The sequence below is a fragment of the Sorghum bicolor genome, chromosome 3, assembly GCF_000003195.3.
Source record: "Sorghum bicolor cultivar BTx623 chromosome 3, Sorghum_bicolor_NCBIv3, whole genome shotgun sequence".
In the NCBI taxonomy this organism is placed as follows: domain Eukaryota; kingdom Viridiplantae; phylum Streptophyta; class Magnoliopsida; order Poales; family Poaceae; genus Sorghum; species Sorghum bicolor.
This window is the reverse complement of record NC_012872.2, coordinates 10,355,150-10,498,068: the sequence shown is the minus strand read 5'-3', so window position 1 is coordinate 10,498,068 and position 142,919 is coordinate 10,355,150. Positions and strand designations below refer to the sequence as shown.

Here is a 142,919-nt window from a genome sequence, read left to right as displayed (position 1 = left end):
AAATTCCCGTGCGTTGCAACGGGGTTCAGAATCTCTAAGTGGATGATTTGTAGTTCAACAATTCAATAGTCATGTTATGTATTCCAGCATCTTACATCCTGACTTTATATCATGCCTTGGTACACCTTGTTCTAATGCATTGAATGTGAGAGGCTCAAAGATTAATTATTATGTCATGTTTCTCGATTGATCTTAACATTATATTTTGGTCATACTGCTTTAACTCTATAGGCTTAACATATTGAATATGAGAGGCTCAGAAATTAATTGTTATGTCATGTTTCTTAATTGATCTTAAGATTATATTTGGGTCATACTGCTTTAACTGAAACATGCTTAAAAACAAAGGATCCTGGACACACAACCTATTTATTAAAGCTTGGGAAACTGGCCAATCCAGCCATGGCTCCCATCCCATGTGTCTAAGTTGTTTGTCTAGGGCTAGGATTGCTTGCATGGACAAATATGTTTCAATCGAAAGAGGCTTAAGGCATGCGAGGCTTATAGATAGCTTTAACTCTTACAACTTGAATTAAGCTAAGCGTCTAATTTTATTATTGAGTTTGCTTTTATAAAGAACCTAGGCAGCCGTGCCTCTTGATCTCATACGTTTTGTTATCATTTTTCTAGATCATCTTAATCTGGAATGACAGAAAGAAAATGACAACACGTATCCAGCCAATAGGCAACTTAGAATGACCGGCGCAAAAATCAAAATGAGAAATGATGAAAAAATAAAAAAAGATAGCTCATGACCGTTGCAGGCCCAATTGTTTTTCACACCTTATCCTGTCCCTGTCTCCTATGCCTAATGCCTCAAACAGTCAAACACAGACTGCTTGCCTCGCGATGCATCGTGGCCGGCCGCCCGTCTCCTTGCGCCGCTTGGCCAGGAGCCCGCCATCCTCTCCTCTCTTTCTCTGCTTCCAACCCTATCTCGTCGCCATCTACTCTATCAGATTCATGGGGCTCGGAGGCCTTGCAGCTAGGCACAGCGGCGCAGATGCACCTGGTGGGCGCGCATGGAAGACATAGTCCGTGAGCGCACAGGAGGGAGGCGACGGCGTGGGCTCCCTGGCCGGCGAGCCCAGAGACAGTGACGGGGTGCACCCCATCTGATTTCGTTGATTCATTTTTCTTTCTGTGGAGGGCAGAAGTCTGTGGTCCGGACCGAACTATGTGGCAGCGTGCTACCTAATAGGAGACGTAAATTTTATCTCTTTATGGATAGAGCAGATCAAAAAAATAACCACAATAAAAAATAGGCTGAAATTTTACCTCTTTATTATTAGGTAGGTATAGAAATGCAGAGAGACCCAACCTTATCCCTTCTCTTTCTTCCCTATCATAAGCTGCACCCGTTGCACCCCTCCCCATCACCGGTCCCCTTCTCGACAATACATAAGTTCTGTATAAAAATTATTTTTATTGAATTTCATACAAAAAATATATGATTTGATATGATTAATATGTCTTAGAAAAAATATTTTTATACAAAATCAAATAAAAATATTTTTTATATTATCTCGACGAGATCTACGACTTTCTAGTTTTGAGTTTTTTTATTTAAAATTGTTTAGATGCTTAAAAAAATTAATTGAATATTTAGACATGAGGGTATTTTTGACTTTTTATACCTGCAGTTTAACACCATTAGAGTCAAATCTGACGGAAGTGGCGTAGAGGGCAAAAAAGTTCGAAGATGAGAGCTCAACTTTTTTAATGGCTTGTAGATAATTATCAACTTTTATAATGACATACATATAAAAGCCTCTGAAATATTCTCTTAGGCAAAGGACAGCCCTACGTGTTGTAGCTAGAAAAATAGTTGTAGTCAAGGAATGCATGTCAAGTTGAACTAGTTCATATGATGTGGGCTTACAATCTCTAGAAGTTTTTCTTTCCCTTTTTGAAGAAAGGTCGAGTTTTATTCTGTGAAATCATTCTGTATTCTATAGCCTAACAATTTCATCAATAAAACAACCGAATGGTAGGTACCAGACGGCTGCCTTAAACGTGTAAAGTTTTTTTTTTATAACATAAACGCGTAAAGCCGCGTAAAGTAGAGGCGCTGCACAAGAACTTGCACATCATCTACCTTAAACATTCCCTTTCAATCTTTTAGTATTAAATTTCAATTGTTATTACAGCATCTCTTTACTTCACGGAAACCAAGGAGCAAGAAGGCGATAGCAGAGTAGTACATGAACAAACAGGCAAAAGAACCGACGACATTGGCGAGGACTTTGCCTAGTTATTAGCTCTTGACGGAGCAGAGCATCAGGTCAGTCAGTCAACCATTCCCCTCGCAGTTCAGTCGTGCTTCCCGCGACCTTCAAGGCAACTACTCTAAAGGCCTTGTTTACTTCACCCAAAAAAAAAAAAATTTCAAGATTCCCCGTCGTATCGAATCTTACGGCATATGCATAAAACATTAAAATAAATAAAAACAAAAATTAATTACACAATTTAACTGCAAATCGCGAGATGAATCTTTTGATCCAGTTAGTCTATGATTGGACAATATTTATCACAAACAAACGAAAGTGCTACAAAAGCGAAATTCAAAAAGTTTTCAAAAATCTAAACAAGACCTAATACTACCTCTTCCATTCCATGGGTATCAACAAGGGTTTCCAATCAGGACGCAATGCATCTCCTCCTATACATATAAATATGCACGCAAGGTTCAAGAGATGCTCAACGTCGAGAGCTTATTACATTGAAATCTTGCGCTCTGGTCACGCAAGAAGAGCTAGCTGCGAGAGCAGGATAGATGAACGGCGCCGGCGGCAATGGTGAGGGTGAGCCCTCCCTAGTACAAGAGGAAGGGCCGCCGCCGAATGCCGGCGGCGGCGATGGTGGCGTGCTCGCACACGCACCGAACTTCGGCGCGACTGAAGCGGACACGCTGCTGGTGGTGGCGACACTGATCACGGCGCTGACGTACCAGCTGGGCACCAACATCCCCGGCGGGTACTGGCAGGCGGACGACGGCGCGGGGCACGTGGCCGGCGACCCGATCATGCGGGACAAGCACCGGCGGCGGTACTGGCTGTTCATGGCGGCGAGCTGGGCCGGGTTCGGCACCTCGATGATGCTCACGGTGGGGCTCATCACGGGGGTGCCCGCGCGGTCGCGCTTCGTGCAGCTCGCGTTCCTGGTGGCCTACTCCAGCCTCGTGCTCACGTTCGTCACGTCGCAGCCGCGCACGTCGCTCGCCATGGACCTCAGCATCTGGGCCGCCGTCATGGCCGTGCTCGCCGTCGCCACCAAGTACCTGCGCCTCGACAGGTTACCCAGGTGGGCGCGCTCCCTGTGCCCTGCTGCTCCTCGTCCGGCCACGTGCTGCTGCTCACGTTCGCCGTGACGTCGTCGCTCGCCGTGGACCTAGCTCGTCAACGTCATCTGGGCCGCCGTCGTGGCCATCGTTGCCATCATCGTCACCGTGTACCAGCACGTCGACAAGCTCCCCGTCGTCTTGGCGCAGACCGCTTATCTTCAATACAGTTTGCTAGTAGTAACTGTGTGATTGTTTTAGGAACTTTTTTTTTTTGGCCTGATGTGCTGTTTGTTTTTTTTAAAGGTCCGGTTACCCGGCCATATATTGATAAGAGGGGGTAAGAGTTTTACAGCATAGGCGCGAGAGGCGCAGCCCACAGCAGCAGACTGCTACCGGAGAAAAAAATACAATTAGCTATATTCTCCCAAAGTTGTGGCCAACAAAGAGGGATCTAAGGGCTTTTCCACCAGCATTAGCCCATAAGAAGACTTCTTCGCTGATTTGGCCAAAGACTTGTTCCGCCGTGCAAGTCTTGTTGTTGAAGACAGCAGCATTTCGCCGATTCCAGATGCACCATAGGGTGAGGATGGCCAGTGTGTGGCCCTTTTTGCTCCCGCGATCAATCATCACTTGGAACCAATCTTCGACGTCTCTTGTTTCGCCCCACTGAACCGGTTGTAGGTTGTTGCAGTTACTCCAGGTAGCTACTCGGTCCCATACAGTCCGGGAGAAGGGACAGTCGATGAATAGGTGTGTGATAGTCTCCAAGTTCCGAACGCATAAGCCACAGAAATAATTGTTTTCCAAGCCGCGCACCTGCAGTCTTGCCGCTGTCCATAGGCGATCCTGTAATAGTAGCCAGAGAAAAAATTTGCATTTTGGAGGTGCCCATGCCTTCCATATCAGCCTAGGAAAATTGGAGAGTATGCAGCCGCTGAATTGGATGTTATATGCAGATTTTGCAGTATACTTCCCGGAAGGGTCGAGCTTCCAACAAATTTGATCTTCCTCAGGGGTGTCCAGGTTAAGTTCCAAGGATTGCAACACATTCCAGAGCCCAAAGAATTCAGCGAGAAGGTCATTGTTCAGACTTTAGGCGATGTCTTTGATCCATTTGCCATTCTGTATAGCATCATGCACTGTTCTGTTCTTCCTTCTGCTATGACCGTACAGCAGCGGGAAACGGAGCAGCAGAGGTCGACCATGTGCCCAGCTAGAGTGCCAGAACAAAGCTTTTTGTCCATTCCGTAGAGAGATTGTGGTTGCTGCCGCAAAAAGGGCAGCGTCGACATCGTCGATCGGAAGTGTCGTTCCCAGCCATGCTTTATGGGGCTCTGCCCAAGCATACCATAACCACCGGAGACGAAGTGCCCGGCTGAATTTCTCCAGGTCTAGGATGCCTAACCCTCCAAATTCAATAGGCTTCATGGCTAGACTCCAGGCCACCTTACATTTGCTGCCTGTTAATTCACTGTCACCAGCCCACAGAAATCGGCGACGTGCTTTATCTATATCTTTCAGGAATTCTTTTGGAACCTTGAGTGCTGAAAGAAGATAGATTGGGATTGCACTCAGGACTGAACGCACCAGCTCACGCCGTCCAGCTATATTAAGGAGACGACCTTGCCATCTTCGTTTTTGCTCTGTCCAAGACATTCTGTAGGTGCACCAATTTGAGGCGGCCTAATGTAATTGGCAGTCCTAAGTACCTTATTGGGAAGGATACTTTTTGACCTGCAAATGGCTCAAGAATGTGGTCCACATCAATTCCCAGACATCTGATGGGCGCGACCATACATTTCGCGAGATTTAGCTTAAGGCCACTCGCATTTCCAAACTGCTCCAAGATGCTGAGAAGTGCACGGACTTCTTCTTGTACCGGATTGAGGAAAATGACAGCATCATCAGCATATAGTGACAATCTCAGCTTAGCGTACCTACCACGCAACGGACTGGTGGCTGCTGTTCTGTTCTTGTTCTTTGCTACCGTGTGCTCAATGGTTAGGCCTTGTTTAGTTCCTCAAAAATTTTGCAAAATTTTTCAGATTCCCCGTCACATCGAATCTTTAGACGTATGCATGGAGTATTAAATATAGATAAAAATAAAAACTAATTGCACAGTTTAGTCGGAATTGACGAGACAAATCTTTTGAGCCTAGTTAGTCCATAATTGGACAATATTTATTAAATACAAACGAAAGTACTATTATTTTCTATTTTGCAAAATTTTTTGGAAGTAAACAAGGCCGTAATATGAGTCTGTGAACTGGGATTGGTAATGTGATGCTATTCACTAGGCGTTGTTCTTTGTTCACTTGTATACTTAAGAAGTCAAGGGAGGCTTCTTGGAATGAAATTCTTATTAATAAAAAAAGGTACATGGTTGGTCCTTGAACTTATAGGGTTGTGTTATCCCGGTTTCTGAAAAATATGTCATTCCGATCCTTAAACTGTATCTAAGCCTCATATTCATCCAAATGGGTATATATGTGCCCACGTGCAGAGATAAGACTTGATTGCTTAATACTTGATTGCTTAAAATAAAAGATTAGCGGGGTTATCAACAAAACTACCTAGACACATAACCTACACAAATATTTACAAAACTTCATGAGGTATTAATTTGAAAATGATTATCTTCTCCCTCATTTGCACCACAGCCGCTGTGCACAGGAAGGTGTGAGAGCCCACTGACGCTGCCTCATAGGGGCACTGGCGAGCCACCGCCTCCGCGCACTGGCACCGTGGACACGCAGGTGAGCAGCAGTCGCCGTCACTGCATAGGGTCACGGGTGAGCCACCGCCACCTCCAAGCATCGCACCAAGCTAGGCTCGAACACGACATCGTTGGGGCTAGAGGGCGCCTTGCATAAGGAGTGAGGCGAGGTGGGCGGCGCTGCTGGCGTAGCCCTCCATGTCGGCAGCCCCGAGTCGTAGCGTGCGGTATGCATGCTAGGAGTCCATGACAACGCCATGGATCACCCCATACGCACATGGATCGCTTGTGTAACTTGGGCATTTTGCCTACTTATACACCTGATCGAGAAAAAACTACGCTTGTAACTCTGTTAGTGGCTACTTTGGTAAATATTTTGAAGCTAACATTTAACAAACACATGAGTCTGTATTGTTGAATTTGTTTCGCTTCATTAGTTTTTGGTACAAGAATAATTGTCCTAAAGTTTAAGTTGTGAAGAGGTAGTGTCCCACAGTTGAAATCCTCAAATAGAGCCATCAAGCCCCTTTTTAATAATATTATACAAAAGATTTTGTTAAAATTCAGGAGAGAAACCATCTCGGCCCGCCTCACCTCTTCTTCTGGAAAACTATGGGTTAAATATTTTCATTTTTCCTGTTGTGAAACTTGAGGAAAGGTAGAAATACGTGGGGGAAATAAAGAGTATGATAGGGTTTATAATGTAAATATATAAGAGAGAAAAAAAATAAAAATAGTTAAGATAATTTAGAAATAGACTGGGATTTATAAAACAAAACTGTTTCTTAACATTTTAGAACCGAGGTTGTAGAAACTTTAGGGAACCTAACAAATATCTTTCCAACTTTTTTTAGTCACATGGAAAACTCATTGATCTACCAATTTATTTTTTGGATGATTTCTTAAAAATCATATATAGAACATAAGATAGGAATCCGTTGCACTGGAATCTGTTCCAAATTATAAGTCATTCTAAAAATCTTAGAGAGTCAAAACATTTTTAAGTTTGACCAAAATTATAGAGAAAAAATATTAAGATTTGTAATATAAAATGAGTACACTATGAAAATATAATTAAGAAAGAATCTAATGATACTTAGTTGATATGATAATAATAATTACTTTATTATATAAATTTAGTTAAACTTAAAATAATTTGACTCTTCAAGATTCTTAAAATAACTTACAATTTAAAACAGAGACACGTAGAAGATGCTGGATTCCCCAAGCCAAAACACTCTTTTGGACGGAGTTGGGTGAGTATTCAACAGCGCCACAGCGGAACAGGACAGGTGTGGGGCAGGTTATACCCCGTTAGCAGACCCGCCCTAATAATATCTTTCATCGGCGGCTAGCGGCCGGCTTCAACATAGACAATCTTTTTCAGTACCGGGGTCACCGGCAACTTGGACACTGACTGAGCTGTGGCACCGTAACTGCACCCACAATCAAGAACAAATAAAATTGCAGAGCTGCGTCCTTCCACGTTCACAGGCTCACGGCTCATTGCTGTTTAGTCAATCAGGGGTTGAGACCTTGAGGTGCCTAGGAGGGGCATTGGCCATCGGCATTGGCAATGGCAATGGAAGTGCTGCCATCGGCATTGGCCGGGCGATGCTGCTGCAGCTCAGCCAGCTGAGGGCGCAGAGATGTGCCGAGGCTCGTACGTGCTCGACGCCTTCATGAGCCGAGTCGTCGTCGTCGATCCCAGCAGAAGATCACATGCCATGGCGAGTGGTCGTCGCACGGGCGGGCACACACAGCAGGCAGGTCGTCTCCGTCGTGGTGAACACCCTTGAGGCCGCGTTGAGCGACATGAAGGAGGAGTTCGTCGTGCTCCTCGGTACCTGCCCCCGCCTCAACCGCCAGCCATACTGCGCCTACCTGTTCATGGAGAGGTGCATGATGTTTGGCCGGCAGATGGAGAAGGAGCAGAGCATCGGCTTCCTGCTACACCCTGCAACTGCGCAAGATTTCGATGTCCTCACGGTTATTGGCCCTCACGAGGTCGGGAAGGGGACGCTGCTCGAGCATGCCTGTCTCGACGAGAGGGTGCGGGGTCACTTCGCCAAGATTCATCACCTCAGAAGTGACGATCTTGATCTACAGAGCCATGACCATCATGATCATCATCAACATCAAGGTTTTATAGACTCCGCTTCCGCTGCAATATTCGTGATTGATCTCGCCGGCGGCGAGGGGGGCGAGGAGGAGGAGAGATGGAGAAGGTTCTGCTCGTCCATGCGCCGCCGCGCGCACGGGGAGATGAAGATCATAATCATCAGCAGGACGGAGAGGCACTCGGCGCTAGGCACAGTTCCGCCGCTCAGGTTGCGCGCGCCGCGCCGGGAGGAGCTCTGGTACTTATTCAAAGCCCTCTCGTTCGGCGGCGCGGACCCGGAGGAGCGCCCGGAGCTGGTGCGCATCGCCATGGCACTATTCGACAACATCCCCGACTGTGCTCTGTTCGCGGCGGCGAGCAAACTCGCCGCAGCTCTGCATGCCGATCTGAGCGCGCGCTCCTGGCGCCGCGTGCTGAAGGTGTCCGACTCCGACGGAGTGATTGTGAGAGTGACGGAGCCGCAGCTCGGTGCCGCCGTTGGGGGACCTCGTCGTCCAGAGGAAAAGATCGGGCATTACTACCCCAGTGTGCCGGTGAAGGACGCGCCTAACGCCCCGTGCTTGTTCTACGGCAGGCGCAAGTCGCCGGGCATGACGCGGAGCGAGCTCCCGACGGTGACGATGATGGAGGTCATCGAAGGCGGTGTCGTAGCCCGCGGAGAGAAGCGGTTTGACGTGCTGGTGTGGCAGTCCCGAATTCCTCCGTATGCAAGCTACTGTACGTCGCAACGTGCGACATGGAGAGAGCTGCCGATGTCGGTGTGGTGGTGGCGGCCGGCATGAAACGACGTCTGAATAAGAGGAGGAGAGGTTAACAGTCTATGGCGTCGGCATGAAACAATGTAGGGCTCGATATGAAACTAAGGATGGTAGACCAAGACAAATCCTTGTAGATCGTAGCATGAATCACCACACAACCTGCTATGTAAGCTGATGTTCCTTAGCTCAACAACAATGCATTGTTTATCTGTCGAGACATGGACGGGAAATTTAGAATAAGAAACTATTCAAGTTCTAATTGCATTTAAAATATGTATGATGTGTTTTAACTTTGTAGCAGCACTATCTTCTCTAAGAGACATCACAACGATGACTTGTTTAGGCTTATTGTACCATCATATCAGTGGCAGGCCGGTGCGCAGCCTACGTGTGACTTCTTAGACTCTCGATCTAATGTATGTGACTTGGCAAATAACATGCTCATGATGTTAGACTTCACATGTTTTCTAAAATCATGTTCTATATTATGGTGCCTAGATCATAGAAAATAGAGCATGATTTTAGGGGAAAATAAGAACCTTAGAGCATGATTTTAGGAGGAAATAAGAACCTTGTTTTACATTTTCTGAGTTAAAAGAATATTTTATAACTTTTTAATATGAATTCAGAATTTGCTTTTGTTCACCATCAAAATTACTGAAATTCGTGAAATTTCATAAAAAATTTGAACCCTGGTCAAGAGATCTACGCTTCTTGGGCTGAAATTCTTATTATATATCTAGAGGATTTTCCGCTTACCAGCAAGAAGAAATGCCTATTGACCTGCACTTCGTGTTCGCCATGTATTCTATGCATAGTTCTAAATACCGGCCGAAAACCGGCGAAAATCGGTCAAGTCGGTCCTACCGGCCCTCTACGGTATCAACCAGTTTCGGCCCGTTTTGACCGGTATTGAGTGGTATGGTAAATTTTGATTAAAATTTGGCCAAAATTTGACCAGTATTGGACCAATTTTAGCGAAATTTCGACCAAAAAATCGGCCTATCGGTCTTACCAGCTCCCTCCGATATTTTTGCTTACACCGAAATCTAAAACTCTGATTCTATGTTAGCACAGCAGCAAAAGCCATCTTGGTTGTAAAAACGACGAAACGAACAAGACACCGGTTGCAGCTCTCCACCTTCACACAACCCACAGTGTAGCACTTCCGATGACATATTGGAGCGAGGTAAACTACCCGGCGAGTCGGCGACCGGCCCCGGAGTTCCTTTGGCAGCCTGCCGAGCGCGTCCGATCACGGGCAGCAGCGCGTCCGAAGAACCGAAACCTGCCGGGTCGCTCGCATAGTCACAAATTTTTTGGGTTGATGGGGTCTAGATACAGAATCGTTGTACGTGATACATGGTATGTTATTTGCCAGAGATTTTTACACTTTGGATCGAAAATAAATTCGTAAAACTAGATCGGCGGGGTCAACGAACTCGGGTCAAGGGTCGAGAACCCGTTTTATGTGACAATGGCCGCTCGCCGTCGCGCGGACGTCACTGAGGGAAGAACCGAAACAGGGTCGCTCGTGGTCGCGGGCTCGCGGCTTCATCTTTTACCGAGGATGCGTCTTCAAGACGGGGCACACCACCGGCTGGGAGTGGGACGAGGACGATCGTGCCCCTCTGTATTTGCATCTTGACGATTCCGTCCAACTGTCAAATTATGCTTGTGATGAAGTTGTGATACTGACAAAGTGACAAGTGTCAAGTGCCAAGTGCCCTTAGTGTAAGACTCTGTGGATCCAGAATCAGCACCGATTCGATCGAGCGCATCCACACAAGCCCTGGCCGCCAAGCAAAACCAAGGAAGAATAGACACCTTGAGTGTTGGTGCATCTACTGCTGCCCTCACGAGCTGAGGTAGCTTATCCATGCATGCTAGCTAAGCTACGAGAGTGCAGCGCAATGGTCGGTCGATCGGCGGCCCCTGCGCACACTCTTTTTTCAGCTCTGGAAGTATCTAGCGCATCTGATGCATGCAGAAGCATGTGAATTGCACAACAAGCATGGCACAACCTCATCGTCAGTCCGGGCTCCGGACTCCTCGCCTTCCCTTGCTTAAGATCGTTCGGCTGATCACTACCGATGATGCTTATGGATCCCCTATCATCTATAGCTAGTATAGCTACTGCATCTTGAATGGTCATTTGATTAACTGCGGCCGTCTCTTTTAATTGGTGAAAAACATGAGTCAATGCTAGCTTTGATTTGCTCTAAAGTTTATCAAGGACCATGTTCAAACAGTACGTAGTAAAACACATTAAGGAACTATACTCCTTTCCCCAGGGAGCGTAAAAGGGTTCACAGAGACTTGCCCCGCGTGCTCGTCTTCCTTCCCCAACAAACTATACCTTGCCTCCGTTCGCACCTAGCTAGCTACAGAGAACACTACACGGTCACCTGATACCTCCATCTATATACACACGCCTCATGCACATGGCACAAGCCACTCCCCGCGGACACTCCCCAAGCCGCATGCAGCTTAGCTTCAGCAATGGCGTCGTCTACGAGCGCTACCAGCTGCCCCTGCCTGCTGCTGACGCTCTTGGTCCTCCTCCTCCTCATGGTCATGGCACGCCGCGCCGACGCCAGCGCCGTGTTCGCCGGCCTGTCCTTCGAGAGCCCCGGTGAGGCGGAGGCCTTCGAGGACGCGCTGCTGCGCCAGGCCTGCGTCAACGTCTCGTTCCTGTCGGGTGGCCGCGACCGCGAGGCCTGCGTGTCGCGGCTCGACACGGCCCGCGGCGGCGCGGGCAGCGGGCCCGTGCCCGTCCTCCGCGCCGCGCTCCGCGACACGCTCGGCGAGGCCGTGGGCGCCGTGCGCGCGGTCCGCGGACTCGCCTCGCTGTCCAACCGCCCGCGCGAGGAGATGGCGGTGCGCGACTGCGTCGAGCTCCTGGGATACTCCGTCGACGAGCTCGGGTGGGCGCTGGACGCCATGGCCGAGACCGACACCGAGACCGACGCCAGCGGCGGCGGCTCCGCGGCGCGGCGCGCCGAGGACGACCTCCACGCGTGGCTCAGCGCTGCGCTCGGCAACCAGGACACCTGCGTGGAGGGCTTCCACGGCACCGACGGCCGCCTGCTGCACCGCGTGGAGGCCGCCGTAGCGCAGCTCACGCAGCTGGTCAGCAACCTCCTCGCCATGCACAAGCGCCTGCGCAGCATCACGCCGCTGCTGCACCATGGACCTCCTACTAATAAAAACAACGGCACCTCCGGCGGCGGCGCCGGCGACGAACTGCCGCCGTGGGTGATGGACATCGAGGTCGACGACGGCGACAAGCAGGACCAGGACGAGGAGGAGCTCGTCGCCAAGCGCGCCCGCGCCGGCAGGGTGTCGACGCGCGTGGACGTCGTGGTGGCGCAGGACGGCAGCGGGCGCTACCGCACCGTCAGCGAGGCGGTGGCACGGGCGCCCAACCACAGCAAGCGGAAGTACGTGATCTACGTGAAGCGAGGGGTGTACCACGAGAACGTGGAGGTGAGGAAGAAGAAGACCAACATCGTCATCGTCGGCGAGGGCATGGGCGAGACGGTCATCTCCGGCAGCCGGAGCTTCTCCAGCGGCTGGACCACCTTCCGGAGCGCCACCTTCGGTAACTTCATGCTCTGCATGCCCCCCCTATCCATCTTTTTTTCTAGCTAATTTTCAGCTACGCGGCGGCAGAGTTACTACGACGATGCACTTTGGTTCCGAGAGGCAGGATGCACGTGTTGCAAGCATGTCCCAATCTGAATAATCCTTGCTTGGTTCGAAATGCTTGCAGCGGTGGCCGGCGCCGGGTTCGTCGCGCGGGACCTGACGTTCAGGAACACGGCGGGGCCGGCGGCGCACCAGGCGGTGGCGCTGCGGGTGGACTCGGACCGCTCCGCCTTCTTCCGCGTGGCGGTGGAGGGGCACCAGGACACGCTGTACGCGCACTCGCTCCGGCAGCTCTACCGGGACTGCCGCGTCGCCGGCACCGTGGACTTCGTCTTCGGCAACGGCATCGTCGTGGTGCAGCGGAGCCTGGTGGCCACGCTGCCGCTGGCGCCCGGCCAGACGGGGAGCGTCACCGCGCAGGGCCGGAAGGACCCCAACCAGAACACGGGCTTCTCCTTCCACGGCTGCGTGGTGGAGGGCAAGTACCCGACGTACCTGGGCCGCCCGTGGAAGCCCTTCTCGCGGGTCGTCGTGATGGAGTCCTACCTGGGCCCTGGAATTCAGGCCCGCGGGTGGCTCGAGTGGGCCGCTGCCGGCTCAGGGGACCACAGCACGGGCCTCGCCACGCTGTTCTACGGAGAGTACAAGAACTACGGGCCCGGGGCGGGCGTCGCGGGCCGAGTGAAGTGGCCCGGCTACCACGTGATCATGGACGCCGCCGTCGCCAGCCGGTTCACCGTCAGGCGATTCATTGACGGGCTCGCGTGGCTGCCCGGCACCGGGATCACCTTCACGGCCGATCTCTTCAGGAAATGACGACGGCCAGCGCCAATGCAGTTTGTTGATTGGGTTACAGTATTTTTTTTCTTGGAAGGAAGCACAAAATAAGGATATATATTATATTATATTATAATTAAGTTACTAACCACAAAATAAGGATATACCTATATTACAAAGCTTATAAGTTGATTAATTTGGTGGGTAAAAATTAGGGTTGTAATGCGTTGAGAAACTATGTCTATAGTAAATGCTACTGTGTTATATTGGTGTTGGAAGATCCTAAGATGTAAATTGATCTAGTATAGTCATTTTATTTTCTGATCTATGAACTTAAATAGTCAGATGGGTCCGTGTCGCAGCTCTCTATCGTATTCAACAGGGATATATCCCAATCTTGTTTGTATGATCGCTAAGCATGTGTTTGGTTGTGAGGTCCATTGTGTACGGAATGATTCTAATTTTGTTGGCACTAGATTTTAAAATGAGCTAGGATGAATCAGTCCTTAAGGCAATATTCTCTTTAGATTTAGGTCGCCCCATGTCTTGAAATCGAGGGACGACTTTGTCTTCTATCAACACCACAAGTCTTTCCCTCCAATGCTCCTTTCACGGTCCCCAGTTGAACCCGCAGTGGCACAAATTTCATGGCTTGGTGGAGGTTTCATCACAGTGGCTCTTCCCCTCCTCGGTGCTCTTCATTCCCCTAGATTGGGTGGCTGAGCTCCTCCTACACCCACGCGTGGGGATCAAGGTAGTACGGCTTGGTGACCAAGCAAGTTGTTGCGCCCCTTTTCCTCCTCCATTGTTTGAAATTCTAATCAATATATTTAATGATGCGAACTAATTCAGTATGCATGAGCATATGGGACCTGTGTTTGAGAATCTAAAAAGTAGTAATATGAGTAGATGGTAACGGAGATCCCATAAGCCTGATTAGTATGCTTTCTATGACCCTAATTAGGATTACCATTGGAACCTTAATCGGTATGTATGTTGTGATCCCTAATCAGTATGCATACTTCAATCTTAAGTAATATGCATGAGTATACATCATTTGAAAATTCTAAAAGTAAAAACATGACGAGACGTGAGGAAAAAAAATTTATAACTGTAATCAATATGCCTACTACGTCCCTAAATAATATGTGTGTTGCAACCATAATCAGTATGTTGTTGTGGTTGTGACCCCTAGTCACTATAGATATTGCATCCATAAATAATTTACACGAGTATACAGTACCTGTGTTTGAAAATTTCAAAAGATAGAAACATGAAAAGAGATATGAATAGTCATTTCTAAAAATTAATCGCAAGAGCTAGCCAATTTAAGTGTGGAAGTAAACTATTGGTCTGGCCTCGACTGCACCTCTCTATCTAAAATTAGATAGCACCCTAACAAAAGATATAACTAATATGATAGTAGGGCACCGAGCTAGGAGAGCTCATATAGCGATCGGTCGCGTTAATTTACCTAAATCGAGTGTCATCCACTTGACCACCTCAATTTAAGCAAACCAACATCGACGATTCCCCTGGAGATGCAACCATGTCTTCACTACCAAGATCTTGGTTGAGTATCATACCAAAATAGCCTCCAGAATTCAAGATCACATCACATCATCGGAGCACATAATTCAGCGAAAATATAAGTCCTATCGAATTAATACATTTATTGACAACATAAGACTAAATGTAGTGTGAACCAAAAAGACACTCTTACCAACACCGTTATGCTACGAATCAATTAGTTAACTAGTAATTGGTGGTCTCCTTGCCCATGGGTGTCGCCACCGTAGCTTGGACTGCTCCTGCCATTCGCGCACTTTGCCACCAACAACGTGGTGAGATGGCCACCATTGTCCTTTACCTACAAAATAGCTTAATTTCAGCACCATGAGTACAGTGTGCATTCGCACGACTTAATTCCAATATATATATATTTGGTGGACGCAAAAGGGGCTAATAGACATTTGTACATTTACATAAAAGCATGACATTTATTAAAAGAATGACAAGCTCATGATTCATGGTTAAGTTATTTAGCAATTATAAGGTTCTTGCGAGTAGTACTAAGTAACATAAGTAAAGTGATCAATATTATAACTCATCTCATAATCAAGTATCATTATTAAGTTCATCATTACGCTACAGAAGGTATAGAAGAAAGGACAATCGATTCCATCTCGAAGCACTTCAGGCTTTCAAGACTCTGTAGAGATGTACAAATTATACCCACATGGAGAACGAGACAAACCATCATACTCATGCCTGAGTAAGGGTTGCCTCATATCTCCAACCTTTCACTAGTGCATGGGAGGGTGCTTTACAAATGGTTAGTGTGGGGGTATAAACCCTTATACCTTTATGGCTAGGATTAGGCCGAAAGGATTGGCCCATTAGAAGATGATTCATGGCTTGGTTGATCTATTCAAAGTTCTGCGTAAGGAAGGCAAACATAGAGATCAAGCAAGATCCTTGTCAGTTAGAATAGGGATTAACATCCGACTGTTTATGACAATCGTAACTAACTAGGATTAGTTTCTAGATTTGTAGCATCGCCTCTCGGATTATATAAGGGTAGGCAGGAGACCCCTCTCAACTCAATTCACCATCAATACAATCAGACGTAGGACGTAGGTATTATGCCCTCACGGCGGCCGAACCTCGATAAAATCCTTGTCTATATCTTGCGTCACCATCTAGTTCGTAGCTTGCGGACCTGTCTGCCGATAATCTACTACCTTGGGCATACCCCTAGATAGACTGTTCATCATATTTCGTCGACAGTGACGCACCAGGTAGGGGGTGTGCGTATAGCTTCCCACGCGAGCCAGATGGTTATCATCTCTGACTCCGTGGCCGTGGCGGACAGCCTCATGTTCACTATCGGCCAGATCACCTAGACCATCAGCTCCAATAGCTTCACCACCATGACCACGAAAGAAACACAGATCTAATCTGCGTTGATTTCTTCTTCACCAACATCGGCCATGGTTCCGACCATGTTGGCTACGGCTCCGACCACTCTAGCAATGTCTGAAAGGTCCTAATATGGCTAGAGGGGGGTGAATAGCCTATTTAAAAATCTACAAACTCACTAGAGCAAGAGGTTAGTAAATAACAAAGCGAAGTTTTTTGCTCTAGCTCTATGGGGTGTTTGCAAGCCACCTATCCAACAATTTTAGTTGATATGAACACTAGGCACACAAGAGCTATGTCACTACATGTTACACTAGTGAACTATGCTACACAAGACAAAGTAAGCAACTAAACTAATTACACTACTTTGCGGTAAGTAAATGAAGAGGATAAGATATTTATACCACCGTGTAGGGGATGAACCAATCACCAATATATGAACAATCAATCACTGGGAGAATGTCAATCAAACATAATTGAGACAACGATTTTTCTCCTGAGGTTCACGTGCTTGTCGGCACACTACGTCCCTATTGTGTCGACCAACACTTGGTGGTTCGGCAGCTAAGAGGTGTAGCATGAACCTCGTCCTCTCTAGGACACCACAAGAACCTACCTACAAGTGAGGTAGCTCAATGACACACACAATCCACTAAAGTTGCCTTTGGCTCCCCGCCGACGTAGGCACAAAACCCCTCACAATCACCGGGAGATGGCCACGAACAATCACCAACTCATGCCAATGCTCCTCCGCTGCTCCAAGCCGTCTAGGTGGCGGCAACCACCAAGAGTAACAAGAAAACCGTAGCCAAATCGATCCCCAAGTGCCACTAGATGCAATCACTCAAGCAAATGCACTTAGAATCACTCCCAATCTCACAAAGATGTTTAATCTATGAAGGAGATGAGTGGGAGGTGTTTGCTTAGGCTCACAAGGATGTCAAGTATGCTAGAGTGCTAAGAGGGTGAGCCTCAAGCCAGCCAACAACTATTTATCGCCCCTCAAACAAATAGAGCCGTTGGCTCTTTCACTGGGCAGAACATGGGGTCACCGAACGTACAACAGGTGACCACCGGACGCTCAACCCCTACGTCCGGTGCTCCAGAGGAAGCCATGTGTCCCCTACTTGAATCTCATGCGTCAAACTCTAACAGTAATATTCAAACCACTAGACGTGTCTGGTGCACACCGTTCAGGTACGCAGAGAGGTTAGCAAAAACACAGGAGCACCGGACTCGCACCATCGAATTCACTCTGCGTGTCCGGTGCTCTCAGTCAATCTCACTACTGAAGTCGAGCCACACCGGACTCAGGAACAGGGTCTATCCTGCGTCCGGAGTCCGGTGCTCAGTGTCTGGTGCTCAACTCTAACAACGCTAGATACTGACAGTACACCGGACGTGCAGGCTCAGTATCCGATGCCTGCGGTCAGTGCATCCGGTGAGTGTTTTCAGTGAGAAACACTTCGGCAACTTCTCCAAATTTTCCACCGACTCAATAGAAAATATGCATTTCAACCCAAACCCCTCTCTACCCTTCAAACTCCACCTCCTTCTTAAAGTGTGCCAACACCATAAAGAGTGTACCAACAAGTGTGTGTGTGTGTTAGAATTTTCACAATCATTTTCTTCGAAGAAGTTACGTTAGCTCACTAGATTCTAAATGCATGCACATGAACAATGACACCTAGTGGCACTTGATAACCGTTTAGCCAAAGAATTTCCCTCTTTATAGTATGGCTATCTATCCTAAATGTGAACACACCCTCTATGGTGTCTTAATCACCAAAACCAAAACCCTAAGTAATACCTTTGCCTTGATCTCCATAGGGTTTTGTTTTTCTCTTTCTTCTATTCCAAGTTGAGCACTTGATCATCTTGTGGTCATCACCACGATCATCACTTGCTCCATCACTTGACATGTACCAACCTCATTTAGTCTACACACACTTAGTATAGAGGTTAGTACTAGGGTTTCATCAATTATCTAAAACCAAATTAGGGTTTTCAACGTATCCGACCACGCCGACAATGTGTTGCCTGCTTTCCTACTACAAAGGGAGGCAGATCAACAACACCGACCTGCTCGGGGCTATCAACCGAGTTGATCTGACCACCTGTCATGTCGCAATAATGATCACCATGAAGAATGACGTTACGACAACCGGGACCACTGTTATGACAACATGTCAAAAAGCTCGAGGGCCAGACAATTTTCTCGCCACCGACCTTTCCATCCCAAGATAAGTGCACTTCTAATATTTTATTTATTTTTGGCATAATATTTTCTATAATGTCCTTGACATGATTATCCTTCAAAACAACTTTTTGGTTAGTCGACTAGTTTTTTCTCCTACACGAGTTCTCTAGAGCCGGCACTGTCTCCGACTCTTCCCCCCACGTGCATGAGATCCGCTCTCTATGTTCTGGGTGGTCGACAGTAGCTCTCTAACGAGGTTGGCAATCCTATGCGTACTTAGGCTCCGCGCTTCGTGCTCTAGATTATTGGTCACACTAGAGCTGGTGCAAGCTCTAGGATGAATTAACTACTCGTGCTAATTTTAATATAATAAAAAAACTAAAAACTTATACAAATGCTGATTTTTCTCTAGAGTTTATTTATACATCATGTACTACCTACTCTCCATATTTATTTTTAGGAGCTTAGCCCAGTCAACAAGCAATAGTCGAGGACTCATCGACCATTTCTTATGTTGTGCTCGGGGACTGCTCCTATCACCGAGCATGTTTACGTTTCCAACCACGCTAGGGGACTTGTCGATCAGTCCCTATGCTGTGCTCGGAGACTATGCCGACCACCGAGCACGTTTACATTTCCAACCGCGCTTGAGGACTTGTCGATCACTCCCTACGCTGTGCTTGGGGACTGCTATGATCACTCTCCAATCACAGCTTGGGGACTGTTCTTCTCGGTTACATTTGAATTAGACTCATATACAACTAAGGGGCGATTTTAATTTTTTAGACCTTGCTACAAGGCTCATACTTCACCTTCCAGCAAGCTCGGGGACTACATCAGTACGATGCACCTGGCGATGCATCTCAGTATCAGAATTTCTATGCAGATTTTACGCCCTCACAACGGTCGTATGTAGATAAAATCCTTGTCTTTGGAAAGAATACCAAGGTGATGATTCCAAATCATGTCCCCTTGTGTACGTAAAGGGCACCAATGTAACATTGTTGCATCTACACTGCATCGCCCCGTGCTAAATTTGCAAGAAAGCCGATCACCACTAGCTTCTTGGCTTATTACCAGCCCCATCCACAACATGTGATCTGTATGGGTGGTTACTCAGATCCACTTATCCCAACAAACAATCCTTAATTGCTCCATGAGCTATGATACCACACTCACAATGACCTTACCAAAACCTAAGCTCCATGTGGTCTTCTTGAGAATTAAACCAACTTTCCTTCACACACTCAAATAGAAAGGTTAGTCCACAAGCATTGTCATTAATTACCAAAACCCAAACAAGGGCCTAGATCTTTTGGTCTCCCACTTTTTGGTAATTGATGGAAACCACACTCTGGTGTTAAGAATAACTAAAAATTCAAGCCAACTCCACACATGAGTTTTGCACCTTTTATCCATAGCATGAAGAACATGGGTAAGGATGGATGGATGCCCCAAAACTCAACTATGTAGTGAAAGCTCCCAAACATATGTGCATAACTATTTGAATTTAATTCATTCACATATGTATAATTTTGGAAATTAAGCAAAGTTTCCTCTACATCATGGTAACTGAGGTGCACAAGTCATCTGATATTTACTTTTGGAAGCCATAAACATAAACAATATCCTCAAAATACCACAAGGATGTTGGAACCAACAACTTCACAAGAACTTTTGTGAAATAACAATAATAGACTTAAAGTACCATGCACATTACAATAATTTAAGTATCACAAGTTTAAGTTCTCGCAAACCAAGTATAACTTAAAGTTATTAAAATACCAAATGCAAACACACCAATGTATTGTCTAAAACATATAAATAAAAACATGCAATGTCCATAAACAAGCCTCCATCCATAAATCTTCAATTTTTCTTCACTCTCACTATTGTTATCATGTTGCCCAAGAAACCTCATACATCATCAGCATCATCTCTAGGAGGTGGTGGAGGGTAGTATTGTGGAGGCTGGAACTGTGGAGGATAGAAGGGCTGATATGGAAACTGAGTTGGAGGAGGTATAGGCCTTGGATAGACTGTGTTGTAATGATCACTGAATGTACTAAAGTTATTGTTCAACACATCAAAGCGCTGCTCAAGTTGAACTTGCCTATCATGATGCTGCTGGTATTGCTCTTGTGTGGACAAGGCGCCAAGCTGTGAACTAAGAGCATCAATATCATTATGCAGCCCCTGTTGGACACTCTTAAGGCTAGACATGATGGGCTGATATATGGTGTTGTGGAGATGTTGCCCAAATTCTTGAAAGCTAGTGTCCATGTGAACCTGCCAATGTTGCCTCATAGTATGGAATCCTTGATTCATCTCCTGTAGAAAGCTCTCAAGGTGTTGCTCCAAGTTTTCTCCATGTTTTGAAAAAATAGGCCAAAGTATTCTATAGGTGGCACCCATCCATGCATCTGTGGTTGTGGTTGCAACTTAGAGGACTCTTGAATTTCATCAGTTTCCATGTGACCTTCCTGACCTACATCTTGCCCTCTTTGTTCTCTCTCAGATGGCTCAGGAAAAGGAGTCAGCTCTCTAGTAAAAAAATCCTTGTCATTATTCAGAGGCTTGATGCGCTCATGTCGAACTCTACATTCTCCTTTGAATTTGGTCTTCTAAAGTATGAGGGACATGATATAAGGAGAAAAGTAAAGCTTCGTTTTCATGTCATGCTTTAGAAGTACTAGCTGATTCATCATGAATTTTACCACATCAAACTTCTTGCTAAACATGATATGATGTATGACATTCCAATACTTATCCCTAATTTCACCTCTGGCTCCTCCTTTTGGCATGAACGTCACTCTAGCAATTTTGTTGATCGCTATTGGATGATGTCTCAACCCTTTTGGGCCACCAATTTTGAATTGTTTCATAGTGTGCTCAGACTCATAAAACTGCCTTCTTTGCTCCATGGGCAATGGGTCTTCCTCATCAAGATCAATAGAGTCTAAAAAGAAACCATTATCTAACTTATTTGCTCTAGCAAATTCATCAAAGGTAGCCGAATACCTTCTCTTGCCTGTCATCCACTCAATTTTTTCTTTCACAGTGTCAATTTCCATGGTAGCATAGAATTGCCTAACAATCATGTCATTCCAGTTGCACTTATGTTGAAGAAAATCATATAGCCCCATAGCATGCAAATTAGCAACCAAACCAAAGGTGTTTTTATTTTCCATCATATAGGTCATATTGATATATTGATGCTTAAAAATGGTGCCATCACGAATGTACCCAAAATATGCATCTTCTTGTACCTTGGTATAGAAGTATGGCAAGTCAGCATCATTGTTCAATGCATACTGATATGGGCTTCTCAATGTCTCATAAGAGTCAATGTTCCATGGTCTGACAACCCCAGTGTATCCGGATACATCCATCTCCTCATCATCACCTTCATCAACTTCTTCCACGTCCATATTTGGATTTGCATTCCAATCCTCCTCCTGATCACTAGTTCTCCTTCTCTTGGATGTGCTTTCCTTCTTTTTCTTGGAGGTGAATATTTTCTTGGCCAAACCTTTGTCACTGTTAATTTGGAAACATATTGAATGTATAAGTGAAATGCATCAACACTCAAGAATAACTATCATTGTGATGTACCTCTTCCATATTAAGATCATGAAATCATAGCTTGTTGCAAGGAATTTGTATGGGAAATAATAACCATGTGCCATTTTGACGAATATAGAACTTTCCATAGCCAACAATCATTTCAATCAAAATGTGACAATGTTTATGTGATCTACATGACAAAACTACTACTACTTGTGCTAATATAATCAAAAAAGATATTTGCAAAGGCTGGATCAGCCATAGCTACTGCTATTGTGTAGAAATAGTGCATGCGGATAGTCCACTATCATGGTGCAAACAATCCACAATTATTATTCACAACAAACAATTTATGCAGTTCAATCTTCTCACAAAAAAATATTTTGATTCAACAAGTGACTTCCAACCAAATTTTAGGCATAGCTTTCTCTCATCACTAGTAACAAATACCCCCACTTTATTTCACGAATCCATGGCTAAAAAGTAGATCAGGAATCAAACCCTAAATGTCATTCAAACTCTAAATCCATCAAAAATGAAGGGGAAACTTTGAAATACCGAGAGAATGTGGTGGAGGAGCTCGTAGAGTGTTCGAGAAGCTTCGTGGACTCTTTGGGGAAGTCTCCAGACCCTTGGTCCATCCCCTCCCTTCTTCCTTCTTCTTCTTCTTTCACGGTGAGAGACATAGAGAGCTTGGGCTTTCACAAAGGGGTATGGGGAGAATAACCCTTCAACTGCGGCTGGTCTGGGTTAAAATCTGACCCCACAGATAGTCTGTGCCTGGGTGGCAGAATCTACTGGTGACTATTAATTGTGCTACTGACAGTCTGCATTCCAAAAGTGGCGGACAGCCTGCGCCTAACATTTTTGCACATCATTTTGTTTACATTGTCCCTTTGTACATTTCTTTCTAAAAATGTTTAGACCAATTAGCACTTTCTCAAACTATCAAAATACTTTTCCAAAATTGATTTCACATAAAATTCATCCAATTCTCTTGTTCTCATAATTCTCATTCTTGTGGTGACATTGCTTATGAACAAAGTGTCAATATTTACCAATTTGATCAACCAACAAATGGGCAATATTTTGAAAAAAAAAACCATAAGACAAATATGACCTAAGGGTATAAAAAATAAACAACATGTTTATATAGACATACTAGTAAGGTTTGCTATACAAATGCACAACCATTTTTCATACCACCATTTCAAGTGAAGAGGTGATCCAATATATCATTTTGAGTGAAGATCAATATAAATATGATATATTCATGATAATTCATTTGAATCAATCATCTTCATGGTGGCCTAGATGCTTTCAGTTTTTGCAAACTCATCAAGCAACAATATATTTGATGTTCATTTCTTTTGCTTGAGTTAGAATACTTTCATGAGCTCTCAGTTGTTAATATAATCCATAAAATACAGCAAGTTCAGTTTGAAACTTCTTTAAGTGTCTTCACACGCTATTGAGAAGTTATCTTGTCAAAGTTAAACTTCTTGCAAGTTGACATTATCAACAACTAAAACTGGGTTTCTCATGAAACATTGCCATATGGGATAACATTGGTTCATGATATAGAGTAATTTATTTTAAACTTGGCTTTCTGGATTTCTTTCATGAGACCTAGTTACAGACGTTGATGCTCATATACATGAGCGCACACTCACTCCTATGAACACACGCACACACGCACACCCTACCCCTATGAGCACCTCCGAAGAACTGAGTTGGATCAGCAAATCTCAAGATTGACAAAGTCACCACAGGCGCCTTGCTGTCGACAGACACGTCATCTCCCACTGAAAGTATGGCACCGTTAAATCCTAGAATAAATCCAGAAAAATACAAGCACCCGTCTCAAGTCGGAGACTTGAACCTGGATGGGCAGGTTCCACCATAAAGAACCCAACTAGCAGGTCTATGATCAGTTCGCATTTCAAACTTGGCTTTATGTTGATGGAGAAAAATAAATCAATATGCCAAGTTCTAATGCCGCATTGGTACCTACTAATCATTCAATTGCTTGATGATACCCAACTGGTGTTGGATCCTCTCATGTAAGTCACTACATGCTTGGGCACCCAAATGACCTTTGCATGCACAAGGTGATGATTAACAATTGTAACCTTCATGGTACCATTGCCATCCTTCCTAAGAAAATAGTTTTTATTAATTGAACTTGGCTATGGTTTGTTACCTTTGGGACAATTCTTTGCAAAGTTCCCCTTGTTATGGTACTCATAGGAGAATTCTTTGTTCAATTTGTTCTTCTACCTCCTCTTCTTGTTCTCTTCTTTCCCATCTTATCACCAACTTCAAGGTTGACATTTACTTGCACTTGGCAAATCTTTGAGTCATCTTCACTTGAGTCCTATTATTTCTTTTCTTTCTTGTTGGGACAACCTATAGCTAAGTGACCCATCTCGTGGCATTTGAAGCACTTGTAGTGAGAAAGCTTTTCCTCTTATAGTCTTCTCATCCCTACTTTCAGTTTTGTTTCTTGGGAGCCAGACCACTGGAGATGGTTTGCATAAGCATGGCTAGGCCAAAATTGACGTGCAGGAATTCCAAACAAAAGCCCCATTGCACCCACAGGCCAGGCCAACCAAAAATGCACCCAAGCAAGTGGTGGCACCTCGCACGAGGCCTGATTCCTTTCTAGCTCCCCTACCTATGGTGTTTCGTTGTTTCCTCCCCAACTTCCAACATGCCTCAATCTAGATCCAGCCATCATCCCCTTCTCCTTCCGGTCTTCCTCCGAGACTATTCATATTCATAGGTGGTGGGTGTCCGTGGCCTCGTTCTCGGTCGGCTCCTCATCTCGAAGCAGCGGTTCTACTTTGTCCATGCTTGGGTTGTTCTCATCCTTCCTTCCTGGTAAGAAAGCCCCATGCCTTCACTTAATTGTTTGTATTCATCTGCAAGATCTTTTACTTCATTGGCTGTGACTTGTAAGGCCTAAAATTCTAGTTATTTTCCCTCCCTGGTCCATCTAGTTGTTTGTCCATGATTGGTTCTGCTCTGTGCGTCGTGGACCTACTGCTTACTTGTGGGATTGATAGTGGATAAGCCACTCGTGCTTTTCATTGGCAAGCCATGTGGTGTGATTTTGCACCGTCTTAAGGATCTATTCATGCCTTTATGCCCTATTCTTCCTGTTCCTCCCTTTTGTTTTTTTGGTTCTTGCGGGCAGAGAGAAATCGATTCAAGTATTTCTTTCTAGGTCGATGCTCCACATTCTGCCTGCTTTGTTTGTTGCGTGAGATAGCAGACTTTTTAGCCAAAAACTATGGGTGTTCATCTCATCTGGATCCCATGCCTTCTGGGTCTACTACACCAAGCTAGTCTTAGTCCAATCGTCGCCTTTGACCCTACCCCTGGACATTGTAGATCACTTGATAGCTTCCTTTTTTCCCAAAAAAAACTAGGATGGTGCATTTGAATCCATGTGGCTTATGCTAACTCCACCCTTGGTCATGATATTAGTCCGATTGTCTTCTTTGACCAAGTAAAAAATTGGTTTAGACCAGTACACATAGCCTTGATCTGTACCCATAATTAAGAGGATCATAGTGTCATTTAGTGAAGGAATCTACATTCCATAGTATGTGAGTAGGTGATATATATGTTGAACCAAAGTGCGCCCAAGTGATTTTAGATGGCAAGTGAATACTTATGTTAGTTTAGGACATTTATTCATGAACTAAACAAAAACTCATTTTTTCTTATGCTTGCTTGCCTAGCATTTTCATGTCCACATCAAAAAGAAAATATGATAGTATTGTAAATACTAGCACCCAAATTTATTCTTGTTAAAACATTTTGTTTGCTGATCAAATTATCTTTTCTTAACCATTTATATTTCCTGTATGTCTTTCCTGCTCTACTTTAATAGTAATTCAAACTTTAGATTATACCATCACAAACAAGCAAAGTATGAAAATGCCTTGGCTGTATTTTTAAGTAGTAAGGGAGATTCTTGGACGAGGGTGAAGGAGTGTCTTGATTGTTAGCCAGTTTTTGTTTCCTATCAAGTCAGTAAATTTCAAGTCAGTAAATTGATAGAGGCATGCAGAAGTCTAGTCAAGCTGCAAAGCTAAAGAAATGGATTCACGAACCTTTTATTTCATTTATCCTATTAAGTACCCCTTATGCCATGTATGACAAGTAACTCTTGCCTAAAACTTATGTTCTGCCATGGAGTTTCCAAGTAGGTTCATTGCTTCTGGTATCATAATCTCGGACTCCATGAGAATATCTTTATTTTTATGTGTCCTTCTATCCACCAAGTATTTCAAGTTTCAACTGTAAATGATACATCCTATAATTTTCATATGAGCATGAATTGCAAAACTTTGTAGTGCATGAACAAATATAATATTATTAAGCTTTTCTGGTTGAGCACATCCATTACTACTTGTATCCACTCATTTCAAATCATAGAGTTTACAGTATCACTATTTGCATAAGACAAGATTGTACTTTTGTGAATGTCTGAAAGCCATTCAGCCTATGCATGGAAATTTTTGGTTCAATAGAGATGCAATTGGTTCCCAGTATTTTCATTTCGTGCCTCATACTGCGTTTGCATCCTTACGCCAGTCTATCAATTGTTAAAGATTTGTAGATGACCATATTCTGCTTATGTATTTTATATAGTATCAATCAGGTATTGTTAGCTTGGAAGAAACAATCACCTCAATAACATGTTTGTTTTGACAAACTGACGCTTGCCTGTAGCTATTAGCAACTTACTGTTGATAGGAGTATGTTGTTTGATTGAAGATAGTTTCTTTTAATCCTATGCACACCTTGCTTACACTAAGTCCTCCTTTTTGTTCTTGGGATTATTAGAACTGCAGCATGGCAAAGATCAAGCCAAAGGCCTTGCTTGCGCAAAGCAAAGTGAAGAAAGCCCCTAGCCAAATTAGTGTGACTACCATTGTCACCTACATGATCCTTGGCATCCTGGTTGTATCCTCGGTTTATGTTGCCTACAAATACTTGAAACGGCAAAGGAACCCGTGGAGGCAGTGGGCATCCAGGGGAATTAATACCTCAACTATGTAATTGATTTTGTTGTTGTATCATCCATTTGGATAATTTTGGTTGTTGTTGTCTATTAAATGTATGGTGGAACATGGATAGACACTACTATAAAAAAACTTTACGGAGGCGGGCAAAATCAATTAACCGAGGCGGTTTTTGCAACCGCCTCGGATCAAAGGTCACGGTAAATGACCTATTTATCGAGGCGGTTTGCTGCCCGCCTCGGTTAATCAAATAAAAAATAAAAAAATCCATGGACAGGCCTGCGAGCCCAACCACGGGCCCGCCGAGCCCATCCACGGTTAGCCGTCGCCACCACCGTCGCTCAGGAGCCGCCGGTGCTGTTGGGGAGTCGTGGGGGTCTCACCGCCCTGGATCCGCTGCCGAAGGACGACGACGCCCTCGATCCGCTGCCAAAGGACGACGACGCCCTCGATCCACAACCGAAGGACGGCGGCGCCCACGATCTGCTGCAAGGAGGTGCCACGGCCCTCGATCCGCGTCGGGAGGAGCTCGCCAACGTGGAGGAGGGGCATGCTGTCCCGTGGTCGTGGAGGTAGAGATCCTCCCCGTGCCATGGCCGCTCTGCACACCGCGCGCCGAGAGGGGCCGCGTATCCCCGCGCCATGGCCGACCCGCGCCGCTTGGTAGAGAAGGGGTGCCACCAGATGGGAGAGAAGGGGAGCCGCCAGCGGGACAGGGAGGGGAGGGGCGCTGGTGGTGAGATGGGAAGGGGAGGGGCACCGGTGGCTAGATACGAAGGGGAGGGTCGGGGGCGTCGGGCTAGTGGTGAGATACGAAGGGGAAGGGGAGGGGCGCCGGTGGACAGGGGACGATTGGCTTGAGTGATTGGAACCCTAACTCCCTGTATATATATAAACCCGATATGAGTTGGATATGGGCTTTTCGCTGGGCCTCGGGAATATTAACCGAGACGGGCATTATAAGTAGCCCGCCTCCGAAAATGGAGGTATTTTTGGAGGCGGGCTACTTATAAGGCCCGCCTCTGTTAATAGATTTACGGTAGCAGTTATTTTTTAACCGCCTCCATAAATCGATTTTGCGAGGCGATTGACTATAACCGCCTCGATTAATAAAAAATGACCGTCTCGGTTAATCCGAGGCATTAACCGAGACGGTTGAAATTCTGTCCGCCTTCGAGGCACATTTCGAAACGCCTCGCAAAAGGTTTTTTGTAGTAGTGAGAATGTGTGTTGCTATAGTTATGTTGTAACCTTCTGTACATCATATTGATATGTGTGTTAAAATTTTTCCTTTGATCTGGTTGCCGCTGCTGGAACTACTTTTTGTGAAGTGTGAACCTGTGATGTTACTTGGTAACTGCATAGGGATCTTTTCTTTACTTAATGAAAGACCTTTCAGTTACATTTGGCCATTTGGGAACCACGGGTGGTGTTCAAACAGTATAACTTATGCTACCAGATCCGAAGAATAAGATAAAAGAATTGACATGTACTTAAACATGAAATCGGCAAGGCCATCCGTAAAACGAACCACTCTTTTCAAGAGGTTGAAGTACACTGAAACGATGCAAAATAAGGTTCTGTTTAGATCCATCAACTGATAGTAGTTAGTTGGATAATAGCACATAGCTAATATTAGTTGGCTAACAATTAGCTACCTACTATTAGCTAGGAGGGTGCAGTAATTAGCTAGCTAATAGCACATAGCTAATATTAGTTGGCTAACTATTTATTAGCTGAGAAGGCGCTTGATGCACGACTAATTGATGGGATGATTATTCTTCACCTATTAGTTGTTATTATCTGATTTGGTTCAACCAGTGAGATAAGTGTAATTTAGAGGTTCAGCTAACAATTAGCTAATCTATTAGTTCTACCTGTTTAGATCCAAAAAAGATAATTATTAGTAAATAAGTGTTAATTAGAGGTTTAGCTAACAATTAGCTAATCTATTAGGGCACTCACAATGCAGACTCTATCATAGAGTCTAAAGTTATTTATTACCTCGAACAATGTGGACTTAGAGTCTAAATAAGACTTGGAGTCTTATTTTTTCTACCTCTTTCTTCAATAAATATGTTGTCACATCAGCAAAATACCATAAATAGTATGTAATTAATTGTTTTGGACTCTGTGATAGAGTCTTGCATTGTGAGTACCCTTAGTTGTACCCATTTGGATTTAAGAGATAATTATTAGCAGACAGTTATTATTTGTAGGGATCCATGCATCCAAATAGGGTCCAAGGTTATCCTTTAAAAGATCATGATTCCCTGTGAGCCACCGAAAAAGCTCAACGGACTTCAGCGCCACTGCTCTAAATTTTTTTTGCTCTCCATGACACTGTCGTCAGATTAGGCTCTAACGGTGTTAAACCGCGGGTGTGAAAAGACAAAAATACCCTTAGGTCTAAATATGCCATTAATATTTTTGAGCATCTTAACGACTTCAAATGAAAAATCTCAAAACTAAAAAGTTGTAGATCTCGTCGAGATCTACAATTTTTATGTAAAAATTATTTTCATTTAATTTCACAAAAAAAATATGTTTTGATATGGTTAATATATATCTTAGAAAAATCATATCTTTTTTGTGATATTGAATGAAGATAACTTTTATATGAAAATTATAGATCTCGACGAGATCTACAATTTTTTTAGTTGAGTTTTTCCATTTGAAGTCATTAAGATGCTAAAAAAATTTAACCGCATATTGGCATCTAAGGGTATTTTTAACTTTTCACACCTACGGTTTGACACTGTTAGAGCCTAGTCTAATGGCAGAGTCCAATCTAATGGTAGTGGCCTGAAGGTAAAAAAATCAAAGTAGTGGTGCTAAAGTCCATTAAACTTTTCCAGTGGCTCACAAGGAATTCTCTCTAACCTTTGTGTGGATGGTGGCAATAGAAAGAAATATGAATGGGTCTGGTGGAAAGCCGGGGTCTTCTTCTTTTCTTTTTTTTTTAACAGCAGCTGCGGCTGCAATGCAACTCCCTGATCCCTCTCACATGTCACCGTAGAAACAGCTGCGCTGCAGCCAAATATTTCTAGCATTTGAAGCCCGAAAGAGTGTTCTGTAGTGCCAAAGAAAAGTTATCCGTTTTGTTGCAATTATCAGCATAAATAGTAAGAACCCGTTTGGAACCTAGGAATTTTGAAGAATTAATTCCATAGGAGTTGTTTAATTTTATATATAAAAAAGCAAAGTAACAAAAAAACATATTCTGAATAGGTTATAAAGTCAATCTCAATAGAAGTTTTATTGTATTAAATATGTTGACATGATATTATATTGATGAAGAGAAAGATGGTAAAAATTTTACGAAAAAAGAGAGTTTTATAGGTGGGCTGTGGGCACACACACCTGTCCGGATGTCCCCTGTTTCTGAGATCAGAAAGCGGCCCATACGATACGAGTGGTGCTTAAGCTCTCGTGGGATCAATGATTGATCTATCCTGTCTCGTGATTCAGCAAAGTGATGATCTCACGCCCATCCGCGTGCGTCGCGACGAAACGAGTGATCCCACTTTGTTAATTCCCCACTCCGGCCAATCCGATCCCCTCCGTCCGGACTCCGGTCGCTGGCCGGCCGGTGACGGTGAGTGAGGGGCTATTTTCCGCCATGTGATTGCGAAATGCATCTTCTCCATTCCGGGCTGCTGGGCCGGGACCGGACGACGTTACGTTAGTGACGTTTGGTGCACCAAACTTAGTTACGGCTGGATACGTGCGTGTTCATCCTACCACTACCACGTCGTACTACTATACTTTTGTGCCAGTCTTAGACATGCTCCACAAGTCAAAACTTTCTACTAAGAAACATGTTTATAAATATTGTCTTGTTCTTTTGAACTTATCAGCCATAGCCTGTTCGCTAATTTGAAAAATTATGACTGAAAATACTGTTATTAGTTGACAGAAAAAATACGACTAATAAGACAAACAAACGGCGTAGGCGCTGGAGCTGTCGCTACCAGGGACGACGGCGACTGTGCAACACCCAACGTCCACATCGTCCAGCAGTAAAAATCAACGGAGGCTGGAGGCGTCCAAGTACTCCTACAAACACGTAGGACTCGATCGAATTGCATCTTTTTATTGAATTGTAACCGGTCGCGATCGGCCGGGAGAGAACCGAGTTGCTTCCTCGCATGCGCAGCCGTCGGGCGAGAATCGATGAGCGTCGCTCTCCTCGTCGATCTATTCCCTGCTACTGCTAACACCCTAGATTGACGGGAGAAGTACGTAGCCATCGACTCTCTCCGATCTCCGTCGCGGTTGAGGAAACAAGGAGTGACCGCTGTCTTGGACGAAACTGAGAAGGGCTTTTTTGCTAATACGAAAAATTATGGCTGAAAATATTATTCGATGATTTATTATGGCAGAAAAAACACGGCTTATAAGACGAGCGAATTGAGCCACTTGTTTAAATTTGGATGTAAAAGTATTTTTTGAGTATTAGATACATAGGACTTTGTTTAAATTTGGATGTAAAAGTATTTTTTGAGTATTAGATATATAGATAACGTTTCTACAGGAGCGCTAGCTCGTCACTCTATCCTATTTCAACAAAAGGATCACAATATGAAGGAATGTGGTTGCTCTAATAAAATACTCATTATCTCTAATAGGTAATTACTCAAAATCTACAGCTCTCTTCAGTTCTTCCTTAACTTGTATGAGATCCATCAAACTTCCCCCTATCTACTTTAGATTTTAGAGACCTCTTAGAGCATCTTTAAGAGATTAGCTAAAAAGACTAGCCAAATTTACTGATGTAGTTACTCTCTAAAATAGATTTGACAAAAATATATTAGAGTACTCCAATATACTTTATAAAGGATGACTAGTGAGGTAGGCTATCCAAAAGTAGAGAGCGAATAAGGTGAGATGGAGAGCTGCTAAATTTGAAAATTCATTTATAGAGTTTGCTGGAGATGTTTTTTCTTGAACAATAGCCAAATTTACCTTTAGAAAATAATTTAGCTAATCTCTTGGAGATGCTCTCAGAGGATATAACAAGAAAAGCTACACTACCAAGTATAGGAGATTGTCTAGAGATTGTCTATCTAGACTTAGAGAGTCAGCTCTGCTCTCTGTTTTTGGCTAGCGAGAAATGCAGAATAGAGGAAATATGTGTTTAAAGATCTAATTAAAAAAACTGCTAGAGGATTATTCTTCACTAAAATTTCGTTCTACTCCTATTAGTTACAAATAATATAAAGAGATTCTTGGAGCGGAACATCATGCTCGCTTTATTTTCACTACAGCCATAGACGAGGGACAAAGACGTTCATGTTTTCATTCTTTTGTTAAAAAAGAAAGGAAATACAGTTCGCATATACTCCGTAGTACTTATTGCCAGTATTTGCTATGGAATGAAATCTGAAAACTGCCAAGAAGACTGCCGTTCCCAGAGCTCCCTGGTCTAGCCAAGGATAACGATTTCCAGCAGCTGCCCCCAACTATACGACAATGTTGCCTACTCAGTCGCTCCACTAAGCTAGTTCCGATCTAGTCACCATTGTTGACTGATATGTTATCACAAGTTGTGTCTATCACGCACCGGCCTGTTGGATTCTTTTTTATATGCATGGTTTCAACACTATTAATATTTATTTTAGTTATATTTCTCAAAAAAAATTAAGTTATTATTGTTCAACTCAGTAAAATTACCATATGCATGTAGCACGTACGGGTAATTGAAGCCTGAGGCAGATTTTAACTCGTGGAAGTAGCACTTGAGGAGTTGAGGTGCCAGAAGATTTCGGTTATAATAATACGGAGGAATAATTGAGAGTGGTGAAGATAGAGCTGTTTTAACGCTAGTCTTAGGGGCGTGTTTGGGACTGCTTCACAAACTCTACTCCACAAACTCCACCATGGAGCAGCTTCACAAAAAAACTAGAGTTTGTGGAGTACCTCTTTAGGTGCTCTCACAACTACACCTTTTTTTCTCAATCTGAGTGCGTGGAGCTGAAACTGTTTGGCTAAAGAATATGAAGCGGAGCTGAAAAACGTAAAGCAGAGTAGTCCCAAACACCCCCTTAATGCATGTTTCATAAAAGTGTCATGTACATTAAATAAGGTGCCACATAAGCAAAATTGCTGACTTAACAGGGTCATTAAATGAAGGAGTTTTATCAGATGAGAGAGGAGTTTCATCCCTATGAAACTCATGTGGCTCGGTTACCTAGTTTATAGTCTTAGCTGTACCGTGAAACTATGCATTGAGGCTGGCCTAAAAAATATTTGAAAAAACTGCTCTGGTGGTAGTTGTGTGTAATAATTTGTATTGAGTTTGTAAGAAGGAATCAAGAGAAGCAATTATTTTTTACTCCTGCTTCTTTATAAAAAAACGACTTTGGCTCCTCCAAACTCTTTGTAAGGACCCATTTTGTAAATGCTTGTTTGGCGGGCTTTCTGCAAAGAGCCGTAAGAAGCTAGAACTGATGCTTTGCCAAACAGGATCTTAGTATGTATGTATTGTGGCAACAAAAAGACAAGCCAGGGTAAATAAATGATATATGGAACCCTAACAACACTTCCACGTAACTTCTCTGCCTTTGGTAACTTCACGGCCGTCAAAATGGTTAAGCACTATGACATGTCATCCCTAGGTCAGCTAGTAGTGTCACTGTTGACTTATTGATTTTCTTTCTAGGTTTATTACCACTTTGCTTATGTTTTTTTCTAACATCTATCATATCGAATGTTTGAACACATACATAGAGTACTAAATATAGATTATTTCTGAAATTAAAAACACAGCTAGAGAATAATTTGCGAGACGAATCTTTTAAGCCTAATTACTTCATGATTGGACACTAATTTCTAAATAAAACGAAATGCTACAATACCCGTTAAACTTTAACACCTCTAACCAAACACCCTCCTTTGGAGAGAACACATTTATCATGTTCACATCACCACATGTCACGTTAATAAAGAAGCGAAATGAGTAAGAGGGAGATACCAAACAGTTTACCAACTCTAAGTGCAGAAGCAAAGGCCTTGTTTAGTTTCATGCAATCCAAAAACTTTTCAAGATTTCTCGTCACATCGAATCTTGCGGTACATACATGGAACATTAAATATAGATAAAAACAAAAACTAATTGCACCATTTGCCTGTAATTAGCGAGACGAAACTTTTAAGCCTAGTTAATCCATAATTAGATAATAATTGTCAAATACAAACGAAAGTACTACAGTACCCAAACATTTTTCACCCGAACAACTAAACAAGGCCAAGGTGTCCCAACTTCCAGTTTGCTTTAGTCTCTTCCATAAGTAATTAAATATGGAGTAAATTTTACTGGCAATCCTTGAACTTGTCCTGAGTTCTTATCTAGGTCCTGGTACTTTTAAATTGTATATTCAGCTCCCTAAAATGTTCCGAGTTCTCATCCAGGTTCCGATACTTTTAAATTACTCGTTTAGCTCCCTAAGCTTGTCTCAAGTTCTCATATAGGTCTCGAATTATGCATTTAGCTCCCTAAGCTTGTCCCAAATTCTCATCCTAGTCCTAGTACTTGAAAAATGCATGCCCTACTTCGTAAAATTGTATCATTGTACCTTTCTGGTCCATCGTCTCCCCTCCCACATTGCGCGTAGAACTAGCATCCTAGGACCTTCTTCGTTGCTTAGTCGTCCTTGTTGTGTGCTTGCCCTACCACATGTCCTAGCCAAGCTTTCGCCACTATGGTCTGTCCTCAATTTTGCTTGACTCGCTCCTGCTCTACCTCATTGTGGCATTTGGCAACCACATTCAACACCACCATAGTCCTTTTGCTCCCTCGTCAAGTAGGAGATCATGCTCATTCTCACCACCACTTCACACTTAGTTCCCCCCACTCCTAGCATTCCTCACCTCCCTCGACAACGATAGAGTTGTCGATGTAGTGCATTTGGGTGAGTGGAGGACGCGACATGACATTGCAGCAGGCACGACATGGCCTAGTGTGGCAACATGGGTGCGACACCACACTAAAGATGCAACACAGGCAGGTGCAGGGTAGGAGGTTGAGCATGGTGCCACGTTGCACGGCTATGCCTGTAAGGGGGGCAAGCATATGTATGTGCAATTTGGCGAAGGTGAGGACAATGGTGTACAGTTGGATGGACCATAATGGTATAGCAATGCAACTTAAGGGACCTAAATGTGCAACTGAAAAGTATCGAGACCTGTATGAGAACCTAGGACAAGTTTAGGGAGCTAAATGTGTATAATATAAAAATATCAAGACCCGGACAAGAACTTAGAACAAGTTTAAGGAGCTAAATATGTAATTTGAAAATACCAGAAACTAAATGAGAACTCGGGATAAGTTCAAAGACCACTAGTGAAATTTACTCTCAAATAGGATTACCGCTGCGGCGCGGATTAAGCAAACATCAGCTGAATTGAACTCTCTGAAACCAAAGGTCAGTTTCGCCGACTTACCTAGTCACGCCAGAATGAGCTCTCTATATATAAATCCCATATCCAATTGACTAGATAGTTGTATTAATCTGCTGATCCGGTCCCAATCATGGCGCTGGTGAGCGACGGCATTATTAGGCGTTGTTTAGTTCACTCTAAAACTAAAAAGTTTTCAAAATGTTTTGTCACATCAAATCTTACAACACATATATAGAACATTGAATAAATAAATAAAGATAACTAATTGTACAGTTTAGCTGTAATTTGCAAGACAAATCTTTTAAATCTAATTAGTTCATAATTAGACAATAATTATCAAATAAAAAATAAAAATACTATAATATCAAAAACTTTTCACCTCTTCAACTAATAGCAAACATGCATAAAGATGAGACGCGTGGGCGATACGTCCACGGACAAGCAAGTACGAAAGGTACACCAACGTTTATGGGTACAGTGCATCTCCAACAGTTTGCTAAATCCACTTGCTATCCTTGAAAATTTAGTAAAAGAAGAAAATTAGCTCTCCAACAGTTTGGTAAACTACTTGCTATAATTTAGCAAGTTGCTATTTTCTGCCTCCGCGCGTGTATCCCTCGCGCATCCGGCCGCGCAAACGCTGTGTAGTTGCTGCCGCTGTTGTTCTGCTGCTCTGGCCGCTGCTGTTTTGCTGCTCTGCCGCTCCTGCGTTGCCATGATGCCATGACTTGCATGCGTTGATGCAGTGCTTCATGTGCTTGGCCTGTTGATGCGACTCTTGACGGTGCTTCACATCATGCCGGTTGTAGCACCTGCGCTTCCCATCATGGGTCATGTATCCACCATGCATCATGCATATATGCTTTATCATGCATCATGTACCGTACTCTGAATCATAAAATATAAATCCAATGGACAGATCATATACAGATGGATCCGGTAAAATATGAGCCTACTTTTTAAATTTTACCAAGTTAAAATAGTAAACTATTGGAGATAGTCTACTTTTTCACTTGGTATATGTTTTAGCAGGTTGCCAAATTATAAGATTTACCAAGTAGATTTTAGCGAACTATTGGAGATGCTAACAATCAATAACACCGTACTCACTGACTGTGGACCCCAGGTACGTACGTACCTCGTGGCGTTGTAATGTTTCCGCCATGCATTTGCTCATCAACGAATCATCGTCGCTCAAAAGTCAAGTTGGTTCCATATGCAGAAATTAGTAGGCCTTGTTTAGATCATTTTTTTTGGATTTCACTAATGTAACACTTTCGTTTGTATTTAGTAATTAGTGTCTAATCATAGAGTAACTTGGTTGTTTCTAAAAAAGACTAACTAGGTTCAAAAGATTTGTCTCACGATTTACAATCAAATTGTGTAATTAGTTATTTTTTATCTATATTTAGTGCTCCATGGAAGATTGATGTGATGGAGAATCTTGATTTTTTTTTTGAATTTTGAGAAGGTTCAGTTGGCAAAAATTTTAGATTTTAAGTACTGTTGCACTTTCATTTATATTTGGTAATTATTGTCCAATCATAGACTAACTAAACTCAAAATATTTGTCTCACAAACTACAGGTAAATTATATAATTAGCTTTTATTTTTGTTAATATTTAATACTTTATGCATATACAGTAAGATTCGATGTGAGTTGAAATTTTTTAGAACTAAGGTCTTGTTCAGTTAGTAAAATTTTTGGATTTCGACACTGTAGCATTTTCGTTTTTATTTGACAAATATTGTCCAGTCATTGAGTAACTAGGTTTAAAAGATTCGTCTCGCGATTTACAGATGAACTGTGCAGTTAGTTTTTGTTTTCATATATATTTAATGCACCATGCATGTGCCGTAAGATTCGATGTGATGGAGAATTTTGAAAATTTTTGGGAAATAACAAGGACTAGACAAGGAGTGTGAAAAAGCGTTAAGCTCTGGCGTGGTGGCCCGTGGCTCTGATCAGTACGAGGTTGCTTAACACACGGCAACCGTCCGTGAGAAATCATTGCGGTACGGACTGGGGAAGTGGGGAGGGTGATCCAGAGCTGCCGGTCCGAGCCACGTAAGCCCTGCCCGTGTGCGGCGACTCATCATGAGACCACACGGGCAGGGCTGGCCGTCCAATCTGCCGACTGCCGACTGCCGACGAGCACCACACCACCGCGCGACTCCGATCCGCCAGCCGAAGTGCCGCCGGCTCGTGGCGCAGTGGAGGACGGGCCACGCGGGATCGCCGATCGCTGGCCGCCGGCTCAGCTCGGGACACGGGATTCCCTCCACTCGACTCTCGGTGGACGCATTTGGCGAAAGCAAACCTATCTTTATTCCCACTTTCCCCGCGATGTAACCCGCTGTTAGCCCCCGAAAACCAAAAAGTTTTCAAGATTTTCTGTCACATCAATTCTTTCGACATATGCATAAATCATTAAATATAGACAAAAATAAAAACTAATTGTACAGTTTATCTATAAATCACGAGACGAATATTTTCATCCTAGTTAGTCCATAATTGGACAATATTTGTCACAAACAAACGAAAGTGCTACAGTGGCGAAATTCAAAATCTTTTCGCATCTAAACAAGGCCTTATTATGCGTAATAATGGCTTTTTTTAAAAAAAAAAGGTAAAAGTACTGCTTTGTTTTCTTTTTTCTTGCAGGTGCATGTATTCAGATTTAGAGTGAGAGCAGCCCTAACGTGACACTAAAACACTATGGCTAATGGTTTGAACCTTCATGTTTTCTTGTAACTTTTACGTTGCACCCAGCGGTACGGTGGCCTCGCAGAGTGGTTTGCAGAGACAGCGAGGCTAGGCTACATGTGTGTCTCATCTTGGGACCATGCTAGGCTACATGTGCGTTAGAGCGAATGAAAGATGTCCTTACACACGTCATCCTACGACCACGCTAGGCTACATGGATATCATCTAAGGCCTTGTTTAGGACTTGTTTAGATGCAAAAAAAAATTTTGGATTTTAACACTGTAGTATTTTTGTTTTTATTTGACAAACATTATTCAATTATAAAGTAACTAGGTTTAAAAGATTCGTCTTGTGATTTATAAGTAAACTGTGCAATTAGTTATTCTTTTTATCTATATTTAATATTTCATGCATGTGCCGCAAGATTCGATGTGATGGGGAATCTTGTAAAGTTTTGGGTTTTTGGGTGTATCTAAACAAGGCCTTAGTTCCAAAAAAAATTGCAAAATTTTTCAGATTCCCCGTCACATCGAATCTTTAGACGTATACATGAAATATTAAATATAGACAAAAATAAAAACTAATTTCAAAATTTGGTCGGAATTGATGAGACAAATCTTTTGAGCCTAGTTAGTCCATGATTGGACAATATTTGTCAAATACAAACAAAATTGATACTATTCACATTTTGCAAAATATTTTGCAAGGCCTTGTTTAGGTCTTGTTTAGTTCAAAAAAAATTATAAAGAAAATTAGATTTTTCATTATATCAAAACTTGCGGCGCATGTATGAACATTAAATATAGATAAAAATAATAATTAATTACACAGTTCGCCTATAATTTGCGAGACGAATCTTTTGAACCTAGTTAGTTCATAATTAGATAATATTTGTCAAATACAAACAAAAATGCTATAATAACCATTTTACAAAAAAATTAGAACTAAACAATTCAACTCTAAAACTAAAAACTTTTCAAGATTCTCTGTTACATCAAATCTTGCGGCACATCCATAAAGCATTAAATATAAATAAAAACAAAAACAAATTGCACAGTTTGCCTATAAATTACGAGATGAATCTTTTAAACCTAGTTAGCCCATGATTGGATAATAATTACCAAATAAAAATAAAAGTACTACAGTACCGAAAACTAAAAAAAATCGAAACTAAACAAGGCCTTAAAAACATTGGAACTATGATTAAAAGTTGTACCTGTGTGTGTTGTATGTTGGGAGGTTGAGGGTCCCATGTCTTCTTTGCTTAGGGCACTCACAATGTAAGGGTCTATTATAGAGTCCAAGACAATTAATTACATATTATTTATGATATTTTGCTGATGTGGCAGCATATTTGTTGAAGAAAGGGATAGAAAAAATAAGACTCTAAGTCTTATTTAGACTCTAAGTCCACATTGTTCGAGGTAATAAATAACTTTAGACTCTATGATAGAGTATGCATTGTGAATGCCCTAATATGTACTTAGCCTTTTTATATATGAATTTGTGTGCCTGTGCTAGGAGGTTGGGAGTCCCATATCTTCTTTCGCTTACGTGTATGTAGCCTTTTTATATATGAAGGTAACGGCTTCGTTAGCCCGTGATATCCTCAGTAGGTTGTGCCTGCACTGGGAGGCTAGGAGTCTAGTGTCTTCCTTGCTTGCTTGTAACTTTGTTAGCCTGCATTGGTAATGTCACAAGAGAGATCGATAGTGGACTATTTCGGCAATGCCATCATGCATCTGCAGCTATCTGCCAGGAGAGGAATGTGAATAATTCATGGAATCATGGGCATGACAGCAACCACACAAAGAACAAAACCCATAACGATGCATGGATTGATGGTGCAAAACCAGTCAAACACGTGTGCAATTAGGAGGGAGAAGAGGTACGAATAATAAATTAAATTATTGTAGATATGGTTATCATATATAAATTTGACAATGAGTATGAGTATTAGTCTTAGGACGACAAGACTACTTTAATTTATAAGGGAAATACACTAGTACTCTTTGAGAAGGAGAGCAAGCAACCGGTTTGAGGATGAATAGATCATGGCATGCCTAACGTTCGTTAGGTGCGCACTTGATTTTAAGTGAGAATTTTAACCAAGTGTTTTTTATAGGACCTGTTAGGTTAGGGTACTTTCAATGCAGAAATTACTATAGTTCCTACAGACATTAATTATATTGTCACCTAAGCGTTTTGCTGATGTGACAAGGTAGTTATTAAGGAGAGAGAGCAAGAATCATAAAAACCGGTCTAAGTTAGAAACTATGTCTACACGAAACCAAGAGATGAAGATATGTTAGATATTAGAGAGAGAATGTATATGATTGGATTTTCTATAGAAACTATCTATTAGGACTATATAGTTTCTATATATAGTGTCTATAAAAATTAATAAATATAGAAACTACATATAATTTGTAGCATTTGTAGAATAGTTATTTTATTTCTCAAACTATCGCCTAAAGCTTAATTTTATTGTTAAACTTAAAATGATCATTTCATCCTTTTCTACCTGTCATCTCGATGCTGGCGTACCTGATATGCGGCAACGCACATCAAGGACGCCAGAACGCTTAGCTCTATGGGCTGCATAGTGCGCAGGCAACAAGAGCAAAGTCGTCGTGGTTCTCTCGAGCTTAATGTTCATCGACCAGGTTGCAAGTGATGTTGTCGTGCTATTTGCGAGGCTCACGAAGCAACTAGGCCTTGTTTAATTTACTCCAAAAAATTAAGATTTTCCGTCACATCAAATCTGGCAGCATATACATACTTAGAGTATTAAATATAGACAAAAACAAAAACTAATTACACAGTTCCTATAAATCGCGAGATGAATCTTTTGAGCCTATTTAGTTCATGATTAGACAATATTTGTCAAATAAAAATAAAAATGCTACAGTAGTTCAATATGACAGGATATAAAAAGTTTTATAAAAATTGCTAGGAACTAAACAAGACCCTAATAATTACTGTACTGTGTTATTATTATTGTACTACTAGTACAAACAGCCGCTGCCCAGTGGAGAGTACTACTCCGTACTACTGGTTGCAGCGAACGCACCGAGTACACGGGCCTTTGTTAAATAAAAACGAAAGTGCTACAGTGTCAAAATAAAAAAAATTTAATCTAAACAAGGCCTTACTGCGTATACATTAATCATTAAATATATATAAATATAATAATAAATTATACAATTTATTTATAATTTGCGGATTAGTATATAATTAGACAATATTTGTCAAATACAAATAAAAATATTATTTTGTAAAAAAATGAAACTAATAAACAAAACCTAGGGCCCGCTGGAACGGCACCGCGCATCAAATTTTGTAGCTCCTGAAGCATTAGATATAAACAACAATAAAAACTAATTGCACAGTTTATCTGTAAATTATGAGATAAATTTTTTGAGCATAATTAATCTATGATTGGATAATATTTATAAAATAAAAACGAAAATACTACCGTGCCGAAATCCAAAATTTTTTCGGAACTAAGGCCTTGTTTAGCTCCAAATTTTTTTTGCAAAATCGACACCGTAGCATTTTTATTTGTATTTAACAAATATTGTCCAATCATGAACTAACTAGGCTCAAAAGATTCGTCTCGTCAATTCTGACCAAACTGTACAATTAGTTCTTTTTTGTCTATATTTAATACTTTATGTATACGTCTAAAGATTCAATGTGATGCGGAATCTGAAAAATTTTGCAAATTCTTTTGGAAACTAAACAAGGCTTGAGCCCGGTCCACACCGCTGGCGAGGATGATGAGAAACGGCGACGAGACACGTCACCGCTGGCGCAAAAATCCAAGGGCTCTCCGATCGGCGAGTGGGTGCCCCGCTCAAAGCTCACCGCAGGTGACTGCACCCTCCCCGCGGCAGCTGCAGCTCTTGTCGGACGCCCAAAAGGAATCTGCGCGTGACTCGGTTGCCTGCGTGCCCGTGCCCCTACTCCATCCGTGCCTTTTTTCTCTCTCTCTCACCACCAGCTCATTCTAAAATCAAAAAATTTAAAGATTTCTCGTCATATTATATCTTACGTCACATTTATTAAACATCTAATATAAATAAAAAATAGGAGTAATTAATTATACTTATAACTTACAATATAAATCTTTAAACAAAATTAATCTACAGTTAAATAATATTAGTAATTATTAAATACAAACAAAATTACTACAGTATTAAAATCTAAAGACTTTTTAGACATGAAGCCTTATTTAGATTAAAAAAAATTTGGATTTCTACAACGTAGCATTTTTGTATTTATTTGGCAAACATTGTCAGTAACTAGGCTTAAAAGATTCGTCTCACGATTTACAGTTAAACTTTGCAATTTGTTTTTGTTTTTATCTATAGTTAATATTTCATGCATGTGTCGTAAGATTTGATGTGACGAGAAATCTTGACTTTTTTTATTTTTGGGATAAACTAAATAAGGCCTAAACCAGAGCCTTATTTAGTTCCCACTAAAATCCAAAATGTTTTCAAGATTTCCCATCACATCGAATCTTGTAGCACATACACAAAGCACTAAATATAGACGAAAACAAAACTAGTTACACAGTTTGTCTGTAAATCGCGAGACGAATCTTTTAACCCTAGTTAGACAATATTTGTCACAGACAAACGAAAACATTACAGTAACGAAATCTAAAAATTTTTCAGGCCCAGACCTTTCTATGGTGGCCAAGCCAGGCCCCGGCCGGGCCTGGTCGTCTCCGCCCGTTCAACTCCAGCCAGGCCAGACCCCTACCGCTACTGGCCAGGAGCGCTGCTGCTCCGGTCCTGTCGTGTCGATCACTCCATCTCCCATCCACTTCACCACCCGAAACGACAATTTTTTTTTTATTTCAACAAATGTGGGTTTTTCCGCGAGCACCAACACGTAACGGACCCAGACTCTCTCAGTCTCCTCTCTGAGCCGCGCGTCGAGAGAGAGCACGACGAGACGTCGGCCTCGCGTCCAAACGCGTCGGTTGCGTCCCGCGAGATATCCCGGGGCCCCGTGGTTTCTAGAGAGATCCAGCGCGCACCACCCGTCCAAGAGACCGACACCGGCTGGCCCCGGGGTGGCGCCACAGACCCGTCGCTGTGGGCCTCGCCACCCTCTCGCTCGCTGTTCCTGGTCCGCGTCTAGTACTTCTCGTGTCCGTGCCTGCCTGCCGCGGACGGCGAGACGCGAACGCGATGCCGCGCGGGTTTCCCTCCTCCCCGTGCTAGGCTCGCGTGGTTCGTGGCTCGCCCGCGCGCTTCGCCCCTTGCCGTTCGCGTTGCGCGAGATTTTCAGCGACGCGACACGAGAGGGGCGATGAGGAGATATCGGATGGGTTTGGGTTGGCTTCCGGGGTAGTTGCACCAAGGAGCAAAAACCTTTTTAATTTCTCGTCATATCAAATTTTACGATAAATATATAAAATATTAATTAAAAATTAAAATAATTAATTATATAATTTATTTATAATTTATAAAACTAATTTTTTAAATTTTATTAGTTCATAGTTGAATAATAATTATTAAATATAACAAAAATACTACGGTGTTTAAACTAAAAAGAAATTGATCTAAACAAGCCCTTACCTTACCCTTCCTTTCTTGATTGGCGACTTTTCCTCAGGCTCCACATGCCGACCACGCTTTTATATGGCATCGCTCAGCAGCCAGCACAGGGAAAAGATGTGGGCGTTGCCTTTTCGCGCACGGGCTTGCAACTTGCCGAGGAAGCATCTGCTTACCTCTTACTTGCAGTGCATGGTTATAATAATCTAATCTTCGAGATCAAAATTACTTTACGTGTCTGCCCAAACATTCCTACCGTATACTACTCTAACAAAATCTGGCCTTGTTTAGTTCAAAAAAATGGTAAAACTTTTCAGATTTTTCGTCGCATAAAATCTTACGATATATATATAAAACATTAAATATAAATAAAAAATAACTAATAGCACACTTTGCATGTAATTTACGAGATAAATCTTTTTAATCCTAATTAATCCGTGATTAGATAATATTTATTAAATACAAACGAAAATGCTACCGTGTCTATTTTACCAATTTTTTTTGAAACTAAACATGGGCCTTGTTTAGTTCCGAAAAGATTTCGGATTTTTGGTACTGTAGCATTTTCGTTTATTTGTGGCAAATATTGTCCAATCATAAACTAATTAGGTTCAAAAGATTCATCTCGTAAATTACAGATAAATTGTGTAATTAGTTTTTGTTTTAGTGCTTCAGACATGTGCCACAAGATTTGATATGACGGAGAATCTTGAAAAGCTTTTGAATTTCGGGTGAACTAAACAAGGCCATGGCCTTAGGAGTAGGATGCTATAGCACTTTCTTTTGTATTTGGTAATTATTGTCCAATCATAGACTAACTAGGTTCAAAAGATTCGTCTCACAAATTACAGATAAACTATGCAACTAGTTATTTCCTTTATGTATATTTAATGCTTCATGCATACGCAAAAAGATTCAATGTGATAGAAAATCTTGAATTTTTTTGAAAATCCTAGTTCCGGCCTTGTTTAGTTGTAAAAATGTTTACAAAAAGGCAACAGATCTAGTACAAACTCATCTCTTGCAAACTGTGCAAACTCTAATCTGGACAACAGGATGTTGATCCAAGGGGTGCAGAGAGATTGGATAATTTTGCACTTAACTGCCCGCTCTTAATCACACTTTTACAAATTTCTCCTTCCACCTCTCATGCGCCCCCTTGGATCAACATCCTGCTGTCCAGATTAGAGTTTGCACAGTTTGCATAAGAGATAAGTTTGCACTAGATCCGTTGACTTACAAAAAATTTTAGATTCTCCGTCACATTGAATCTTGGGGCACATGCATGAAACATTAAATATAGATAAAAAATAATTAATTATACAGTTTACCTATATAATTTACGAGACAAATTTTTTGAGCTTAGTTAATCTATAATTAAATTTTTTTTAAAATACAAATAAAAATAATACTGTATCAATTTTTTTTAAAAAAACTCAACAAGGCCTCGGCAAAAACCTCGACCTCAAAAAGCCTCGTAAATACGAGGCGGCTGGCAGAGGATTGCCCATTAATCACAGGACACGTGACCCTGGCCCCTGCAGTCGGTGCCGTAGTTATGGTAGGCCTTGTTTAGTTCACCCTAGAAACCAAAAAGTTTTCAAGATTCTCCGTCACATCGAATCTTATGGCACATGCATGAAACATTAAATATAGACGAAAATAAAAACTAATTACACAGTTTAGCTGTAAATCACGAAACGAATCTTTTGATCATAGTTAGTCCATGATTGGATAATATTTGTCACAAACAAACGAAAGTGCTACAGTACCGAAAACTTTTCACTTTTTGGAACTAAACAAGGCCTTATTTATATTTCGTAATTATTGTTTAAGTATAGATTAATTAAGTTTTAAAGATTTATCTTGTAAATTATATATATAATTAGTTATTTTTTATCTATATTTAATGCATAAAGTACGCATAGGAAATTTTGAAAAATTTGCAGCTAAGGCCTTGTTTAGTTCACCCCGAAATCCAAAAAGTTTTCAAGATTCTCCGTCACTCGAATCTTTCGACACATGTATGAAACATTAAATATAAACGAAAATAAAAACTAATTGCACAGTTTATCTGTAAATCGCGAGACGAATCTTTTGATCCTAGTTATTCCATAATTGGACAATATTTGCCACAAATAAACGAAAATGCTACAGTAGCGAAAACGAAAAAAATTTCAGGCCTAAGGCTTTGTTTACTTGCTACCTGAAAAAATTTCAAGATACTATAGCACTTTCGTTTGTAGGAGTATTTGATAAATATTGTTCAATTATAGATTAACTAGATTTTAAAGATTGCAATATAACAAAAAATTTTAAAAAGTTTTTGATTTTTTTTCGAGAAAGTAGACAAGGCCCGCTGGAGCGCCGCTGATCCGAGAAACCGCGCGACGGATGCGAACTGCCTTCCCCAGTCGGAAACCAACCACGCACGGCGCACCCGTAGGAAATGGAAGCCGCCAGTCTCGTCTCGTCTCGTCTCGCGCGGCAATAACCCCCCGCGATCGAGATCGAGCCGAGCCGAACCGCCCCGCCCCGCCCCGCCCCTCGCGCGATCTCTACCGTCTCGCGCGCACGTCGCCCTCACGACCGGACGCCAGCTCACGAATATCCATCCGATTTAATCCCGGCCCCTTCGATTCCGCCGCTCCCGACCTATCACATAAGCGGCTCCACCTATCGATAAGCCGATCCGCTTATCAATAAGGCCACTGCCTTCTCACAGATAAGCCAGTGGTGGGTGGCGTGGGGAGAGAGAAAAGGGGCGAGAGGTCTGCAACGCATCGAAGAAAGCGAGACTAAAGTTTCTCTCTCTCCCCCCCCCCAACCCAACCCTCTTCCACATCTCCGATTCTCTCTCGCCTCCGCTTCGCTCGCTCGCGGGAGAGAGAGAGGGCCGACGACGGAACCCTAGGATTCGCGTCCGCCTGGGCGGCCAAGCCGCCAGCACCGCGCCCTCGGGACTCGGAGGCGCCAGCCAAGCTCCAGGGCGCGCGGATCGAGCACCGGCCGGGTTGCCGCCGCCGCCGCTGCCGCCATGTCGTCGCTCAGCCGCGAGCTCGTCTTCCTCATCCTCCAGTTCCTCGACGAGGAGAAGTTCAAGGAGACCGTGCACAAGTGCGTACTCTCCCCTCTCTCTGTCTTTGCGTTGGTTACCTCGGGTTGGTGGGTTGGCTCTTGTACGCTTTCGGGTTCGGGATTTGATTTGTCGCGCAGGCTGTCCTCCGCTTTTTTGTCATGAAATTCGGCCAGACGCGGTTTTTTTTTAAAGTCAGTTTCTGCTCCTCTAGTTCTGGGCTTGGACGAGCTGCTGCGGAGAAAAAAAGAAATTCTCAGGCTTTGTTGGATTTGGTACGAACCGTGTAATAACATATAAAGTTTGGGGTTATTTTGGTCAAGAGACATTTTATCCGTCGTGGTTTTCTCAGTAATGGTCGTTGTTTTTTATTTAATCCGGTCAAAATGGATTTTCGGTGTCTCAACTTTTTGTTTTATTTCGGAAAAATTGAGGGGCGCATTTGTAACGTGGAGCTTGCATGCGAGGTTTATTGCCCCCAATCGCTTGTTTTTCTTTTGTCAACTGCGTCTTCTGTGTCGGTTATTTAATTTCGTCGGAACAAGTGAATTTCATAGATTAAGTTTATTAATTAATATATAGATTAATTTCATTAATTAATACTTTGATTGGTGTACTGGCGCTTTGGTCCCTTGGGTAATCAGGAAACGACGCAGTAGACGATTTTAGCTGGATTGCGTCATATCCACCAAACTTTGGAACTTGTAGGACGTTCAATGTGTTCCTCTCTCCAAATTTTTGCATTGAGGAAACCACTGGGTTGGTTAGTCAGAATTGGACTTTGTGACTTTTTGTCTTTGACTTGACAATACTTGGTTGGCCGTTTAGGATAAGTTTTCCAAGCTCAAATCTTGCAGTGTGCCTGGCTGCTTAAGAGGTTTATTCGATGTTTTTCAGTTCTGACAATTGGAGTTGTGGGCTCTTTAGTGTGCTCATTCTGTTGATTGGTGGGAAAATTTGACAACTGATGTTCTCCCACGTTCCCCCCCTCCCCCCCACCCCCCACCCAAAGAAATGGAATCATATGTGGGTTGATATTCTATATGTAGTAATTCTCTAGAGTAAGTCACATTGTGTTGTAGGCTTGAGCAAGAGTCAGGCTTCTTCTTCAACATGAAGTACTTCGAGGAGAAGGTCCATGCTGGGGAGTGGGATGAGGTGGAGAAATACTTGTCAGGTTTCACCAAGGTAGATGACAATAGGTATTCAATGAAGATCTTCTTTGAGATCAGGAAGCAGAAGTATTTGGAAGCACTTGATAGGTACTGTTCTTTCATATTTCAAGCCTCATTTAAATTAGTAACTGGGTTTTTGATTCATTGTTTGGGGAATTGTAAAACTGTACTGACTTTTCTCTCTCTCTATGTTCCAAACAGGCATGATAGGGCAAAGGCTGTAGATATTCTTGTCAAGGATCTTAAAGTCTTCTCAACATTCAATGAGGAGTTATATAAGGAGATAACACAGCTTCTCACTCTTGAGAATTTTAGGTTTGTTCATTTTGCTATCTCAATTTATGGCATCAGATTGTTGAGAAGCGATTAAAATAAATTTTTTTAGAGCTTCTTACAGTCTTATTACTCCTTAGATTTTTTAAGATAATCATTCAAGATGCTTCCCCTGTTTAGTGCATTGCAATTAATGTATCTTCACTGGTAATGAAAATAGGACATCTAATAGATCATGAACCATTAGGAAGCCATGGCAAGCAGCTGGTACAGATATGTTGACTGAGTAGACGTGCAAGCTGGCAACGGCATAAATTGTTAGCTGCCAGATACTTATTTGCAAATGATAGAGGTTTGTTTAAGATATTAATTTGATAGCTTTTATGTTATGCTGTGTTTTCCTGTATACTTTTATGAAAAATGTTAGCTGCTTAACAATATAATTTTGTTACCACCTTACAATGTTTTATTCCAAGTATTACCTGCTGCTTCTGTTTTAAATTTTTAGCTCAAGTTATCAAGTGAATGTTGCTTTCTTGCAGGGAAAATGAACAGTTGTCTAAGTATGGGGATACTAAATCAGCTCGAAGTATTATGCTGGTTGAGCTAAAAAAACTTATTGAAGCCAACCCCCTTTTCAGGGAAAAACTTGTCTTCCCGACTCTTAAGGCATCACGGCTCCGAACTCTAATTAACCAAAGGTTTGAAAGTAATCTAATGTCATTACATTACCAGACATTCTGTTTTCATTCCAATTTTTAGTGTGATCATGACCCCCCCCCCCCCCAATGTGCAGCTTGAATTGGCAGCATCAGCTTTGTAAGAATCCTCGTCCAAATCCAGATATCAAGACTTTATTTACTGACCATACATGTACTCCACCCAATGGAGCTCGTGCGTCACCGGTATCTGTACCACTGGCAGCTGTTCCAAAGGCTGGTGCCGCATATCCACCACTCACAGCTCATACTGTATGTTTGCTTGATAATTTTCTGCTCGTGCATGGCTTTTATGATGTTTTTTTGTTTTTATATTATGCATTTATTTATGCAGCCATTCCAACCTCCTCCACCTGGTCCATCTTTAGCTGGTTGGATGGCAAATGCAACTGCCTCTTCAACTGTTCAGTCTGCTGTTGTAGCAGCATCATCAATACCTGTTCCACCCAATCAAGGTATGCAAGTGTGGGGCTACATTTCTGTTAAAGTTCATCTGGTTGCTTGTTTTGAACATATTTGTTCCGCACAGTGGTTAGTTTGATCTGCATTAATACATTTTGGCAAGTTTCTATTTTCTGTTCAATTCAATTAATACATTGAACACATATATTTGTAGTTTAGTATGCCTTTCTACTTTGTATCAGTTCATTCCGGAAACAATTACATATGTGAAACTTCAGTTCCAAATATATATTAGACGCTTCTAATAATTTGTTATAATTTACAAATTATTCAGTGATGAAACATGATGTACTGATATGCATTGATGGCTTCAGTCCCATTCTACATGTGAAATAACACTATTCTTTTGTAGGTTTAATGTTGTTTGCTCAACAGTTCAAGTACAGATTTCTTATGTTTTTGTGTTTTTCATGCCAGACCATATAGTAATAAGTATGATAATTTGTTGCAGCAATTAATTAGTAATGTTATACTCTTTCAGTTAACCTGTAAAGGTTTAGCTCAGAAAAAGGGCCATTCAGTTTTGCTTAGAATTGTTGTGTATGTTGTCATGTGGATGTATTTATGTTGTCAATTATATGCATGTCTCAAAACTTCACATGACGTCATTTATATTTACATTGTTTCATCAGCTGTCTCCATGTTGAAACGCCCAACTATAACAGACTATCAAAGTGCAGAATCAGAGCAACTAATGAAGCGCTTGAGGCCTGGTGGACATGGCGTTGATGAGGTAATATTGCATTTACAGTTTTGCACTTAGAAAATATGACATTTTTGGATTTTGTATGAATTTTAATAATCAATCATGCTTATGCAGGCCACATATCCTGCTCCCATCCCTCAACCTGCATGGTCAGTGGATGATCTTCCAAGGACAGTTGCTTGTTCATTTTCACATGGATCTAATGTAACTAGCATGGATTTTCACCCAACTCGCCATACACTGCTTCTAGGTATGATCAATATAACTGTGTTATTTGATTAACTTTATTTATAAAATGTGGTATGCACTGTGTGAATCCTAAACTTGGCTATACATCAATTTATTAATTTTCTTGCCCTGTGTTTTACTACACAGTGGGATCTTCTAATGGTGAATTTACACTTTATGAGATCGGTTTGCGTGAACCATTGCTATCAAAGCCCTTCAAAATTCGGGATATAAATGCATGCTCACCACAATTTCAGGTATTCAAATACAAGCTGAAGTCTTAACTGTAATTTACTTCTGATATCTATTTACTTGTACCTTGTCTGTTAGCATGTGTGTGTGTGTGTGTTTCATCTTGTGAGCCTGATTATTTGCCATTCCTGTGTAAAGAATGCTGTTGCCAAAGACCCTTCCATATCCATTAATCGAGTTACCTGGAGCCCTGATGGAGAGTTGATTGGTTAGTATCAATACTGTACCTATTCAGCTGATACTTTGGTTGAGAAAAGAAACTAGGTAATACTCTGTTCAGCAATGATTTTCATTTAAACTTACATTTTTGTGGTTTTAGGAGTTGCATTCACGAAACATTTGATTCATCTACATGCATATCAACCACCAAATGAGACACGGCATGTCCTAGAGGTACTGCCACAAACTCTTATAGATAATTAAAAATGTCATACAACATAAACTGTGTTACTATATAATTTTCTTCATGTCAGATTGAGGCTCATTCTGGAGGTGTAAATGATATAGCATTCTCCCGACCAAATAAGCAACTTTGTGTGGTCACATGTGGAGATGATAAACTGATAAAGGTATGAGATGTGACTTGTATGGAAAATTCATAAACTTTTTTTCATGGCTTGTCTTCTTGAACTTCATTTTCGCATTTTAGGTATGGGATATGCATGGACAGAAATTATTCACATTTGAAGGGCACGAGGCGCCTGTGTATTCTATATGTCCGCATCACAAAGAGAGTATTCAGGTGCGTTGTCTGAGTAATATGTACACATCAACATTTCATTCTGGATGCAATACCAATCTTTGCTGTTGATGCCTTTTCTATACCTAGACACCTAGCTTTACTTTGTTGTTTGATCTAGTTTAAATTTAGGGATTATGGCTATGGAGTTTCTACTACGATTATAACCTACAATATACTGATATGCCTATTCAAATGGAAAAGAGAGAGGTCTGCATGTGGATGACTTTTAAGTGAACAAATGTTGATTTTACTAGTATTTACGGTACCTCTGTATTTTTGCTGTAGCACTGCACTGTTTATCATCAATTTTATCTAATTTCTAATTGATATTCCATTCTAATCTATTTAATTAATAGTACAATGATCTTATCTAAATTTAAAATCCTTTGGATCTTATTCAGACAGCTCTATGTTATTATGTTACAATTTCCAGTACTCAGCAGCATGGTCAAAATCAAGTTTAATACATGACTTTCTTATGTTTGATGCAGTTCATCTTCTCAACTTCCCTTGACGGAAAAATTAAGGCCTGGCTTTATGACAATGTGGGATCTAGGGTGGACTATGAAGCTCCTGGCAAATGGTGTACTACTATGCTATATAGTGCTGATGGGACTAGGTAAGAATAGATAGGTTGGCTTTTATTTTTACCACCAAAAGTAGTTCTAATTGTTACTAATGAAACAATTTGCTTTTCCTTCATGTGAAGGTTGTTCTCATGTGGAACGAGCAAAGAGGGAGACTCATATTTGGTTGAGTGGAATGAAAGTGAAGGATCTATCAAGAGGACTTATTCTGGATTCCGTAAAAGGTCAGCTGGTGTTGCTGGTGTAGTGCAGTTTGATACAGCTCAGAATCACATTTTGGCTGCTGGTGAAGATAACCAGATTAAATTTTGGGATGTCGATAATAATAATATGCTGATCTGCACAGACGCTGAAGGAGGCCTCCCAGTTAGTCTCTGCTCTCTTTCATGTTTGTCCTTGTTTCTGGAGGGGTCAATCTAACCATTTTACATTATGCCAGACTCTTCCTCGCTTGAGGTTCAATAAAGAAGGCAATCTTCTTGCTGTTACTACAGTGGACAATGGTTTTAAGATACTTGCAAATGCTGATGGACTCAGAACTCTACGCGCATTAGGGAGCAGGCCTCCTTTCGAAGCATTTAGGCCGCAATATGAAGCTTCTTCTATGAAGGTTACTACAGAACGTTTTGACTGCTATTTTTATTTTGTGCTTCATAGCCTCGTTTTTAGACTGACCCTAACCCCTGACACTAATTTTGAACTTACAGGTCTCAGGTGCTCCTGTTGTTGCTAGCATCTCTCCTAACATAGGCCGAATAGATCACTTGGACAGGAACTCTCCTGCAAAGCCATCTCCTATACTGGTATGGTGATTCATAGTTTCAGACAAAAAGTTCCTTGCTTACCTATTATCAATAATTTAAATAACATCTGACTTGATGATAAATTTGAATAGAATGGTGGGGATACAGCATCAAGAAGCATAGATATAAAGCCAAGAATCTCGGAAGAAAAGCCTGATAAAGCAAAACCTTGGGAACTAATGGAGGTTCTAAATCCGCAGCAATGCCGTGTAGCAACAATGCCAGAAACTCCTGACCAGGCCAGAAAGGTTGGATTTTCTTGATGTATGTTCCACACTTGTCATCATGGAATATGTGAGGGTTTAACATCTTTTGTGTACAGGTTGTCCGACTTCTGTACACAAATTCTGGTGTTGGGTTGCTAGCACTAGGGTCTAACGCCATTCAAAGGCTATGGAAATGGAGTCGAAACGAACAAAATCCGAGTGGAAAAGTATGTTTTACTTTTCTGTTGGTCTTTTGTATTTTAGGACAATCAAGGTTATGTTGTAATTTTTCCTGTCCTAAGCAGGCCACAGCCAGTGTTGTGCCACACCATTGGCAGCCAAATAGCGGTCTTGTCATGACAAATGATACAGCAGATACCAATCCAGAGGAGGCAGTCCCGTGCATTGCACTCTCAAAGAATGATTCCTATGTGATGTCTGCTTGTGGTGGGAAGGTTTCTTTGTTTAACATGATGACATTTAAGGTAATGCCTTAACTATTTTATTCTGATGAAATTTTCATACTTCAAGAAGATTTAATCATGCATCCTTCATACAGGTGATGACAACATTCATGCCACCTCCACCAGCATCAACATTTTTAGCATTTCACCCTCAAGACAATAACATCATAGCAATAGGAATGGAAGATTCAACCATCCACATATACAATGTCAGGGTAGATGAGGTAATAAATGCCTAACTCTGATGCAGTTTACTATACTGTGAATAATTTAATTCAGCCTTCTGACCTTTGGGTTGCCAGGTAAAAACTAGACTCAAAGGACATCAAAAGAGGATAACTGGCTTGGCATTCTCCACCAACCTTGGTGTACTTGTTTCTTCAGGCGCCGATGCACAGGTTATTATTAATAATGAATTTCTTGTTTGTGTGTCCCAAGATAACCATGTTTTCAACAACCCTCATCTCGTTCCCTACCTCTCTTGTTTTTCTCTCTGAATTTACTTGCACCAATGAAGCAGTCACTGACTTTGATCTATTCAGCTTTGTGTGTGGACCAATGACACCTGGGAAAAAAAGAGAACAGTTTCGATACAAATGCCAGCTGGAAAGACTCCTTCAGGAGATACACGGGTCCAGTTTAGTTCTGACCAAAGTCACTTGCTAGTAGTACATGAGACTCAACTAGCCATATATGATGCATCAAAAATGGAGAGGATCTATCAGGTTGCACATCATATACTTGATCAAAAAGTACTATTTCTCATTGCCTGATTGCCTATTAAATATGTTTCTCTTGTTTCAGTGGATACCCCAGGACACATTGTCAGCTTCCATATCGCATGCATCATACTCATGTAACAGCCAGCTAGTTTTTGCTGCCTTCACTGATGGCAACATAGGTGTTTTTGATGCGGAGAACTTGAGATTAAGATGTCGAATCGCACCATCGGTGATAAACAGGTACCCTCCTTGTACATTGGATACATATTATTTAGCTATAGACCGTATGAGGATTTGGATGGGCCAGTGCATTTTCTGTTCACTTGTTAGCATTTGAGGTGTGATGCCAATGCAAATTCTCAATTTCAACCATTACATTATAGTTTGTGCAAGCCTTTTGATTTAAAATAAAAGAGAGATGGGATGCTAAATGTTCCTTTAGCCAAGTTTTTTACGGGTTCTTGCTTCTATCTGGTTTGGCTTAGTGACTAATCAGTTCTAAGAGTTAATTAGATCACTAATTGAGCATCATGTATATTATTGATTTTGTTGGTGGTTGCAGTCTTCATAGGTTATCATTACTGTTCTGCAATTGTTGTGTAAACTTGCGGGGTTATTGTTGACGTACATAGATCAACTCACAAGTATCCGTAGTGCCATTGAGCTGATTGAGGGCTCCAGGCAGCTGGGGTCCTATTCTGCCTCTGGGACTGCTGATCTATCCTTGGATTGTGGGTGCATTATGGCAAATTCAGAAAATATTGGATAATGAACTTTTAGACATGCTGCTAGCTTGAGTGCCCGTTTATAATACAACATACCATAGTGACATATGATATATATAGCACCAGGAACCTAAGAAATGTCTGTTTCATGATTCCAGCAATCCACCTGTTCACCCTCTTGTCGTCGCTGCACATCCCCACGAGCCAAACCAATTTGCGGTTGGGCTGTCAGATGGGTCTGTTAAAGTGCTGGAGCCATCGGAGTCCGAAGGGAAATGGGGAACACCCGCTCCGGCAGACAATGGCATCCCCAACGGCAAGATGCCAGCTTCGTCGGCTACTAGTAACCCTGCTGCGGACCAAGTCCAAAGATAGACTGTATTTCCTAAGCGTTTTTTCTGTAAACTTTCTAGTTACACTGACTTATTTGTATGTGGATGCCATTAGGATATTATTGTCATTTGTTGGAAAAAGGACAGAATAGGTTTAAGCTCAGGTGTGGTTAACATTCAGATGGAGTTCTCTTTCAGATACTACCCTAGTTATCCTGTTCAAGTTTGCGATAGGGGGATAATAGTGTCCATAAAGTGTGTCGCCTGAGGTTTTCTCAGGTTTAGCTCGAATGATGTAAGCTATATATTTCTTCATGCATGTAAAGCAATACATAGTTTTAGCTCAAGATCCATTTTTGCCGTTTTATATATAACTTGTGTTCTTCGAGAAGAGAAAGGAAAGGCAGTGCTATGGTGAATGCTAGAAATGCAGCAACGTTTTGCGAGTGAGTAAAGGAGCTGCAATTTCTGTGATATATGCACGGATGCACCGGGGGTTCTCCCACGTCAAATACTTGGCGTGCTAGGATTCCCTGCTGGCCCTGCCTTGCCTATCCGGGCAAGGAGTTGGAACAATTGATGCATTTGGATCCTTTGCCCACTGCACTGACTCGTTGTCTGTAAAAGCAAGGATTGTACTTGCTAGCTTGGGTGAGCTAAGATTAACCTTGCTCGGCGAGGTGAAGCAAGCAAGCCAGGCAAGGGAACCAAGCTGACCTCAAAGACTAGCAAATTTGTCCGTGCATTACAACTGGAGAAAAACTATTTATGTTTATCCTTTCTATAAAATTTTGAATCTATGACCATAATATAAGTTACAGTTGGCAACAATATGAGAATGAATATTAAGACCGCATCGAGTTAAAATACAATCTTGATATATTTTTTTCTCCTATTACAAAGCTCAAAAGGTATTTAGATAAATATATTATATCTTTAATTTTCATACTATGGTTAAATATCAAGCTCTAGATTTTCTTTGAGGACTCGAATATATGCAAATCTAAACTTTTCATATATTCGAGATTTGTCACATAGCAACTCTTCGAGTTAGTTGGTGACATATCAAAGATTGTTCTGAATCGTTGATGATTATGATCGGAAACCTTTCGAGATTTGTCACATAGCAACTCTCATTAGGGACTGCATTTATTTAGAATGAATTAGACAACAAACCGTATAAGATTTCAGTTCACAATTATTACTCCCTCCGTCCACGAAAGAGTCAATTTTTAGAGTTGTCCTAAGTCAAACTTTTTAAACTTTGACCAAATTTTTAGAAAAAATGCTAAGATTTATAGTATCAAATTAGTATTATTAGATTCATCATAGAATATATTTTCATATAATGTGCATTTTATATTATATATGTTGTTACTTTTTTCTATAAAGTTAGTCAAACTTTAAAAAGTTTGACTGGCACGGATCCTAGGAATTGATTCTTTCGTGGACGGAGGGAGTACCTAGATCATCGGCTATCTACATTTATTAAGTATAAAGTTTGTTTCTAATCAGAACTGCATCAATAATTTGATAGTGTAAATCTTTCGTTTTTGGTGAAAGATCAATCTCTTCTCCTCTTCTCTTCTCTATCTCTCTTCTCTACTCCTAAACAAATTGCAACATTGTTATTTACTTGGTGATACTAAATCTCGATCATGTTAACGTATCCGTGTCTGATAGAAATCATCCTTCACTCGGAGCTCATGCATCCATATTCGATCCGGTTTTGATACGAAGAACAAATGCACGTACTGATATGAAATCCTGGGAGATCACACGTTTGCGCAAACGTGGCCTCAGTGCAATGCATGGTCACACATTAACGACGTTTAAGCATTAATTTCTCTAGTTTTCTAACTCCCACTATTGATCCTAATATCCTATTGCTTGATTTGCTTCAAATAAAATAATCAACTACTAACGTGAATTAAAAATGAACTTACCTGTGCTGTACATGATCTGTTGGGTGCTTGCTGATGCGTACAGGTACTACAGCGCACCTCCTGCCGCAGACCCGGCCGTCTATGGACCATGATCCTTGATCCCTCTGCGTTCTGCTGGCTGCTGCTGCTGCTAGGGCCTAGTGCGTAGTTCAGCTACACGCATCGCCTTGTTTGTTTGGCTGATAAATCACGGTAGAAAGTAACTGATTTATTGTGAGAGAAAAACACTGCTGAATGGTTGACAAATTTTTAGTGAGCATGGAAATTGCGAATCTGCTGCGGAGATCCATCTCCATCCGTCGCATCTGGTGGCTATCCCTCCGCTGAGGCATCGTTTAGTTTTCACTCAAAAATTTCTTAATCATCACATCAAATCTTTAAATAAATATTAAATATAGATAAAAATAAAAATTAATTATACAGAATCGTGAGACAAATTTTTTAAACTTAATTATTCTATGTTTGGATATTAATTGCCAAATAAAACAAAAATATTATAATAACTAAATTCAAAAAAGATCGGAACTAAACACAGTTGAGAGGGAGAGACGTTGGAGTGGACTAAAAACACAAGATTTGTCAGATTGGAGTCCAAAATTGGTAGGAGACTAAACCCAAGTGGATCTGCAACAGAGAAGAAAAACATCACTGATAGGAGTTCAATCGAAAAACCCGCTGTATAGGACTCCGAACCAAGATCAAAGTTGGACAAAAAAAAGTTGGTGTAGACTAGCGATTGATAGATTATCATAAAGAAGGTCGTCTTCTCAAAAGTCAAAGCAAATGGTTTGGTTTGGTTTGGTTGTTGCCAAGCCCTGCCAGCAGCGACACGCCAGCTCGCCCTGTTCAGTCGCTACCAATATTCCAGAGCGAGACACACAAGAGGTGAGGATTGAAGAGGGGCGCATCGATGAACATCTCGGAAGGGTGTACCAACTACCAAGTAAATTAATTTGCTAAAAAAACTACCAAGTAATTAAGCTGCCATTTAAGTGTTTGGTTAGGGGTAATGCACAACCAAAGTAGTTCAGAATGTAGTATTGATAACTATTACAAGCTTATCTTTTATATGTTTTTATTTATTACCCGCTCCCATCACCTATCACTTTTCATGCACGTCATTTTCGTCCTTAATTTGACCTACTAGTTCTCTCTTGAGACCTTTGCCTTTTCAATTCAAGCCAACGCCTTTTTTGCTCCATCGTTATGCTATGGTATGCTTCTTTTTTTTTACGGGGTGAAGGGAACATTGTTTTTTTTACCAGGTGTACGGATTAGGGAACATTGCTTTTGCAGGCCACACTGATCGCTTGAAAAAAAAGGCCGTCCCGCTTCTTCTCTCCAAATGCTTGCGAGCCCGCGTTGCTTTGCAAAGGCTCTAGTCATACTAGTGTGTTGGGCTTATCCTTAGGAGCAAGGATGTAAACGCAAACCATTGTGATCTAAAAAGTAATGAAATGCTATGATTGTTTAGTTCGAATCAGCCGAATGAGTTTGCTGCTCTCAACTCCGGTTACGTGGTTTATTAGCTTTTTCATGGTTATATCTAAGGATGAAAACGGTCGTAAACGATCAAAATGGAATTACATTATAGAAAACAAACGCAGTCGGTTCGGGATATTTCTACATTTTAGCAATTAAAAAGTAAAAAAGTGGTTGTGAAACCAACTAAAACTGACAAAATTTTATGTTTGAGAAAAGTCACAAACGATATCGTAACATAGAAAACGACATCATAATATAGAAAATGAAAGCAGTCAATTCGAAATATTTCTCAACCACTTTCATCGTTAGTTATATCTCTCCTAGCCTCTCCAACTTTTTGTGAGTAGAAGCCATGGCGGACAACCCAAAAGGAGAGAGAGGGACACATGGCGAGGACCCTATTGAGGGTCTGTATCGGCGTGAAAGTTCAAGAGCAAGAACGGTTCAAGCTCTTCTTCATTCTCTACACATCTACATACTCCATGCTTGCGACACCAATGATGAATGCCTCCTAGACAATCCCCAAATTAGCAATTCACCTAGCAACTTGTCATTTGGCTTGGACCAAGAGGCCACAACCGTAAGTGCGACAAATACAATAAGGTACCAGATAACATAGGGTGGGGAGCAACATTAATATTGAATATGAAGGTATCCAATTATGTGTGATCAATTGTACACCAACCTGACCAAAGGCAAAGCAAGGGAATGTATTTATGGCGCGAATCAATTATGACCAAAAGGCCCAAACCAAACGACACCTAAGTCCTGAAAAGTGCTCCCGTGACTCCACCTAGAGAAGAAATCTAAAAGTCTTCTAAAGGAGACCTTTGGAGGTTATACAAGAGTTTAAAAGGCCAATGAGTAGATGACCCTCTAAATGGAGGACCATATGGTAGGACGAGGGATAAAAAGATGGAGCACCTTACCAATGAAGCTTATCTCATTGAGTGTTACGTGGAGACTAGCTAGGCGAGGGTGCATTGTTCTTGAGATTGTACGGGGTCTACTAAGGTAGTGGAGATGATGACAGTGCCACATCTGCTAAAGCAAAAGTGTATGGAATGGTCCATCCTTGGCATCAAAATGTACCATCAGCTGTTAGGAGACTATAAAGTCATTATTCTTGGCATCAAAATGTATCTATTGTATACTTCATATACTGTGAGACTATGAAGTTATTATGTGAATCATGATGTATTTTTTTGAGTGTTTGTGCTTTTTGTGTGAATTGTGATGTACATGAGACCTTGTTTTATACAACTTGTGAGGACTTTGATGATATCGTGAGCGGTTACTCAAGTAATGTTTGTCATATACTCATGTTCATAAGTTGATGTCTCATATAAGCGTTATTACGTGAGCTATGAGCCATTAAAGTAGTTAATTATTTGCTAGTTTCTCATCGCCTATTATTTAGATGGAATTATGTTTGTTAATGTGATCATAATGATATTTTATTTCATGAGTATAAAATCCTAACTAGCAATTTCATGAATGCATATAGGGGTTGATGTATTGGTTATTTCTATCAATAGTTATTTGTTCTATCAATAATTTACACGAACCATATTACTTATAGGGATCACAATAGTTTATACCTACCTACCCATACTATACCAATCAAGATTTTTTTTACTCATGAAGAAACCCAAATCTATGTGTGGGTATAATTTTGTGTTTGTACCCATATCCATGCTAGTAGCAGATACCACAGATTACGCATGCGTTAAACTATGACATATGAGCAAATAATGGAATAACACATAAGTAACACACGTAACAGAAAAAAATATATATGACACTAGATGTACTAGTTGGACCACGTTTTGAGACATATACGGTTGGGGAGTGGCTTTGAATTATAGTTGCATATCATGGACGGAAGCAGTACATATATATATGGGGCTTGATTAGTAAAATTGCCAAAGATTTGGCAAGCCAAATGTAAGAAGTTGGTAAATTTTAGTAGCCAACCAAGCTAAAATCATAGCTTGTCCAATCCTTGGCATGGAAATTTTTGGTAACGAACCAATTAAGTCTATGTATTTTAGGTTCACATAGTGTAAAACCATAATTCGTAACTAAGAAATGGGCTAAGGACTTTTGCCCATTAACATACATATGGGTAACAAAACTAGCATAATCCATGCATTAATAATAGAGTAAAAATCCATCAGAATTTGGATCACAAGAACTAGGGAGTTTCTTATAAGTACTCCCTCTAGAAAAAAATCATTATTTTAGAAATGAATCTAGATAAACACTTGTCTAGATTCATTCATAGAACAAGTCTTTTTTTTGTACAGATGGAGCAGGGGCTAATTATAAAATTAATACAGAGCACTGTACTAGCCACTGAAGCTTCTTACGAGTAGATGTGACTATTAACGCTCAGCCGTAGGGTTTTGTTTTCAGAGAGAAGTATTAGAGGAGTTTTTAGCATTTTTATGTTCTCAGCCGTGGTTTTCTTAATCCGGCAACGTAAGGACCGCGTGATCAGATCTGACGGTAGAGGAGTACAAGTTCTAGACCAAGTAGACGCCGCAGAAGAATCTAGAATACAGCACGCAGGGCACAAGGAGAAGAAGAGGGGAAGAAATATTCTTCCCGTCGAAAACCAGAGAGAGAGGGAAAGGGACAAAAGGCGAGAGATAGGCCGGCGTCATCGTCGTCTGATCTGCTGCGGAGCGCGAAGAGGAGAAAGAGGGAGATCGCCGGAGTTGCAGAGATGTTCCTGGTGGACTGGTTCTACGGGGTGCTGGCGTCGCTTGGGCTGTGGCAGAAGGAGGCGAAGATCCTCTTCCTCGGCCTCGACAACGCCGGCAAGACCACCCTCCTCCACATGCTCAAGGACGAGGTCCTCTTTCTCTACCTCCGACGTTCGCCCCCTTTTTCCTTGCGAATTTCAGTCTTCTTATGTGCTTTCGACTTAAACGGGGATTCCTGATCTGGTTCGATTCGGTTCATCGCAGCGGCTCGTGCAGCACCAGCCGACGCAGTACCCGACGTCAGAAGAGCTGAGCATCGGCAGGATCAAGTTCAAGGCCTTCGACCTCGGGGGCCACCAGATCGCCCGCCGCGTCTGGAAGGACTACTACGCCAAGGTTGCCTTCTTCTTCCTTCTGCTGCTCGCTTCTTTGCCTATTAATTGTTAGAGGGCGTCGCGGCACAGTTCTTGTGTGATTTGGTGTTGGAATTTGGGTTTGGACGGAGACAGTAGGATTTTAGTGGTACATGGTATCTCTGGTTAAACGACATCTGAATTTCTTTGCTTATTATTGTTAAGAGTGCTTCCATGTACTGTTTTTGTGTGGATTGGTGTTGGAATTTTGGTTGAGACAGAGGCAATAGGGTTTTAGATATAAGTAGTACCTGGGGCTAGGCATGCTACATGCCTACATCTGAATAACCAAATAGGTAAGGTGCTGTAGTACAAGCAGAAAATATATTTGTAGAAGGTCACAGCATACCCAGAGCTACGATCCTGTGAAGATAACCTCCTCAAGGACCCAAGGATGACTGACCCACTGGGTCTTGATTTTGGCCACCTGATCATGATGTGATTCCTAAAGATATTAGAACATCCCTGTTAGGCTGTTATTTGCTCTGACATTGATATTAGCTGCGCATTTACAACGACCCACTATAATTTTATTGGGGCTACCTAGTGGCCCCATTGATTGTTCACCATCAAACATTCAGTGAGGTTTGTAGGATATGATCTCTGTATACGATAAGATTACACACTGCACCTGTCAAGTGTTACTAGTTAGTATTTCCTAGCAAGGGTGTTGCCTAACCAGAGTAGAACAAACTTTTGGACTTTATGCCTAGTGCTTTCAATTTTTTATGCTAGTCTTTATTTCGACAGAACACAGCTTTCAACAAAAACATGGGAAATTTGTCCATGAATCATTGTGCTTAGAGAGCATTATAAATGTGCAACTCATGCTTCACGGTTGACCAAATTAGTGAATTACTAGTAGTAAGACTATGAGGTGCCTGTTTACAACTATTGTGCACTTTTCCTCCTATCTTCGCTGGCAAGCATCAAATTCTTGTCCGCACCCTGCTCTGGCTGGTCGCTGGAGCAGTGGAGACTTGCCATGGCTGAAGATAGGTAGGTAAAGTTCTGGTGCTAAACCAATTTTTGTGGTAATTCAGTAACGTGGGAAGTCTGACTGCTATGAGTGTAAAGTTCTCCAGATACACTTGTGCTGTTTTTTTTTCTTATCTTAAGATGAAAGCCTACAAGGCTACAAAAAGAATGCTCAAATTTTGTTGTCTGTACTGTTTTTGAATGAGACTTGCTGAAAACACCTGAGTTCACCTGCCTGTTTTTCATATATTAAACACCATTTGTCCTGGAGTGGTTGGAGCACGGCAGATGTTCTTTGTCTTTTATGTTCTTCATTATTTTTGTGGAAAATATTATCATGTATCAAATGTGTTTGAAGAGATTTCCAAATGTATAGCTCATGCTTCACACTTGACCAAGTTACCACTAATATGACTGAGATATCAACTTACAACTATTTGGCAAGTTTGCTCCTCCATCTTTGCCAGCATGCATCAAACCTCTGGTCAGCATCTTGCTAGATTTGTGACTTTGTCCTGAGTCTGACTGGCAGAAGATGGGAAGGTAAAACCACCCACTAGTGGTGAACTGGTTAATGCCAAAGTTTTTGTGGTAATTTGGCAATGTGGGAAGTATGAGCTCTATATGTGCAATTTCCTCCAGACACTGATTCTTGGTTTACTTTGTCTGAAAGGAATTTTAGGATTTTAAGAGCAGCATTACTGTGTGTTCGATTTTGGATTGAATCATTGACGTGAGTTCAGTTCCAGAGCTTTAGTGCTGCATTTGCTCATTCGCCCCAAAGGAATGATAAAATTGTGAGTTTCTCATTTGCTGGGCAGGTGGAAGTGTGGAGATTCACATGCTTGACACCCATGCCCAGTCCTGTGTGTGGAATATTTTATCAGCTGGGTAGGTCATGGGTCAACTGATCTTTGGAGTTCACTTTTACCTCTTACACTTAAATTTTGACCACTCCAACGTGTTCCATTCAATTTATGTGAGCAGTTCAATTTCCGTATATACACTTGGGCAGCTCTTCCATGTATCACTGTGTTTGGAGAGCTTTCCAAACATATGACTCTGGTTTCCTCCTTGACCAAATTACCATTAATAATACTGAGGAGTGTGCCTGCATATAGTTATTAGGAGTTTTACACCACGTGTGATAGTTGATATAAAGGTTAATATCACAGTTTTTGTGGTAATTTGGCAGTGTGGGAAGTCTGAGTGCTATAGGTGCAAAGCTCTTCAGATACACTGGTTCTTGGTCAATTTTTGCTAAAAGAAACAATGAAAATCCTACTTGATGGCTTGGTGATTTGTACTGTTCTTGGATGAGACTTTCTGAAAACACCTGAGTTTGCCTGAGGTTCTTGAATTTAGAAACACCGGCTGACCTAGGAACGTTGGAAGAAGATAGATGTCCTCTCCAATGTATTTAGCAAAGCACAGCCAATAAAAATGTTGCCAGTTTTTGATATGTACTATTCGTGTATTCCAGTTGACCAAAAGAGCACCAAAGAGGCTTGTGAGGTGTGCCTGTTTATTGCTATTGGATAATTTTGGCCTTCCACCTATGCTGGGGAGAATCAGAACTAAGGGCACCTTGCTCTTTCATGGCACCCTTCTACTAGGCTTCCTCTGCTTCTTCATTCATCTGTCAAGCCTGGCTGGCTCACCCCCAAAGTGTCAACCTTGGGAGGAACAGACTCCACCTTGGGAGTGGTGGCCAGTGCCCTTGGGTAGAGGCTCTGCAGCCCGTTACCTGTGCAGAGGGGATGTAGTTGTGTTGGAGACTGACTGTGCCCGAGAAAGTAAAGGTAGAGTTCTGCTATCGGTAAACTGGTTATGGTCACATTTTTTTTGTGTTATGGTGGCAGTGTGGGAAGTCTTTGAGTGCTCAGAGTGCTAAGATCTCACACACTGATTGGTGGTCAATTTGCTTTGGAAAACTAGAGGGCTTTAGAGGAATCTTTGACTTGGCGCTTTGTACTGTTCTTGGAAGAAACTTGCTGAAGTACCTGAGTTCACTTGTGGTGGGTTTTGCAGCAAAACAAAACAAAACAAAACAAAACAAAACAAAACAAAAAATCCTAGAATGGTAGGAACAACAGACATGATCTAGTTTGGTAACTTTTCTATAATCAAGAAAGGTGTACATTATGTTGTTGATAAATTGTATTTCGCTATTTGGCTACAAGGGAAGTGAATGCATGGAGGGAACATGTAAGTTCGTCTGGAAATGGTTCAAGACTTGAATTTGTATACTCATTATACATGTAAACTGTATCAAATCTTCCCCAACGTCATTAACAGCTATGGGTGTCTTCCGCAAGCTAACTGATTACCATGCCTTGCATCTTGCTTTCCACCCCACTGCATTTCCTTAAATGCTGCTGCTGCATGTTGTCAAACATAAGTTGTTTGAGCCTTCTGTTTATCTTTTTGGGATGCCCATGTTTGAGCCACATGGATTCAGTTTTTTGTGCTGCGAATGGTCAGGAAAAAAAAAGGTCTGTTTTGCACTAGGCATGTAATATTTGTGCCCTAAATTCAACTACTACTTGATGAATTCTATGGTCCACAGTTTTAACATTTAACTTTAAATTTGTAATTGAGCTTGATGAGTTGAGTCCTATGTCCCACAGTTTTATCAATTTACTGTGAGTTGTAATTGAACCTGATGAGTTCTATGCTTACACAGTTTTAATGTGCATATGGTTTGATTGGCTGTTTCTAAATTTTTGCCTGTCAATAGGTTGATGCTGTTGTGTACTTGGTGGATGCTGTTGACAAGGAACGGTTTGCCGAGTCAAAGAAAGAGCTTGATGCGCTTCTAGCAGATGACTCCCTTGCAAACGTTCCTTTCCTCATACTGGGCAACAAGATTGACATCCCATACGCGGCTTCAGAGGAGGAACTGCGGTACTACCTTGGCCTGAGCAACTTCACAACGGGGAAGGGCAACGTGAACTTGGCTGATTCCAATGTTCGCCCCCTGGAGATCTTCATGTGCAGTGTGGTGCGCAAGATGGGCTATGGTGAAGGCTTCAAATGGATGTCTCAGTACATCAAGTGAGGCACTGTCGTCCTCTTTTGTCCATGGCGCTGCTCAGGTTCGCAGGTGGTTGAAAATCAAGTGGAACTGGTCGTAACTATGGAGAACATGGCAGCTGCATGAAAAGGTTTATGGTAGCTAGTGACAGGCAAAGCTTGTAAGTTGGTGTTAATTAATCCTAGATATTGTGATGGGGTCTGCTTTCTCTTCTGATTGTTTCTGGGTGGTCTAAACGGTTCAAAAAAAATGCGGTTGCTTCGAGGCAGCTAGAAGTATTTAATCTTATGTAATCACGTTACATGAAGCAGTGCATTGTTCATGGCAGCTTTGGGTGGGTTTTTTCTCGGTGATGGTGACCTTGCGGTTTCTAAAATTATTCTTGTAGGCTGTGGTAATGTCAAATTGTGTATCTGCAGATTCCAAACCTTGCATTTGCTGTGACTGGGGTAGTACGTATAAATGACACTAAAACATGGTCCCTGGTGAAGGTTGCATCACTCTTATGTTGCGTTCTCGTTGAAATGAAGCAGCGTACGTCAGTCTGGACGCTGCCATCATGTCACAGGTAAGAGCACTTTTGGCACAGGAAAACAAGAAATGGATGTATCATGTCAACAAGAACAGGTAAGAGCACTTTTGGCACAGGAAAACAAGAAATGGATGGAAACGGGATATATCAATAAAATGACGTGGCATTGGTTTTTTGGGCTGGAGCTCCTATCCGAAACTTTCCCTGCGTCGGAGACCCGGGAGAGAGCGACTCTTGCGGCCGTCGAACGGCCAGTGCAGCCTCCCAGCTCGTCGTACGCATCCGTTCCGAGCGAAAACGGTCACGAGTCACGGCTCCGTTTCGGGTTTGAACTTTGAACCCTCGCAGGGTACGAATCCCGTGCGGGTTTGGCTCGCTGACCGGTACCTGGCTCACCTCCGGCGTCGCCTACCGCGCGCGTCGCTCTCGTGGCCGCGCCGCGCGGCCGGTGGACCGGTAGGACCATAGCGGGCCGAGAGGCCGGCCCGAGACGACGAGCGCCACACAAAACCGAGCAGCCACGTCACACGTTTGGATGGGATCGGCTCGGCACGAGCACGAGCAGACCGCGCGGGGCACAACGCGGACCCGTGCCTCGCGCGCCCGCCTGCATTGCCAGCGGGGCAAGCCAGGAAAAGGATAACGCGGCAGGCACGGCCTCGGACTAGACAGAAGTTGCTGATGACTACTGGATTACTCTGAGGTCGGAACGAAAGAATTCGCGTTTCTATTTTTCCTTGTTCATCTTACTCTTACATGCGACGCAGCTGCGCTTGGCGCCTTTGCTTTGCAGACGTGTGTGTGTGTGTGTGTATTTTTGGTACAAAAGAATCGTGTGTGTCGGCGGCGTACGAACGAACACAACGGACGGACGGACGTGTCGAACCGAACCGACGTGAGCCTATCTATCACTCACCTGAATCTAATCACGGCCAGGAGCGCGCCGAGAGCGAGCAGCTCCGCGGGCAGCAGCACCACCACCAGCAGGTGCGCGCGCCTGGCCGCCTCGCTAACGGCGTCCACGAGGCCCCCGCCCCCGCCCCCGCGCCGCCCCGAGGAGCCCGAGCCCGACGACGACGACGACGACACGCCGTGGACGCCGAACGGCCACCACAGGAGCAGGCGCCACCGCCCGCGCTGCTCCCGCTCGGCCTCCTCCCGCGCGCGCCGGGCCTCCTTGCGGACCACGCCGCGCACGGACCGGAGGTACGAGTTCACGTCGTGGTCGCGGTACACGGAGCCCCGGGGACCGTACGCGGCGCCGTCCTTGAGGATCTCCAGCGGGTGCGGCGAGTTGAAGAAGGCCGACAGCGCGGACCGGACCTGCTGCGACAGGGAGCCGTCCCCGGACGCCCACGCCGACGCCGACGCCCCGCCGAAGCCGGCCAGGTGGTAGATGCCGCTGTCCGGCGGGAGCAGGTGGTGGTGCGGGGACAGCCGCTCGTCCGGCTGCAGGATCAGCACCTCCCCCATCGGCGCGTACAGGAGTTTCTGCATTCATGCAATTGCAATGGATTGGACTCATGATGGACATTGCTGAAAGAATGGCTCGACCTCCAGGCCACGAAGACCTACCTGGTTTGTGAGGCACGGGTGGCTGCGGAAATTCCCGTTGGCAAGCTTCAGGATGTTGGCGACATGGTCAGGGTAGTGGCAGGAGAACACCCGGGGCACGATGTCCCGGTGCATCGTGATGGACTGCACGTGGCTCCGCGGCAACCCGAGCCGGCGGAGCAGGTGGTCGCCGCCGCACATGATGCACGGCGCGCCGAACGTTATCACGGGCAGCAGCGACGACGCGGGCGCCTCCCCTCGCATCAGCAGCATCAGGTTCACGAGCAGAGCCAGGCTCCCGCCGAGGGAGTGCCCGGTGAACCGCAGCCGTGCGGATTTGCCACAGCTCTTCAAGTGGGCTTTCACGTAGGGTAGCATCTGGTGATATATCCCCTTGGCAGCTTCGTATATGCCCCTATGAACGAGCACATCCAGTTCCTGCAGCGCCGCATAAAAAATGGACAGAGGTTATACATAAACATCAGCTTGCTCGTATATGCTACCAACTTCTGAAACTGAAATTTTAAGCAACAGCTAGCTAGCTAGTAGTATCATCAAACCTCAAATTTGACAGGTTCAAATAAAAGGTTGGCCTGCCAAGAAGCAATTGATTCTGAGCCCTGCAGGTCACAAAAGCAAACAACCACAATGGCACAGAATTGGATTAAGAAGCACGAAGAACAGAAACTATATATTGGAACCACCATGAAAATTTGGGCATATATAAGCAATACCTGAACCACAAAGTATCTTGTGCTGTTTTGATCATCATCACAGACAAACCACTCGCAAGGGCAAGACCTTGAAGAATTCAGATCATCTGCAACGGCTTGGCGTTCCTCTTCCTTGGCAGCAACCATGGAGGTTACCGAGTTTGTTGTGGCCACAAATGAGGCTTCGTCCAAGCTCAATCCGTCACTGCTCTCGCCACTCACGAATGCCATGATTGTTGGATCATCCTTGGCATCATTACCGGGACCAAATGGCATGATGCCCATGGCCCGGGAATGCAAATAAGAGGCGGCGGAAGACACTACATGGTATGCACCAAAGGGGTTTATCCCTAGGCCACTTCTTTCCCCCTTGCTCGCTGGCACCGCACTGTCGACAGCTTCAGGTGCTTGGTCCCCAGATTCATCTTTCTCAGTGCTATGCTCCTGCTGCTGATCAGGGCTAGTTCCGGCCTTGTCTTGCATTGACGATGTCACAAACCGCAAATCGTATCTCCGAAGACATTTTGGCTGAGATGGGAGGCATGAAAGCAAAGGATTCCGAAGTTAGGCAGTGGAAAAGGATACTTGCAACCGTAATTCAGGTACATTAGATCAGTATAAGAAACTCTGGTTCAGAAATAACGATATATCCATTAGCCGGGAAACAGTCCAAGCTAGGCGCTTAACCAATTGGCAAAGACAAGCAGAACTCAAGGATGGACTTGGACTAATCCAATAGTAGCTATTGCAAAATCGCACTGGAAAAGAAAATTAGACAGTACAATCCAAAATAGAGCAAACTTAGCTTGAACATTCCTAGAAAATACCACCACCCGGCACCTGCATTGACGCTGAAAATAAATATACGGCATGAACAAGAGCACGGCACCTGGCTGGCACAATCAAATGCTCATGAGCATTTACCGAAAACAATTTAGGCCAAATTCAGCGAGGACGAACTGCAATTGACGCGTGAGAGAGAAAGAGTAGCATTACTGTACTAGCCATGATGATGGTGATGGTACCTGAATTCTGGGGATCATGTAGGCGATGTTGCAGAGGTAGGACATCATGGAGTACTCCTTAGCCTCCCGGAGCGACGCCTTCCGCAGCAGCCGCGAGAACGACGCGCGGTCGAACACCTCGCCGTCGTCGTACCCCACGGCGCAGCCTCCGTCGTTTTCCCCGCCGCCGCAGGAGGCACACTCCTCGACGCAACCTGCGGCAGCCGCAGCCGCAGCCACCGCCTCCGTCTCCTCCGGTTCCTGGCCGCCGCCGCCGCCGGTGGCCTCCGCGTCCGCGGCTTCCACCCACCTCGGTTGCACCCGCAGCATCTGCAGCACCCAGTTGCCGCCCTGCCTCCGCTCGTCCCCCTCCTCCGCCTTCCGCTCCTCCTCATCGGGCGGAGGACTCCTCGGCTCCGCGCCGCGAACGGAGGCGCCGGCCGGTGGCGGTCTATCTCCCACGCCACGCGGCCAAACGCGCAGAGGCTGGTGCAGAGACTGCCGCTGGCGCTGCGCCGACATCGCCGCCGCTGGTGGCGGCACCGAGGCCGGCGCCACCGGAGGCTGCGGCGGCGGCGCGGCGGTGCGCACGAACCTCAGCACGTCCATGGCGCCGGGCAGCGGCAGCGGCGGCGGCGGCGGCCCCTGGGCAGGCGCCTTCCGAAACGTGTCTTCCTCTCTCGTGCGCACGAGGGCGGTTAAGCCGCGCGGATTGAGATGCGGCTGGACGTCTGGTTAATAATAGCGCGGTTTATGTTTAGGGATCCCTGCCGGCTGGTGGCCTGGTCTGTGTGGCTCGCCGGCCGGCTGGTTAATCTTCTTCTTTCTAGTTCTTGCTCACCTGAGTAGAGCTTGGCTTCTGCTCGACGATGCTGAGTGGCTGCCGTGATGATTGTAAAAAGGACAGGCGGTAGGGAAGGCCGGAAGGGGAGATAGAGGACGGGTAGTGGAGGAGAGGTCCTCCTATATACCTGGAGACGTGGCGAAGGGGGAAGGACGGCAGGACCGCACCGCAGGAGGCTGGAGGTAGGCGATGACTGGATCGTTTGTGGGAGGTGAGAGAGCGGTGAAGAAAAAAAAAATCTTTTGGTTGCTTGTTGCAAAGGATCTTTTTGACATTTGGATATTTCGTATTTGTCCGCTTGTTTGTGGTGCTTTTGGCTGCGGATTGTGGCGCTGATTTGCTGTGTTCTTCACCTGCGACTTGCGAGGTTGTGTGTATGTATACACAACCAGCGGTCAAACTGTACAGGAGATATATACAGAACATATAATCGCAAAGCCACCTTGGATTTAACATGTTTTCTTTTTTGAATCGGGATTTAACATGTTTTGTGCAAGAAAAAAAATTGGAGGAGTGAACATTACAAGGTCTGATTACGTGCAGCCATGCAGGACATCTCCTCCGTCTGTATAATGCCGTGACGCGCAGTTAAGCTACAGTAGCGCTGCCTTCCAAGGCAAACGCTAACCACTGGCTGTCAACCGCATCAAAAAGGCGGACGCACGGTTGGCTTAAACCAGCGCGGCCAGGCCACGCCAGTGTGTATGTGAGGCGAGGTGACACGGCAAGTCGGCAGCGACGTCGGCGCATGTCCGTTTCCAGGAGCCAAGCCGCAGAAGATCCCGCCGTTGCTTTCGTGGCGTGGACGCGTCATCCAGCAGGGACGTGCGGATGGCGGCACGTCAGCTGATAAGACCGCTTGCGCGGACGTATACGTGCCTGCGCGCTCGCGCGCCATGCAGCTGGGCTTACTTCCACTGGAAGCATCGGCGACGGGTGGGCTGGATTTGGGCCGTGATGTTATTTAGGCTCGACAATAAAAGGAAAAAATCTACGTCCCTCAACTTTCGCGAAAGTCTGATTTTCATCCTTGAACACTAAAACCGGACAAAATACATCCCTCAACTTTTAAACCGTGCACATTACATCCTTGATCTGGTTTTGAAAGCGGTTTTATCTTTTTCTTTTTATTTAATTTAGCTGATTTTTTTTGAAAAATCACAGTAAATCACATAAAAATTATAAAATAGAAAACTCAATTTTGTTGGACTTCAGATCAGTAGATCTACACATTGAATATATAATATAGTATGTTCTAGTACAAATTTTTTTGATGTATCTTTAGATCTATGTTTTTCTGTAATTAATTAGACTAATTATAGCTACATTTTCTATGGTCTAATTGTGATGAAATTTATGCGGCGAGCTAATTATTCTATGTTTGAGTTATAGTAAAAATTTTATACTCATTGAATCATGTATTACTTAGTTATAGATTTATTTAGGTTTATGCTTGTTAAATTATAATAAATCTATAACTAAGTTATACATGATCTAATGAGTAAGATTTTTTACCATAGTTTAAACATATAATAATTAGTCTAACATAAAAAATTCACCACAATTGGACCATACAAACTATAGCTATTATTCTAATTAATTATAGAAAAAACAGTTCTAAAGCTACAATAAAAATTTTGTACTAAAGCATACTATATTATATGTTCACTATGTAGATCTACTTATCTGGAGTCCAACAAAATCAGATTGACTATTTTATGAATTTTATGTGGTTTACTATAATTTTACAAATATTTAGCCAAAATAAATAAAAATGAAAAAGACAAAACTGCCTTCAAAACCACTCATAACCATGTCAGGGACGTAATATGCATGGTTTCAAAAATTGAGGGATGTATTTTACCCAGTTTTGAAGTTCAGGGATGAAAAATAGACTTTTGCGAAAGTTGAGGGACGTAAAGTGAACTTCTTCCACAATAAAACACGGTGGGCGGCTAGAGGAGGCCCATTAGTCTTGGAGATTCGGCCCATTCGTATAGGGCTTGGGTTTCTTCGTTCTGTTTTCGGGGACGTCGTATCGTATCTTCCGAGCTGTGATGGCTGCCGATGCCCATCGATCCACCGTGTGTTTGTTTTGAAGTCTGTCTAGTCCACACCCATGTGTTTTATCAACTTCCAGCACACGGGTGTTTTCAAAGAAAAAAACACATGAATCCAATCAAGCAAAAACCCATGTGTTTTTTCCTAGTTACCACACGGTTTTTTAGCTGCCGAGTAATACCTGAATTCAAACAGAGAATTAAATTTATGTGTTTTTTCTTTAACTAGCACACAGATTCTATGGTAGTTGTACTCTATTGCACTTGTAATCTGTTGATGTTGTAAACTGTGTGCATGGGTGGAAAGAGGTAAAAATTTTCAAAAAAGCGAACATATACATCACAAATATACATGCGGACATCAAACGATAACTACAAAACTACATAACAAAGTACAATGACAAAAATGATGTCTCGGCACAAAGGACAAGTAACTGCTAGCTACTAACCAACCCTACCATATAGACCATAGTACAAATTTAAAGATATATTGGCACAAATCACAATTAACAGATTTCAAGTTGCATTAACATAAATCACAAGAGATATTTTTTTTCTATGCAAGGACAAGGATAAAAAATAGAAGTGCATTGACACAAAGCACAATTAACAAATTTCAAGATGTGTTAGCACAAATCAAAAGCAAAAGGCTTTGTACAGCTAAGCAAAGATTATGATGCAGTATTCTGGACCACACAAGAAAAAGCATTTTTTTACAAGGGACATTTTTTTACTAAAGAAGGAAAAATTAGAATTTTTTTCTTCATCCTAAAATAATCATAGAGAGGGGAAAGGACCAACACAATCACAAAATACAAGGGACAATATGTTTTCTAAGGATGGACAATTTACAAATTTTGTTTGTTCATCCTAACACAATCACAAAAAGAGGGGGGGGAGCAGCACAATTACAAATGATAAGGGACAATTTTTTTCTAAGGATGGACAATTTACAATTTTTTTTCTTCATCCTAACACAATCATAGAGAGGGGGAGGATCAATTGCACATTATGAGAACAACAATTGCAGTTCCCAACAGCTGCAATTCACAATGTTAGAGCATCTCCAAGGGCTTTGCAAACAAACTTTGCATTGCCCTATTTGCAAAAAAGAGTAGAAAATACCCCTCCAATGGTTTTGCAAATAAGATTTGCAATTTGGTTAACTTTGCAAATAGAGGTTGAGGCTTTGCATATATGCAAACCTTCCCACCACTTTGCATCCACAATTTCGGCCTTCCACGTCGGACTCCGTCACCCCGCCCCTCCCCCCCACCCCGCGCGATTTCTCTACGTCCGTCCGCCCGCCCTCCAGCTGCCGCGCGTGCCCGCCGTCCCTCCAGTTGTCGTGCGCGCCCGCCCTCCCAACCGCGCGCGTCCACGGACGACGACGTACGCGGCCACGTCTGGACGACGTACGCGGCCACGTCTGAACGACGTACGCGGCCACGGCGCGGGAACGGAGGTGGACCTTCCCTCGCGGGGACCTTCCCTCGGAGGAGGACGGAGGTGGACGGAGCCGAACTGACGCGAACGACGACGGCGACGAACGACGAACACGCCCTGGGCTGGGCGGCGACCGGCGCGAAGACCTGGGCTGGGCGGCAACTGGCGGTGACCTGGCCTGGGCGGCGACTGGCACGCACGACATACATCAAAATGGCACGAAGGAAAAAAACACGCGGGCGCGATCGGTGAAAAAAATTTCGGGGGTGGGGTTCACACTTTGGGTTTGCCAAGTCTAAATGCAAAGTCCCTTGGAGTTGGACTATTTTTAGACTTTGCAAATGAGTTTGAGACTTTGCAAACAACACTAAATGCAAAATTCATTTGCAAAGTCCCTTGGAGATGCTCTTAGTGATTGCAATTATGTAACTTTGTTTGCTTTTCATGAATAGCAGATATTAATAGTAACAAAGCACTTTAAAATTCAGTAGTATATTCTGGATGCATCTTATTTCTATAGTACTACACCAAAACTACTAGAAAGTAGCTTGAGCATATTTTCCAAGCTCTAACATTTTGTGAACTCAACTATGAGTATTCTATATTTGAGAAAATTATATATCACACGAACCAACCATCACCTGAAATGTTTTGGCTGCTATTTGTGAACAATACTCTTCTGGTTTGTGACTTTAACTACACCGAAGACCAATGTTATTGCAAAAACCAATCATGTTATAGCTTTGGGAAAGAAGAATTTTGTTGATGATGCTAATAGTTTGCCTGTGTAGGATAGGTTGCCAAGTATATGAGGAACCAGCCCCACTAGTTCATTTCTACTAAGGTCTCTAAGAAACAATTTCGAACAAAAGAACTCACTATGGGCTAGTAAAGATAAAGAGACCAATAAGCATTGATTCAAGTGTCTCTTTTTGTACTCAAAAGACAGCAAGAGACTACATGAGGCTAATCACTTCTGAAATTTTATCAGTTGGTCTATTTCCTTGAAGTGACCTGTAAAACAACAATGCAAGGATCAAATTGAAGGACTGCACGGCACATATACATGAGGACATAAGTCTGCTGACGTATAGAAGACTTTACTATAACCACTAACATACCCAAAGTATAGGTGGGTGCAAAAGTGACCATATCTTGGATATGGAGAAGGGATGACTCCATACAAAAAGTTTCCGGACAAAACCATCCACACTATTGCTAGTAGGCTGACTGTGCAGAGGCTACAAACGTTGTTGCACCTGCAAAGAAAGACATAAAAGTGAAATTTGCATATCTCACATTACCAGGTGCCAAAATGTTTACACATTTGGGAACATACAATTTTCAGAAGCATAAAGAAGCTAAAAAGAACCTTCACATGAGCCTCAACTTGTAGCCATATTTGGATCACACCCTAGTTCCTCAACCTAGTACCTGCAGACCTCCAAATGGCCCTGGCGTGCTGCTCGATCACCATTTCCTATGCCAAGGATTCATAGTAGGTCTAGGTGGCAACTAAAATTAATGATAAAAATAGATCACAACAATGTATAGAAATCAACATTGCATACTGATTTACAATAATAAGAGTATGCAAGTATCAGAAACCAAGATTATTTCAACACAACAAGAGTATAGATTCAAGCAAAATGCTAAAACTGCATATTGATTCTTTATAATGCTCCAACTTTATCCTTTTTTCCTATTTATTTGTGCATATTGATTTATTTCTATGAAAAGACAAGGAAAAAACTAAGTTGTTGAAAGCCCTAGTTTGGTTTTGGATAATTGATGAAACCCTAGTACTAACCTCTATACTAAGTGTGTGTAGACTTAATGAGGTTGGTACATGCCAAGTGATGGAGCAAGTGATGATCATGGTGATGATGGTGATGACCACAAGATGATCAAGTGCTCAACTTGGAAAAGAAGAAAGAGAAAAACAAAACCCTATGGAGATCAAGGCAAAGGTATTGCTTAGGGTTTTGGTTTTGGTGATCAAGACACCATAGAGGGTGTGATCACATTTAGGATAGATAGCCGTACTATAAAGAGGGGAATTCTTTGGCTAAGCGGTTATCAAATGCCACTAGGTGTCATTGTTCATGTGCATGCATTTAGAACCTAGTGAGCTAACTTAACTCCTTCGAAGAAAAATGATTGTGAAAATGCTAACACACGTGCACATGTCGGTTTACACGTTGTGGTGTTGGCACACTTTGAGAAGGAGGTGGAGTTTGAAGGGTAGAGAGAGGATGGGTTCCTCGGGATTCGGCGCATTTTGAGAAAATGAAGTGCATATTTTCTATTGCGCCGGTGGGAAATTTGGAGAAGTCGCGGGAGTGTTTCTCGTTGAGGAACACTCACCGGACGCTGGCTCAGAGGCACCGGACGCTGTGTCTGAGCGTCCGGTGTGCAGGCTGCCTGACTCGGTTAGGGTTAGGCACCGGACGATAGGCACCGGACGCAGCTTGGAGCGTCCGGTGGTGTGCGTCCGGTGTGAGGAGGTTTTGCAAACCTCTCTGCGCATGAGTCCGGTGAGCACCGGACGCTCAGGGTGCGTCCGGTGGCTTGCGTCCGGTGACCCTGCGAGTTTGCGGAGCTCTCTGCGCACGCGTCCGGTGCCAACCTGCCCAGCGTCCGGTGCTCTGCAGGTTACCGTTAGACTCTGACACGCGGCTGACGTTGGAGCACCGGACGCTGGTGTTGAGCGTCCGGTGCCCCTTTAAGAGCGTCCTGTGACCCCGAGTTTTGACCCAGTGAGAGAGCCAACGGCTCTATTTGTTTGAGGGGCTATAAATAGTTGTTGGCCGGCTTAGGGCTCACACTCTTGGTATTCTAACATACTTGACATCCTTGTGAGCCTAAGCAAACACCTCCCACTCATCTCCTTCATAGATTAAACATCTTTGTGAGATTGGGAGTGATTCCAAGTGCATTTGCTTGAGTGATTGCATCTAGTGGCACTTGGAGATCGTTCTAGTTGCGGTTTTCTTGTTACTCTTGGTGGTTGCCGCCACCTAGACGGCTTGGAGCAGCGGAGGAGGATTGGCACGAGTTGGTGATTGTTCGTGGCCATCTCCCGGTGATTGTGAGGGGTCTTGTACCTTCCCCGGCGGAGAGCCGAAAGGTAACTCTAGTGGATTGCTTGTGTCATTGAGTTACCTCACTTGTGGGTAGGTTCTTGTGGTGTCCTAGTGAGGACGAGGTTCGTGCTACACCTCTTAGCCACCGAACCACCAAGTGTTGGTCGACACAACGGGGACGTAGCGTGCCGGCAAGCACGTGAACCTCGGGAGAAAAATTGTGTGTCTCCATTGTGATTGTTCATTGGATTTCTCCTGGTGATTGGACTTCATATTATTGATTGGTTCATCCCCTCTACGCGGCGGTATAAAGTTCAAACCATATCTTTTACATTCCCGCAAACTAGAGTAGCTTACTTACTTGTATAGAAACTTTAAGTAGCTTTCTAGTGTAAGTAGTGACTTAGCTCTTGTGTGCCTAGTGATTATATCAACTAGAATTGTTGGATAGGTGGCTTGCAAACACCCCATTAGAGCTAGAGCAAAAAGCTTCGCTTTGTTATTTACTAACCTCTTGCTCTAGTGAGGTTGTAGATTTTTTTAATAGGCTATTCAACCCCCCCCCCTCTAGCCATATTAGGACCTTTCAGTTGTTGTCACCAGAAATCATAAGTAACAAAGATGTGGTATATGGTAGCACAAATCAGAATAAACAAAGGACAAGGTGTGCTAGCACAAATCACAAGAGATATTTTTTCTATGGAAGGACAAGGACAAAAAATTAGTGTGGGCCAAATCACTAAACAAAGGACAAGGTGTGTTAGCACAAATCACAAGTGACCATTTCTTCTATCAAAAACAAGGACAAAAACTTGTTGTGGGCAAGCAAAAAACACAATAAACAGATGAAAAGGTGTGCTAGCACAATCATAAGAAATATTTTTTTATGAAAGGACAAGAACAAAAATTTGATGTGCATTGACATAAATCGCAATAAACATACTTAAAATACTAAGCACAAAGAACTAAGCATGATTATCATGCTAAGCACAAGAAAACAAACAGATGATGGCAATTCTCACATGTTCCAAGCACAAGAGGACCGAAAACTAAGTTTGCCTCTTAAAATACAAACCAGGAATGAGTTGTACTGTATAACCAAGTTCCTAGCAAATCTACATTATCCTTTTTTCCTATGCCTATGCCCTATAGGTTGATACGTGTTTTCTACTTGTAGTAGGGAGTTTTTTAAGGTTTAGAATCAACTGAGTATAGCAAAATGTAACTATAACCATCCATGTATACACTTTCTACAATGGCTATGCATATATAGTGAGATTCTCAGTGGTCAGATTTCACACATAAAAGTGTAAGGATAAGAAAGATGACAACTAGCAATATAACAAGGGTGACACTGAAGTGTAACCTATTTGGTAGGAAAAAAAGGATGGTGATAATTCTGCTATTCCAAGAGTGCAAAATGCAAAAAATATTCTACGAAAACCTGTATTGTAACAAATTAGCTATGCACTACGAAGCCTCTAAATAAGCCGTCGCTAGTTAGTCCTCATTCCTAGCACGCTCAAAATTTGTAAGCATACCACAAATACAATTGAGACAAGCAAGCAAAGCCCCACCTGTTAACTTGTTGTTAATGCAATTATACTATTTATGATCTTCAAAAATTACAAAACACATATATGAAAATTGCACGTGCCGATTAGTGCAAATACTACTTGTTGTTAGTGTAATTATACTTCATATGTATATAAAACAAAATCTAGCTCATGCATGTGGAGCCTGTTGACAGTATAATTAGTTTGTGGTACTGAACGAGTCTAGATAGAGAGGATGCATTAGTGGTAGCAAAAACAAATTAGAAGTCTTTTGTCAAAAAATTACTATGGGGGTACACAAATTTAATGGGAAATAAAGCGAACATGCACAGCACAGGAAAAGCCAGCAAGGATGACTTGTTTATCAGCATTAACAAAATAGAAAGACAAACTGGAACACAACCATAAAAGCAAGACAAATATCAGTCAGTGTACAACCAGCCATTTGTTTGGGAGAAAAAATGGGCCTCACAGACTACCAAAGTGTGCGTGTGAAGAAACCCTTTACTGCTAAACTACAAACACCTTCTCCAACAGGAACAAGTGGTCTCTCCCCATACAATCAACATTTTCTGCACTACTCATGCTCGAACATGACAAAAGTACTCTAGTTGTACAAAGTTAAGGAGCCACAACATGGACCACATGAGCATTGCATCCACAAGACCCACACATCTCATCCAGCCTTGCACAAGAAAAATGGCACAATGCAGGCTGCCCTCCATGTAAAAGGAGAAAAAAAAAGAAAAAAAAAGGGGAAACAAGTATAAAAACAACTAACCTGTATGAAATGCATGTAAGTCTTCACTGGTTCAGCTTCATCAATCTCATCCTCTGACAAATGTGGATCCAAAGAAGCTATGTTTTCTTCAGAGTTCATATTGAAATCATCATCATTATCCCCATCGATACATTCAGCATGAGAACAGAAGTCTTTATCCTTCATGGTTACATAGAAAAACATGAGTTAGCATATAAATAGAGTTTTAGTTAAAGACACATGAGTTCCAGTTAAACAAAGTTTCAGTCGTAAAATAGAGATTCAGCCAATTAACTGGAGCAACTGAATGAATGATAGATTTTAGGTTGCAGACATATACAAAGTAACAAAATTCAGTGTGACTGTCAGCACAAATGCATAATATCTCAAGACCTTTCAGGTGCCTGACACAAAAGTCTATTTTCTAGAATTTCTTGTTTCCTCTTGAACTAATAAAGTTGCCCATAAAAAATCTAGCAAACATATACGAAGAACAGGAAGTAGCACTTGATTTTATACTAAGGTGGCATAAACGGCAAGCATTATTTGCTCTGTATTTAGTTAATAAAACAGATACAACACCATAGAGAATTCAAGTTAAATGATAGCAGAAAATTTATACAGGTGCAATAGCAGTAGCACCATCTCATTTGAGAAGGATTCAGACAGTGGAAAAGCTGCACCAAATATAGAAAATTGGCCAGGCCTCTCCTAATTCCCTTTTGAGGAAAAGCTGCATAGCACAACTAGAAATTCCACCCTCTCTTATTAGCAGTGTTTATACTATGTACTTTTAGAAATATAAAACTGTTCAATAATTTTCTTATTCCACCATGCCACCTCAACACTCTTGCGCAGATGAGGCCACAGACCAAGACTAAACAAATCTAACTATCTCAGTCATATAGGTCTGCAAAATGAACCCTGTCAGCTAATCGAAACAGAGAATCCGATTTTAGAGATACCAACAAGGATGTCCGTTCTTGGATTCAACTAGTTTCCCAAAAAGTAGTCTGCTACTGCTGCTGCATCTCATTAGGTTGGAGTTACAGAAGAGGAGAAGAGTTCAAATCAATCAGTAATTGGTGGATGCAGCTAACAAATAGCAGGTTCCTATTCTATGTTAACCACAATTGTTGTTTCAGATCCTAGATAAGTATATAATCCTACGACTACTGCTATCAATGTACTCACAAATCACAGGAAGAGGACTGGTGAGAAACATATAATGCAGATAGACACTTGACTCTGATATATTATACTTTACTTTGAATCAAGAAAGAGATTTCCTGGCACTTGCTGAATTGAACAAATACAGGAAACCAGTACGGAGGAGAAAGTAACAAACACACAGGCATACACAAACAAGCCCTCTACTTTGTTCATGCCATTAGAATATCACTGACCTCACCAACTAGGCAAGAGTACGAACAAGTGAAGCAACCACAAGCAGTCTATTAGATCAAATAAACTGAAGGGAACATAAGCCAACACAGTAAATGAAAATAAAAATCAGGGGACCAAAATTGATACAAAAATTCCCCAATCCCATCCCCAACCCTAAGCAGCTCAAGTTCGCAGCATTCCACTCCACGAGAATGAACCTCAAATCAGTTAAACCTAGCTGCTCCAAAGACAAATTGCAGTGGCCGTCGGCGTTCAGGATACTAAGACATTCGTGGCCGCTGCAGCATTAGGCATAGCGTAAGAAGCAACATGAAGCCGAGCGCGGGGGCGGAGGCAGAGGAAACAACACAGGGCTGGTGGTGTAATGTGGGAGGTGGAGGCAGAGGCGAGCCGACTGCAACACCTCACCGCGAAGGTCGCCGTCGCTAGTGGCAAAGCTGACATGGGATGACAACTCGACGAACGCGCAGAAGAGATGGCATCCATGGCCCCCGCAGGAGTCACTAACGCGGACGAGGGTGCTGCGGCATCGGCGGCGGCACTGGTCCTCCCATCTCCTACCCCATCGAACCCCATCGCCTGCTTACATTACAAAGTCCCTCACCCAAATCTCCATCCCTTTGACCTCAACAAAGTACAGAACCACAAAAATTGGGGAGCGTGAAACAAGAATCCATTAGTACACACCTTCGGCAGCACTCTATATCGAGAAGTGCGAGTTCGCCGGACCAAAACGCCGCCGCGCCGACGAAATCGCCTTGGGTGTGTCGCGGAGCAAAGCGTCGAGGGGGGGAAGACGAAGAGAAAATGGAATGCTCAGAAAACGGAGAGGTGTGATTCTCAATTTTTGAACAGTACTGAAAAAGTGGGCCCTCCAAATCAGACAAAGAAACGGCGGTGGCAAAGACACGCACGATGCCCATCCGACGAACAGCAAAAGCGTGTGCCAACATAACTAAAAACACATGGGTGTGAGATAGCATTTCTGTTGTTTTGAGGTTGCTGTATATGCATGATTGGTCCATGAAACAACCAGAGATGACCACTAGCTAATTCGGGTGGAAAAAAAAAACACACCACTGGACGACCTTGGCGATCGAGATTATTGTCGTAGTTAGCCCAGCGGACGGTGAATCGTTTCGTGTGCGCCACTGACTGACTGACTGACTGATGACTATTAGGCCTTGTTTAGTTCGCAAAATTTTTTTGGTTTTGGGTACTGTAGCATTTTGTTTTTATTCGACAAACATTGTCCAATCACGGAGTAACTAGGCTCAAAAGATTCATCTCACAAATTACAGCTAAACTGTACAGTTAGTTTTTATTTTCATCTATATTTAATACTCTATGCATGCGACCAAAGATTCGATGTGACGGGGAATCTTGAAAATTTTTGCGAACTAAACCAGGCCTGAGTAGTAGGCAGTAGCTGCTACTGTACTTCCTTCAGTCCGTGTTCGAGTACTACACCCGTGGATGCATGCATCATGGTTCCCGGCTGTCCCTTTCTAGTCTCTACCCCGCCGAGAAAACGAACGTGTAGAGGCAGTCATGGCTCTCCCCGCATCAGGGTAGGTTGGGTTCCTCTCGAGCCACCTCCCACCACCGTGACCAGATGAGATGACCCTCACCTCAGCCCAGGATCTAAGGTATCCACTAGTTGAAATAAAACACCACGCTTGCACAAATCAATCAGCACAGGACTCAACGAAGCAACACGTTTCGTTGTCACGGAAGAACAAACAGAAGAAGAAGAAGAAAAAAAAGGAAGATTAAAAAACAGATGATCCAATTGTGTCAAGGAACGAGAGCTTTATATCTCGTTGCAGCGAAAGGGACGTGGGGACCGGGGAAAGGTAGCGTGATTGCGAGAAACAAAAGATGGTCTTGGACTCTTTGGCCTTGTTTAGTTAACAAAAATTTTCAAGATTCTTCGTCACATCGAATCTTTGGTCGCATGTATAGAGCATTAAATATAGACGAAAATAAAAACTAATTACGCAGTTTATCTGTAATTTATGAGATGAATCTTTTGAGCCTAGTTACTCTATAATTAAATAATGTTTGTCAAATAAAAACGAAAGTGCTACAGTAACCAAAAATCAAAATTTTTGCGAACTAAACAAGGCAGCCTGACTGAGCCTGTGTCTGTGTGTATCTCATCTCTCTCACGCGCTCTGGTCACGTTAGTTGGCCTGCCCAACGAAAACCAGCGCCAAACCGTAGCCGCACCCTCACGCACAGCTTACACACGCATGAAAAACGAAAGGCGGCGTGCGTGCAAGTGCAACCCCTGATTTGTATATATATAGACTTGTAATCCTTCTTCCTCGTACATACACGGACGGCACCGACGACGCCGAGAGCTTGAGACTTGAGGGAGTTTTGTCAGGAACTATATATGGCGTCCCTTTGCAGCAGGCCGCAACAATTTTGGTTCCTGACAGCAGTGGCGTGCATCTTCTGCTGTTTCTCATTAACAGCAGCAGCAGCGTTCCATGGCCAGAAGGGAGACATCGCGGTCGCGGACATAGTCGGAAGAGCCCTGTTCTGCTTCAACGACCGCTACGTAAGTGTGTGTGTGTGCACTGTTTACTATACACACTCGTCTCTTATATACTTATTACAGTTTTGAGCTTTTATTTCACTATTGTAATAATGATCATATGGCGTACGTGCATACTGAACGTGTAACGTTTTTTGCCAACTGCGTGTAAAAAAGATCAGATCTACAGCGGGTGCCAGGGCTCGTTCCGGCTGGGCCCGCAGGGCGCGCTGGACGTGCCGCCGGGGTCGGCCGACGCCTTCTGCGGCGGGCCGTGCCTGGCGGAGACGGAGCTCGTGCTCCGCTGCGTCGACGGCATCATGTCCAGCTTCCGCTTCTACAACGGCGCCTCCGCCGCCGACGTCCGCTTCGCGCTCGACCGCGGGTGCGGATACTCGGCCCTCCGGGGCCACTTCGACGTGCTGCAGCGCGTCGGAGCCGGAGCCGACGGCCGCAACTACGGCGACGGGTACTTCTATGGCCGCGGGGACGCCGCCGCCCGCCGGTCCGTCAACGATCTGGTAGCGGTGGCGCCGCTGCTGCTGCTGAGCGCGGCCGCCGCGATCCTCGTGTGGGCGTGAGCGTGGAGTGTAGTAGGACCGCTGCCATAGCAGGAAGACGAAGTAAACAACTTCGGTTGCCGCAGGCAGTACGCAGTAGTATAGTAGTATCACAGAAGAAACAACTGCACGACACTGTTGTCAAAAAAAAAAATGCACGACACCTTGTTCTCTGGTAGTTGTTGTAGTTATCTTTTTTGGCTTTCAAATTATTATTTTTTATAGGGAGATTGAAATTAAAGGAGCAATTGTACCAGAACCTATGGCAATCAGGGTTTTGACTTTTCTGCTGAAAATGAAATGGAGCTGGAGAGAATACAGAGTGGCAAAAGGAGGAATCAGGCTAGAAACCAGGATTTACAGAGGAAAAGTTTTCCTTGCTCTGTTTCTGAGTGTGTTGATGCAAAACTGATCTGCAAACACAAAGGGCTAATACCCGATTCAAACGTTAAGGCGTGCCAGCCGATTTGACCTTGCTATCGGCAAAGGTGATAACTCGAATACTTTAGTCCTGACAACAGCGATGCGCCCGGATGTCACGGCTAAGAGGTACTCACGCGGAACTTGAGAATACGCCGAGCTTAAGTCGACGAATTCCTAAGAACTCGTAACAAAAGGAAAAAGTATGACGAAGTCGTCGAAAAGTAAATGCTGGAATATGAGTAAAAAACGTGTGTTTGATTCGTTGATTCATTATTACAAGGCCCTAGGGTCTATATTTATACCCTGCTCAAAGAGCTACAACCAGACACGATTAGAATTCGGATTCCAAATTACACGGAATCCGTATACAAAACAATGCAAATAATTAAGGAAATAACAAAACTATCCCTCGTGACAAACCGAAACTCCTCCACATAACGACCGGCAGCTTCCGGACTCCCTCTTTGCATCATCGGCAGACCCTTTGCCATAGTCATCGGCAGACTTTCTTATCTAGCCATCGGCACCATACTACTGCCTGTGGACTTAGTCACATTCAACTTCTCCCTCATCGGCAACCATCCTCATCGGCAACCCGCTTTGTAAACATCGTACTGCCACCTTATCCTGCCATCCTAGACACGTGCCCAAAAACGGTGTCAACACATGCCCCCCAGTTTCGGAGTATAAAACTATTAATGCTCCAAAATTCTCTGGAGTAATGATGCCTTCTCCCGCAATTAATGCTCCTAATCCGGTAACCGACAACCTCAATCTGAACAACTCTGATCCTAATCCCCCGCAGATTCCTCGAAATCCCCAACTTCCTAAACGGGCATTTTTCTCAGTCGTACATCGGCAACAATACCGTTACAAAGATCTGCCGATGTTCTGACCAATATATTCGCACAAACGGTTACTTCCCCTCTATCCGCCCATCGGCAATATGACCGTTATAGAATATCGCCGATGGACCGACCAGGAGATCTCGCACAGTAAAATATCTTCAGATAATGACCGCTTCCTGTCAAATCACCTGCACAATCCCTGGATTACCGTGCGAACAGTTACCATATCCACCTGAGTACCCTCGGGTTTCTCGGATGCGGCAAAGAGATAAGTCGGATTTGCCCTTGCCCATTTTGTCCTATAAATAGTTCCTTCTTGGGTACTCCTTCCCCATCACACCATTCTACTACCCAACTTTACTTTTCCAGTGGCGGCGCCACCAAAAACTCCTAAGGTCTCCGACAAGTACCCCTCTTCACCAACTCCGGCGCCTTCAAACGCTTCCTTCGCAGCAAGATGGCCGTCGGGTTCGTCGTCCCTGAGGTCAAATCTCCACCCCGTCTCCTGTATTTTTCTTCATATCCCTGTTCACTCGCAATTCATTTTACTGAACATCTTCCTTTTCTTTCCTCTTTGTATTTCTTTTTACGCCCAATATCACTAGGAATTGTCCAACAAAATTGTCATCCCCACCGATCAACCACACCTTCAATGCCTCGGCCCTCTAGGGGACCCAGATCCAACTGACCTTATCAACGCAGAAACCAACAGGATCCCCTTCAAAGCCGAAAATTTTTCCTTAGATCTGTGGAAGGACACCTTCCGCTCTTGGTCCAGCCCAACTGTAGGGTGGAAAGACTGGTTCTTGAGGGTCAGCAACTCTAATGAAGTTCAGTGGGGTGAAAGGAATCTAGCCCAATGCATTAGATTGTCCATTGCCGATATGCATAGGAACGAGTCACTGCTGATAGCTGCATCCTACTTTTGGTCAGACACCCTCAATGCTTTTGCCTTTGGCCACGGCCCTGCTTCTCCTACTCTTGCCGATGTAGCCATGCTTACTGGTCTAGATATATCTTCTGCCGATAGCACCCACTTTTTTGATACTGCCCCTAGTGCCAAAGTGGAGACTCGCGCTATCGGCGGTTGGTCGGGGTACATTCAGAAGTACCGTGGGAAAGGATCTGTCACCATAAAGGAACAAACCACCTTTCTGAACATGTGGCTGGACAAGTTTGTATTCTGTGGTCGATCGGCAGGACCGACTTCTGTCTACTTATCGGCAGCCGAAAGACTGGCTAACGGTGGTCGATTCCCTCTCGGCCGATACTTGCTTGGCGCTGCTTACCACCTTCTCCATCAAGTAGCCCAGAAACTTCTGCTCGGCCAATCCACTGGCAACTTGGGAGGCCCCTGGTGGTTTGTCAACATGTGGCTCAATCTGCATCTGCACAAGCGTCTCAACTTCAACTTGTTCACACAGCGTTTCCCAAGAGATATAGCTGAAAACCATGTATTGGGTGAAGAGGAATCGGCAACACGCGCCCCCTTGAACTTTGGCGAAGCTGTCATAGTTCTGCCTGGTTCAGGGGGTAATCCAGATCAGATCGGCCGATTCTTCCAGACTCTGTATGAGGGTTTGACCAGAGACGAACGACCGTGGTTGGCTTATGATGACCCAGATAGCATGCTCCCTCTGACCTTCAATCCATTTGATGAAGCTCTCGATAGGGACAATGAGGTGATGATGGCAATTGTGACTCCCAGAATCATTCCAGTGAATTTCTTTGGTAGCACAAAAACCTCCCCTCAAACTTACGAATTTTACAATCCATCGGCATTAGCTCGCCAGTTAGCTTTCGGCCAGTTGCCGATTGCACTTCCTTATGCCGATGTGATAAAACCCAGAGAAACTATCAACAACCTTCTTGAGTGGACTCGAGCAGCCCAACTACCACCAAACGCCGATATAGATGTAGATCTGTCAGAATGGGTTCCGGCTGCTTTTATCACTCAGGCATACAAGTTATGGTGGGCAGAATGGAAAGATCATCTATTCTGCAGACCGGCACTTTCATACCGCGGCATGATTGACTCCGAATACGAAGTTCCCGATGACACTGTAAGTAACTCAAACCAACGTTTCATTCTCTCAATATTATCTCCATCGGCAGCTTACCCTTGTATTCCTTTTGCAGGTTGACAATATTCCTCCATTGGTTAGCAGGAGTGGCAGGCCGATCGACTTGTTTCCATCAGGCCCGATTTCCTCAATCGGCCACAATGCTCCCTCTCTAGCTTCCATCGTGCATCGGGGTGTACGCCTCAGGAAAGTCACCACCAGAAGAACCCAGACATCACCAACGGTTGCTGCTCCCACTCTTGCGCGGGCTTTCAAGGCAATTTGTCAAATCTTTTCCTTTATGCGGACTATCTTTATATCGGCTATATTTATGCTTATAAACTCTTGTTCATTATTGCAGCAAACCGGCGCATCGGCGAAAGCCAGGTGTGAGAGTACCGATGCCCCCCAGTCTAGCCAACCCAAGAGAAAGGGCACCACGGGTGCTAAGACTGGAACAAAGCGTCAGAAGGTAGCGACTCCCCCTCCTCCTCCGGTATCTCCAATTCCGGTGGATTCTTCTCCTTCTTCTCCAGAAGCCCAGCCACAGCAAGCACCATCTCCCCCACCTATGCAGGAAGCACCACAGATAGAAGAACCCCAACAGGAAGGATCTCAAACAGAAGATACATCAGCTGATATGGGTGAACAAACAACTGGCCCGGTGGGTCCAGTTATACCATCGGCAGTTCTCCCGATTCAGACAACCGTTGTCCCTCCTCCAGGTAACATACTTTAACAATATCGCTACCGATGAACTTATTCTTATTTAGTCTCATAACTCCTTTTGTCTTCTTTCAGTTGATATCGTTCCATCGGCAATCTCAGCCGATCAACCTGTAGCTCCATCGGCATCTTTGGCCGATCAGCCTGCAGCTCCGTCAGCACTTCTCAGTCAAAGACAAGAGATCGCCTTGAAGCAAGTAAGTCGCCGTTTACCGTTAGCACTATTTGCCGATTCTCTGAGTATGAGCTAATTTTGCTTTCCCTCCCAGGAACAAGATTCTCCCGATAGCCTGTTCTCCTTCGCCATCGATCTCTCTGAAGAAGAAGGTGAAGAAGCAAGCTCTTCTCAGACGGTCGGCATCACATCGGAAGAGATCAGGGTCAGGCTGGAAGAATTGTCAGCTCTCCTTCACCAGGACACAGCGCAATTGGTTGATGATTCCGACCCTACCAAGACCCTGTTCAGAACTCTCAGAGGCCAAATCCCAGCCGACGTTGAAGAAATCCTGTTCCAAGCCGCTCATCTGGAGAGTCGCCAGCTGCAGTACCAAAGAGCTTCTCGGCGGCTTGCCGATAGAGCCGCTCAGACTCAACTCTCCGATGAAATGAGGAAAGAGAAGCTTTTGACCGATGAGAAGCACAAGAACATCGGTATCCTGAGATCTTCTGGAGACGCGCTGAAGCAGAAGATATCCGATCTATCGGCAAGAAAAGAATCCCTGTTGGCGGAGCTCAAGGAGGTAGAGAACGCTCTGTCCCAAGCCCAACAGGAAGAGAGCCAATTGCCAGAGACCATCAGGCTTCTTGAGCACGAGCGAAATGCTCATGGTCGCAAGGCACTTCAACTGAAGAAGAAGCTGAAGCCGATAGAAGGTTCTGCCGATGATGACATCAAGGAGATAGAAGCAGCCAACCAAATTCGGCTACGCGCTATATCGGCAATCCAGACGCTGCTTATCACATAGAGTTTCCATCGGCATTGTATCTGCGCTTTCCTGCTTCCTCAGCTTTTAGTCTAGCCGATAGGACTGTTATCGGCACCTAAACTTTTGAAACACCAAGTCTTGTCCCCAAGCATTTGGATCCAGCCGATAGGAGTGTTATCGGCACCTAAACTTCTATGCATCGACCCATATACTGGGGTGGTACTTCTTTAAATATTTGCCGTTTAATGCTCTGGGAAATTCAATTCCTTCGAGGGTTTCTAGAATGTAGGCATTACCAGGAGCCGATCGACTTATCCGATAAGGACCCTCCCAATTAGGAGACCACTTTCCAAACTTCGAACTTTTGGTCCCAATTGGTAAAATTAATTTCCATACCAAATCCCCATCGGCAAACTCTTTAGCCTTCACTTTCTTATCATACCATCTAGCAACTCTCTTCTTATTCTCTTCTATACTCATTAAAGCTTTCAACCGATGCCCTGCTAGATCGTCCAATTCATCGGTCATCAAAGTGGCATAACCATCGGAAGTTAATTGATCTTGAAAAGATAATCGCCTAGATCCAGCCTTAATCTCCCAAGGCAACACTGCATCATGTCCATATACCAATTGATAGGGTGATACCTGGGTCGATCCATGACAAGCCATCCGATAAGACCACAATGCTTCATTTAATAATGTATGCCACCGCTTAGGATTTTCTTCAATCTTTCGTTTAATAGCTTGATAATTCCTTTGTTAGACGCTTCGGCCTGCCCATTGGCTTGAGCATAATAAGGAGAAGAATTCAACACTTTAATTCCCATACCGATTGCGAATTCATCGAACTCCCCCGATGTGAACATGGTGCCCTGATCGGTAGTAATCGTCTGGGGAATCCCAAATCGGTAAATAATATGCTCCTTCACAAAATCAATCATATTGGCCGATGTGACTTTCTTCAAAGGAATAGCTTCAACCCACTTAGTGAAATAGTCAGTGGCAACTAGGATGAACTTATGCCCTTTGCTAGATGGCGGATGAATCTGGCCGATCAGATCGATGGCCCATCCCCGGAACGGCCAAGGCTTTATTATAGGATTCATAGCCGATGCGGGTGCTCTCTGGATATTACCAAACTTTTGACAACCTTGACATCCCTTGAAATATTTAAAACAATCTTCAAGTATGGTTGGCCAAAAATATCCATTCCTTCGAATCATCCACTTCATCTTAAAAGCTGACTGATGCGCTCCACACACTCCTTCATGGATTTCCCCCATCAAGCTTCTAGCTTCATCATCACCCAAGCATCGGAGAAGAATTCCGTCGATAGTTCGATAATACAATTCATTTTCAAGGAGCACATACTTGGTTGCTTGAAATCGAACCCGTCTTTCAACTTTTTTGGATGGATCTTTTAGATAATCAATAATTTCTTTCCTCCAATCACCGGCACCGACTGCCGATGTCGCATTAATCATTGGCTGATATCCCGAAGCATGCTGAGCTAACCGATTAGCGTCTTCATTATGCAATCGGGGAACATGCTCCAATCGGAAATCCTTGAATTCCTTTAACAGTTGCATACTTCTCTCGAAATAAGTTATGAGAACTTCACTTCGGCATTCATAGCTTCCGGCCAATTGATTTATAACCAACATAGAATCCCCGAATATTTCAACAGCATCAGCACGAACTTCTCTTAACAACTCCAATCCCTTGATCAGAGCCTGATACTCAGCCTGATTATTTGTTGATGTGGCAACAATCGGCAAGGAAAACTCATACTTCCTCCCCTTAGGGGAAACTAATACAATGCCGATTCCCGCCCCCCGGTCACAGGTAGATCCATCAAAAAAGAGCGTCCAGGGTACAATTTCCAAGGTTTCCACTAGACCGCAATGCTGAGTCACAAAATCGGCCATAATCTGCCCTTTGACTGCCTTAGCCGATTCGTAACGCAAATCGAACTCCGACAGCGCTAAAATCCATTTACCGATCCTACCACTCATAATCGGCATAGATAGCATGTATCGGACCACGTCATCTTTGCAAACAACAGTGCATTCGGCCGATAACAGGTAATGTCTCAGCTTGATACATGAAAAATATAAGCATAAGCATAGTTTCTCAATGGCCGAATACCTGGTTTCCGCATCAATCAACCTCCTACTCAAATAATAAATTACCCTTTCTTTCCCTTCAAATTCTTGAACTAAAGCTGAACCGATAACCGATCCATCGGTAGATAAATACAATCTGAAGGGCTTCCCTAGTTGAGGTGGAACTAGAACTGGAGGATTTACTAGATACTTCTTGATTTCATCCAGAGCCAACTGCTGTTCCTCTCTCCAAATAAACTCTTGATCGGCTTTCAATTTAAGAAGAGGACTGAAAGCACGAATCCTACCAGACAAATTCGATATAAATCTCCTGATAAAATTTACCTTGCCGATCAAGGATTGGAGCTCGGTTTTGTTGGTAGGGGCCACTATTTTATTGATGGCATCAATAGATCTTCGACTAATTTCAATACCCCTCTGATGTACCATGAAACCAAGAAACTGCCCTGCCGATACACCAAATGCACACTTGTTGGGATTCATCTTCAATCCATGCTTCCTTGTGCACTCTAACACTTTTTGTAAGTCGGCAAGATGCTTTGAGAAATCTCCGGACTTAACCACCACATCATCAATATAAATCTCCACGAGCTTGCCGATGAACTCATGAAATATAAAATTCATAGCCCTTTGATAAGTAGCACCAGCATTCTTCAACCCAAAAGTCATGACTATCCATTCAAATAACCCAACATGACCAGGACACCTGAATGCGGTTTTTGGAATATCCTCCTCCGCCATGAATATTTGATTGTAACCTGCATTACCATCCATGAAGCTGATGACCTGATGACCAGCCGCAGCATCAACCAGTAGATCGGCGACAGGCATTGGGTATCCATCCATCGGCGTAGCTTTATTGAGGTTCCTGAAATCAATGCACACCCGAAGCTTCCCGTTCTTCTTGTAAACCGGAACAACATTGGAAATCCACTCGGCATACCGACACTGCCGAATAAACTTAGCTTCAATAAGTTTGGTGATTTCGGCCTTAATATCAGGTAGAACGTTAGGATTACATCGGCGGGCTGGTTGCTGATGTGGCCGAAATCCAGACTTGATGGGTAACCGATGTTCAACAATTGATCGGTCTAAACCAGGCATCTCGGTATAATCCCAAGCAAAGCAATCTTTATATTCCTTTAACAAACTAGTCAATTGTTGCTTACTCTCAGGATCTAATTTAGCACTAATAAAAGTAGGCCTAGGCTTATCACCACTACCTATATCTACTTCTACCAAATCATCGGCCGATGTGAATCCCTGGCCTAATTTTCCACCATCGGCGAATCTATTCATTAAAAACCGTCGTCAGAACCGACTGCTTGGATCGGTGGAATCTCATAATCGGCAACTTTGAGAAAATCTTTCTCCCAAACTTCTCCTGAAATGCACCTGGTCCTTTCGTAAGTATCCGCTTCTGCCGATGCGATAACATAAGAAGAATCTCCTGGGACAATCTCAATCTTATCACCTACCCACTGAACCAAGCATTGATGCATTGTAGATGGGATACAACAATTGGCATGAATCCAATCTCTTCCCAATAATAAGTTGTAAGCACCTTTTCCGCTGATCACGAAAAAAGTTGTCGGCAAGGTTTTGCTGCCGATGGTCAACTCTGCACATATCGCCCCCTTGACTGGAGACACGTTTCCTTCAAAGTCTTTGAGCATCATATCGGTCTTGGTCAAATCTTGATCCCCTTTCCCAAGCTTCCGATATACTACATACGGCATAATATTAATAGCAGCTCCACCATCAACTAGGATCTTGGTCATTGGCTGCCCATCAACCCTTCCTTTGAGGAACAGAGCTTTAAGATGCTGCCTCTCGTCATCGGCAGGTTTCTCAAAGATAGCCGTCATCGGATCCAGAGCCAACTGAGCTATCTGATCAGAAAATTCCAACTCATCATCACTGGCTGGTGCAAGAAACTCCATCGGCAACATGAAGACCATGTTGACGCCTGCCGATGGAACTTCCAGAGTTCTCTCCCTTGTTTAGCTCTTCTTGCCTTTCACGTTGCAATCTCCTTTTCTGTGTCTTGGTTAATCCTCCAGGGCACCATGGAGGAAGTGGCCTTTGCCTTGCCGTCGGGCGTCGGTTCTCCCTTGACTCCATACGATGCGTGTTAGCATCCCTGCAAAATATGAATTCATCGGGAACCCGCGCATCAGCCATTTCCTCGAGCTCTTCTTGGTTCCTGGGAAAATACTGGACACGGTCACTAAGTCTGTCGTGCCCACTAAATCTGCCCCCCAGCCGATCATGAACTGGCACCCTTCCTCTGATCGGCCCATTAAATCGCCGTTCATCATCATGATAATGCCGATCGATCCCATTGTACCGATCATAACCGTTGCACTCAGGGCAGTCTCTGATAGCAGGAAGCTTGATATTTTCCTCCCAACAATGGATGAAGAATGGACAATTCCAATGATCCCTGTGCCGATTCCACTCCTGTCGGCGTCTTTCTTCTTCCCGTCGATAATCTTCCTGCTGGCGCCGATACCGATCTTCCCGTTGTTGCCATTTTTCTCGAGGCCTTCTATGAGTTATGACGATACCAGATCGAGGAGGCCTTCCTGAGCTAGTTCCTTCCTGGACCAAACCCTTACTTCTTGCATCGGCAGTAGTAACTTGATGCTGAGGATCTACCGATGCACTCTTCTCAGCTGTCTCCGATGTTAAGACCTTAGCCTTCCCCTTAGCATCCAACATGTTTGTCGGGAAAGGATGTTGGTCTATCTTCATCGGCTTCTGGGCTTTGGAACTGTCAAACTTGATTCTCCCTGACTCTATAGCCGATTGCAGCTGCTGTCTGAATACTTTGCACTCGTTGGTGTCATGGGAAGTTGCATTATGCCACTTGCAATATCTCATCCTCTTCAACTCCTCTGCCGATGGGATCACATGGTTAGGCGACAGTTTGATCTGACCTTCCTGAAGTAGAAAGTCAAATATCCTATCAGCTTTAGCGGTGTCAAAAGCAAACTTCTCTGGTTCCTTCTGCCCAAAAGGACAAGACATCGGCTTCTTGTTTTTTACCCACTCTGCCAAGCCGATTACTGGTTCTTCATCAGAATCTGAGCTTGTTGCTTCATCGACAAATGACACTTTCCTATTCCATGCTCTTTTAGGCTCGAAAGGCTTGATGTCTTGATCAGAAATCCTCTGCACCAAATGACTTAAACTTTCGAACTCCTGAGAGGCATACTTATCCCTGATATGTGGCAACAAACCCTGGAAAGCCAAATCGGCTAGCTGCCGATCATCCAGAACCAAGCTATAGCATTTATTCTTGACCTCTCGTATCCTCTACACAAAACCCTCAACCGACTCATCATTACGTTGCCTCAACTTGACCAAGTCGGTGATCTTCTTCTCATGAACCCCCGAGAAGAAGTATTTGTGGAATTGCTTCTCTAGATCGGCCCAAGTAATTACTGAGTTGGGAGGTAATGATATGAACCAAGTAAAGGCCGATCCAGACAATGATGATGAAAATAGACGAACCCTCAATTCGTCCCTGTTACCAGCCTCTCCACATTGAATGATGAACCTGTTGACATGCTCCATAGTTGACGTGTCGTCTTGCCCGGAAAACTTTGTAAAATCCGGTACCTTGTACCGATGTGGAAGCGGGATTAAATCATACGCGGGAGGATACGGTGTCCGATAAGAATAAGTGTTGACTTTGGGTTTTATCCCAAATTGTTCCCTCATTACTTCAGCAATCTTATCGGCCCAATATGCATCGGCATCTTGCCGATGAGGCGGCTGCGGATCTGGCACTTGGTGGCGAACCTCCACGTGTCTGTCCGGGACGTGATCTGCACGGAACATTGTATTGATCACCTGTCCTCCAATCTACGGACCACCAAACTGCTGTCCACCGATTGGCTGCCCTCCGAGTTGCTGTCCAAAATTCATTGGCTGGTTGGGAATCCCCTGACCTTGGAACCCGGGATAGACCTGCCCTTGCCGGAACCCTGTAGTCTGGTAACTCTACTGGGGCGATTGTGGAAAGGCTTGCTGTCCAAGCCATCCATTATTAGCGTTCATCGGCATAGGTGCTGCCGATGATTGGTAATTGGGTACCGTCGTTGAACTGACATACCCCGACTGGGCCATAGACCTCTGTTGCATCAGCATTGACTCTGCCGATGCGTTGGGCATCTGGAACATTGAATCTTGAGGATTTCCAGTGTGAGGCCTTGCAGTAGTAGTTGTGGTATACCGAGGACTCTGGTTCACCGGCGCATTGGGAGGTGCCGATGTCATAGGAGTTTTGCCCCTCATGTCAGTTATTTGTGATGTTCCCGGTGTCAACTCTGGAGGCATACCATAACCCCACCAGTTGGGAGGAAGAGTCAACCCTGACATTGCCGATGCCAACATATCTGTTGTCAGTTTATGCTGCCCAACTGAAATTTGTGGGTTGGTTGTCATCGGCATAGATAGTGCACCAGTAGTCCCCGATGTACTTGGAGGGACGGCAGATTGTGCACTTGCAGTCGTCAAGGCAGCCGATGGAGCCGTGACCTCTGGTGCCGTTGGCTGATGATGGGAGGGGCCCACATAATCTGGTGGGATTTGTCCTTCCTTGAAAGTTCTTGCCACGGCATTGAAAACCGTATTAGACAGTACACCAGCTTGGTTAATCAACGCTCGATTGATGGCATTGTCAACCATATCTTGAAGCTTGCCAGGATTGGCGTCAAAGGTAACCTGCCGTGGTGCCGGCAGTGCATCTTTCTGGACCACTTCGCCGCTCCTGTTTATACTGAAAGACCTCAGGCATTGCTGCTTGAACTCTTCCAAGGCTTGGGCAATAGCTTGCTTCTGCTCATCCTTGAGGTTGGCCTCCGTCACGGGGATGACGTTCTCTTGATCGAGGTCAGAGATCGACATGTTGATCTTGATCTTGAATCCTGTCCCACTGGGCGTGCCAAAAGATGTGTTGATGCAAAACTGATCTGCAAACACAAAAGGCTAATACCTGATTCAAACGTTAAGGCGTGCCAGCCGATTTGACCTTGCTATCGGCAAAGGTGATAACTCGAATACTTTAGTCCTGACAACAGCGATGCGCCCGGATGTCACGGCTAAGAGGTACTCACGCGGAACTTGAGAATACGCCGAGCTTAAGTCGACGAATTCCTAAGAACTCGTAACAAAAGGAAAAAGTATGACGAAGTCGTCGAAAAGTAAATGCTGGAATATGAGTAAAAAACGTGTGTTTGATTCGTTGATTCATTATTACAAGGCCCTAGGGTCTATATTTATACCCTGCTCAAAGAGCTACAACCAGACACGATTAGAATTCGAATTCCAAATTACACGGAATCCGTATACAAAACAATGCAAATAATTAAGGAAATAACAAAACTATCCCTCGTGACAAACCGAAACTCCTCCACATAACGACCGGCAGCTTCCGGACTCCCTCTTTGCATCATCGGCAGACCCTTTGCCATAGTCATCGGCAGACTTTCTTATCTAGCCATCGGCACCATACTACTGCCTGTGGACTTAGTCACATTCAACTTCTCCCTCATCGGCAACCCGCTTTGTAAACATCATACTGCCACCTTATCCTGCCATCCTAGACACGTGCCCAAAAACGGTGTCAACAGAGTGTCATCTCTCCAGGTATGTTTCAAAACGGAATTTAATTAATCTACAAGAACAAATTCAAGAACGCTAGACCAACACTGAATTCACTGCTCTAGTTCTAGGAAAGATTGACTAACTGATATGTGTGTGTACATTTCCACGAGGTTGGGGTCAATTTTTCTAAGTGTGGACAGATTGAGAGCTGAGATAGGGATTATTGGACGACATCATTTTTCAATCTTATAGAAAAATATATTGGAAGTGAGTTTTGGAACTCTTGGAGACGACTAATCTATTTCCTTCCTACTACCTCCGTCTAAAAAAAATGCAATTATAAAATCCATATTGGTTAAATTGGTTCAAGTTTGACCAAGATTTATAATAATATAGCATTTATATTTTCAAATAAATTTATTATAATAACATATTCTATATCTAATCTAATGGTATTTATTTTGTATCATGAATGTTATTATCTTTTATATAAATAAATTTAGTTAAACTTTAGATTACTTAACTTTAAAAATGAGAATTAAATTCGTTTGTGGATGAAGGGGGTATATCCACTGACCACTCCAAAAGAGGGATTGTTAAAAAAATGAAAGACGGAGATAAAGGTTTTGGCGCCAAAAGTGGGCGGCAATTAATTTCGCAAGGGCACTCCGGTAATATCTCCTTCGGCAATTTTGCAACTCAGGCCTTGTTTGGATTGTAGTGGAACTTGAACTAAATTCCACCCCAATCCACTCCAACACATGTGGATTGAGGTGAATCCGACAACATCCAAACAAGGCCTCAACGGGGAATATATCCATCACAGGTATTCAGGTTCCTCCTCCGCAAAACCCCACAGCGGCGCCTCCTCTCCCGTCTCTTCCGTTCGGTCAAGCCCAGCCCACTCCGCCGTCGCCGCCCGCGAGAGGAGTCCGCTTCATCCGATTCGCCGCCTCAAGGACGGTAAGGCTAGCCGAAATGCTCGGTCGTCTTCCTTGTCTGATTCGTGGTAGTTGCTGCGGGGATCTGGGTGCGGGATCGAGACCGTGATTTCTTCAGGCTCCCCAGTTTTGCTAGGGTTTTGTCTCCACGGCCGGGCCTTGCTGCTCCCCGATTCCATGGTCGGGGGAGAGAGTACCGAGCCCAAATCCCGATCTAATGATTGGCGCCGCCATTCCCGCGGAAGAAAGAGATGTGAGCGGGGCTGGGCGTAGAGAAACTAAGCGGCGCGGATTGGACCATCAATGAGTGAGCGCGGAATAGGATCTATAAATCGGTGCCTTGGATTTCTGTTTGTGATCCTAATCTTACATGCGGGTTATGGAGACTGTTCTAATGTTTCGTCTTAGCCGTGTACAGTACAGGTGACTGATACTCACCAGCAGATTGTATATGCTTACTCATTATGCGTCTTACATGCTTTTTCCTAGGCCGCCTATTGTACTTTGACAAGCATGTGTTCTTGTACAAAATGTCTTGCAGTCATATCACAGTAATTATGTCAGCAGAAATTCTGGAGGCTGTTTCTTGAGAATTTTTAGGCATTACAAATATCATTATGGAATCACATCCATAATGCCCAAAATGATTATCCCAGGCTGAATGTATATTGTAACCCGCTCACAAGTCACAATGCCAACCAAAACTCTAGTACATGTTTTGCAGTAGAGATCCTCTTCGAGCACTTATTCATCATACTGCAATCTTTGATATGGTGTGTTTTGTGATAGTGACTAGAAGATGTGTGTAATTTATTTGCTTCACTGTTTGCACTAGATGATTGAACTGAATTACATTAAATGATCTGAAATTCTGAATCCTCACTTTGCAGAGATGGACACATCAAGCCCTGCAGCACTTGTCAATGCAGAGACTCTGAACATGTTTGTTGGGCGAAGAGTGCGCACGGTTGTTCAAGTCCAACGCAATGAAGGTGGAGTGGTTGTCGGGCAGTCCAGCGATGGGCATCAGTTGAGTATCAAAAGTGCCATGGACGTCCCTGTATCAAACTTTATGGAGGTTTATGGAATTGCTGAAAACAACCAGACCATCCGTGCTGAAGTTTGCACAGATTTTGGTCCCAACTTTGGTGAGATTTCAAATGCCTTTGGCCCTTTGATTGCAATAGTATGAACTGTCAGTATATTCTGAGTACTACCATACCATGTTTTAAACTTTCCCACATCCAAGCTTGCCAGCTCTTGTCATAATAAGATTGTAGTATACCCACGCCCCTGAAGTACACTAATTTAACCATGCAAAATCAGTGAAAACTTTGAGTTTCACCCTACTAATGAGTCAGGCTACAATTTTGCCTTCCTTATGGGTATTATTTTGCTTGGCCCCTGACCTTAACCTATGAACATTAAGGAGCAACCGAGCAAGTAAACAAGAAATAATCTTTGTCCCCTTCTTTTCTGAACTTGTCAGCCTGTCAGGTAGTGCCTGAGTTTTTCTTAATTGGATGAGCAAATATCTGTTTTATATTTGGAACTTGATTTTATTTTCTTAGAACATCAAAGCAGCCTAGGTGTTTTTCCTGTTTACACAAATTACAGATTCAGGGAGGGTTTTAGCGATAAGTATGCCTCTGAGATCAACCATGATCTTAGAATACATGTTATCTGGCAGGGACTTTAATCATGCTATCCTCCATTGACAGTGAGAGGAGCTTATTGTGGCTTAAAGTTGTAGATATGTTCTTTTACACTTGAGATGCAGATAAATTTCTTGTACTTAGGCCTCGCTTCTATGCTGTGCCTTGCAGCAACAGCTTTAATTACACAGCATGCATACTTATTTTCCCATATATCCATAACACCATTGATTTTTTTCACCATGTTTATCTGGCAGATCCCAAGCCTTTTGATCAGTTGTGCAAGTTGGCGAGTGACAAGTTCAAGCACATGTTCCTGTAGAGGTCATCATCGCATGGAGGACCTTTGCCCAACTGAAGCTTGTTTGAAATTGATATGATTCGCCTCTAAATGTTACCCCAGTACTCTGTTACTTGTCAGTATTGGACTCCTATTAGTATGTATTAACCTAAGCAACATACTACGGAGACAAGCATAATATATCATGTAGTTGAAGAACTATGTTTGTTTCTACTTTTAGGCAATCCAAACCTAAGCTTGTTATGTTGCTATCATTTGTACTTGGACCCTGAGAAGTTGCTACAATGGCCATGCAGCTTGATGAGAGGAAAAAGCTCTAATGTGCTAGTCCTAAGTCACATGCCCCATCTTAAAAATCAAGCTTTGATGTTATGTCTGCAAGATCCACCTTAGTCAACCTGAAACTCTCTATTCAGTTTATTATTGGGTTTAAGACTTGAGTTCTTTTTTTTTTTTTGCATGATTCTGCAAATGCGTACCTGAATCTACTGTATCCATGATGGCTACTCTTTAGCAGGCAGCAGGCTATATGCTGGTGAAGCTTTGCTTTGTTTTTTTGGGGTTTTCTTGCAAGTGAGCATTGTTTGCACAGCGCTGAGATCAATGGCTGCTAGTGTTAGCTAGTTTGGTGCGGAGAGCTGTAACAGCGGGCTCTTTCTATTTGGATTCGCAATACTATATTTGGATACCTAAACCAGTGCCAATTGCGAAGCATTGTTCTGTTATCTCTGAACATATTTTCAGTTGCGAAGTAAATATAGATGATACGGAGTCATGCCGAACGATTCCTATAGAGAAATGCTTTGAAGTTTGGATACTATCATTCAAAGCCAGTTGCTTAACAGAGTGCCACTTGCTTTAACAGAGTGGATGTATTGGTGGCATATTGCTTTCTAGTACCTATAAAAGTGTAATCTTTTGACTGCGACATCTCATCTTTCACCTGAGTGCAACAAGAACAAATCCAAGAGATAGAACAAAAATGTCTCTTTTGTACTCATTAGCTTAAACTCCTATTTGCCGCTACCCAGTCCTTTGGTTCGACAACGTTCAGGTTGTGTGCCTTTCACCTTGCCTTTTCATGACTTCTCCGTACACAATAGGAAGTCTGGAACTGGTCTAATTGGTTATTGTCTTATTGATATATGGAGTTTCTTGTATGATCGTAACTTAAACTCAAAGTTGTTATATATATGTCATCGCGCTTAATAATTACCAACAAATCAATCAGTTAAGGGTTCTAATTTTTCATCAAATAAAAAAACAAGAACAAATGGAGTTCCTCAGGGATCACCAATGTACGCCAGACAAATATATAGCTGTAGCATTTGTTCCCATTAAAAAATAAAAAAAACAGTAATACTCCATATATAACATACCATGAAACAGAACAAAATCTGATGATTCCATACTTGTTTTCTGGCTCATAGTAATAGATAAGCAGACAAGCAGTGTAGTTTTCTTTTTTTTCCGACAACATGACAAGCAGTGTGGTTGAAATCGAATCATTTTCCTGTATGTAACCCCTGCAATTTCTGTGAAAATGCCGTGGGATGAGGCATAATCATGGCGTGATTTGTGGCCTAAACGCACCTCGATCGTGTTCATCTGCTAGGTTTTGGTTTTCAACGGGAGGGGAGGGGATGCATGGACTTGGCGAGCCCGTAGCCCCGTGCCCCGAAGCCCAGGCACCCGAGAACCAGTCCCTGCCTGTACGGCAGCGACGTGGTGCGCCGAGCACTGCCGCCGCCCGGCCGCGCCCTCTTCGCCGTCGTCGGCACCGCGCCCGCCGGCCTGTCCGAGGAGGTGGAGCGGCGCGCCGGCTGAGGCGGCGCTGGGCAGGGCTTCTTGGACGAGCGCGATGGCCAGATGGACGGCGGCCAGAAACCCAGCCTGCTGGTGACCTCGGTGCCTGATGATGCCTGCTGATCCGCCCCCGCCCAGTCGCTGCCGCCCGTGCGGCTGAGGAGGTCCCGCAGCGACATCCGCCGTCGAATGTTCTTCGCCGAGGACGAGGAGGAGGAGGAGGAGGAAGACGACGAGGAGGCGGACGCGAAGGGGCCGGAAGGCTCGGCGAAGGCGCCCCTGTCGGCCCTGGGGCTCCGCGTCGGGGACGCGGACCTAGCCCGGCGAGTAGCAGCCCGCGGCGAGCGTCCGTCCCGCTCCTCCTCCTCCTCCTCGTCGCCGCCGCCACCACCGCCGCCGCACTCCTCCCAGCCATCGTCCTCCTGTCGGATCGGGGAGAGGCAGCCGACGCGGATGCGGCCGGCGACGAAGAGCTCCTCGGCGGAGCTCATCGTCGCCACGCCTGCCCCCTTGGTGCCGCCGGGACCGTGCGTCCCCGCGGCGTGCGCGGCGAACTCGAAGTCCCCTGCTGCGGCCGCGGCGGCGCAGCAGTCGGCATCGGCGAAGTAAGGGGACGAGGCTGCGGCGTCGGCGGTGGAGGAGGGCGGGGAGCGGAGGATGTAGTGCACGGGGCTCGCCGGCGCGCTGAAGAAGAAATAGTGCCCGTCGTCGGCGTCGGCGTCGCCCTGCATCTTCGATCGGCGATGGGCAGTGGGGGTCGGAGAGAGAGAGAGAGAGAGAGAGAGAGAGAGAGAGAGAGAGAGAGCGAGAGTCACCAGTCAGGAAGGCAAAGGCATGCGGGGTTTTGAAGAGAGGGAAGAAGGGAACGGGCGGGCCGGGGCGGCAATGGTGATTGATTGGTGGCCGTGAGCAGGTGCATGGAGTGGGAGCGCGCGGGAGGGGAAGCTACGTGTAACCATGGGAATGGTTTATTTGATCGTGTGCCGCGGGACGGACGTGGTGGGTGTCGACCGAGGCGCGTTTCGCCGTCCGTCGTGGCCGGGATGGCCGGCCAGGTAACTAACTTCCCATGGATGGATGGATTCACGTTCACACTCTGCAGAGTCGTTTATTCCGCGATCGATCGTACGTGTTGCCTTTATTGGGGTCTGGCATGGCAAAAATTGTTAAAATTTACAGCATAAATTGTTAGTCGCCAGTCGAGAATTTATCTACAATATGTGTAAGTGGTAGATTATATATTACTGCACACTGACCCATTCTCGCTCATTTTAGGATCGTCGTCCAGATCGAGGGCCACACCACACGGCTAGCTGCTGCTATCACGCGCGGATGCACGTCTGAACGGGAGCTATAGCAATTGATGATCATACCGCGCCAACGACGAAGGATTCGAAAGAAAACATCCAATCCAACCAATAGCTCGTAAATCAAAGCGGGCGGCGGACTTCGTTTTGCTCGTATAAAAAGGCGATTTAAATTTCCAATTTTTTTGTTTCTCCCCAGTAAGCAACGGCTCGCTTAATGAGCGATCATCAAAGAGATTAATATCGGCCCGTGGGATCGTGATTGACGCCCCGGCCGGGCGGGTCAACAATTAATTAATTGCCGGGTTTGCTTCTTTCTTTGTTTGTTTGTTCGGTAGACTCTTCTTCTGGGATAGATGAACGTGAGCAGCATCAGCACACGATAGATTGGCAGATAAGTAGCTAGTCTGGCCTGGTTGTTGTTGTTGTTGGATTCGATTATCGGATAGCACCGCGGATGGTGACGACGAAACAACGAGACGATTTCGTATTGGGCGCCCGACCCCACGCAAGAAGATCAAAGAAAAATATAGATAAAATATAGATCCATGATGAAACTATCTATGTACAATTGAAATTTTAAAGTAGAAGAAAATATTGTGTAATAAAGACTAAAGAGACACGGGGAAAAAAGAGAGGAAATCAACATGTGAATTGGTGTGTCCTTATTAGGATCGGACGCACCTTTGGATGGCCTTCTCTTTTGTAAATAAATACGGAAGATACATATTTGCACATCTTTGTATTAAGTACACTAGACGCCTATGTCTAAAAATTTAATATTTTAGTTTTATCTTAAGTCAAAATGCCTAAAGTTTAACCAAATTTACACACTAGAATAATTTCAGTTTCTTCCCTAATAACTTAGGTTGTTTAATTTCCACCTTCAAAATATTTGTTTTTTTCGTGGAAGTTGAATAATATTAACTTTGATTTCGTTACATAGACAACAACATATACTCCTTTCATACCCATAAAAGAAAATCGTTTTGGACAAGGTTTAGGTCAAACATTAGGAATATAAATCATGAATAATTTTTAAGTTGTTGAGTTTGAAAATATGAAAACGAATAGATTTGTCTTGAAAAATACTTTATAAAAATATGCATATACCAATTTTTGATAAATATTTTATAAAAACAAAGAGTCAAAGTTTTAGAGACCGTGTCGTTGTCTTAAACGACTTTCTTTATGGTATGGAGGGAATATTTATATTAACAATACATTATTGATTTTTCAGCATTATGTTTTGAACAATTTTGTATCTCTCGTGTTAATTCACTATTAGATTTCGTAACATATCAAAATAATGATGAAAAGCTATGATACATTTTTTAAACACAAGTTACATTTTCCAACCTCTCTTGTATATGCAGTGACTAATGGGCTTCGTTTTATGTTCTCGCCTGCGTCGTTACTGTTGACAGTTAAAGTCTGTTTTCCATTTTGTGACTTCTCCCGATGTATACCGTTGACAATATAGATTACTGTCGGCAAGATAAAAGTAGTACGTTATCAGGCAGCTCTTTCAGCTTTCCGGGAGACTTTGAAGCCCCAACTAATAAAACTTGGCCAAAGTACACTCCTTGGATTGCAAGTCCGAAAAGGGGCCTCTCTGCTCTGCATGCCTTTGCCTTTGTCGGTTTTCGCTTCAAGAAAGGAAAAGATTACGAATCCAAGAAAAAGTCCTTTTGGATTTGCATGCTGACACGCTCGATGATTTCGGGCCCTGTCGGCTTAATGGCGATGCGCCCGGCATGTTTACCGGCCGCCTGCCGATTAAGCGCGCGTACTTAATAATCATGCATTCCCCTAGCAATCGACACGGAATATATAATCGAAACCACTTGGTTTCGTCTGTAGAAGTCAGTTTCGTGTGCAACCTATGCAACCACCAATTAAGGCCACAGGATCTAGATCCAACGTCTAAGGCTTTTTTCACTTAAACCCTCACATCTGGATACACACGGGTTAGATTTAAAACCACAGGTGGAGAGGTTTAACTGAAAAAAACCTCAGACGTTAGATTTAAATCCTGTGGCTTGGTTGCATAGGTTGCATACTAAGCTGGATTGCATATGATACGTTGCGTGTTATTAATTTCGTGATCGTTATGGTTGTATTCATCGTCTTGATTGACACATTTCCATGGGTGAGGGTCTATTTATTTATGTAGACGAGTGCAGAAGTACGTGTAGTAGCTCTCTTTGCGCATATTCTCGAAAAGGAATCGAATGGTTCTTTCCTGGCAAAGAAAAAAAAAGGGGGGAGTCGAATGATTTTGGATAAATAAGAAGAGTTTAATACGCTGGTTGTTGGAGGTCAGGGTTAGATTTTGTTGGAACCTAATTAACCTACCACCAGCCTGCCGATCCACATCCAGGAGTGTACAGGGCAACTGCTGGTGTAGTGATGCCCACGTCCTCTTCTGCAAGCTAATCAATCACGGTGTGGGCCATATATAACTGAGTCTGAGAGGATAAAAATACCAAAGGTAGCAGCAGCAACAATGAACAAACTTGATCTCTATCCTCACAATCACAAAGCAGAGAACAGAACTCACACAGAGTACAGTACTGACAGCAGTGCTCAATTAGAGAATGTGGTAGTTAAAGGTCAGATCAGTAGTGACTTAGGCCTTGTTTAGTTTCGAAAAGTGAAAAGTTTTTGGTACTGTAGCACTTTTATTTTTTTTTGACAAATATTATCCAATCATGGACTAACTAGGATCAAAAGATTCGTCTCGTGATTTACAGCTAAACTGTGTAATTAGTTTTTGTTTTCGTTTATATTTAATGTTTCATACATGTGCCACAAGATTCGATGTGACGGGAAATTTTGAAAACTTTTTGGTTTTTTTCAGGGTGAACTAAACAAGGCCTTAGTATGACAGCGTTTCGATACATATAGAGGTTTTCTGCTGTGATCCACTGATCCCGTGAATAGTAATGTGACGCCTGGAGCTTGAAGGTTTGTCGTGGGCATGCAGTAGCACCGCTGCTCGAGTGAAGTTAGAGCTGGCCAGCTGGGCCCATGGAGGAGAAGAGAAATATATTTCCGTGTTTCTCGTTGGGCTGGATACGCTGAAATAGCATCCGGAGCAAGAGCAGTTGACAATCTTGATTTTTGGGCCGGCCCGTGAACTTAGACCATGCTTCTCCGGAGTGAATAGTGTGCAGTACTTGTTTGGACTTTGGAATTTGGATGGCTTTAGCATCTTGCTAGTTTTGTGGCTGATCTCCAATTGGTGCAACCAAAAGTGACTGGTTGATCCGCTATTCAGAGCAGCAACACTCGTTAGATTCCTCCCTCAACAGGGCTAATGAAGATTAACGTTGATTCAGCCTTAGCTAAGAACTCAAGAATTATCGTTGCTGCAGCTGTTGCACGTGACTTTGTTGGACGCTTCTTGAGGGGGCCTCAGTGGTACTGCGGTAGTGATGGAAGGAAGCTTGGAGCCAGAGACGGTGGAGGCGATATCATGTAAAGAAGACATGTCTCTTGCTAGCGACTTGCTACTCCATGACTTCAGAGTGGCATGTGACAATGTTGGAGTTGTTGCAAGCATATGCAAATGTAGTATGGGCTCTTATGGGCACATTGTCTAGGAAATTAGATCTAGATCGAATTATTTAAAATTTGTTGACGTCATCCATAAGGGGACACGATCAAATGTGGATGCTCATAATCTTGCTAGGAGTTGTATTTATGTTAATTTAGGGAGGCATGTTTGGTTTGTATCTCTGCTTGATGGTGTCTGTACTCTTTATGAAGAATAATAAAGGTCTATTCTGCTAAAATGAAAAACAAAATTTCGCGTGTGTTGGTGTTGGTTGTCTGAACGGGCTCCTGAGCCAGGTCTCGTGCAAATGAAGGCCCTTAGGTAGGTAGGCTTCGGGAGCCCTGCAGGCAACGAAACACTGGTCGTCGCGTGAGTCATTTTTTTAACAAGACAATGCAATCGGATTAAAAGGGCCGTTTGTTCAAGAAGAAGGGAATATATGCACCACGAAAGGTGCCATGATGAGCACGGATGGGGTGGTACTTTGTAGTTTGTACGTGTACCCACTCCGAGGATAACTGCACAGCTGTACTCGCGCCGCAGGCGAACCCGAACGGAAGGCACCCCTGCAAGTCCCCCCCAAAAGCGTAAAAGGCACCCCCTGCCCGATCGCGTCGTCGCGCCTTCGTCCCGCAGCCAGCGGCATGCAGAGCCGACGGCGACGACCACCACCACCACCACCACGGTCCACGACGGCGGCCCCTCCGTGCCGTGCCGCGGCTAAATTAAAGGAGAAGATTAAAGAAGCTCCGGGTGGGTGAAGGAAAGGTGAAAGCGAGGAATCGGAATGTCTCCTCCAGCAAGGCACGGCGAATTCCCCGCTCCCCTCCCCTCCGATCCACACTGTGGATTATATTCCTCCCGTGTGCTGCCGCTCCCTCCCTGTCCCTGCTCTCAATTCCTTCCTCTCCGCCGGTGCAACGCTCCAGCCGCAGCCGTCGCCTGCAAGCATAGTAGCTAGCCGTGCCCTGACTGCCCGTGCACCCGCCAACGCCACGTACGTCTACGTACGCATCCACCCCCGCCCATATATTCCGACACCCAGGCCTGCATCTAGCTCGCCGCCGCAGGTCCTTCTTCGTCGTAGCCATTGCTGCCTAGCTAGCTAGGCGGGCGAGCGAGCGAGCGAGCTAGGGTGGTAGTAGCACAGGTTCCAGTGTGCCCGTCGTCTCATCACTGTTTCATCCATGTACGCGGCGCCGACGGCAGCGGCGGCGATGCCGCCGGCCGTGACGCACGACGACCTGTCGCTGCGCAAGGCGCAGGAGCGGCGCGCCGCGCGGTCCAGCGGCCAGGTCGCCGTCTCCCTCGTCGCGCTCTCCGTGCTCTGCGGCCTCGTCGCCTTCATCCTCTGCCTCGCCGCCGAAGGGTCGCGCTCAGAGGCACGTCCGTCCGTCGTCTCGTCTATAAAGCCAGCCACGTCGGCTCGGCTGGCGCGGCATCAAGCATCAAGCTCACCATCACTCCACTCCCGCTTTGCAGGTGTCGCACTACCTCATGAGCGTGGGCGGCAGCCAGGACCAGGTGGACGTGTGCGTCTACAACAGCAGCGGCCGCCTCGCGCTCGCCTACGCCGTCGGCGCCTTCGTCCTCCTCGCCGTCGCCATGTTCGCGGAGCACGCCTACATGCTGGTCGCCGTCGCCGCCCCGGTCTCCACCTCCCCCGGCATGGCCGTCGCCCAGGACCACCCGCGCGTCGCGTCCACCGCCGCCGCGCTCACCTGGCAGACCGGCTGCCTCTTCTTCCTCACGTGGTAACTAATTAATTAATTCATTCATTACGACAGCCGCTCTCAGCTCAGCTCCCATCAAATTAGAATCATTAGACGGCCGGCCGCTCCGGCCGAAACGCGACAATAATGCTTTTCTGTGTCCCCGGCGCGCAGGATTTGCTTCGGGCTCGCCGAGGTGATGCTCATGATCGGCATCGCCGTGGAGTCCGGCCACATGAGCGACTGGCAGAAGCCACGGCCCGTGTGCCACCGGATGCGCCCGGGGATGTTCGCGGCGGCGGGGATCCTGGGGCTCGTCACCGTCGTCGTCGGCTTCGTGGTCTACATCACCGCCGTGCAGGCGCAGCGCCTGCGGGGAGGACAGCAGCAGTACCAACACGGCGGCGGTCACTTCGTGGGCTACGGCGCTCCCCACCCGGGCGCCCAGCACCAGCACCTGCGCCCGCCAGTGCCGCACCCTCATCCGGCGCCGTCCGCGCCGGAGATCACGCCGGCGCCGTGCCAGGTGCAACCCAGCCGTGCGTCTCTCATCACCAAGGAGGCCGCCGACGTGTGAAACGCCTGGAAGACCAACGTCATCAGACAGGGCAGAAACAAGAAGAACGCCCCGCCGCCACTACGGCTATATTCTTTGCCTTCCAATTAAGTTTCTTTGTTTCATTGGACTCGAGCATATTTGAGCACCGACATATTTCTTTGTAAATGTCTGAAAAAAAACCCATAATACCGTGGAGGCGGAAAAAAACATAATATCGTGAAGCGGAAATAGGTTGGATTTGATTTGATTTGATTTGTAAAGGGCCTTGTACAACCTTTCTGTTATAAAAAATAATCATATAACTCAAAATTGAATTTGGCATCAAAACTTTAGCCTTAGAGCATCTTCGGGAGATCATCAATATTTTGTTCCCAAAACATGGTGATTGTTAACTTCTAAATTAGTAAGAGGAGGAAAAATAATCATCCCTAGAAGTTTTCTATATTTTTATCCTAATATTTTTTTTCTCGCGGCATTTTTTCCTACAACCTGATTTTTTTTTCTTGATACTTTTTCCTACGATCCGGAACCCTGAATTTGTTTATGTACGCATTTAATTTCTTCCACTATAACTTTCTCTCTTGCATGCATTCCTTCCTACCTAGGGCACTCTCAAATCCTAATGCTAGAAAGTACATATAGTTTCTATATCTATTAATTTTTATAGACACTATATATAGAAACTATGGTCCCAGTGGATAGTTTATATAAAATATTTTTTTACCCAAAAACATTCATTATCTCTCTATTCTCGGCTAATCATATCATTTCATGTTCTTAGATTTCATGAAGACATGGTTTCTAACTTAGATCCAATTTTTATAATTTTTGCGCTCTCTCTCTCTTCAATAACTATCTTGCCATATCAGCAAAATACTTAGATATCACTGCAATTCAATTAATATCTATAAAAACTATAATGGTTTCTGCGTTGACAGCGTCCTTACTAAACAAGCCAAAAACTCCACATGCACGCTCCACTGCAATTAAATTAATGTCTATAAAAACTATGATAGTTTATGCGTTGACAGCGTCCTCCTAAGACATGCATATATGCGCGCTCTAGGCTACGTGCATATATGCGCGCTCTAAGCCACACGGTTATATACGCACTCTAAGCCGCGCGCTTATATACGCACTTAGATAAATTTTACAAGGTTAGAAAAGATGAAAAAGGATGCTAAAATATCTTGTCCAAACTCGAATTTGTTTGTAAGATATAAAAATAACAAATTTCTAGCAAATCACGTGGACAATTTTCTTGCTTGAAATTTGTTATTTTTATATCTCACAAAGTTGAGTTTGGACAAGATATTTTACAAGGTTGTGTATCATCAAATCATCTACATATGTGATTTTTTTTATGAATTTAGACAACTTTTTTACCATAGTTTACACAGATTTTTACGGAGGTTGTGGTTTGCACTAGATACGTTCCCTTTCTTATTTTGCCAAAAAAATAAGGACAAAAAAAATCAAATGGCAAACTATTGAAGAATGCTCTTATTTCACCCACACAAACTTAAGCACCAACCACCAACAATGCAGATGCAAACAGCATTTTTAGAGGCCATTTATATAGCCTCAACTGGTTGGATCAACCGTAGTAAAGCAAGGCCGAGCAATATACTCAAACCGTTAAAGGTTTACAGCTCCGGACAAACTGTAACGCAGACCATTCCTAAGGAACCTCAAAACCAAACCACTCAGGAATGTCTTTCGGCCTTGCAGATGATTGCACTCAGGCTACACTATGCCAGATATAACATAGCTAAACGACGCAAACCCTAGAAAGTAGCCTTAAAAAAAACTAAAGACTCTGATGTTCGACGATTATAATCCTGTTACAGAACCTGCGACATTGATATCCATGACTCAGCTTGGGAATAATGCTAGCCCATCTCCCGAAATCTTGAGCTTATTGGACCCACCACAAACCATTATCCCACATGTAATCGACCACATTACATTGTCATGACAAGCCAATGCCAAGCCCATCGCCGAGGGAATTAACGCCCTTTGGTTAAAGACTGCAAAGAGGAATATCAGGACCATTAATCCATTGCAGAAACAATGAACCGCAAGTCCAACAGATTGGACATAATTAAAACATTCTATGATGAGCACGGTAAGGCTGGGAGAACCTGTATTCAGTTGAAGTTCAAACCACCACCAGCAGGAGGGTTGCCACCTTGGCTGAAGTCAAAAACAGTGGGACCAGCTTCCGCAGCAGTAGCCATTGTGTCATCTTCCTCCTCCATCCAGTATGCCTCAAGAAGCTTCACAGCCTTTTCATAGATTTCATTAATATCGTGGCTCTGTAGGTTCTCAATCTTTTCCAGGCCTTCCGCTTCATCAATCATCTGAGCAAAGAGATTGCCATCAGCTGTTGCACCACCCATGTTCTTGTCATACTCCCCCACTTTAAGAATATTCTCAAGACCCTCCAGACAAACTGTTACAATTCTTGGATCAGGGCAAACAAGAAGGTCGCACAATGGCTTGATGCAGCCCTCTGCCACCAAGTACCTAGGCAGGACAACACGAGTTCTAAATTATGCTCAAAGCACACAACTCTACAAGCCAAAGGGCAGTGCAATAAGTCAAGGAGTATACTTGATTTGCTCATGGGAACCACCAGAGGTAGCATTTGAGATGGCCCAAGCAGCCTCCTTCTTGATATCAAACTCTGCTGTTTGGAGCAGTTGCAACAAAGGAGCGATAATGCCAGCACTTATGACAGCCTAAAAATTCAATATAGCAAAGTGAGTAATCAATGACTAACATTTTCTAATATATGAAAGCAACGAAGCATGACATGGGTCATCTGTGGAAAATCTCATAAATTATTAATAGTAACAGCCAAACAATTTCCTTTACAGGAGTATGTACTAACATGTGCTCAGATATAAAAGAACACTATGTTTACAAGAGGTTAAGAGGTTCTAATTTCTGGTCAACAAATATGAGCTAAATACACCACTAGGAACACTCATTTGCAACATAACCATTGCACCAGAGAACTTTGTGTCATCCACTTAGTATATGTATAAAAACAGACTAGTGGCTAGGATTTTCTGTATGTTACCTGTATCTGATCTTTGTTTCCAGCAGTAATATTTGAAATCGTCCAGCATGCCTCTTTCTTAATGCTTTTCTTGTGGTTCTGTGTCAATAGATTCAGGAGGCGAGGAAGAGCTTGATGATCAATGATACACTGCAAAAAAATAGAAGTTTCAATAAAATAGCACATAGTGCTTCATTCGATGCTTGTGACAGTGCATTATACCACAATATTAACAAAAAAACTGTCAGAACCACTTATTTTTGGAACATGTGATGTGATAAAATATAGCATGACCCATACTAAATCTAAATAATCATATCCACGCAAAAATAGCTCTGTTAACTGATGGCATAAAGTGTGCCAGATAGAGAAAGCTGACAAATTTAATGTAACACCTGAGTTTGCATATCATCTCCAGTGACAATGTTCCCAACAGTTCGTAGAGCAGGTATAAGCACTGATGGTGATGGATGGCTGCATGTGGTATCAGCGCACATCATATAAAGATTAAAAAAAACTGGTGCAAATAACAAAAACTATCAAAGCAATCAACATGAAGTTGTTACACAATTTTCACATACAGGAGGAGCTCCACAAGCCGGGGGCAAACACCAGCTTCAATCACAGCTTGGATCTTATCATTAGTGCCATCAGATAAGTATGACAGAGCCCAGCATGCATCAGTGAGAACTTCCTCATCGTTGGAATGGATAAGTCGTGCAAGTGCTGGCAGAGCAGGCTTAGTCTATAACAGCAAGAGACAGATCAGGCTTAGTCAATAACAGCCAAAGAGTAACATGTCTAGTTGGTAACCACTGTTACAGAAAGGCAATAAAAAAAGTTTTGTCTAAACCTGATCAAATGATGGCTGTGGCTTTCCCCTGCAGAAGTTAGATAAAGTCCAAGTGGCATTCCTCAACATGGAGAGCTTAGCATGCTCGTTCAACTGGGCTAGCAGAGGCATCAACGCACCATTGGCAAGAACAAGGTCGCGGCACTTCGGAGAGTCACCAGCAACATTCCCCAGAGCCCACACAGCCTTTTGTATTGTTTTAAAACAGAGAAAGGGGATTACTCTCACATCATACGCTCCTAAACAGCAATTAAAAAGCACATAAGCCAAAAGACTAAATAAATACCTGCTCACGAACATCATCACTAGCAGACCCAAGAAGCTTCACAAATATAGGAACAGCCCCATGATCAATAACAACCTTTGTATTTTCTGAAGTGCCAGAAGCAATATTTGTGAGAGCCCATGCTGCTTCGAACTACAAGAGAATTACAAAGCTGATGAGATCCATTTTCATCCAGCGGCAACAGGATATAAGATTTAGATTGTATCAACATACCTGCAGCTGGGGGAAATCCTCTCTGGTGAGGAACTGCACAAATCTTGGAACTACACCAGATTTTATAACTTCTTCAATGGGGGGGCTCCTCTCTGGTTCAGAAATATTGCAAGTTCAACCAATGTTTACAAACAGTAACAGGCCACCTTTGATAAACAAACTAAGAAACAAAAACAACTGGAAAGAGAGCAAGTTAGTACCTATAGAGAGCAACTTGCGGAACTGTGTGGTGGCATCAAGCTGAAGGTTATTGTCATCCGAGTAAACCCCACTAACCATAGCTGGGAGGCTTTCAAGCTACCAATTTAACACATCACAAACATCAAGCCAAGTATTGTCAGTATCAAAAGAACCTAAATAGTATTGGGCTCAAGAAAATAAGTTTGACAAGAAGTCAAGGACACAAGCAGCATGGCAGCATGCTATTCTTTTTTTCTTTTTTGTCCTAAGATAAATGATTTGGAATAACCGTCCAATAAATATATATAACTTAGTGCTTAAAAACATAAAAAGGAGTAAAAACATCAGCTCAAGAGAATTCAACAGGGACACCTGTATAAATTGTATTGGTGTGATAAAACTCAACAGACATGATAATAAGCACAACACTAGAACAAAACGTCAAAACCAGGAAAGCTAAGAAAGCACTAAAAAACCTAAAATAATTTTAGCAGCCACATGAGGCTAACAATGTAAAAAAAACTAATTCAGATAAAATAATGTTAATTCAAAGATAAAACATATGCAGCTATAAAAACATAGCTCCAAAGTTTCTATTGTTAAACAAGGTTAATTTTTTTGATACTTTTGACCATATTGGTAGATAACAAGATTTAGTGTGACAAATCTTTAGGCACAGTGAAGCTCACTTCTAAAAGGCAGCCAAGTGACATCAGTTTAATTTTGAATCATTTAGGTATGTAATTAGGCAAGGATACATCAGAACTATGATGCTATCTCATAACAGCAAAGATATGTGGGATCAAGAGGATACATATTTTGAAACAAGACAAAATGTGTACATTAACATAACAAATCAGCACAGCTATAACATGGTAAGCACTGACTCTGAAGAATTGATGAGCATGAAATTTTAAAATCTGCATATCTAGAACCTAAGAACCATATGCCTGCACTTTATTTTCCGAATGCTATGGATGAGGTATACCTTAGAAATCACAAGTATAAAGTAATAAAACTTCTGGTACATCTAATCAATACCGAACGCTTGTGAAAACACTACTAGCCTGCGTCTAAAATGGTAAAATCTAATTTCTAAAGAGTTAATCTGGTCCTCCACCAGATATAATCAGAATCAGAACACTAAAAGGCTACAGGTAGCTGAGAGTACAGCAGCATCTACCAAACACTCTGAAGCAGCAAATACTCATAGTAGTCACATGCGGGCTCGGAGCTGCAACCTGTATTATAAGCATGAAAGGGCGAGTATAACACCTTGACACTGCTTAACAGTCGAACCGATCTACCACACTTATACTGAACACTCATCCAATCGCGACATAATCCCAACACTAGAGTACCATTGCCGCAGCAAAAAGAAGAAGAAAAAAAAATCAGAAATAGGAACAGAGAGCGGAGCGGGCGGCGTATCCTCACCTTCTTCTCGACCCCGGAGGGAGGGGCAGGGAACTGGGCCTGGAGCCCCTCGCGGCGCCTCTTGAGCAGGCTCTCCTCGCGGCGGTTCTTGCGGATCTCCACCATATTGTCCTCGCGCCGCCGGCGCCCCTCCTCCGCGTCAACCGCCACCTTGTAGCGGTTCCGCCGCACCTCGACCCGCTCGCTCGGGCGCAGCGACATGGCTGGCGAAGCACCGCTCGTCCTCTAGCCCTCGGTCTCGCTCGCTGGACGGAGGCGGCGGGAAGGAGGCAAAACCCTAGCCGGGCGTCGGGGGAGCCGAGGGGAGCGGGAGGAGGGGGGGAAAAGGAGAGGGGAGAAACCCTAGCGGCGAGTGGGAAAGCGGAGTTAAAGCTCACACCACGATCGAAATATTCTTCTTTTCTTTTTCTTTTTCTTTTTCCTTTGTTTAGGCCGCTAAATTGCATTTCGAGATTTGGAAATTCATGTAGAGCCGTAGGCCCATAAATAGTATGGCCCATCTCGTCTGAAAAAAAAAAGTTGTATGGCCCGTCTGAGCTAAAGGAGTAGGCAACATAATTCGGCCCGACCTATGCTTTCTCAGCCTCCCTTGACGCTACTGCAGACTGGGCCATTAGCCTCGTTTTGTCTTTTTTGAGACGATTAACCTCGTTTTGTCTCTCAGAATAAAGAAAACTAAAAGATGTTCCACTTATAGATATACATAACAACAATAATGTATCTAGAAAACTTAAAAGATCTTATAATTCGAAATGAAGAGTACATGTTACTATAATAATCAAGATTACCAAGTAGCCCTAATTTTCCATGCTCAGATTTGTTGGACACTTGGACTACAACCTATTATTATGATATCCTAATCAGATTATATTAGATTGTGATATAAAGATGTTCCAAACAGGGCCTAATGCCATCCTCAAGTTCTACTAGTAGGGTTGGACTAAAGTTTCACCACTCTTCCTTATACATACATGGTTTTTTATTTGGAATAATTAGAAAATTTCAATTGGCACAGCACAAGCCCGCTTATATTCCAAGTTTTCAACCGGTGCTGCACCCGCTCAAAACGGTAGCTCGAGAGCTCATGCCTCGGGTCCATTGATTTGAGAGCAAGATAACATGGGATTGAAATGGACAATAAGAAAAGTGAGTTTCATTTGCACTAAATATGATGTCATGTAAGCATTTTTTATGATATGACAGTGTATTTAAGAAGAAAAGAAAAAAAAGTTCTCTTGGCATGATTACCAACTCTTCATGAGTCATATAAATAAATTCCTATGAAACTACATAATAGAATATTTATGAATTCACGATTTAAACCTGCATAGGTGTGATGGAAAATTGGTCAAGGTAATCATGGGTAAAGCGATACAAACCTGCACAGGGTTAAACCGTGAATTCACATCATGTCTCTTGGTATGGAGGCTACGAGGGACTATAGGAGCCTCTGTCTCACTTATGGGTGATAATAGATTTTTTTAACTATTTTTCTTAATATGCAACTTTTTGATAAATAATCCTATGAATGAGAATATGGATATGACAAATGGATAGGAATGCATTTCATTTGATTTATTATATGCTTGCTGAGTACTTTGTACTCACTCTTGCTATTAACCCTCCCCCTTCAGATGAGAAGAGATAATCTACGATGATGAGATGGGCCAAGAATTTTGATCTAAATGGAGCCACCGGTGAAGGGTCGAGATGGCGGACTAGAGGGGGGGTGAATAGTCCTTTCTAAAAACTTATCGCACCGGCTAACCGAAACAAATGCGGAATTAAAACTATCGGTCTAGCCAAGACTACACCCCTCTATCTAAGTTCTCTAGCACCTTGAAAAGATCCTAAACAAGCAAGCAAGGTGCTACCTTAGCAAGAGCTCACCTAACCAATTCTAGGAGCAAGGTCACACAAACCTATGCAACTGGTACTTAGCAAACCGGGGGAGCTCCTACACAAACTAGTGAGGCAAAGCGCACAAAGCCTAAGCTCACTAGCAAGCTCAATAACAAGGCAACTAATGCCAAATTAGAGAGCGCAACTTACTTAGCTACACAAACTAAGCAATGTAACTAACAAGGTTACACAAACCAAATTAGTCACGCAAGGGAACTACTTCTAGCTACACAAGCAAGAAGGCAACTAGCAAGCTACACAAGCTAACTAATTACAAGAGCAACTACACAAGCACAAGTATATAAAGAATATAAATACAAGCTCGTGTATAGCGAATGCAAACCACCGAGAAGAGTAGACAATGTTGACACGGTGATTTTTACCGAGGTTCACTTGGTTGCCACCAAGCTACGTCCTCGTTGTGGCGATACACCCACTTGATGGATCACGAGCTAATTGGCATTCCAAAGCCAAACCCTCAGCGGGTGCCGCACATCCACTCTCAAGATGGGGATCCTCCAAGCCACAAGCAATCCACTAGAGTTGCTCTTCGCGATCCCCGCGGGGTGAGCACCGTACCCCTCACAATCTCTTCTCCGGAGCACCACACAATCTCCTTGCGTGCTTCGACGGAGTCACAAGCCACCAAGCCGTCTAGGAGGTGGCAACCTCCAAGAGTAACAAGCACCACCGGCTTGCAACACGAACACCTAGTGCCACTCGATGCAATCTCTCAATGCAACGCACTAGAATCACTCACTCGCTATTGATTCACACTCTTGCAAGCACAAGTGAGTTAGAGGCTTTCCTAGCACTCCCCAAGCATGGACACTAAGTCCCAAGGGTGCTCCGCACCAGCCAAGGCCGGCCACCACTTCTATTTATAGCCCCAAGGGCTAAACTAGCCGTTGCCCCTTCACTGGGCAAAACACGTGAGCACCGGACGCTCTCAAGGAGCCACCGGACGCTCAACACCCAGCGTCCGGTGCTCAGCTGACCGCCACGTGTCACTAGCCGTTTGAAGTCGACCGTTGCCGTCAACGGCTACTTCGCACGCGCGCCTACACAGCACCACCGGACGATGGGCACCGGACGGTCCGGTGCTCACCGAACTCGTGCGCAGAGAGTTTGTCAAACTCGCGACCTCACCGGACGCTAGGCACCGGACTCGTGCGCAGAGAGGGTTGCAAAAACCCCTCACACCGGAGGCTAACCACCGGACGCTCTCAGAGTGCGTCCGGTGCTTAACCCTAGCAGGGTCAAGCTCACCGGACGCTGAGGCCAGCGTCCGGTGCCTCCGCACTCAGCGTCCGGTGAGTGTTTCTCAGTGAGAAAACACTCCCGCGACTTCTCTAAAATTCCCACCGGCGCAATAGAAAATATACACTTATTTTTCTCAAAAGCGTCGAATCCCGCCTCGCAAGCTCGGCGGGAGGGAGAGAGGAACCCACACCCCTCTGAACCCTAGGAACTCCACCTCCTTTGCAAATGTGCCAACACCACCAAGTGTACACCACCATGTGCATGTGCGTTAGCATTTTCACAAACATTTTCCCAAAGGAGTTAGCCTCTCAAACTTGCCACGCCACTCGATCCTAACACGTATGCAAAGTTAGATCGCTCAAGTGGCACTAGATGACCGATATGCAAACAAGTTTGCCCCTCTTGATAGTACAGCCATCTATCCTAAATTCGGTCATAAACTTCTCTACACACCTATGACCGGTGAAATGGAAATGCCTTAGGTTATACCTTTGCCTTGCGCTTTCCATTCCATCTCCTCCAATGTTGATGCAACACATGCACCAACCAATCACCAAAAGATATGATCCACTTCATATCATCACGTGACCGTATTGGTTCATCGATCTTGACCTCACTTGCTCTTCACCGTTGCCTCGGTCCATCGGCGCCAAGTCTTGCTCAAGCTTCACCGTCACACGCGGTCCCTCGCTTCAAAGCCTCCGACTTGCCCTTCACTCTTGCAACCGGTCCATCAAGCCAAGCCTCATCTTGATCTTCTCCACCTTGGTCACATGACTCCATGTCATGTCTCATATGCAATGAACTCCTCCATCATCATATAATCACCTGTGGACTAATCTCCTGTGTATCTCACATAAACACTATTAGTCCACCTAAGTTGTCACTCAATTACCAAAACCAAACAAGGACCTTTCAACCGGCGAAATACATGATACAAAAAAATTTCAAATATAATGTGAAGGTGTCACTGTTATTTTGTTTTAGGTAATGTTGATTAATTGTTTTTAATTAAATGTGACAAAATTTTGTAAGGTCCTAACTATCGTTTTGTTGCATCACTTTGTTTAGGGTCATTATTCGAGAAGATATCACTTTGTCGGGTAATAATCCTTAAGCCGATATTTTTACCTTGGTAGTGAAAATACAGGGCGTTACACAAGTATTAGTGACAGGTCGTCTGATCGTCCTCTTCTATGCAGTGCAAGGAGTAGCGACAGGAAGATAGCCATTGTTAGTTGCCAAGGAGCTAATGCTTAGATACATAAAAAAGTATCATTGGAGATTGGTAATATTCAGCAACCGAGATGGTAATTTAGCAGATAAGGTAAGGTTTAGTTCTGTAACTAAGGAACTATTGTAACATTGTGGGTGGTGCGAAATTGTTAATAGAGCATACTGCATATAACCTTGGCATCACAGAAACTAATATAGTACAATTACTAATGTATGTTACAGGTTTGGCTATGGAGGAGTTTTCTTACTTCCAATCATATTGCTTACATGAACAACCATCTTTTGTGCAGTGTATATATATATATACTAGGTAGTGTGCCCGTGCGTTGCTACGGGATAACTAATATTTTATATTAAAAACACACGGATCACATGATAAGATAACAATAATATAAAAATTAGATATTAATATTAAAGTGATATTTAATCTAAAAAACAAAATTCATAAAATTTATATAATCATAGAGAGCACAACATCATAGGCTTACAAACTCTATTGTATATACCTTTACGTAATATGGTCAGTCACCATGCACACCTCTAGAAAAGGCATGTGAACGATAGGCAACATGATTCCTATGTGTTACAATGGGAAAAGATATTCACCGGGTAACATATATGTTACAATGGGAAAAGATATCCACCAGTCTCATAATGCCTCATAATGCCATGCAATGCACTCATGTTGTCTTTTACCAGGATGCTTGATCTTCAAGTTTCAGTAACATCGCAAATCTTCTAGCTACAGTTTCATCCAAAGAGTTTTTCAACCAGAGAGAGAAGCTTTATTAGCTAGCTATCAACGAATTACAATCGGCATGATGTAAGGACGAAGCACATGCAGACACTTGTCCTCACCAAGTCACATAATGTTTACAACGTCTAGCTAAAGAAACTAAAGTATTTGACACTTAATTGCATAATTTCTTTACTTGGGAACACTTCCGATCACTCCTTAAGAATCATTTAACCGATGCACCCATCGAGGACGACGACAAACAGAGGTACTACCTATTGGTCTCAGGTTTTCCCTGAGGAATCAAGTTGTCCCTCCATATCCTTGTACTTCTCACATCACCAATTTTGTACAGCACACCATGTTTATCTCCAAGCCATATCCAATTCATCTCCATGTTTGGTATCTTTCAGCTGCTGGAACATTAACAAGTTACATGAGAGAAATATTTAGCTTTCAAAAGATGCGCACATAGACTATATGGGAAGGCCACCAGCCTCTGTGCTTGTCTAGCAAGTAAAGCATGATTGAAAAGTCTTAAATCCTTGAAACCCAAAGCTCCAGAGCTCTTAGGAAGTATGATTTGTTCCCATGGTATTGATTGGATCTCCTATTTGCCATTTTTAGCTCCCCACCAAAAGACAATGCTCTTCATCAGGTCATCGCACAAGGTCAATGGAAGTTTGAACACGATCATGACATATGTAGGGAGAGCTTGTGCAACAGATTTGAAACAAGACATGCTAAAATTCATTCGAAGAGTTGTAAAATGACCTATAAGCATCATATATGTTACTCTTTTTATCAAAAACCAATTCCTCTACAAATGCTAAGAAAATGTATGATCTATAACAAATACTAACAAAATTAATGCCGAGCAATACTAAAATACTTCTATAATTTCAATGGTGCCTTATAAGGTCCAACACGGGTCACTAACATGCTAACCAGTCTGGATTTAATATTTAGATCAAATATACAATAGAAAAGATCTAATTGTAAGAAGAGAGAGGGTTTACCTTAAGAGGACAAATATATAGTGACCCATAATTTAGTATTGCAGCGATATCTTAATATTAATCTTGAAATATAATTAGGAAGAGATTTTACTCTTGAAAAAATAATGGAGTGCACATGGAGGAAGAAACAAATTGCCAAGGTTGCCAAGATCAAGCCGAGACCTTTGGATTAGGAGGTGTGCAGCGTCTTGAAACCATGGCACAAATCACCATTGAAGATGGCATCACGGTTTCAGATGCTATTTCCATATTAGTGCTGCACCTGAAAAAACAAAAGTACAAAATTGAATTAACTAAATCAGCAAGAGTGCAGTTAACCAAGTACTGTTTAATTCGATGCATTCTGAAAGAGTAATTATTTAGGAACAAAAGTCATATATAATTTTAAAATTATAAAAAGTGTAATCAGCTACAAAGTGAATAAACCATGTGGATTTACTGCATACTCGCGTCGTTCAAGCCATCTGTGTGGCTGTTTCTTGGTTAAATTCTTTTGAGAATATAAGCATGTTGCTTTTTAGTACAAAACATGAGGCTAAATCTTATCTGGAAAAAACAGTAGTATTGCTCCAATACCTGCACTATTGCAGCTGCTAGTGTCAAGCATAGTATTGCAAGTATACCTGCTTGACCTCAGCTTAATTTTCTTTGGTTTAATATCCACTCATGTCTGTGGCTGGAATGCAAATATAGTTGAATCCAAAACTTAATAAGCAGAGCAAACAAAAATTAATATAAAAACTATAGCCAACTGACCTCTCATCTTGTTAGGGAATCGAGGAGATAAATCCTTAGGGTGCTGCATGTACTTGGATCAAGCTTACTTAGAGTACTCCAGTAAATTTAAGCAGATAAAAAGGGATGGAGAAATTGGCAATGATAACAGAACCATCACTTGGAATGAATATTAAATAGGCATGTATTGTTAAAGATATACGAGAGAACTTGTATTATGTTAACTGATACTGTCTTAATAGAATCAATAAGTGATACGTATTCACATATAGAGAAAAAAACGCCAATACAGAAACATAAGATTCCATGAGCCAAATATTTTCCATGCATAAACAATGAAAGAAAGGAGAAGCTAATTTCACAATGGGTTTCCACATATCTTAGCGATCAAAGACTCATACACTTTGTACTCAACAAACTAATCCTAAAAAGTAGCCGAATAATACTACAACATTGCAAGCACTAACTAATAAGGTTATGTACTGCTTTGAAATCAGGATAGCATCATCATCATCGCTGAAAAATCTAGCACGAGTTCAAGCTGCTTTTTATCCATGCTTTTTATGATCTCTACATTGTCAAATCATAGAAAATAAAACAATATCAAACTGGCTTATATATATATAATGTTCTTTTTTGAATGGAGCTGTCAATTGCTGAAGTTGGACAGGGCAGGTAGAAATGAAACCATCGTAATGCAGACAACTTCAGTAATTGACAACTCCATTCAAAAAAAACATTAGGTATATGGTCATAAAATACTACCTTCTAATCTAGTAGTAGACACTAAAATATTGAAAAGCGACACTTTATAGAATACAGTAAATTTTCTACCAAATAAGAATAAACTTTCACTGACACCCAAAACAGAGTAGAGTGAAAAGATCATTATGCAAAAACCACCACCGTCACTCCAAACTCTAGCTAGACAACAAATTACAAGATTAGCTTTTGAATTACCTAAGTATCTCTGAGCACCTGGATGCATTTATTGACCATCAGAGTGAGGATGTTGAGCACAGCTGAGCGCTGCAGGAATGTGTTCTACATAATTATGGAGTAGAATCAGACAAAAGCTCACAACGAAATCTGAACAAAAGGTATTTAAACTGCAATTATTTTAACCATAAAAATCTAGCTAAGTCCAATACGATGGATGAGTAACAAAAGATATGACCACGACTTTTACACGAATCATTTGGTCAATTGGCCTCTGTCACCACTGTTCAGATCAATGATAGAGACATGACTATGAATTTTACATGAAATATTTTTTATAGACCTATTAAAATTGAGCAGGCATATTAGGGTGATATGATTTATTTTTTATGCACTATGAGGAATGCATGGACAACCCAAAATCTTTAATCAAACAAATAAGGAAATCTTTAGAGTTTCGAGGCAAGTGTTTGGATAAGAGAGAACTTTTTCATTTCAAGATAAACTGAATAGATTAGAAAAAACATACCATTCAATTAGCCAGTAGATAGCACAAAATAGTATGAGGAAACACATCAAATGGCTTTACAATAATGGAGTAAAGCAACATAGCATGACAGTCCTAATTCATAAACACACTGTATTATGGAAAAACTTGTTCTGATGGAAATACTTGAATGATTTAATTTTGCACTGAGCTTTTCAGTCTTCTCATTTCCCAACTCAGTTTTTGCACCTGCGGTGGGTTCTCTGACACTTGTTTGGTGTCCAGTTAGATGACATCGATGTAAACTGAGAGGAAAGAGGGGAAGCTTCTGGATTATAGGCACTACGGTAACATGATCTATTTTAATTGTTAGATCTGTTGGCACTGAAATTTTTGTATATTTATCTTTTAATTACAAAGGGTGTAGTATTTTCTTTCAAGAGTTAAAAGTTTTCGCTTTAAATGGACCAGGATGCTTATAAGTTGATGTCAAGTTTTAGTTGAATCACAGAACATGATGCAGTGTTCATCCATAAGATATCTTAAGCAGGATAATATTACATCAGCAGCACTCGGAGTTCACCTGACACTATTTCCTCTGTGACTCCCCTATTGCCTTCAACTTCACCATCATCACCAGATTCACGAGTGAGCGCAGGAGAGGAGGAGATTGATGAATGAGGCAAAGGGGAGCCGAAAGGAACTTACCTATGTCATGGAACACATTTTCTGCCCCTGTGGATCTCGCGGATTCAACAGGCATATCACAAATTTGTTGTCCTCCAATCCTCTGTACCAGATCTTGCATCGATGAGTGGCGGCGGGGCTTCGCACCTGGGTCTCCCACATCTGGCCATCGCCGACATCTCACATGGCTACAGTAGGTCTATCAATATGCAGGCGCCGTCCACAGTTGCATCTCAATCTCTACCGCTACCGTTTGATAGATCTCCGGCGAGCCATCGCGGATCTCGATCAGGTCGCTCTTCTTGATGCTGCCTTGGTCATTTGATGGCTCTAGCAGGCGACAGGCGGACAGGGTAAGTGCGGGGGCAGGGGGTGACAGGACGGGGGCTTAGGGACCGGCAATGGTGAGGGTGGGGCGTGGGCGCCGTACGGGGAAGGCGGAAGATATGGAGAGGTGTGCGACGTATGCTTGGATGGAAGGGAAAGGGAAAGGGAAAGCGAGGTGACAACAGCGTTGATTGAGGAACCCAGGAGCACCGTGATCTGCGGAGAGGAGGCGTCACGGTATCACATGGGCTCGCGGCGCGCGGGAAGGGCCCACCTGGCAGCGAGGAAATTGTCGCATCGCGGAGTCATGGGATCGCACAGGCAGACGGAAGAACCAAAACAAATGTCACACCAAAAATTGTCCACACTTTGTTCTTTTTAGTTGTAGGATATATATATATATATATATAGCCTAGTATTATTCTAGAATTGCAAAATCTACAAGCTCTGTAGCAAAGATATCAGTAATGACCGTGCACTGAAATCTTTTGTTATAAATATGTATAGTTATCTGTTTGAGGTCAAAAAAGAGTTTTTTCTTCAACACCTTGCTCCATGCATCCTATGATCCTGGTACCTGTTTGGTTGTCCTTGACCACTTGCATTATATTGCGTCCGAGAAATCTCTATCTACCAATAACAAAACGAAACAGGAATCGTTCACAGCACTCCATCGCCCCGCGCGTCTCCTGTTTTGCCCGACTCCCCTTCTGCCCCGCAGGCCCACAGCCCCACATCGGTACTATGTCTCTCGATCGGCCCACACCGACGTTGACTCCCAATCACCTTGGCGTTGCGCACCCTACTCTGCCCGCTCCCAGGTCCCAGCGCGTGGCCAATCGACAGGCAGCCAACAGTCGTGGCTTGCGGGAGAGTGGAGACGGGCGGTCCTGGTCGCAGCAGGCAGTAGCAGCCATGGCGCAGCGCTAGGCCGGCTGCGCCTCCTGCTCCTCCTCGCCACCTCCACAGTGTTCAAGGCAACGCCGCTGCCGCCGCGGAGTTCTTCCTTCGCCTCGCCCACGCCGCCACCACCAAGCGCCACGTGGGGGATGGCACCTGCCTCTCCTCATCCACCACCACCACCACCACCCCCACCTCCTCCTCCTCTTGTGACGACGACGGCGGCGGCTCTCGCCCTACTCGACAGCAGCAACCAGGGCCGGATCTGCCGTGGGAGGAAGAGAAGGACGGGGCGTCTGGAGGTAGAAGACGAACATCCGTTTATTCCTGCTTTTCTAGGCCAGCTATTTGGATTTTGGGATGCATTTAACTAGACGTAGAAGACAAATATCCACGCACAGGTCGGCTATAGAGGCCGCGAGAAGGAGGCAGCCCAGAGGGCGCAAACGGCCAGCGACCAAGCCAGGCAACCAGCCGGCAGCCCCCAAGCCACAGGCCGCAGCCAACTGCAGCAGGCACGCCATCGGAACCCGGCAGCAGAGCTGCACTCTGCAGAGCAAACACCATACTGGCAGGAGCGTAGCAGGTAAGCAGTTTTTCTTTTAATTTCAGTAATTCGTTCTTCGGATTTTGTTGTTTTGGTCAGCCATCTTCCTTAACAAAGCTATTGTGTTTACGTAAACATTGCCTACATTCAAAATTTTGGATTCCAAGCTTTGGATTTTTGAAGCTTCACCTTATCATTACAACCATAAACTTTTTCATATCAGAGTTTCAAAGCCTCTAATTGTAAACTGTAATGGTGTGCGATGTGCCACTTCAAAAATAGTCGGATGTGATAATTAATGAGTTAATGTCGCTTATCCCATAAGAGTGAAAACAAAATTAATCAGTGACACATTAATAATCTACTGTGTTGAGTTCAAAAAAAAATAATAATCTACTGTTTTGAAGTGATGACCGGATTTCATTGTGTTTTGTATTTTGTATGTCTAAACCGATTCATAATATTACTTCGATACTGCAGGACCTTACTTGACCAGTCTGGAAAAGTATTAGGCCTAGATCCTAATTCCTAGAAGGATAGCACATAATTGGGCAGCCATTTGGCGGAGCAGAGTATACAATGAAAGGTCAATGCTATGCAGCATGAACTGAGTACACAAGCTGGGTATTGCTTGGGGTGCGGGACTCTTCAGTAGAGAGGAACGGTCTACATGTTTCAATGATGTTGTTATTAGGGCATCATTCTTTGTTTTGTGATGCTAGAGATGGTTCATTGGATAGTTGATTCTAAGGTCAGAATACACTAATGGTTCAGACGATAGCACTGTGCATGATTTAAGTAGCAATTACAAAATGCTTTTCACTGACACCACCACGGCACCACAAGACTAATAGTTACAAATTTAGTCATTCCTTGATCAAGCTGACAGTATGTTTGATCAATTTTTGGGTTACTTCATTATTGCTAAAACTTTTAGATTCCTCTACTTCGCATGGTCTGAGGTTTCTTGCTTTGAATGTTGGTTGTCCATTGCTACAAGCTTTGTGGCTCTGTCATCATCTTTTGAACATGAGATGGTACAGATACAAGGTACCAAAGCATAAATGATGGATGTTATAGTTCCTGATGGTCCCATGCAGGCTGCTAGCTAGCCTATAGAAACGGTGGAATGGTTGACAATTGCATGTCTCTTTTTAAAATATTTTACCATATATCCTCTTAAGTATACTAGAAATAGGCCTTGTTTAGTTCCAAATTTTTTTTGCAAAATCGACACTGTAGCATTTTCGTTTGTATTTGACAAAAATTATCCAACCATGGACTAACTAGGCTCAAAAGATTCGTCTCGTCAATTTCGACCAAACTGTGCAATTAGTTTTTATTTTCATCTATATTTAATACTCCATGCATGCGTCTAAAGATTCGATGTGACGGAGAATCTGAAAAATTTTGCAAAATTTTTTGGGAAGTAAACAAGGCCAAAGTTTAGAAATGTGCAGATATGAGTTACATTGCATTTGTACATGAAGTCAAATATGGCTTGAATATATGAATGGTCAAAGGTAATTTGGTAATTAAGATAACCATTTGCACGATGAGCACAATACTATGCTCGTCCTCATATGCATTTCTAAATTATTATTACCCACATTTGTCTTGTGCACAGGATGACCATATACTATAAAAGAACTTCATGATTTGACCTATTGGTGTACGATGGAGATTTCATGGTGATCTATGATTCTACATCCATACGAGAATATCCTAGCTGTACCACTAAAAAAAACTATGAATGAATAAAGAGAGTTGTGGAGAACTTTGTCTATCATGCATTATCATGCATTTTGTTTTGACATTGTTACTAAAGTTGATACTTATCTATTTGAATATGGCTTAAAATAGTATGTTAAAGCTGAGTCAAAATTATTTGTTGATCTTGACCAACTTTGTTTCTGTTTTTTTAGAAAATTGAAGCTTCCGTAGCAACGCACAGGCATATGCTAGTCAGAATCGATAAACGAGAATGCTCATGTGCTTTGCGCTGAATTTTTAAATACGCAAATATAGTCCCCTTTGTCACTTACATGTTTATATGGACTACTATGGAGATGTTTATGTATCTTTACGAGATCAAATACTATATGGAGTATATATATACTATGATTCCTAAATCTCTTCATATCATAGATACTAAATGGTAAATTCAGGACGAGGAAAAAGAGAGTACAGCAGCATGATCAGTCAGATGAATATTCCACCTCAATTCGCCTCCCCGTTTCCGAGACCAAATTAGTAACACATCTCTACAGGAAATAACAATGTGAGATGGCCAAAGCAAATAAACTTAACGCATCGTCAATCAATGTGCAACGTTGCAGCAGCGGCGGCAACGATGGATGCGAGCTAGGGCCCAACGGGCGCCGGCCGTGTCGTCGTCGTCGTCGTCCGTGGAGATCAACGGAGCGAGCTCGATCTAGATCAGATCATGTTGGAGAGCGAGCGGCAGTTCTCGGACATCTCGACGAGCGACGCGTCGAACTGCTCCATGGGGTTGGGCTCGCCGATCTGCCTGAACTGCTCGTCGCAGTTCTGCATGTCCTGCGCCGCCATGCCCATGGTGGCGCGGATGGTGACGGCGTCCTTGAAGCCGATGGCGCGGCGGCAGGCTCCCAGGTTGTCCTCCACGTCCAGGTACAGGTTGTTGCACAGGTCCAGCACCGTCCGCGCCTTCGGGGACGCCGTCATGGCCGCCTCCTTGACGTGCGCCCTCGCCGCCTCCGTGCGCTGGTTGAAGGCGTCCACCTGCATCCGCAGCACCGCCATCGGGTCCAGCACCGGGTTGCTCGCCGCCTCCGGCCCCACCGTGCTGGTGCAGATGTCCGGGAACGCCGTCCCCTTGCAGATCTCCGCCAGCGTCGCCGCGTTCACGGTGGCTAAGCAGAGCGCCGCGACGAGGAGGAGGAGCAGGGTGCGGGCTCCTGCCATGGCTAGCTAGCGCTGTTGGCTTTGTTACCTGTGTCTCGGCCTCGGCCGGTGCAATTTACGTGGGCTGCGTGTCGGAGGAGGAGCGATGATGAGCTGAGGGGGCTGCTCGGAAGGGGAGGAGGAGGAGATAAGTACGCGGAGATGGGTGGCGGGGCTGGCTGAATGCAGCATGCATGCACAACGGAAATGGCGGGTGTCCTCCTTTAATTTGCCCGGATTCCCTTTGGCCGTTCGTTGGGATTGCCATTTGCCAAGTTTCCATTTTTGGTAGCCCTTTAACCAGAGCAGATTGCATGAAAAGCAACTCGGTCTGCATGTGGAAAAAAAGCTTGTAATAAGAAATAAACAGTGGTAGCTCAGAGAATAATGAAGGCCATACATGTTGCTCCATCGAAGGAGAGTTGCCTTCAGGAACCTCTTGCACATACAGTATGTGGGAGCAGAGGAACTTGCCCCATCGTGGTTAAGAGTAATGGAGCATAGCTCCATAAACCCTTAGCTAGGTGCTGTTTGATCAACTAAGGATTTTAGAAATCAGCTAAAAGAAAGAGAATGGGATCCAAACACCTATCGTTCTTGTGTGGATAACAACGATATAATCGCTCAGATTTCAATAGTTCACTATCTCCTCGGAGGACCTGCTATATTTCAATTCTAATATTTATCCAACACCAACTCAATCTCTTCAACTCTCATTATGTAGTTTGCACTGCATTAAGTTCTCTTAGTCCGATTTCTACTTCAAATAAGAGATTTGCCTTCAGGAACTTTGCCCCACATCGTGCACATATGTGGGAGCAGAGCAACTTGCCCTCATCGAGCTTAAGAGTAATGGAGCACAGCTATAAAACCTTAGCTAGGTGCTGTTTGATCTACTGAAGGGATTTTATAAATATAGATCAGATAAAAGAATGAGAATGACATCCGATAAACCTATCATTTCAAATCTTAGGCCTTGTTTAGTTGGTGCGCGAAAAGTTTTTGGGTGTCACATCGAATGTCGGATACTAATAAAAAAACTAATTACATAACTAGCCTAGAAACTGTGTGACAAATTTATTAAGCTCAATTAATTTGTCATTAGCACATGTCGGTTACTGTAACACTTAAGGCTAATCATGGACTAATTAGACTTAAAAGATTCGTCTCGTGATTTTCAACCAAACTATATGATTAGTTTATTTTTTATCTATATTAAATAATCCATGTATGTATCCAAACATTCGATGGTATGGGTGAAAACTTTTTGGATGGAAAACTAAACAAGGCCTTATAGTGTTGATGCAAAATTTGATTACACACTAGCTAGCTAGATTGCCTACGGCCACACATGGCCTATGCACGCAGCGAGAGAGATCAAACCAGCAAGTCAGCTATGCAGATTTGACGCTTGCTCTTCACCAGAAAGGTCCACGAACACCTAACGAGAAGACTCGTAGGGGAAGAGTAACCTTAGGGTAGGCAAGGCCATCTAAAATGCTAACAAATCTTGTAGAGAGAAGTGCTGGATAACATAGGGCTAGAAGAACTAAAGATAGGGAAAAGGAGAGTAGTAGTTTGATTTTTTGATCAATTTAACCTCAATCGGCCGTGATCCTCTATTGTATATAGAGGAGGTGGTCTTATTCTGGAAGAAAATCTTTTCTAAACAAGTTTTGCAAGCTTCCCATGAGACCAAAGTATGTAGTCTCCATTGAACTAGGATTGAGATACACTAGGACGACCAAAATCGGATCAGGCTGGTTTTCAAAACCGACGCCCTATATCAGTTTCAAAACTGGCCTAGACTGATTTCTTCACCTTGCTGCATGGTGAGGGCCCAATGGCCTAGGCCAATTCCCCCCCCCCTAAGTTTGTCTAATCTTATCCAAATTTGATTCTTCTTTTATAGTTGATTTCCCAATTTAAATGAGAAATCCCTGATATCTTTTGTTGTCAACATATGTCCTCTTGTTTTTAAGTGAAGTGTATGCAAGTTAAAAGCACATGGTAACAATAGCACTAACACTAAGCTATCAACTATTTTATTCTATATAAAGATGATGCATGCATCAACTATTTCTTCTTAAGGGCGATATATGTTGTATATCGATCATTGTTTAGATAACACTTAAGGCTTCTTGTCCAACACTTATGAAATACCTTTTTAAATACCCTCAATTGCTCTTGGAAGATGATCATGCATCTTGCAATGTCTCTAACATATAAAAACTCCCAAGAACTGCTTCGACCACTTTATATGCTCATAGTTCAGAGACCACTTACTAAACTTGTTGCTTTTGTCCCAAGTGGTAGAATAGTTTTTCACACAATATCTCCACTTCGAGTGATTTGCTTTTTACTTTCTTATTGTAAGCATGGGCAATACAGAGTTTGTCTCTCTTTGTGTCCTTTAGACCCTTAACTCTTTATGTCGGTCACCCCTTATCCATTGCTAACTCATATTACATAACAACGTATAGATCATTTTGTTTAGCCAACCAATATGCATCTAGGTTCACTTCAATGAGCAACACAACTTTTTGTCCATATACTAGCTCAGAAGAAGTAACTTTAGTAGAACCATGCATAGATATATGATGATCCCATAGAGCTTGGGACAAAACCTCGTGTCATCTCCACGCGAAGCAGTAGGTGGTACAACTGGTGATTGGTTCATGATACCTGTAAGGGTGTGGCATTGAGATTGCAAGGATCTTTCCTATACTTGTAGCACCCGGTTTTAAGAACAAAACCAGATACACACCATATATGAGCCCAGGAAGTCAAATCTCACATATAGCCACAAATAGGGGTAATATCAATAGACAATGCTTATATATAACAAACTTAGTATAAAAGATATAACCTTAGATAGCAAATAGTGGAAAGACACTCCGTTCTTCAGGCGAAAGCTCCAAATCCACAGGGACAACTGACTGGTTGAGCACAAACCTAAACTCTTTTCCAAGCTTGCAATCTGGTACCCATCCAGGATTTTTATCCAAATAAAATGTAAAGGCAAGCATAAGTACATCTCGTACTCAGCAAGAATAACATAGGGTTCATGAGGCTCACAGGCTAGACACTGGTTTAACTGCATGTAGCTTTTAGTTGTCACAATTTTAGCATATGAGTAGCATCAAGTTGGCAAGTCCCATAGTAAACTCATGATCAAGTAAGGTGAATAAAGAATAGCATAAACAACATATTAACAATAATATCATTAATAATTTGCCATTAGTGATCATTTATTTTGTATTGGTCCAAGGCCGCTCGTGACCGTGAGCACGGCTGATATATCAGTTTTACACTCTGCAGAGGTTGTACACTTTCACTGTGAGTCGAGATTTACCCTTTCGCCTGAGGTCATGAGTCTCTAAACCCCCTTCCTAGGGAGGCCGGCAGGGTTCACTATGAAGCCTTTCAAAGGTTCGTCTAACAAGTTAGGGCCGCTAGGTTTCGTTAGTCAGTCCGTGTGACTCACCCGCAGGAATCCACGGTCTGCTATCCCCCACTTGCGCCACAAGGGTAACCACTAACAAGCTAGAAAAGGTCCTCATACTGAGCTAAAGCTAGAGCCATGTAGCCCTCACAGTTGTACTGTATGTCCCGGATGGTCAGATACAGATAAGTCCTTATGGAGAGAAACTAGAGCACCATAAGATAGCCCAATGCTCCAGCCCTCTTTTCCAAAGTTGCTAAAAAGTCATCTTTTAATGTTTATTGCATAATCCTTTAATCAATTTACAAGATCATGGTTTAGTGGAGCACTAGCATAAGCTACCCAATGCATAACCATAGGTGACAAGGTATAAGATCAATACTAGGAAATCCTTATCAAGGAGACACATGCAATATGAACTGTGTGATTAAAGTTATTAGGAAACAAGGTTGATCCCATGCTATACTTGCCTTGAAACTCGGATCCTTCTTTTAGTTCCAAACCTTCCACAAACTGCTTCTTGATCACCACGTAAAAGCTCACCGACTAAACTCAGTCATCACATCAACACCAATCATACAGAGGCAATCATACAAAGCAAAACAAACCTATAATTAGAACAATACACCAACAGTAGCAAATAAAGATGAAAAGTTTATGAAAAGAATCAACATCGCTCTACGATCACACAGACGTAAAGATCACGAAAATCGGAGCTATAGCGAAGAAGATATGAATTTTCAAAGATTTCCTTTAATAAAATAATTAATTAAATAGGATCACGAAAATAAAAAGTTGTAAACTCAGTGAGACTAACATGTAGATCTTGTGATTACGAATCTAACGCAATTTGAATGGATCAAATCGGAGTTAAAATGAAGATTTTATGAGCTAAACAAATCTGGTGGCAATTTTGTAATTACTGAAAACGTATTTTGATTTAGAATCCCAGGTAAACTAATTGGAGTAGAGCAAAACCTGGCGGCCAGCCATTGCAGCAGCGAGCTCCTAGCCGGCGAGCATGAAACTTAAGCCTACGGCTACAATTTGATGCGGGGAAAACAAACTCACCAATAGAGATTTCGCAGATAGGTACGAAGCGGAGATGGAAAGCACGACGACGGGCGGATCGACACCGGACTGAGGGCGATCACGTTGTAGAGAAGAAAATAAATTTTTATTTTACTACCTTAGGAATTCTCAAATGAGAGGCTTCCCATATGGTAGTATTTGGTGTGCTTTGCCTAAGGGGTTAGGTACATATATATAGGAAGAAAAACTCCCCACCTCCACGTCTACTAGCGATATAGTACTAATTGATTTGCACCCTTTATCTTTACTAATAGGCCTAATTAATTATTAAAGCCCACTAATAAATAAAGACATGGGCCTTGAGCGTTGAGAAAAATGAGAGATTTATTATTTTCGGAATTAATTAATTTTATGGATAAAATAATTCTAGAAAAGTTAAGAATTATTATTTAAGCCACGAAAAATACTCCGAAAGCTCCAAAATTTTGAGGAAAATTCTCAGAGACATTATGGAATATGAGGAACCCAAATAAAGTATTTGGAGCTCATGATGAGATAATATGGAGCATCTAAAAATTAGATCATGCTCACAGAAGAGTGAGAACAAAAGCTGGAAAAATTTCCGAAAAGTTTGTAGAGATTGCTTGATGGACGAGGAACTAAAATGAGTGAGTTGGATGACAAAGAAAAGATTTTAGGAAGCTCCTAATAAAAACTTGAGCTGAGGAATAAGGAATTTGGTTGTAGATAAAGATAAAGATGTACCGACCAAGGAAGATCGTTCTACTTAACGCAATTTTAAAAACATTACTTACTCTCAACACACAAAGGAGCAACAATCAAACATTACATCAAATCTTATGCAACAGCATGTATGCACAACAATATTGCTAAGCCTTATGATAAATTTTAATTTAATGAAAAATATTATTTTCCCTATGTTTCATGAGCACAAAGAAATGTATAATTACTTATTTCTCCTCTATTTCCAAAAAAGCAAAATTTAGGGTGTTACAATTCTACCCCCCTTAAGATGAATCTCGTCCTCGAGATTCGGAAGATGGTTACCAAAAAGATGTGGATACTCTTAACATTGAATATTCTTCTCTTTTCCAAATAGCCTCCTCTACGGTGTACCGGTTCCACTGAACTTTGCACATCCTGATAATGCAACTCCTGGTAAACCTCTCTGTTGTTTCCAAAATTCTTACTAGGTACTCTTTGTATGTGGGATCCTCTTTAACAGCCAATTCCTCTAATGGGTTCTGCTTCTATGGCACACGCAACACTTCTTGAGTTAAGACACATGGAAAACATCATGCATTCCTCCCAAACTTTCAGATGCTCTAATTAGCCACTTCACCCCATCTTTCTAACATTTTGAAAGGCCCGATATACCTTGGTGCTAACCATTCCTTCATATTAAATCTTCTCACACTTCTCATAGGTGACACCTTCAAATACATATAGTCTTCTACTTGAAAAGCTTATTCTTTTCTCCGGTTGTTAGCATATCTCTTCTGTTGAGACTGTGCCACCCTTAAGTTATCCCTGAACACTTTCACTTGTTGTTCTGCATCTCTTAGAACATCTGGCCCAAACACTTGTGTACCTATTTGATTTCAAAACAATGGGGTTCTACACTTCCGTCCATACAAAGCTTAAAGACATACCATTCGAAGGCTCTTATGATAATCTATTGTCCTAAGAAAACTCCGCATTCGGTAAACTCTTATCCCAACTTATACCATACTATAATGCACAAGCTCCCAACATATCCTCCAAAACCTGATTACTTCTTTGGGTCTGCCCATTAGTCTGAGGGTGATATATGGTACTAAAATTCATCTTGGTTCCTTAAGATGTATGCACTTTTTTGCCAAATTTGAGACATAAGCTAGGTACCTCAATCAGAAACTATCTTCTTAGGGACCCCTTGCAAACGCACTATCTTTTCCATATACCATTAAGCCAACCTTGGTCCATTATAATTGGTCTTAACCGGGATAAGATGATCAACTTTAGTCAACCGATCTACTATTGCCCATATGAAATCATAACCTTTATGAATACGTGACAATCCCACTATGAAGTCCATACCAACTTCTTCCCACTTCCACTCGGGGATTTTCATTGGTTGCAATAATCCGGCAGGTCTCTGGTGCTCTACTTTAACTCTCTGCATGTATCTCATAAAGCAACATACTCAGGTTAAGTTGCTCCACTCTTACACACAACTCTTGAGTCTTCCAACATAACTTCTAATTAATCTTTGTTGTTCCTCTTGTTCCCGAGTGAGTAATTAGTAGAGCTCATTTGATAGTACTAGTGACATCACTCTAGTTCAACACTCAACTCCTCAAACCTTGGTGTTATTTGAACTCCTCTAGCACACTTTTTATGCTTTGACATTCGCAGAGGCTTTTTCTCGTTCAAGTGATATCACTTTTCCTAGTCATAACTATTGATTCACTCAAATCCATCAATGATGTGGCCAGCTCAAATCCAACTTCCTAAAGATGCCCTTTAGTCTCTTACATTCTACGTAGATATCACTCTTATATCCAAGAAGATAGTATCTCCATGCTCCACTATGGATACCTCCACATCATGTGTTAGGTGGTCCAACTCACTTAGTCAACTTATGCATAAGCCACTACTTTTCTCGTATAGAGCACATCCAAATTCTTGATGGGATATATAAGAACTCTTACGTCGATCTTTATAACACCTTTTATAAACCACTTATAGAATCTTATTATTCCAAATCAATCTCATAGTCACTCTTATGTCAAGATTACAATGCCTCCAATAAACCTATGATAGCTTCTTGTCATGCCCATGAAACTCTAAGTCTTATTCACTTCCTTTGGTGGGTCCCAAACTCAATGCATCCTTGACTTTCTCATGTTCACCATAGGGATGACATCTCCTAGGTGAGAACTTCCATCATCCATAACTTACTTATCATGCTTTGTTTAACAATGAAGTCTTTTGAGTCTCCATAGAATCAATAGTAGATGTACCATATCCACTTCCTATGTTGTCAATTACATCTCGCCTTAGGTATGTTGAAGCTTGGACTCCTATTTGATGATGGTTCGAATCAAGATCAAATCTTGATGAATATATAGTCTCCTTGTAGATGGAACCAACATGTTAAGAACTTCTTAGCAAGGATACTGATAGTGACTTCTCAACCATAGGAGTGATCAACACTTCCAAGTCAAGTGCTTGAATTAATGTATAAAACATTCATCTTGTGACTTCGTTAGCTTGGCTACCCCCTTAAGAAGAATAAACTAGGGGGCACAAATGGGTAGCTTGCTCTATCTTCGAAGTGAGTTATCTTATCATGAGATCTTCTAATACCCAAGAGAAACTCATATGCACTGACAGGTACAAGAAACCTGAAATTCTTCGTGAAATGAAAATCTGCAGCTTAGTAAAACAGCTATAACTCATACTCCATCCAGCTGATATACTTATGGCCTACACCGTCAGAAATCTGACAAAATCCTCTATGACTTTTGTATAGAATACTTTCTCAGGTTCTGACATTAAGTTTGGGTAAAACAGCCAGGCATATAATTCATCCCAAAAATGTTTCAGCACAGATGTAGTAACTTGCAGAAGTCATACCTCGAGCTACTTAAATCATATGGTGACCATCCTTATGTTGTTGAAAAGCTCATGAAATCCTCTACAACTTTTGTATACAACGCCTTTCCAGATTCTGATGTTAAGTTGACTTAAAATAGAAAATACCAGGACTTTCCAGTCTTTGAAACAGAACATCAACATCCAATTATAAATGTCATACCTCAAGCTCTACTTATCCGATAAAGTTCCAGTTTATACCGTTGGAAAGTTTAGCAAACTGTCTACAACTTTTCTATAGAAAACTTTTCCAAATTCTATAGTTACATTTGTCTCAATTAGTAAGCAACCGAAACTGGTCCAGGTTCCTGACAGCACAGTTGTATCACCTTGTGATTTTCATAACTCCAGTTCCAGAATAGTGTGGCAGAACCTCCTGAATTAATTAGCCCACATGCACCCATCATTGTCTCAAAGACTTCTGATCGGCGTGCACGAGTTCCAAATGATTCAAGAAGTCTGTCGGGTGTCCTCGGGAAACCCGAATCATCCACGTTACATTCTTTCCAGGAATTCCCTCATTAAGCATTACAGTATTACAACATTTTCATAGATAAGATAAATCAGAGTAAAAGCGGAAAGGTTACATAACATAGATTGAAACTTAAGTCCAACGGTTACAAACCATAAGTATTAGTACATAAAAGGTTCGGAACTTTATATTACATAAACCATAAGTCACACAACTTGCTTTACTTGCCCAAGGTCACACATCAGATTCATCATCATCACTCTCCTCCACAAGAGTAAAGTAACAATGACCATCAAAAGGTTGATCAAAAGGTTCACCTGCAACATGGGTTAATAAACCCTGAGTACAAAAGTACTCAACAAGACTTAACCGACTAGAAAAGAGGTGAAGACTCAGGTATGCAGGTTATAGGGATTCAAGGAAAAGCTTTATCAGAATCAAAGCATTTCTTTTGCATAAAAGCTTACTAAAAGTAAGACCTACTTTTAGATTTTAACTCAAGATCATCATTCATGACTAACCAAAACTATTATCAAACTTTCATAAACATACTACCTCTTTCTTATACCAAAGTTTCATTTATTACTACGATGAGGGTGTGAGGATTGAGGCTCCATATCCGAGGAAACACGGCGATTCGAATCGATTAAACCCAGCTGGGGATTCAGTACCACACGACATATGTAGAACTTAATCTTGCATATGTCAACCTGTTTCTATAGATCCTCCCATACAAGAACGGGTCCAGCGTCACCCGAGAGTACAGTACACCACCATCCTACAGCCAATCTAGATGTTTCCTGGTCATCTCAGATCCGTAAGGTGGGTACACGCTACTCTCGCCATCTCTCCACTCCCAGTACGCGGTTAGCCGTTCTCAAGTATCGGAATAGCTATAGGTAAGGCTTACCATCGCATGTGGGCTGTACTCAAAGGTCTCAATCACAGCAGGCCACCAACGGAATGGTCCTTAATCGACACAGTTGGAGACACTACTTTAAGACTCCATTCTTAAAGCAAGTCCACCGACCGGTCTCAAGTTGAAACATCATTGACCATAAAAGTATTCCACAACAACCCTTCAAACTTTCTCATTTGAAAACCTATCTAATAAGCAGGACTAAGCATACTAAGCATTTTCATAAACAGGTATCAAGGTTAATATAAGAATCACCAAGGTAGGTAATGCAGCAAATAGGATTCACTCAACTCCTATTCACCTAATGCATCATATTAACTCAAGTGATATAAATAACTTTATGAAAATACAAGGATAGGGTTTAATGTCCGGGGCTTGCCTTGGTCGGAAGGGAAGTCCGACAACTCAGCAAAACCAGATGGATTCACAAACTCGGAAGCAACCCACTGAGGATCAGATTCCTCCGGAGCGTAGTCTACACGTAGAAGTGCATATGCATGATCAATGAGATACTCATGACATGATAAAGACAGGTTACATGTTCTTGGATGATAACAACAAACATAACTACCTCGAGTACAATTTACCTTCATGGTAAAGAAACAAACTAATCTAGCTATCAAAGTATAGATTACTACTAAACAAATTTTATCATCTTTATTAATCAATGTTGTGTAGCTATCAAACAACAAAGATCATTTATATAAAACAATCCATAACCAGGGAGCATATCATGCTAAGTAACCACTGGTTGTCAATCAATCCAAAATACCACTCAAATCCTAAAAGGATTAATCATTTCTATTTCTTTTATAATTATTTTAAATGGCTTTATTAAGAAACAGAGCATACTTTATCAAAAAGAGCTGAAATTATTCCTGAAGCTAGATAACAGTAACACAAGTTCACATGTCAAATTTCATGATTTTTGGATATACCCATAAATTATTAAAAATCATGGAAGATCTATTTATTAATAAACACATGCAATTTATCTATACCTGCAAACTATCAGAAAATAAACTCTAATATTTTTCCTGTGTTCTAAGAAATTTATAGAACCTACACAAAAATTTTCATAATTTTTGGATCAGCAGATAATTTATTATACAAAATCAAATATATACATCATAAATTGCATAAAAGAAAAAGGAAACAAACATTGTTCTATTGAGGCCGGCCCGATTAGCCTCGGCCCAAGCCGGCCCACGCGCTGCACCCTCTCTCTCTCTCACACAGCCGCTGACGGGGTAGCCCCACCCGTCAGCTCTCTCTCCCACACGCACGGCGGCTCGGCCGCGACTCCGGCCGCCGCCGGCGGGGTCTGAGCTCGCGCTAGGGTGCGCAACAGCGTCGCGTCGCTCCCGCGACTCCACTGCTAGGCTCTAAGCACGCCCTGCCCCTTTCTTCCCACCTCGGCCGCACGAATGGCGGGCGACCATGGCGGTTCCCGTAGACCGACTGCTGTGGCTCGGTAGAGCGCAAAAGAATTGGACAGGGAGGTTCGGGGAGGGATAAGGAACACGGTGCTCACATCACCACAACGGGAGAGGCGGTAGAGGAGCTTGGCGACGGTGGCCGTGCGGTCGGGCGGGTGCTCCGACTCCGGCGAGCTCGTTCCGACGATCCTGTTCGCGCCCAAAGCGAAAGAGCGAGCGCATGAGATACAGAGGCGGAAAAAGAACCGGAAACAACCGCGAGCAGGATGTGCCACTCACTGGAATAGCGAGACCATGGAGGGAGCTTCTCGGCGGCGGTTTCGGCCGGAGATGGAGAAGAAAGAGTAGCCCCGGCGATTGAACGGACTAGAGAAGAAACTTGGAAGTGCACTGGGTTCGCAAAGAAGTGGCGAACTTAGTGAACTGCTCAATTTGGTGTGAGAGGGATCGAGCACGATCAATTTCAAAGAGGAAGACGTCGGGTTCCTTCGGCCGTGGACGGTGAAAACGAGCGGCGTCGTCCACGTTGGTGCTCAAGTGGAGGGAGGAGCGAGCCCAGAGCGTCCACGTCGCCTGACGACCCTGGCAGCAAGCAGCTGCGTGCTTGCACGCATGCAGGCGGCGGCGCTGCGCGGGCGGTGGCCGCGCCGGACAGGGTGCCGATATCCATATCAGGCTACTGTAGACGTCCATATCCTCCCCATTCTGTCTTTTTGCGAAAATCGACCAAAATTTGAATAGAAGTCAAAATTCTACCAAAATAAAACTTGTTCAGAATTTTGAATGCTACAAAACATCTTTAAGGGTCCAAGGCTGATTTTAAATGGAAAGGGATGAATTTGAGCCAAACAGTTTGAAATTCAAAGCTCAAATTGGGAAAAATTCCAAATTTGAATTGGGGCAGATTATAAATTCCAAAATTACTTTTGATTTTCCAAAACAACTTGAAAAACTCCCAACATGAAAGTTGTTCAACTTTTCAAGCCCTACAACTTTCATGTTGACCATTTTTCAAAATTCCAAATAGATTTTGAATTGAAGACTCAAATTAGAAAAGGGGACACTTTCCGGAAATCTGTATTTTCAAAATTACTTTGAATTTTGTATTGAAACTTCAAAAACTCAAAACACCAAAGTTGTACATCTTGACAAGATCTACAACTTTGCTTTTGAACTCAACTTCAAATTTTGTTTGGTTTTTGAATTGCACAAAAGGGGGCAAATCCAGGGTTTTTAAAATTAGGGTTTCCCCCCTTAAGCTCTCGGAAAACTTTCACCCTAGGGTTTTACTCACCAACACAAACATCCATACACAAAATAAGCACACTTTAAATCCCTAAGCACATTCAACCAAACTAAACTTATTTTAAGTTAGTGCATCAGTGTGTGCTTAACAATTATACTATACAATGCTCATGATGACATGATCCACTTTTAGTACCCGTAACATCGGGGATGTTACAGCCCTTCCCCCTTAAAGAAATCTCGTCCCCGAGATTTAACTTGAAGGCTAACTAATGGAAAAAGAAGTTTGTCAAGCACTTTCAAAACCAACTTTTACAAAGACAGGGGTAGGTACTCATACTACAGATTACAAGGATAAGACAGAAGAAAGAAACTCAGGAAAACTTTCTAAGAGAAACTCTTCTGACTCCCATGTGGCTTCATCTTCGCTATGCTGATTCCATTGCACCTTGTAGAATTTGATAGTTCTTCTACGAGTGACTCGATCTTTTTGATCCAGAATCTTGATAGGATACTCTGAATATGTCAGATCAGGCTTTAAATCAATCCCCTCAACATGAATGATATGATCACGCACTTGAAGACATTTCTTCAACTGAGAGACATGGAATGCATTGTGAATTGATAATAACTGTGGTGGTAAATCTAGACGATATGCCACCTTTCCACATCTTTCAAGGATTTGATATGGACCTATATATCGAGGTGCCGACTTTCCTTTTACTCCAAATCGAGTGACTCCTTTCATAGCTGACACTTTGAGGTATACATAATCACCAACCTCAAAGATAAGAGATCGACGTCTCTTATCAGCATAACTCTTTTGCCTGGACTGTGCTATCTTCATGTTCTCTCGAATAAGCCTGACTTTCTCTTCAGCTTCCTTGACTAAGTCAACCTCGAAGAGACTATGTTCTCCTGGTTCTGACCAATTCAAGGGTGTTCTGCACCTTCTACCATATAGAGCTTCGAATGGTGCCATCTTAATGCTTTCTTGATAACTATTATTGTAGGAGAATTCTGCTAAAGGCAAACATTCATACCACTTTTCTGAATAACTGAGCACACAAGATCTTAACATATCTTCTAAGATCTGATTGACTCTTTCAGTCTGACCCCCAGTCTGTGGGTGATAAGCTGTACTATGCAGAAGTTTGGTACCCAAGGACTTATGTAAGTGCTTCCAGAAAGCATTAACAAATTGTGTCCCTCTATCAGATACGATAGTCCTTGGAATACCATGTAAACTCACAATTCTGTTAAAGTATATCTTAGCATAGATGGAAGCCCGATACTTCTTTCTTACAGGAATGAAATGGGCTGATTTGGTCAGACGATCAACAATGACCCATATGGAATCAAACCCTTTTGATGTTCTGGGTAGACCCACTATGAAGTCCATACTAATGTCATCCCACTTCCAAGATGGAATTGGCAATGGTTGCAATTCTCCAGCAGACCTAAGATGAACTGCTTTCACTTTTTTACAAGTATCGCATCTAGCCACATAACTAGCAATTTCAAGCTTCATCTTAGTCCACCAGAATCTTTGTTTCAGATCATGATACATCTTATTACTACCTGGATGGATTGATAATCTTGTTGCATGAGCTTCATCAAGAATTTGTTTTCTGAGTTCAGGGACTTTTGGAACTACTAAACGATTCTTCAACCAAACCACTCCAGCTTCATCTATTCTGAACTTGGAATTCTGCTCAGACTGAATCTTTCCTTTCAAAAAGGTCATACCCTTATTTTCTCTCTGAGCTGTAATAATCTAATCTTTGATAGATGATTGAACTGTCACATTCGCAAGGCTTCCTTGCGGAATCATTTCAAGACTTAACTTTTCAAACTCATAACACAAGGTAAGATCTATAGGCTTAACTTCCAGACAATTGCAATGACTCTTTCGACTGAGTGCATCTGCCACTACATTGGCTTTGCCTGGGTGATAGTGTACTTCAATATCATAATCTTTTATCAGTTCTAACCACCTTCTCTGACGCATATTCAATTCTGACTGAGTGAAGATGTATTTCAAACTCTTATGATCAGTGTATATGTGACAAGTATTACCCAACAAATAGTGTCGCCAGATCTTCAGAGCATGGACTACAGCTGCCAACTCTAGATCATGTGTTGGATAATGCTCTTCATGACGCTTAAGTTGTCGTGAAGCATAGGCAATGACTCTGCCTTCTTGCATTAGTACACACCCAATGCCTTTGCCTGAAGCATCACAATACACATCAAAAGATTTTTCAATATCAGGTTGAGCTAGCACTGGTGCAGTGGTCAACAACTTTTTCAAAGTCTGAAAAGCTTCTTCACATTCGGAGGACCACACAAACTTAGTATCATTCTTTAGCAGTGTTGTCATTGGTTTAGAGATCTTGGAGAAATCAGGGATAAATCTGCGATAATACCCTGCCAATCCTAAGAAACTCCGAACTTGATGTACTGAAGTTGGTGACTTCCAGTCCAGAACTTCCTGAACTTTGCTTGGATCTACTGCAACACCTTCAGCTGACAGGACATGACCCAAAAATTGAACTTCATCTAT

General features: G+C 43.1%; 12 protein-coding genes and 1 long non-coding RNA gene across 15 annotated transcripts; 8 read left to right on the top strand and 5 right to left on the bottom strand.

Moving 5' to 3' along the window:
* On the top strand, nt 2,777–3,645 carry LOC8072416. The gene has a single exon (XM_002457538.2). It carries the CDS (start codon nt 2,777–2,779, stop codon nt 3,368–3,370), a length of 594 nt encoding a protein of 197 aa, XP_002457583.2. The 3' UTR covers nt 3,371–3,645.
* LOC8072414 (putative pectinesterase/pectinesterase inhibitor 22) lies at nt 11,351–13,704 on the top strand. Its single transcript, XM_002457536.2, has 2 exons — nt 11,351–12,483; nt 12,655–13,704. The coding sequence occupies exons 1-2, from the start codon at nt 11,382–11,384 to the stop codon at nt 13,344–13,346; spliced, it is 1,794 nt and encodes a 597-aa protein (XP_002457581.1). The 5' UTR covers nt 11,351–11,381; the 3' UTR covers nt 13,347–13,704.
* Nucleotides 46,515–55,561, top strand: LOC110433802 (protein TPR1). Of its 2 annotated transcripts, none has more exons than XM_021456454.1 (25): nt 46,515–46,839; nt 47,881–48,060; nt 48,175–48,288; nt 48,789–48,947; nt 49,043–49,217; nt 49,300–49,420; nt 50,060–50,160; nt 50,248–50,383; nt 50,509–50,618; nt 50,752–50,821; nt 50,933–51,006; nt 51,087–51,182; nt 51,263–51,355; nt 51,847–51,974; nt 52,065–52,308; nt 52,382–52,552; nt 52,650–52,745; nt 52,838–52,993; nt 53,068–53,178; nt 53,257–53,436; nt 53,511–53,639; nt 53,718–53,813; nt 53,958–54,140; nt 54,220–54,377; nt 55,021–55,561. In XM_021456454.1, exons 1-25 carry the CDS (start codon nt 46,760–46,762, stop codon nt 55,235–55,237), a joined length of 3,378 nt encoding a protein of 1,125 aa, XP_021312129.1. In that variant the 5' UTR covers nt 46,515–46,759; the 3' UTR covers nt 55,238–55,561. The 2 variants fall into 2 exon arrangements, with proteins under 2 accessions (XP_021312129.1, XP_021312130.1); XM_021456455.1 differs by having other exon boundaries at nt 50,108–50,160; nt 55,021–55,541.
* Nucleotides 61,130–66,100, top strand: LOC8085805 (GTP-binding protein SAR1A). Its single transcript, XM_002457534.2, has 3 exons — nt 61,130–61,485; nt 61,601–61,732; nt 65,468–66,100. Exons 1-3 carry the CDS (start codon nt 61,357–61,359, stop codon nt 65,786–65,788), a joined length of 582 nt encoding a protein of 193 aa, XP_002457579.1. The 5' UTR covers nt 61,130–61,356; the 3' UTR covers nt 65,789–66,100.
* LOC8072412 lies at nt 66,996–70,673 on the bottom strand. The gene is made up of 5 exons (XM_002455339.2): nt 69,589–70,673; nt 68,585–69,091; nt 68,411–68,470; nt 67,872–68,288; nt 66,996–67,787 (listed from the first exon to the last, which is right to left on the bottom strand). The coding sequence occupies exons 1-5, from the start codon at nt 70,174–70,176 to the stop codon at nt 67,209–67,211; spliced, it is 2,151 nt and encodes a 716-aa protein (XP_002455384.2). The 5' UTR covers nt 70,177–70,673; the 3' UTR covers nt 66,996–67,208.
* LOC110433454 lies at nt 74,555–81,623 on the bottom strand. Of its 2 annotated transcripts, none has more exons than XR_002450880.1 (5): nt 81,414–81,623; nt 79,341–79,499; nt 75,257–75,432; nt 75,039–75,176; nt 74,555–74,931 (listed from the first exon to the last, which is right to left on the bottom strand). It is a non-coding gene; the product is annotated as an uncharacterized LOC110433454 (long non-coding RNA). The 2 variants fall into 2 exon arrangements; XR_002450879.1 differs by having other exon boundaries at nt 75,290–75,432; nt 81,414–81,601.
* On the top strand, nt 83,040–84,201 carry LOC8072411. Its single transcript, XM_002457533.2, has 2 exons — nt 83,040–83,295; nt 83,454–84,201. The coding sequence occupies exons 1-2, from the start codon at nt 83,128–83,130 to the stop codon at nt 83,850–83,852; spliced, it is 567 nt and encodes a 188-aa protein (XP_002457578.1). The 5' UTR covers nt 83,040–83,127; the 3' UTR covers nt 83,853–84,201.
* LOC8085804 (replication protein A 14 kDa subunit) lies at nt 97,365–99,889 on the top strand. Its single transcript, XM_021455231.1, has 3 exons — nt 97,365–97,522; nt 98,391–98,648; nt 99,413–99,889. Exons 2-3 carry the CDS (start codon nt 98,393–98,395, stop codon nt 99,475–99,477), a joined length of 321 nt encoding a protein of 106 aa, XP_021310906.1. The 5' UTR covers nt 97,365–97,522; nt 98,391–98,392; the 3' UTR covers nt 99,478–99,889.
* On the bottom strand, nt 100,617–102,248 carry LOC8072410 (trinucleotide repeat-containing gene 18 protein). Its single transcript, XM_002455338.2, has one exon. It carries the CDS (start codon nt 101,991–101,993, stop codon nt 101,082–101,084), a length of 912 nt encoding a protein of 303 aa, XP_002455383.1. The 5' UTR covers nt 101,994–102,248; the 3' UTR covers nt 100,617–101,081.
* On the top strand, nt 106,899–108,711 carry LOC8085803. The gene is made up of 3 exons (XM_002457531.2): nt 106,899–107,513; nt 107,614–107,885; nt 108,018–108,711. Exons 1-3 carry the CDS (start codon nt 107,319–107,321, stop codon nt 108,418–108,420), a joined length of 870 nt encoding a protein of 289 aa, XP_002457576.1. The 5' UTR covers nt 106,899–107,318; the 3' UTR covers nt 108,421–108,711.
* Nucleotides 109,891–114,844, bottom strand: LOC110433951 (importin subunit alpha-1a). The gene is made up of 11 exons (XM_021457186.1): nt 114,439–114,844; nt 113,022–113,118; nt 112,822–112,913; nt 112,609–112,740; nt 112,323–112,508; nt 112,051–112,214; nt 111,865–111,943; nt 111,491–111,619; nt 111,019–111,146; nt 110,547–110,931; nt 109,891–110,432 (listed from the first exon to the last, which is right to left on the bottom strand). Exons 1-10 carry the CDS (start codon nt 114,637–114,639, stop codon nt 110,553–110,555), a joined length of 1,587 nt encoding a protein of 528 aa, XP_021312861.1. The 5' UTR covers nt 114,640–114,844; the 3' UTR covers nt 109,891–110,432; nt 110,547–110,552.
* LOC110433450 (leiomodin-2-like) lies at nt 124,585–126,146 on the top strand. Its single transcript, XM_021455614.1, has 3 exons — nt 124,585–124,971; nt 125,071–125,255; nt 125,697–126,146. The coding sequence occupies exons 1-3, from the start codon at nt 124,819–124,821 to the stop codon at nt 125,746–125,748; spliced, it is 390 nt and encodes a 129-aa protein (XP_021311289.1). The 5' UTR covers nt 124,585–124,818; the 3' UTR covers nt 125,749–126,146.
* LOC8085802 lies at nt 127,305–128,330 on the bottom strand. The gene has a single exon (XM_002455337.2). It carries the CDS (start codon nt 128,160–128,162, stop codon nt 127,656–127,658), a length of 507 nt encoding a protein of 168 aa, XP_002455382.1. The 5' UTR covers nt 128,163–128,330; the 3' UTR covers nt 127,305–127,655.

Bases quoted from the DNA above. Each gene is read 5' to 3' on its own strand.
- LOC8072416 (XM_002457538.2), top strand. From the start codon at position 2,777: ATGAACGGCGCCGGCGGCAATGGTGAGGGTGAGCCCTCCCTAGTACAA.
- LOC8072414 (XM_002457536.2), top strand. From the start codon at position 11,382: ATGGCGTCGTCTACGAGCGCTACCAGCTGCCCCTGCCTGCTGCTGACG. The intron at 12,484-12,654 runs GTAACTTCATGC...AAATGCTTGCAG, and splicing joins CTTCCGGAGCGCCACCTTCG to CGGTGGCCGGCGCCGGGTTC.
- LOC110433802 (XM_021456454.1), top strand. From the start codon at position 46,760: ATGTCGTCGCTCAGCCGCGAGCTCGTCTTCCTCATCCTCCAGTTCCTC. The intron at 51,007-51,086 runs GTACTGCCACAA...TCTTCATGTCAG, and splicing joins AGACACGGCATGTCCTAGAG to ATTGAGGCTCATTCTGGAGG. The intron at 52,994-53,067 runs GTTGGATTTTCT...TTTTGTGTACAG, and splicing joins CTCCTGACCAGGCCAGAAAG to GTTGTCCGACTTCTGTACAC.
- LOC8085805 (XM_002457534.2), top strand. From the start codon at position 61,357: ATGTTCCTGGTGGACTGGTTCTACGGGGTGCTGGCGTCGCTTGGGCTG. The intron at 61,486-61,600 runs GTCCTCTTTCTC...GGTTCATCGCAG, and splicing joins TCCACATGCTCAAGGACGAG to CGGCTCGTGCAGCACCAGCC. The intron at 61,733-65,467 runs GTTGCCTTCTTC...GCCTGTCAATAG, and splicing joins GGAAGGACTACTACGCCAAG to GTTGATGCTGTTGTGTACTT.
- LOC8072412 (XM_002455339.2), bottom strand. From the start codon at position 70,176: ATGGACGTGCTGAGGTTCGTGCGCACCGCCGCGCCGCCGCCGCAGCCT. The intron at 69,092-69,588 runs GTACCATCACCA...CTCCCATCTCAG, and splicing joins ACATGATCCCCAGAATTCAG to CCAAAATGTCTTCGGAGATA. The intron at 68,471-68,584 runs GTATTGCTTATA...TGTGACCTGCAG, and splicing joins CAAGATACTTTGTGGTTCAG to GGCTCAGAATCAATTGCTTC.
- LOC8072411 (XM_002457533.2), top strand. From the start codon at position 83,128: ATGGCGTCCCTTTGCAGCAGGCCGCAACAATTTTGGTTCCTGACAGCA. The intron at 83,296-83,453 runs GTAAGTGTGTGT...AAAAAAGATCAG, and splicing joins TCTGCTTCAACGACCGCTAC to ATCTACAGCGGGTGCCAGGG.
- LOC8085804 (XM_021455231.1), top strand. From the start codon at position 98,393: ATGGACACATCAAGCCCTGCAGCACTTGTCAATGCAGAGACTCTGAAC. The intron at 98,649-99,412 runs GTGAGATTTCAA...TTTATCTGGCAG, and splicing joins AGATTTTGGTCCCAACTTTG to ATCCCAAGCCTTTTGATCAG.
- LOC8072410 (XM_002455338.2), bottom strand. From the start codon at position 101,993: ATGCAGGGCGACGCCGACGCCGACGACGGGCACTATTTCTTCTTCAGC.
- LOC8085803 (XM_002457531.2), top strand. From the start codon at position 107,319: ATGTACGCGGCGCCGACGGCAGCGGCGGCGATGCCGCCGGCCGTGACG. The intron at 107,514-107,613 runs GCACGTCCGTCC...CCCGCTTTGCAG, and splicing joins CCGAAGGGTCGCGCTCAGAG to GTGTCGCACTACCTCATGAG. The intron at 107,886-108,017 runs GTAACTAATTAA...CCCGGCGCGCAG, and splicing joins TGCCTCTTCTTCCTCACGTG to GATTTGCTTCGGGCTCGCCG.
- LOC110433951 (XM_021457186.1), bottom strand. From the start codon at position 114,639: ATGTCGCTGCGCCCGAGCGAGCGGGTCGAGGTGCGGCGGAACCGCTAC. The intron at 112,914-113,021 runs GTACTAACTTGC...TTTCTGAACCAG, and splicing joins CCGCAAGTTGCTCTCTATAG to AGAGGAGCCCCCCCATTGAA. The intron at 112,509-112,608 runs GTATTTATTTAG...ACAATACAAAAG, and splicing joins GTGATGATGTTCGTGAGCAG to GCTGTGTGGGCTCTGGGGAA.
- LOC110433450 (XM_021455614.1), top strand. From the start codon at position 124,819: ATGGCACCTGCCTCTCCTCATCCACCACCACCACCACCACCCCCACCT. The intron at 124,972-125,070 runs GTAGAAGACGAA...ATCCACGCACAG, and splicing joins GAAGGACGGGGCGTCTGGAG to GTCGGCTATAGAGGCCGCGA. The intron at 125,256-125,696 runs GTAAGCAGTTTT...TCGATACTGCAG, and splicing joins TACTGGCAGGAGCGTAGCAG to GACCTTACTTGACCAGTCTG.
- LOC8085802 (XM_002455337.2), bottom strand. From the start codon at position 128,162: ATGGCAGGAGCCCGCACCCTGCTCCTCCTCCTCGTCGCGGCGCTCTGC.